Raw genomic sequence first — 121,896 nt, 5'->3', positions numbered from 1 at the left:
TCTATTTCGAACAATAAATTATGGATTTTCATTTTTTTTTTTCATTTCTATCATATAACCAGTGTATTGCATTTATTTACTTAACGTTATATTCATTGTCTCATTTGTATCGAGCAGTAAAAGTTTGCACTGTACATTGATTGATAATTTTTGGTGTTATATACAAATTCACAAATAAAATCATATTTAGTTAAAAACAGAATAAAAAGTTGTTGTGCATTGTATAATAACTAATTAAGTGTATCCAAGCATAGTTCCTAAGCTCCTCATTTCAGGCTCCAGAAAGAATATTATATCAAAATATTGATCAGTTTTAATGGAATTAACCATGAACATAAATAACAATTCATCATAAATATTGACCAAATCTCAGGACAACTATAAATAACATTTCCTAATACAGATACAAAATGTTAAGTCTGATACATCACTAGAAATATATTAACTCTCTCCAAGATACTTTAATACGATAACAATCATGAGTTTATTTTTCTTAGCATTATGACAGAGGAATTCAAATACAACATATAACCTACAGATATTTCATAATACAGATAAATGTGCTCCCTTTTTAACATGAGAAACATAAAAATGACCAACATCTCAACAAAAGCTTGAAATGGTATTGATCATAGTCTTGTTTAATCTGTTTAAACAATAAAACACGAGTTTAAACATATATGTTTGGATAAAAAGGGATCTGCCTAAGTAAGACATTCAGAATGAAGATCTTTATATATTTCACAAAAAGACTACAGTTGATAGTTCCTATTTGCAGCAGGTACCAACTTATAAATGGCAGGTCTTACACAACATGAAAATACTCCAATGATTGCAAAACATCAACACTTGATTTGTTTCTGAAAAAGTGCCTTTAACACACTTGTATTTAAAAAGCAAATACTCAAAACATCTATTACCAGGCCACATTTATCAAACAACAGATTTATGCACAAAAAATTCACTTCATTAATTAAGGAGTAAAAATCTGATAAAAAGATAAAATTCCTGAGATTCTGTGCATTATTTTCTAATAATCAGCAGCACTGCATCAAACATTGCACATAAAATACAGATCTAAAGGCCTTAGCACACCTTACGACTGTTCGCGATCCGATTTTGGAACAAATCGCATTTTGCTTATTTTCTGAAAATGTGAATGGAACATATCATTTTATTTGAGGTTGAAATCAATTGAAAGAATACTAATATAACCATTTTGAAAGATTGCAAGCTTTTATTTTTTAGTAAAGGCCAAATTAGTTTCAAATCGTAGTCAATCGTACAACTGCTATGACGTCATTACGACTAGATATTAAATTCGCTTTTATTCTAAGGAGGATGATAGCATAGTCACAGATTTGTGAAAAGGTATTCGTACGATGATTTAGAACATTACACAGTAAGATATTCCAAGTCTCAATATTAGCATCAAATTCTACTACATTTTATTCTGAAATCGAGTCGCCGACCAGTCGTAAGGTGTGCGGTCGCCTTAAGTAACCCAGACATCAAGATTTTATTTGGATTATATGTTAATAATGTTTTGTCTTGTTGTCTCTTCTACACCTACTGTAACTATCAACTGCACTACAGTATCATAACTTAATATAACGGAGGCTTCAAACTGATATACATTTGGGTTCAGCCATTTATCTGGATTCCATCTTTAGCACTCTCTTCGGTGCTGGATGAAGTGGTTTTGTAGTGATGATCTCAAGTGGTTCGTGGTCTGATTGCACTCAGGCTATTGGGAAGTCGACTATCTGGAGAAGACACTGGCCACTAATGTCATTAGTAAACTCAAGGGCCAGTTTGCACGATTCGGGATTCCGGATCAACTTATCACTGACAATGGACCACAGTTTACTGCAGACGAGTTCAAGAGGTTTGCAAGGAAGTGGCAGTTTGAACATACTACATCGTCTCCCCATAACCCTCAAAGCAATGGGAAGGCGGAAAGCAGTGTGAAAGTTGCGAAATCTCTGCTGAAGAAGGGTAAGACAGCAGGAAATGATCCATACCTCAGCCTTCTGGCATTTCGTAACACACCAACACCTGGTATAGGAAGCAGTCCGATACAGAGAATAATGAACAGGAGAACTAGGACTGTGCTACCAACTACCAAGAGGCTGCTCAAACCTGAGATACAAAAGAAGGTTGAAGAGGAGATGAGAGCAGCCAAGGAAACGCAAGCATGCTACTACAACCGAGGAGCCAGAGATCCGACACCCCTGAAAATATGTGACCATGTTCGTCTGAAATCAGCAGGGGGTCCAAAGAAGTCCTGGATGAGAGCAGTTGTGGTAAGCTTTGCTGCAGAACCTAGATCCTACAATGTCCTTAACCAAGATGGCGTTACTTATCGACGAAATCGACGCCATCTCAGAAAGGTTAGCAAAACAACTGATAATGCTAACAATGAACTAGACGACCTGGTGATTTCTCAACCCGAGCGAGAGATTCAGCCTGTGGCCCCCCCCCCCCCCACAGGACCCTAACGAACATCAGGCCCAGACAACTAGATCAGGAAGATGTATTCAACGACCTCGTTATCTGGACGATTATGTGACCAAATAGAACTCATGAATCCCGGACATAGCTAATAGAGCGGGAAACAACCAAAATTTCTAAAGTTTAAAATGTCCACCACAAGTGTGGAAATTCTTTTTTTGAAATTTGACTGCAAATTTTGGCATGACATATTACAAATTTTGAACAGTCGTAAAGCAGAAAGAAAATAGATTGGCTACTTTTAGCACCTTTGATGCGAAGAACGGATTCTGGCATGTCCAATTAGACGAGGCTAGTTTGGAGCTGACAACATTCAACACTCCCTATGGCTGGTATCGATGGAAGCGTATGCCTTTTGGTCTGTCCACCGCTCCTGAAGAGTTCCAGAGACGACTGAACCTGGTGCTGGAGGGTCTTAAAGGTGTCAGATGTGTGGCTGACGACATACTGGTGTTCGGTAAAGGGGAGTGCTAAAGGTGGAATCCAGATAAATGGCTGAACCCAAATGTATATCAGTTTGAACTTTGAAGCCTCCGTTATTTGAAGTTATGATACTGTAGTGAAGTTGATAGTTACAGTAGGAGTAGAAGAGAAAACAAGACGAAACAAATAAAAGCTAGTTTCAGTTTCTTTTTAATACGATTTCTGATTGAATAAGAACTAATAAAACCCCCAAACAGAATTATCAATATCTATTTAATTTTATTCAGCGTGGTTTGCCTGTGCTATATCAGAGAGTATTGCTAGATGCACTAATATATCACAAATTCCCTATAGGCTTACACACAGAACCAGCTGTGCAGTGTGCAATATTGGACTTAATTGCATCGTCTAATGAATAATAATCATAAAATATGATATCAATTATATTAGATAGATTTTATTCAACTTCTGAGGTCCAATACTAGAATTGCACTCATCTTCAATTTGTGCAAAATTCAATAATTTGTGATATTCTATTCTGAGCAATCCAATATAATCCGATAAGTATGACAAACTGAATATAACACCAAAACTGAGTAAATTGCTGTCGGTGATGAGTTCCATCTCTTAGCAAGGGAATGGTATATTTCAGTTAATAGTTATAATGAATCTACAGTACTGGCAATGGGTAATAGTGCACTAGATAGCGTACAAATATACAAGTGTTCAATATACAAACGACTCTATACATGTAAGGGAGGAAATTTGATTGAACAGACAGGTAGATTACAGGTGTTCTGTCAATGTGAATTCCAGAGTTGCCAAGCTGAACAAGAACGATTCAGTATTATAAAAGCTGAAAATCAGTATCCTGGAGAGGAAATCAGTATTTTCAAAGAAATATCATAGAACACATGAATTTGAAACTTTAGAAATCAGTATTTTGCATGAAACCATCAGTATTATTCACAAGTTTCAGTAATAAAAATACGGAAAATCCATACTACTTGGCAGGTCTGGACTATTCAAAGATTTCAGAGAAACCAATACTACATGTAACTGTACACAAAAGTTATATTGACTGCCAGTCGTGCCAGACATTATTTCAAATAATGCAAGGTGGCTGGGATCTTTTCTTCACAAATAGCATGCAAATACTCACATGTGTTTCATGTTTATATTTAGGTGTAAATCTTTGGCATTTATGTACAACAATTTGAAAATAGTTTTTTTTTTATTCCAAACAAATACATGTACTTATTGAGAGGAATAAGAATGCTTACAAGCTGTATGATTTAAATGCACTGAAGGTCCATTGATATTTCTACGATGATGATAATGATGCACTAGCGCCCTCTGCTGTCTGTTGATCCTTTGGATTGAAATATTGCTTCTTCTTTACTATGAATCCTTTATCTATGCAAGTGTAAGCCATGTCTATCAATGAATCCTTAGCATCATATGGTTTGACTCCAAGTACTTCCGTAAACTGATAAAAAGAAGAAGATAAATGTATTTCAAAGTGTATTTCACTTTATACTGCTAATTACATGCATGTATAATTATAGCATACTGCAGATAACACATTCATTGACTTGAGTGGATGAAGATGAAATGGTCACACAGAACTGATCATTTTTCCCCAAAAATTTCAACAACATATTAATCAAACTGATAATGCTATTGAAGTGAATCACTGGTAATATTGTGCAGCACTCCGGAGATGATCTTTTTCAAGTTATTAAAGTGAAAATAGGAGAAAAGGACAAAAGTGAGGAAGAGAAAGAAAGAAGACCATCAAAGAGAGAGAGGTACATGTCTAAGTCATGTGACTGTTTTGTAACTTTTATTATTCGATTGAAAAAAAAAAAAAAAAAATGATGTCACCTTTGGCCCTTCCCAATCAAAATACCCAGGCACTGCCCCTATTAGTTCAATTAAAGAATCCTTTAAAACATCTGGAAGATAAGAACTAATGCTTTCCAAGAATTTGGTCGCATTTTGAAGAGTAGAGGTGAGAATAGAAATTGAATGTCTCTAGATATTTATACCCTATGATGCAGTCTCATGACCCTGAAAAGGTTGAATATAATTCAGTGATTATCAAATAAGCTTAAAGGTCAAGTCCACCCCAGAAAAATGTTGATTTAAATAAATAGAGAACAAGTGGAATGCCTCTGGCGGTCTCACCTGCATCACGCGATTCAATATAGCAGCAGTGCTGACTTTGAAAACTACTATAACTCGCACAAGATGTTCAGTGATACTTCGTTACTCTTATGTACACGTTTTATGAACTAGACCAATACACTTACAGAGATATGATGGTAATTCAACAAATACCCCCAACATGGCCAAAGTTCATTGACCTTACATGACCTTTGACCTTGAAAATGTGACCTAGAACTCGCACAGGATGTTCAGTGATACTTGATTACTCTTATGTCCAAGTTTCATGAGTCAGATCCATAAACTTTCAAAGTTATGATGGTAATTCAACAGATACCCCCATTATGGCCAAAGTTCATTGACCTTTGACCTTGGTCATGTGACCTGAAATGCGCACAGGATGTTCAGTGATACTTGATTACTCTTATGTCCAAGTTTCATGAACTAGGTCCATATACTTTCTAAGTTATGTTGTCATTTCAAAAACTTAACCTTCGGTTAAGATTTGGTGTTGACGCCGCCGTCGGAAAAGCGGTGCCTAGTCTCACTCTGCTATGCAGGTTAGACAAAAATCAAACTAGCAAAATGCTGAAAATTTCATCAAAATCAGATGTAAAATAAGAAAGTTACGACATTTTAAAGTTTTGCTTATTTTTCACAAAACAGTGATATGCACAACTCAAATGAGGCAGTCGATGATGTCCCTCACTCACTATTTATTTTGTGTTTTATTGCTTGAATTATACAATATTTCATTTTTTACAGATTTGACAATAAGGACCAACTTGACTGAACCATATAGTATTAAACAATGCTAATTCCACATGTTCAGGAGGAATTAATCGTTGTTTCACTTGACAATGAGGAGAAAATTAGAATATTTCATATAATAAAATACAAAAGAAATAGTGAGTGGGATTGCATATAACTGTTTTGTGAAATTAAGCGAAACTTTGAAATGTCATAACTTTCTTATTTTACATGCGATTTTGATGAAATTTTCAGTGTTATGCTTGTTGAATTTTTCTCTTTTTATTTAAATCAACTTTTTGGTGGGGTGGACTTGTCCTTTAAGTAGGCCTACTGTCTAATAGAATATCAAAAAGAAACCATATGTGGATATCATTGTCATATTGCCCCCCTCCCACCCCTGCCAGAAAAGCCCCAGAAATATTTTTTTTAATTAAAATGTTATTCTTCCTGCAATTTGATGTTCTAGCTTACTGGTGTAGTAGAATGTACCAATACACAGTTATCAAACCAGCTAACCATGTTAACTAGCAGTCATGAGTTTATTTTTATTATTATGATATTATTGATATCATTTTTCAGGGATGAATAATTGTTTGCCCCACCCTCCCCCACACACACATGCACAAACCAAATACCCAACTATGCAATACTTTAAACGATCTTTTGACTCCTAGACGACCTTTGACCTTGTCTTCCTCAAGAGCTCACATGTGGTATTACCCATGGATCATATGTACCAAGCATGAACATAATTGATGCAGAAATAGAGAAATTAGAGCAAGTTGAACAAAAACTTTAACATTTAACAGACTAACAGACGGACAGACTAACAGGAAAATTGATTATTATGTCACTCCCGAACTTCGTTCAGGCGAGACAAAAAACCCGGGGTTTCCAGCTTTTCAAGAAAACAAATTTCCCTGATATTTCCCTGATTTTTCCCTGATGAAATTTAAAAATTCCCTGATTATCATTAAAACCCATTCCCAGTTTCGCATATTTTCTAAGTTGTTGCAGTGAATTACATGTAAAAAAAACACTAAAAAACCACCATAACCAGTCATTCAATGAATATTTTTTTTATATGAAAAAAAATATAACAGAGTGACTGACTACCGTGCTTTCGACTTTTGGGCCAATCAAAATTTCCAGATTTTCCCCTCATTTCAGGCATTCTCCCTGATTTGAGGTATTTTTTAAATCAAATTCCCTGATTTTTCTCTGACTGGAAAAAAGTAAAATAATTTTCCCTGATGGGCTGGGAACCCTGAACTCTACTTACCCTATGGTTTGAAAATGTTGCCTTGTGACCCTGTAGTGGTAGAATGTACTTGACAGAGGAATCAAACCAACTTACTACCTTTAGGAGAACGGGTGGGGCCATCAGACTTGGCGGCTTGTAACCTACATGAGGATGTTTCAAATTCACATTTATCTCACTTTGCAATGAAAATATATAGGCATTACAAGATTAACAGACAAAAGTGGATGACAAGGGGGCTGCCTCCAATAAGGAATTACACAAATACTTGGCAGAGCCAGAAAATTATCACAAGTATTGATCATTTGAAAATTAGACACAAGACATGGTAAAAGTACAAAATAAAAAACAAAAACAAACAATGAAAATTACAAAATTTAACTGAAATTCAAGTGAATTGATGTGGTAGATTTCCAATACACATATATTTTTTTTAATTTCCATATATATCTCTGTGACAGAATAGAATGTGACGCACCAAACTATACGTTACACTCTTTTGTCTCAACAAATATACTCTATTCCCATTATCATAGTGGTATAAAGCCAGTAATCATGGTCGCAATTTGCACAGTTCAACAGATCCTCTGCTTTTACAGATTCCATCTTTCAAAACAAAAGTAACACTAGGTGATCAAGCATTTGCTTGTGTAGCCCTCAAGCTCTGGAATTGCTTACCCCTGGAAGTTAGGAAAGCACCATCCATAAACAATTTTAAATCAAAGCTCAAAACACATCTATTTAATTAATAACAAGCTTTTTAGGAGTCCTATAAAGCGCAGTAGAATATATACATTATGGAAAAGTTTCTGCACTCTATAAATTTATATATTATTATTATTATTATCATTTCAATTTCGTAACCCCTATGTGGCAACAAAACTTGTCCAGAAACATGAACCAGATTTTACTACCTAATTGGTCTGCTGATGGTCCAGATTGAAACAAAACATGACGGAATCAAATCATATAAGTTTTTAGAATACAGGTTTACGACAGTCACGGTGAACAGGTATAGTCCGACAAACATCGTTGGATTAAACTAAAGTAAGGTAAAGGATAAACATCATGTTCTTTTTGCAAAATGGCATGTAGAGTTTTACCTTTATTTGTAAACTCTTCCTTGAGGATATCTACCATTTCACGAAACCACAAACTGTGAGGAGCGACGATATGACGATGACCTGTAAGAATCATTGCAACATCAAAACAATATTATTCCTTATTTATACATCTGAATGACATCTTTAAGTTCTTTATAACATTTGTCATCAAAATGTTGCTTGCCCATACACATTGTACACAAATTCAACAGGAAACAGGGATGAATCAAACATTCTTAAAACTTCTAAATACAAACTTTTGTTCAACAATTGCAGCTCTTGAACTTTCACAATGACATATTATTTTTCAAGAGAACATTTGATATAAAATATGGAGGTCAGTTGTTCAGTTGTGGCAATTACATTTTAAGCTGCATTGTTGCGATAATGAAAACTAATTAAGAAAAAATAAAGAAGAAAAAGAAGATAGAAACAAATAAATATAAACAATAAATAAACAGAATAAAGCAATTAAAAAAATAGTACAGGTCAAATGTTCTGTTGTATATTTCATGGTCAATCTCCTGTGAAGAAATGCCAATTCCTGTAATCTAAACACAAGAATAGGGTGCTTGTCAATTCTATCCTTTTATTTGACCTCAACTCTAAATCTATTTACATCAGTCCTGGTTAAATGGGTTATTCTTCTTACAAACCTGGTGCCTCCGGGTGCGTCATGGCAATGACGTGAGCCTTAGCAACATCCCTGACATCACATACGGAGAAATTGAGCTTGGGAATAGCAGGTGGGTCTCGTTCGAGGATACGACGGATCACTTCCACGCTGGTTCCTGGAACTCCGCAGATGACGGGACCAAGGACCATTGCGGGGTTGATGACGGTAAACTCAAATTTAGACTCAGCTGAAGGGGTACAAGAGAAATGGATTTAATTAATAATGCTATCTTTGCAAAGATGGTGTCTGGTAAAGTCTAAGAATACAAAGGTCATGTACTACCGCAGGATATAGTCATAAAAGTCATGATGATATAATCACTGCTGACCACTTTTCACGGAAGACATCACAGACACTGACAAACCCCTACAACAAAATAAAGAAATTCAGAATGCCAATCACACTTGCATAGATAAATTTTATTCATATGATTTTGAATTTGAATGCCAATATTCTGAAAAATCTAAAATAAAAGAATATTAAGCTGTTTACTATCAGAATTATTAGCATAAATTGTGCTACCGTCACCCGTTTTTTCAGAACACCAGAATGAGAAAAACTTAATTACCAGAATCCAATCACATTGGACAGATTACAGTATATTCTGGCATGACGGACTCAGAACTCCCAACGTTCCTGATTAAAAATAAGATTTGATTTGATTTTTATTTAGTTTATTGTTTTCGTAATATAATACATTTTTCATTACATAACAAACATACTGTAACATATTGTTTATTGATTTTTGGCATGAATCATGAAGGAAAAAAAATGGACTTAATAAAATGTCGTTCTAAACAAATATGATCTTCTACCAAATAATTTAAACATTTACAGTTTGCAAGAGAAGGATTGTCATTATAAGCAGATTGCTAGAAAAAAAAATGACAAGAGATGATTGACTAAAAACAAAATCAAAGTAGGCCTAATTACATAAGGAAAAAAACAAAGGAAAATCTTATATACAAGAGCTCTGAATGGTAAAATTTCAGAATCTTTCCCTCAAATTCAGAATGGTTCGAAGATCTGCAGATTTCACATCCCAGAGCTCAAAATAGACAGAAAACACTCAACATGTACCTGGTAGTTTCTCTACAAAATCCCAAGCAGCTTTCTCTGCTAACGCCTTGCTCTTCCCGTAAGCATCTTCCATAGGACTGTTCATATTCCTCCAGCTTTCCTCTGTGATGGGTTCTTCATTAGTCTCAGTCAAATCTAGAATAAAGGAATAAAGCAAAAATAGCCTTTATTATACTTTTGAAAAGGTTTAAATACTGTTTAATGGAGAGTTGAGAGTTGAAGTCTATCATTTATCTACAAACCTACTTTCAATGTTTTAGAATATGATAAATCTTGGCAAATATACTGCAGGTTTTGATGTTGCTACCAATGACAATGGTGCTCCTGATGCTCATGATTATAAATGTGGTTGCAATGATAATGATGATGATGATGATGGCAATCATGCTGATGACAATAGTGGGCATAACAATAATTGTAAAGATGATGATGGAGATGATAATGATGGTAATGATGATAATGATGATGGCAATGATGATTATTATGATGATAATGATGATAGTGATGATGATGATGATGATGGTGATGATGATGAGGTTGATCTGATATCTGTGGCGGCAGTGATCAACGATCATAATGATGAAGATAATGCTAGTGATGATGATGATGAAGTTGGTGGTGATGATGATCAAGTTGGTGGTGATGATGATCAAGTTGCTGGTGATGATGATGAAGTTGCTGGTGATGATGATGAAGTTGCTGGTGATGAGGATAAATATCAATGATAAACATTGTAAATAAACATAAGTATTACCTAAACAAAAAATATTACATACCACTCATGGCAAGTATAGAGCTGGTGAGTACGACCCTCTTGACTCCGCCCACATCTACACATGCTTGTAGGACCCTGGTTGTACCTTCTACTGCAGGCTTGATAATAACACTCTCATCCTTAGGACTCTTGTCTGGGAAAGGGCTGGCAGTGTGGATAACATGGCTACATCCCTGGACAGCACTGCCAAAGAGAGAAAAGGTAAAGCTTCATTCAAACAACAACATAGTTCTCAATGTATTTGCCTACAAAATCAATGATATAGAATCATAGGATTAAAACAATCAATGCAAATTGTGGCACAAGATATTGTTTTGTTTGTTTTTTGCAAGGCACTGGCATAAATTCAAGCAGCAAGCCAATTGTTCGAAGGGGGGAATGAACTATTGTGCCGCCCCCCCCCCCCAACATAAATAGTATGACATCATGGATTTACGCTGTGTTGCAAGGTGACAAAAACTGCACTTATCTTTGAATATCTGGTCCACATTTACATAGGCAAGCTCAAAACACTGAAAATGATTCACAATCTCATAATGAAATCAGGACATCATAATGACAAGACTGATGACATCACTCTGAAAAAAAATGCTATAGGTTTGTCTGTGTAACTTAAAAAATCCTGTTTGCCTAGTAGAAACATTGTACAGGTTACATATTAATCAGAATAATGGGTTTACAGTTAACACCTGTTTTTGTACAAAATACTCTGTATCAACACTATCAAAGAGATATCAATTTTGAATCCTGGACAAACTTTACTGCCTTTAAATCACATCAAATCGACCTGTCTATTAAAGTAAGCTTACTCTTTCCAGCATTCATCATTTGTGAGGTCGGCTTCTACCAGTTCCAGTTCATGGGCAGGGTTCTGACAGAGTTCCTTCAGAGGTCCTACTTTCTTGGGGTTGGTGAGACTCCTGACCGTTCCTCTGACCTTGTAACCAGCTTCCTGGAGTTGCTTCACGATGTGTGTGGCTATGTAGCCAGACGCACCGGTCACCAGCACCTCTATGGGACAAACAAAATGACAAAATAGTTAAAAAAATACTTTTTCCCACTCTGAGCTTCATCAGGACACATTTGCATGTTTTGAAATACCTGGTACCCTCTTAAATATTTAGGCTTATGAAGGAAAAAAGAGATTAAAGAGAAAATTCAATGGACTGGAAGAGAATATAAACTATATGTATGCACTCAATGTTTGGTGGTACATGTAGTACTCCACTGAAGGGTAAAAAAAATGCTCCAATGATGAAAACAGTAAGACATCCTATGTGAAAATATAAATTTAACTGTTATTACTGTATGATACATCACAAGGTACAACATTAAAATTATGTTGATAGTTCTAGTTTGATAAAGTAGATGACTAAAATCAAATGATAGCTGCACATATATGCTTGAAGAATGGAGCAACAAAAATTATAAGAACCTGAAAGCAAGTCTACATTTTTTTCATTAAATTCAATATCTTTGACTCCAAGGACACTTAAACAATGTACAATCAAGCCATCTCATGAACAATACACACATTACCACAGATTATTTAGTAACATGACCTTTCATTTCCTGCAGGCACAATTGATACTAATGGGCATGTGCATGTCTGATTATTAATTGCTGCAAACACACAATACAGACACAGATGAGTAAGCTGATGCCTGTATGTAAGTAAAACACTCCAGTACACAAACATCAGTAACTGGATGTATGCTTCTCTAGGGCATCAGTAATACCGGTAATAATATTAATAATATTGCATTTATAGAGTGCTTAATATCAAGATCTCTAAAGCACTTTACTGTACATGTACAACTTGTAGAAGACAACATGAGTAGACCATGAACGTAAATAGTAGTTTGATAAATTCACTAGAACATACAAGTTCCATATCTCAAGTTAACAACAAATATTATTCCATTTATTGTTCTATATTCATAAACCTTTTGACCTTTGTATCATAATATATGCGTTATCTTTGATAAGATTTTTTTTTTAAATATATCAACTTATGCTTGATACTGGTAAATCAAGACAAAGTCAATAAAAATGCATTAAAGTTCAATTGGGAAACAATTTCAAACTGTATACACAGCATAGATTTCAATTTAATTTGGATTTAGAAAACAAAATGGAAAAAGGTTTAAATATTCATTGTCAATTCTTCTTTTTCCCCCTTCTACTTCTTCCTATTCATCTTCTTTTTAATTCTCTTCCTCTCTGCCTCCTCCTCATCATTCTATGATCCCTTTGTAATATTTTATTGATGCTTCTGTTCATGTAGTTAACATAATTGTTGTTTATATTGTTTCTTAAACACCATTTTTAATGTTTATTATTTCAATTGTATATTCAATGTTAACTTGTATATTATGTAAATCAGTCTTTGAACTGTTTGGGCTTTTTAGCCGTGTCTAAAAAAAATCAATCTCATCTTATTTTATCCAATTAAAGTACACAATAACTGCATGAGTAGAAGAGAACCTTCCTTACCTCCCCTCAAAAAAAAAAGATGCAGGAAAGCTTCTCATATATTGACATAGGTATGTGTTGAAAACGAAGGTGATATACCATATGATCCATATGATTATTGACTTGTTTCATTTCTTTAAACTTAATCAAAAGTTAATAAAGTTCTTATTCTCAAGTCATGCAAGTCAAGGTCTGCAATTAAGTAGGCTTATTATCTACCCGCCATCTTAACATTAAATAAAATGACCACACCCCCTAATAATTCACACCAAGAAATTCACACTCCATAATTCAATAATTCTTAGATCCTTCACACCAGAGCTTTCAATCACAAGGTATAGATCTACTAATACCCCTTTCATAAACCCAATAAAACCCAATTATGCAGCTAATAGCAGCATAATTTGGTCTTAAAATCAGAGGAAGACAAGAGTTATCCGCATTATTCTGATGCTGCTATTATCCGCATAATAGCGGCATCGGGACAAGATTTTGAATTTGAGTTTATGAACGTATTTCCAAATAATGCGGATAATTGCCATGGTGCGGTCACAAGGTCACCCTTTTCCAACACAACCGCATCGGAGGGGGCGTCTCCAGTTGTCATGACGATTATCCGCCTTTTTCAGGACGGGCGCTCGTAAAAATAATGCGGATAATTTTCGGAGTTTGTGAATGCAATTTTTATTGAATTATCCGCATTACTCTTAGGCGGCTAATTGGAGGATGGGTTTTATTGGGTTTATGAAAGGGGTATTAGTATTACTATTACTACAGCGGCACACCACAACTCACATTCACAACGATACCTAGACAGGAATAACCGTTGTTTCTGGGGATTTATTTAACAGTATACCCAGTTGTTGTGTGTCCGGACAGGTTGTGTGTCCGGACGATCAATTTTAGAAAGTCATTAGGAAAAAATTACAAGCGAAGTTTCATCAAATTTTAGTACAAAATTTTAGAAAATATTATAGAGAACAAAATAGAAGATGATTACAACTATTGAATTCATATTTTTAGTGTAATCTTAAGACAAAAAAGAAGGCTTCAAAAATATAAAGTGTCCGGACACCCGATCCCCCATCCTACGTGTTCGGGCTGCCGCATTAAGGCCGCGCCCAGACCCTGGCCAGGGTGCACGGCGCTCCCGCCGCCGAAGAAGTCAGCGGGAGCTCCGTGAACAAGTGTTCGCATACAAAAACAAATTGTTACCGAATATGGCCCAAATGATACGTACTTTCTACTCCAGATTCGGTAGACATGGCGAAATCGATCAAGAGTTATCTTCCAAATAACTCATAAAATGAAGCTTGACATGCACTGCACTCCAGACGATCTCCCGATATTTTTGTCACGGTTTCTGACTTTCTTTTCTCACTTTTGGCTTAATTTGCTTAGAATATATATGGTAACCGGATGCGGTTTTTCGGATCAGCTGGTTGAATTGCGTAATATCAGGGAGCTGGAGGGGGGGGGGGTGATGGAGGGATGCGTGCATGCATACATCCATCCATCTCAGGAGGGGGGGGGGGTTGGCCCATCCCCCCCCCCCCTTGAGAGGCACAATTACGATTACGTAATGCGAAAGTGCCGTTAAAACAGAAGTGCCCCCCCTTTGAAAGTGAAGACTGAAGACCTTTTTTTTCTTTTCTTTTGCTTGTCAAAATTTTCCTCGGGAAAATGTCCCCCCCCCCCTTTTAGGAAAATCCTGGATCCGCCCCTGCATCCATCCATTATAGCTTTCTGGAGTTCGGATGGGCCGGAGGGGTGTACAATCGCCCCCCCCCCCCCATTTCAAAGTGGATTTTTTTTTTTAATGAAATATTCTTAGATAAACATCCTGTAAACCGATTTTCTCATTTTCTCTTATTTTTTTCTTCTCACACACTCTTAGATAGTTTGGTATACAATCACCCTAGCTCCAGTACAATACATTCACATGACGTGCTTGGGGAGCATTCCCCACCCCAACTTGAAAATTTCTAAAAACCATTTTTTTTAAATGAGATTTTTCTTTTGAACGGGTCAAAATGGAGAGCGAGATGAAATTATGAAGGGGGAAGAGAGTGGAAGGACAAAATGGACCACATCTCTCATCACGGTTAAAGGACGGTTCCACCCCAACAAAAAGTTGATTTGAATAAATAAGATTTTAAAAAATCCAACAAGCATTCCACTGAAAATTTCATGAAATCGGGTGGAAAATGATAAAGTTATGACATTTCAAAGTTTCGCTTAGTATTTCACAAAACAGTTATAATCCTGGTCGGTATGCAAGGGAAATGATGACATCAACCACTCACCTTTTTTTTTTATGAAATATGAAATGTTTTAAAATTTCCTCATATGTGAAACAAAGTTTTATAATTACCTGATCATGAGGAATTTCTATTGTTTTAAAATTTTGTGGTTCAGTAAAGTTGTTCATATCTGTAAAAATTGAAATCTTGTATAATTCAAACAATAAAAAACAAAAGAAATAGTGAGCGAGGGATTTAATTGACTTTCTCATTTGCATATCACTGTTTTTTTGCATATAACTGTTTTGTGACCAATACACAAAACTTTTAATGGTCATAACGTCCGATATTGATAAAATTTTCAGCACAATGCTTGTTTGATTTTTCTATATAGATTTAAACAATACAGTGAGCGCGAGGGACTTCATATCGACTCTCTCATTTGCATATCACTGAGTTTGCTTGTTTGATTTTTTGTTATTCAAATCAACATTTTCAGTGGTGGACTTGACCTTTTATTAGAAGCATTGGTTGATAATCAAGGATCCATATCGAAGATCCGGGCCCATGACCATGATTCCTGTAATTTTGTAGTCATATGTTGACTTCATTTCTTGCTAACAGGGAAGTCAATCTGCAGTCAATATAAAAGTCAAGGTTATAATGGCAAAGTTACCATTATTGTATGGCAGTACGTGGCGTAACTACGGGGGAATGGGCACGTGGAGCACGCCCCCCCCCCCCCCATCGGCTAGTCAAAACACACACACACACACAAAACGGGGGAAGGAGAAAAAGAGGGAGAAAGAAAGACAAACATAGCGAGGGAAGAAGACATTACTGTTTATTTATTATATCATTTTATGTTACATTATTATTTTATATAACATGAAATATTTTCCCATAAGGGCATATTCGTCACTCGATCCTGGTGATATTAATCCTGTTCACTAAAACATTCTCCGTTTTCAAGTCAATATACACCACCATGTCCAGTCCGTGCTTACCTTCGCATGCAGTGGATTGGTGAGATGATGTTTCCATGAATTCCTCAAAAACAATCCTAAATATGTCCCTTTTCTCGTCTTAATTTAAAACATTTTCAACTCGCGCCTCGCATCATTTAGTTAGTGAAATACGTATGGTCCTAATGAATTCTTGTCTTAGAATGCCCTCTTAATCAGTTATGAATATCAAAAGTTTCAGCTCGCGCTTCGCGCTCGCCTTGATTAATAAGAAACGTATGGTGTTGCTGATTACAATAATTACAAATGTGTTTAGGTGTAATTCTAATAATAATAAAAATAAATCAGTACGCGCTTGGCGCTCACTGCACTTACGGATGCAGAGAGGATGTAACGCAAAATAATGTTGCTATCCTATGGAATTATGTATCCGTTGTGTACCCTTTGCACACGTGTTTCATATACCAGTGGCGTAACTACGGGGGGGGGGGGGCATGGGAGGCAAAAACACGGGGAAAAGGAGAAAAGAGGGAGAGAAACGTAGTGGGAAAGAAGACATTATTATTCATTATAATGTTATATTATCTTATAATTATGTTATGTTATTTTACATTAAAATTTAAAAAAATCCTAACTTTATGAAACATAATTTGCTCAGGGCTTATGTATTCATTGTTCCTGATGCTCGCGTTGTCTGTTTAACGAGATATATAATCCCGTTATACTAAAACCTCCCGTTTTCAAGTCAGTATACACCAAATAATATTTGTATTGTTTTATGTAGTGACAAATATGCTTCTTTTTCATGACTACTTAAAGTGATTGCCCCATTTTAAGGTCTAACTATAAAACATTTCCTGTCCGTGTTTGCGTTCGCATTAGTAGATTAGTGAGATATGTCTGCTCTTCATGAATTCCTAAAATCAGTCCTTAAAATGTCCCTTTTTCTGATCTGAATATCAAAAATTTTCAGCTATCGCTTGCATATTTTGGTAAGTGAAATACGCATGGTCTTGAATTCCTACAAACAAGCCTTAAAATGCTCCTCTTCAGGTCTGAATTTCCTAAATTTTCAGCTCGCGCTTTACGCTCGCAATATATGACAAGTGAGATGCGTATAATAATCATGATTACAATGACTACAAAAAGTGTTTCTCATGTGTTTAGATGTAATTCTAAGAAATCAGCATGCGCTTGGCATTCGCATTAGATGACTATGGTGAGATAAGTGTTCTCTTCATGGATTCCTTTAAAAAATAGTCCTTAAAATATCGCTGTTTGGGGTCAATATATACAAAAAAAAATTAAGCTCGCACTTCGCGCTCTTATCATTTGGTTAGTGAAATACGCATAGTATTCGTGAATTCCTACTAACAAGCCTTTAAAATGTCCCTCTTCAGGTCTGAATTTCCTAGATTTTCAGCTCGCCCTTCGCGCTCGCAATATTTGGTCAGTAAGATGCGTATGTTAATCATGATTACAATGCCTACAAGTGCTTCATGTGTTTAGATGTATAAAATTCTAACAAAATCAGATAAAATGGCACTCGTATTAGATGACTATGGTCAGATATGTATACTCTTAATGGATTCTTAAAATATAGTCCTTAAAATGTCCCTCTTTGGGGTCAATATATACAAAACTTTCAGCCCTCACTTCGCGCTCGCATTGTTTGTTTAGCGAGACAGGTATACGTATCATGATTACAAAAATGTATTTATAATGTCCCTTTAAAGGTCTGAATATAAAAAAATTTCAGCTCGCGCTTCGCGCTCGCATTATGTGATCAGTGAAATATATATCCATTTAATGGCACTGTCTTTAGAATTTCTCTATTAGGTCAGTATACCTGACAACTGAGCGCGCTTCGCGCACTCAATAAGTGACTAAAAACATTTTTGGTACCCCCCATGCCGTGACCCACGGTACGCCACTGTTTCATACGTTCTCCATCGAGCATCCGTCCACTGTGATTTCATTGTCCATTGTCTGGAGCGGATGTAAACGGATGGAGCCACCTCGAAATTGGCTTGTCCGCTGTATCCGTTAGCCTATGGATACGTTTTGTGTCCGTCGGCAAGTGGGACCAGACCTTTAGATGACTATGTAAGCTAGCTCTTCATTCATTTCTAAAGAATAGTCCTTAAAAGGTCCTTGTTTGGGGTCAATATATGTAAAATTTCAGCTCGCGCTTCGCACTCACATTGTTTATTTAGTGAGACAGATATACATATGATTACATAAATCGGCTATTATAATGTCCCTTTCTTAGGTCCGAATATATAAAAAAAAAATCAGCTCGCGCTTCGCTCGCCTCAGTGAGATACAAATCATTTTAATTGCACAGTCCTTAAAACGTCTCTATGAGGTCATATAGCTGGCTGTTGAACGCGCTCAGCGCGCCCACTAAGTGCCCAAAAAATCCAGGGGGCTGTTTCATAAAGCTGTTCGTAAGTTAAGAGTGACCGTAAGAACGACTGGTGAACCTTTCTTACGTGCTAAACCATCGCCAATGAATATGCAATTTGCCACTAGAAAGGATCACCAATCGTTCTTAAAGTCGCTCTTAACTTACGAACAGCTTTATGAAACACCCACCAGGTCCCCCATAGGCCCCATGCCGTGACCCAATGTTATGAAACAGGGCACTAGACAATATAATTATCCATTAACGTATGAGCCTGGAACGGAAATCTGAGGGAGAGGGGGCAAATCTTTTCCCCAGGACACCATTGAAGGTCAAGTCCACCCAATAAAACTGTTGATTAGAAATGATAGAGAAAAGTTAAACAAGCATAATGCTTAAAATTTCATCAAAATCGGATCTAAAATAAGAAAGTTATTATATTTTTAAGTTTCGCTTATTTTTCATAAAATAGTTATATGCACAACTCAGTGATATGCACATGAGAGAGTTGGTGATGTCCCTCACTCACTATTTCTTTTGTTTTTATTGTTTGAAATACAATATTTCAATTTTTACAGATTTGTCAACAATTAAGGACCAACCTGACTTAATCATAAACTGTTGAAATAATTGTCATCACACATGGTCAGGGAGGAATAAGATTTGTTTCACATGCAATGAGGAGAAAATAAGAATTTTTATATTTCATGTGATAAAATACAAAAGAGGTAGTGAGTGGGTGACATCATCGGTCTGCTCATTAGCATACCGACCATGATGTGCATATAATTGTTTTGCGAAATTAAGAGAAATTTTAATATGTCATATTCTTATCTTACATCCGATTTTGATTTTTTTTTAATCGATGTTATAAGCTTGTATGATATTTCTCCTTTTATTCAAGTCACCTTTTTATTGGGGTGGACTTGTCTTTAAGCAAAAATATCACCACCTGCACAAACAACAAAGTGCTATAAAACGCCAACTTTGAGAATAAAAAAAAAATGTATCAATAGAGATCCACTCTCCTTCGCATATTGACTAAGATGAACATCTTTCTGTTATGAATATCATAATGAAGTGGAATGGATTGGTTAGCGAGAGAACAATTAAGCAAAGGAATTATTTTGTTTTTTATCAAACTATTTTATACAACATTCTCTCTTTTCATTATCTTCCTCTTCTTTCTCATTTTATACCTTCTCGTTTTCTTGCCCCTCTCTTCTTTCGCTTTTTTTTCTCCCGTGTCATTTGGAATTGGAGTTCCATACCTCTTCCTTTTCTTTTTTTCTTTCACTTCCTTTCCTCTTCTTTCTTTCTATTTTCCTCTCCTTTTCTTTCCTTTCCTCCCTTTTTGTCTTCCTCTCCCTTTTATCCTTTCCATTTTCCTATTCATTCTTCTCCCCTTTAATTTCCCATTCCGTTTCCTCTTTTTCTTTCTTTCTTTCTTTCTTTCTTTCTTTCTTTCTTTCTTTCTTTCTTTCTTTCTTTCTTTCTTTCTTTCTTTCTTTCTTTCTTTCTTTCTTTCTTTCTTTCTTTCTTTCTTTCTTTCTTTCTTTCTTTCTTTCTTTCTTTCTTTCTTTCTTTCTTTCTTTCTTTCTTTCTTTCTTTCTTTCTTTCTTTCTTTGCTTCCTTCCTTCCTTCCTTCCTTCCTACCTTCCTTCCTTCCTTCCTTCCTTCCTACCTTCCTACCTTCCTTCCTTCCTTCCTTTCTTTCTTTCTTTGCTTCCTCTTTTTCATTTCCTTCACTAACTTTCGGTGGTCTTGTAGATTTCCCCGCTGAAATATTTTTGGGCCGGGGGTTGAGGGACCCGCCCCTGCCCAAATGTTTGGCACAGATGGTGTTTGAAAATATATGACAATATATTGGGCATGATGGTAGATGAAATATTATTATAGAATAACTTGATGTAAAATTTTAATGTTCAGTACGAAGAAAAAATGGAAATATAGATGATCAATAGAGGAATGAATACAATTTTTTTTTATTCACGATAAATCATGATTTTCCTCACCCGTAGCCATGGGGTGGCAATAATGATTAATATCGATAATTTCATTAAAGCAAGAAACAAAAATAAAGATGATCACATTCACATATGCATTAATATAAAGCACATGTATGTTCATTTTATAATGAATATGTCAATGGCGTAATACGCCCGCGCAGTGGGTTAATTTTATTATTAAAATTATTATTACTTTTCATTTTTTTTTTCCAATTCTATTTGTGTGGTTAACTTCTCCTTCGTTGCGCATGTTCGACGAAATTTAAAGTCGAAGTCTGAGTCTGACTGAAAGTCAAAGTTCGTAAGTGGGGTTAAATTTTATATTGTGCAAGAACATTTTGTTATATTTAACTTTTGCAGTCATATATATTAACGATGGTCTAATCTTCCAGCTTGAGTACACTACCGCTATTATTACCACTCTGTTTCTCATCGTTCTGGCCGGGCGTTTTGGGCTTCTGTCTGGCCACGGCTACGGCTGCCTCGGTAACCCAGGCCGCTCCGGCCCGCGAAGCGGGGCGGAGCCCGAGATCAGGGGCCTGTTGCATGAAAGGGTCTTTCGTAGAACCATTCTACGTAAGAACGAGATATCGCTCAACTGTTTCACAAAGCCGATTTGGGCGATACGAAGAATGGTCCTTGGAAAGACACCTCCAGACATGTCCTACGTAGGCATGATCTTCTTTGCACACCGCCCGCCACCGTCGGCATTGAGAGAAAATGCATTTACGCCAAAATTACGGCAAGCCACACTGACATATCACCTCTAAACATTTTTTTTGGTTGCACTCTGATGCATTTTATCTGGGATGGTGCCAAGTTATGTTTTATATGGGGGCTATAGTTGTCATCAATTTCAGGTCGTCTTTTTGCACGGCAGGACGACCAAAAACGGATGTCATTTTAACTTCTCCGGCCGGGGTATGGTAGGGGGTCCTAAAGCTGCGCGGGTCCTAAAGCTACGCAGCACTCATCGCGCATGCAGTTTTTATGGCAAATGCCCGGCGGCGCGGGGCAAATGCGCACTCTGTGTGTGGAACTGTGACTGCAGAGTGACGAACGATTCCTATTCAATTTTTTCTTCAGAGGCTGCACTGCAGTAAAATCTCTAAATGCAGAGAAACCAACAACTGTTTGGAATTTTGGAGTTATATTCGCTTAAATTTCATTTTATCCTATAATAATATGAATGTATTTTAGAAATTGAGGCACAAGAAATACTATTTTTTTGCATGATAAATCGAGTGCGTAGCTTTAGGACCCCTTCTACATCGGGTGGCGAAATCAAGAGGTGTTCGGAAAACTCGGCGGGATTTTCGTATTAGTGAGTTTTGCGATATTTTCTTCTTGGTTAATGATCTTTAGAATGTTTGCCACAAATTAGTGAAAGATATTTGTTGAAATACTAAAATTGGGGTAGTTTTTATTGTTTGAAAACAAAGTGCGTAGCTTTAGGTCCCCCCATCATACATGTATTATTCCCGGGGGTAATGTATAGGGCCAAATATTTTTAAAAATAATATGTTTTCTTCTATTCTCCCTCCGTCTTATCCCCACCCCTTTTCTATTAAAAAAATAAACTTGAAATACTTGAAATGGGCGGCACTATATCTCTTTAGCCGACCCCAGTCATGCTTTCTCATTAAAGATAAACAACAAATTTCTTTAAAAGAAATTATGTAAGGTAAAAAACGTGTTCAATAACATTCAGCAAAAAAAAACCAAGACAAACAAAACTAAGATGTTAAACATGCTAAATCATTTATTTATTTTATTTTATTTTCATTATAATTATTTTTTTTTGCTGAGATTTATTTTAATCAATGAAAATTAATTGTTGGATTTGAAACAGTGAAACAAAACAAAAAACCTGCAGCTAATATTGAATTTAAGATACAGATTAAGCCTATAGCTTACGAATCCATCACAATCATTACAAATGAAGATAAGTTCATTAAAGAAAAGATTATGGAAAGTCCATACGAAGAGGCGCATTTTAAATCTTTTATGTTATTTCTTAAACCTTCCATAAATTAAGTGATCATCTTTAAATATGACCAGCGTTTATGATCGTTGTCATATTTAGCATTATTTCTGTAAAAGTATTTGTCCATTGCGGATTGATTCACACCTTTTTCTATGTTTTAATTATTATTGCAAAGTACTACTTTATCCACTTGGACATGTTTGCAGCAATTTTCATATTTTCATTTTCTTCTGTTACTCATCATGCAACTGAGGTATGTTTATACTCTAAATACTCACATTTGTATTTCTTGCGTTATATCTGACAAATAAAATAAATAAATTAGATTTTTCACACGCAGCCTCTCATATTTTCCTTTTTAGTCTCATACAATCAGACACTGTTGATTTTGTTTACTCCATTCAAACCCTATATTTACCTCAACAAATAACATATTAACGCATAATTTGCAAAATTATCATTATATACAAGTATTCTATAAAAATACAGAATATTGAACTCATAAATGTCGAAATTACTTAGTTAAATCAATTTTTATGTCGGACAAGGCCCAAGGGTCTCTTTCGTTGAAATATCAATAAAAGGTGTCTCTAAAAAGACACCGTGTTCTAAATAAGGGAAATAATGAAAATTTCGATTTTATTTAGTTATGTTTGTGAATCTTTAAAGTTTTTTCTCTTTTAACCTCATAAAGTAAGCTCCATACATCAATTCTACTATCAGTAATAAATAAAACATTATTTGATCTCCTTTTATTGAAATATCGGATTTTATGTAAAGTCGTCATTCAGAAATAAAAGGTTCAGGTGACGATGAAGACTAAATATTTTCCCGATACTATCGATATCAAACGATGTCGCGGACTTGGAAGACAAAATTGCCTTCGTGAAACGGAAAGCGCTGATTTGTCGCCAATCTTCCTATCTCGGAAGAATGGTCCTAGGACGTTCCTACGTATCGCTCATCTCGTCATGCAACAGGCCCCTGGACTCGTCCGTGTAATTAGGCAGCGCGTACTCTCCAAAATGGGGTAGAATGGGGTCGTAATAGCACCCCAAATAAAAAATGAAAAAACAAATTATGCACTTACTTCGATTGTATGTATTTGACTTTGGCAACATTTGAGAGGTATTTTACAGTGTGAGTGTCATTATAAAAATAATTAATGATGATGACAAGCAAGCAAGTCCAGTTTTTTGAGAAGTTCGTTATTTCTGTCTTTTTTCTGGACCGGCACCTTCACTGTCATTGTCAAGGAGCTAAAGTAAAGGGCCTGGATTTGGTCAAGAATTGCAGGGCTAACTGTTGGAGAGAGTATTTTGTAAATTATCAAAAAAATACAACTAAACAAAGGTTCCCACTTTTCAATTATTCAGTTAACTATCTAGAAGGTCCCATCTATCAATCCATCATTTCAACTTACAAGTTCCTTTCCAAGAAAAAAACAAATTGCCATCCAGTATATCCAATGCAAAAGGTAGATTGAATATGGCCAGATTGTTGATGTTGTTGCAAGAGCATGCTTGTGCGAGACACAATGTGTTTTGTTTGTGATACAGTTTTATATATAAGATTATGCATGACATTGAGTTGATGAATTGATCAAACATCTACAGTTCAATATTTTTGTCGTTTGGGAAGTTTGGCTTTTTGTAGCTCAACCAGATTTACATCATGGTTTAGATTACATGTAAACCAGACTTCGGTTCAAAATATGGGCAGTTGAATTTACAGCTGTCAGCTGTGTCTGATGAATATTGTTTGATGGAGGAGATGGATGTATTGTCAGATTGTGGAATTAGACAAGACCTTTTTAGAATTTAGATAACGGGTTGTTTTATCATTTATATCAACAGGTAGCAGGGGAGCTTTGAGGTTATTAGAGATATGGCCGAGATCCTTATACCTCTTCGCACTGCTTCTGGATTCCTGAGCTCAGACAAGATCAATGAAAGAAAGGTAAGGTTTGATGGGTTTTTTTTTATATTTCATTTGTAAATAAATTGACCTCAAATACCTGCAAAAGACATTGCTCCTGGAAATATTGAGCATAAAGCCAAACTTAAATCTCACCCAAATTCTAATCCTTTCAGTGTTTTGAACCAAATCTCTGTAACCCTTCATCTTCAAAGAAATTCAATCAAGAGCAATTATTTCAGAACAAATGTCAGATCACCTCATGAAAGTTGACTTTATGAGATGTGAAGAACTGAAGATTATATTTTATTTTAAAAAAAATATTGAACTCTGTCTTTCCCTGCATCCTTAATCTCAGTGTTGATCTGCTTCCCATTTATTTTTTAAACCCATTTTTTTTTCAGTTGCACAGATATCTTAAGTTCTGTCTTTTTCTTTGCTCGATTATCATTTTGTTCCAGACATTTTTTTTTTCAATTAAATATTAAAGTTCAAATCAAAATTTTAATTGAAGTAGTGCATAATCAATTTTTCTGTGCATTTTGAAAAAAAATTCTAGGCAGTTTATCAAAAAATTTTGAAAATATTTTAGGAGTTCTGATATTTTTTTAGAGTTGAGGCGCTGAAAGCAATTCTGAGGTAAAATCTTCATTATGTCTCCAGTGTCTTGACACCAATCATATTTAATTACTGATGCTCTTATCATGATAGATGTGTTGGTTGGTGGCCTTTATGGTGGCCTGGGTCATCTTATCCATTGCAAGCAAGGTGTGATGAATTTGAAGTACTACTGCAAAAGCATTCCGAAAACTGGTAAATTTTCGTAATCACCGAAACAAGGATTTTCTTGTGTCATTCTCAGAAGTATGTTTATTTTTATCTTCCTATTTCAACAGAAACAAATAGATATTGTGAAGAAGGAGGTGAATAAGAAGAGTGTCCAACTTCAGCTTGATAAACACACTCGTGAAGGGAAAAGTAATTACACATGGCAAGAAGTCTTTAAGTCGGTCTGGGCCTACTTGGTCAAAGAAATTGAACTTCTGAAAGGCAAAGGGGCTAGCAGTAAGTCCATGATGCTTTTTAATAGGTGTACATTTTTGTAGATTTTATATTAATGTCACTTTTGCTTATTCCAAATGTTTTACAATCATTTGAAAAAATAAGAAAATTCATGAAAGATCAATCTTAGTCATGTCTTAATAATTTCAAGATGTTTTTAATGGCATTACCAGGCTCACATTTATATTGTTTTAAGCACTCTTTTTTGTTAACATGTCGACTACTGAATTATCTTATTCCCATACACTAATGTTTGCTCAGGGACACCTCAAGAGCATTTCTTGAAAGGACTTGTTGGAAGTTTTATTTGACAAACTCTTTTTAATTTGGCAGATACCACAGAATTGTTGCTTCTCAGCCAATCAAAATCACGGAAAGTTGTCAGATCTGACAATTTGTCAGACAAATATTTTGATGAAATGCCCCCTGGGGGCAAAGTATGTTAAATACATAATGTCAGTGAAATTCAGGGATTTGTTCAATATTTTCATTCACAGGATGTGTTTTGTGCAAGTTCTATCTGACGTCCGGAATACTATATGAGAACTATCCTAACAGTTATATAGACCATTATATATTGTGCACACATCCACCATGTTAGGCATTCAAGGTCATTCTAAATCACACCGGCCAAGCTAAGATACCAAATTTTGTGCTCATAGCTTTTTGGAGAAATTTCTTCTTGCAGGTGCCTCACCTGGGTTGAGTGTAAGGCAATATGGATGAGTTTATTGCTGAAGGAAATTGCTGTTGAATTTCAACCCCATGGCCCTCTGATTGCTAGGAGAGAGTCATGACCACTAGACCATGTTTCTCCCATAAGGCCATAACACTCAAAACATTCCTTTGTTAAGATAATTATGCTTCCCTTTGTTGGTGTAATTTTCTGAGAAAAATAGCTCATTGTAAATGGTGTTGTACAAGCAGTGATGTTTTTCACCCGTGGTATTATCTTTTTTTCCAGGTTCTCGTACAACCGCTACAAATCTGACGAGGAAGAGAGAAGTGAGATCAACATTGAGATGGATCGTTGGCGTAGCAAATGGACGTAAGTAACAAGTGAATCTATACTGGGATATTATGTTTAGAAACACTTAGCTGAAGTCTTTAGCTTGTAAAGTATTGATAGAGTTCTCTTACCTCCATTCTAAATTCAATTTGAATATAAAAAAACTTGTGCTAAAACACCCATTATCTGTTACATGTTGATCAACATTGAGCCATTTCATAAAAAAAGGTCTGTGAAATACATATGACTTTGTGCACAACTTTATTCGGTACTGGAGACGCTTTCTTATTCTAAATGTGGTTCCCTAAATTTTCAGTTTTTATGTAATGAGACTGCATTCATTACGCCCCATAGCAAATTTAGAAAAATAATAGAGTTTCCATTCAGATACTCATTGACAATCAGAATTTTAATCTGCAAATATCTGATTTCAATATTAGTTGATAATAAGAATGATGAATGCTAATTTATAAAGATCCCTTTCTTTAATCAGTGCCCAAGAAAGGGTTCCCAGTCATATGTAAAATGATGTGTAACATCTGTATGACACACTACCCTGGGCTATTCATTAATCTACAGTACCTGCCGCTCCCCACCCAGCTTATGCTATCGGGGGGCCCATTCAGCCTTGCAAATTCCAGCTGTTTGGAAAGTCATTCATAACTTCACCAACATATAAACCAAATAATATCTCCTGAGCATCTTGTCTCAAAGATATGTGTCTTTATGTCTCATTACGTTATTCTGAAACATTACTTTTTTATTATCATGAATTATGAATAAACAAAACATCACATTATCTCATTATTATTGTTCTAATCATTATCTCCTGATGTTATTCTTGGTGTGTCTAGGTGGGCCGCAGCTCTCTGTTGTGAAGCTGGTTAAAAAGCTGATTTCCTTGCTGAAGGATGATTTCACCGGTCCTGAGTTTGGTGCTGATTGTTGTTCCATTATAACTAGGGATGTATTGGGATGTCAGAAGTATTGGCATGAATTGGATCAACGCACCTGGATTGGTCAGTATTCACTCAAATTTTGAGATGCAGTATGTTCAATGGGCCTATGATTTCTCATTTCACATCCTGATCATCCTGCCATCTTCATCATTGTGATTATTGGGACCATTTTCATCATCACCATCATCATCATACTCAACATCATCATCATCACCACCATCATCACCATCATCATCATAATCATTACCACACCATCATCATCAACATCATCACCATCATCATCACCATCATTATCAACATCGTCACCATCATCACCATCATCATTATTAGTGTCATCATGAATATGCAATTTTGGGTTGCTCCAGAACCAGCTACTACTCTCTACTTCAAATAAAATTCACATGTTGTTTTTAGTGAAAATTTATGTAAACTTTAATCATTAAAAACTCATTATTCTTCCAGATCTAATTGAGACAGTCACTATGGCACTCCATAAGACTGACCAAAGTGTGAGTCTTGACCCACAGGCCAGAGCTGTTCAGTCACTGGTTGCCGGGGCAACCATTCAAGGAGCACTTCCAGCAAGCCATCTATTTAGCTTCTTTAGGAGCATGCTCAAAAGAATCAGGTAAATTTCCTGATCTAGGTTTATAATTTGTTGTCAACAGAGTTACAGAGTAAAAATCTATTACTTGTAGCTATTTTAGTGGCGCTGCTTGTTTTTGGTGGTTGCCGAAGAAATTATGTTTTCTAATCGTTGATATGTCTGGCTGTACGTCTGTTTTGTTTTTTTTTTCTCGAAACTAAAGAACCATTTGATGTATCGAATTCAAACTCAGTTCATGTGTGTATATTAGAGAGACAATGATCTGAATAGATTTTGGGATCATGGGGTCACAGGGCTCATTATTGTAATGTTTTTAGAAGTGAGATGTGTGATGTATTCTTAGTCTGGCAATGGCTGTGGCATAAATTTCAACTGAGTGCAATCGAGAATTCATCTAGTTTATTCCATTTTTCTTGAATCGATTTCGTTTATGTCATTGTTTTGTATCAAATTTATAATTTTCTATTCTATTCTATGGAATTTTGTATATTGAGACTGAAATGATTCATCAAAGATACACAAATACATTTCTCTGCTATTTCAAACGGCAAAGACGTATTGTTCTGCCAGAACAGCCATTAGCTGGGGTTTTATATCGGTACAATTTAGTTTATCAAATGGCATCCTTTTCTTCAGATTTTACTGTTTTATAATTTTGCAATTTATTCCTTGAAATATAGCGTGCATGACAGCTGCTCTGCTCAAGCCAGGGTAATACTGCATTATTGTAGAGCACTTAGAGACTTGTGATAAAGTAATTGTGCTATATAAGCCAGGACAATTACATTTGTTTTACTATCTAGAACTGAAAGGAGTACAACAGTGATCTCCTGTACACTGTCAGCTCTGAACACCTTCAGTCTCCATGTAGCTCCTGATAGAAGACATCATCTATGTAAGCTGGGAGAAGACTCCTTCACATACCTCATAGCAGCATGGAGAAAGAACTCGGCTCAGACTATAAGGGTGAGTTATAGAGTGTTTCACATATTCAGTTTTAGGTTGCTCCAGAGGGCATTATCTACATGTATGAAAAAGCTTGGATAGGACTCCTTGAAGTACATGTAGGTCATATTGGCAGCAAGGCATTGGGAGACATAGGGGGCATGTGTCCCAGGGTGGACTGCACTTTCAGTGGGGCACAAAAGGCAACATTTTGAAAATTGAAAACGTTGGAAGATTAATCTTATTTCAAATTAGTGAAGGAGGGAGGGTATCAGAAGTTAACTGGTTGACAGAGATAACATTTCAGCTGTTGCATTTACCCAGTTTATCAGGATATTTTGTGTAAAAAGTATCATAACTAGTTTCATATACTTGTCCAAGTTGCTCCCTATATGAGCCATCATCTTTGTAAACTAAAACCAACAATTCTTTCCCTACCTAAAGCAGATCAACACAAGTATATCAAACTGATCTGTTAAGCCATTGGTAATGATTGATTTTATTATGTATTTTCCATTGACCACCGCCCCGGATAATGTTGTTCATAGGGGGTGTTGCAAGAAAATATTTGCGATCAATTGCAAATATTCTGTTGCAGTTTTACAAGAGCATGAATTTTCTATAAACCAATGCCCCAGATAATGTTGTTCTTGATCTCTAATAGGTTAGATAATAATGATAATAAAGTGGCTTATAAAATATTCATGTACATTCTGTGGAGTGCTCAAGGTGCTATAATTTTTTTCCTTGCAGGATGAGTTGGTAACCTTCCTAAGTCTTCAGATGAGTGCCCATCATCCACATGGTGTCATGACGGAGGAAGAGGGAGCCTATGCTATAGACTTTGACCAATGGAAAGTGAGTTCTCTGACCTTCTTGCGTGTTTCTAACAAATATTTCCCTCACTTTTAACTTCACTTCACAACTACTCAAGTCGTGATAATTAAGTGCATTACATTTTTTTGGTATGAATTTTAAAAGGCCACATATATAGGGGAATTGTGTGGAAGATATACATGTATACTTTGTTTAATTGCCCTGGTACAGCTAAATGAGGATGTTCTATAAACCATTACTTTAATGGTTTTCCATATTTGTATACAATCGTTTGTAGTGAATGAAGGATTTCCATGCTGTTACACATTTGCTTGTCTCTGCATATGCTTAATATGGTTGTGTTCAATTCCCTGTGACTGAGAACCAATTAAACTCTGTCCTCACTGTTTCTTACAGGGTCAGTTGATCAGTCTATATGAAGAGCTGGTTAGAGAATGGAAACAAGAAGGTTCTAAACTCAAGCTCAAAGGGGCTGGGTAAGTCATGATCAGTTCCTACAACTTTTACCTGCTAGTTGTACTGTAGGTGGGATGAACTTTGGTTAAATGTTACCACAAGTTAATAGAGTTGCTAGTCGATGTATACAATTGAAATTAGAATTATATTTACATTGTATGTTTAAAGTTTCCTGTAAAGAAAGGTGGAGGATGATATTGAGAGGGATTTAAATATAATGCAATTTAAAAATGAGTTGGAACAAAATCCTATGATATTACCACCAAAGTGTTTGTATGTACAAATGAAAAATATGTGCCTTATGATTCTGGTAGACAACGTATAATTGCTTAGAAATCCACAAAAAAAGCATGACATTCCAGGTTGAGGGCCTTTTCTAACCAGTAACATACCTTGACCCGCATGTGCTTATCTGTGTTGGTGGTCTTCAGTGTCATCGTCCATCAGCTAAATGTGAGCCAGATATGGATCTAGAGGGTTCCCAGTCCATCAGAGAAATCAGGGGAAATTATTTTACTTTTTTCCAGTCAGGGAAAAATCAGGGAATCTGATAAAAATATACCTCAAATCAGGGGAAAATGCCTCAAACGAGGGGAAAATCAGGGAATTTTGATCAGCCCAAAAGTCTAAAGCACGGTAGTCGGTCAGACTCTGTTAAATTTTGTTGCATATCAAACCAACATCCATTGAATGACTGGTTATGGTGGTACTATTTAGTTTTACATTATTGTTGTTTATGCTGAAAATACATGTAATTCACTGCAACAACTTAGAAAACATACGGAACTTGGAATGGGTTTAAATAATTATCAGGGAAATTTTAAATCTCGTCAGGGAAAAATTAGGGAAATTTGTTTTCTTGAAAACCTGGGAACCCTATCATGATGATATGGTAACTTTTGACCTGAAGTGTGAAGACTCTCTCATGAAATCATTGTTTAGCTTTAATGTTGACAAACTAACAATTTTTAAATGTTATTCAGATTATAATACTAATACTAAGTCATGTTTCTTGTGTATGTATTAACAGAAAACGAGATATAAGCTTCAAGCAGGACCTGGTTGACTTTGCCGCTGATGTATGTCATCAGGTAAATATTGTCATACTCCATGAAGTAGCTTACTTAATATTATTTATTCATTGTCATATGTTTTGTATTTATTCATATTGTTGTATGTCTGGTTTAGATGCCCGCATATATGATATCTGATGTCTCAGGAAAATGAGTGCCAACCAGTCTCTGATTGGTTGATAAGGAACACATCAGTTTATTTTATTTTGAACTTAGCTTATAGGTAATATTATCATAGCATCAATTTGTCGGACTTATCTAGAAGCACAGGAGATATACCAGGAACGAATATACCAGCTGAAATTTACAAATGATTGTTTACCACCAAATTGGTTGATGTGTTGCACTTTTGTCAGTAGAATAATGTTTCCTGAAAACATCATTCATATTTTTAATATTCAATTTGTATTGACCTTGGGAATTATCAGAAAATTATTAATTACATGTTATAGGATTGTAAACTGTTAATTACTGAAATCTGTAATCGTCATAGGCTTAGTACAAGGGCCACCCGGTTCCACTAGTCAGTGACTAATTCATATTCACCTCCATCACCTGAACAGATATTCAAAGCAGGTGCAGTATCATATGAGGTGAACCTACAGAGTAGTCAGGTGACCTCTACCAGCAGACTCAGTCAGGTGACTGGTAGGTTAACCAGTCAGGTGACTACACCATCTAAGAGAAGACGACTTGAGTCTGGATGGGAACTCCTCCGGGAGTACATCTCCCAACCTCTTCAGCATGCTTCCATCATTCCATGGTAAACACTCATTCAGTAATCACTGTATGTTTCATACCAATAAATATGCTATGGTCCTTTATCTTCTTCGCAACACGTTTAATTGACATCATACTTGCCTGAACCGTAATTAGCACAACATTGATGATGGTGATGATGATGATGATGATGATACTGATGATGATGACGATGATTATGATGATACTGATGATGATGATGATGATACTGATGATGATGACGATGACGGTGATGATGATGATGATGACGATGATGATGATGGTAGTGCTGTTTATGGTGATGATCGTGGCAACAGCATCCTTCACTTGTATAGCACATATTTCATAATCATCTAACGTCTTAATGTCCTGTGGATATTAAACGATGAAACAATTAACAGTGTCATTTTGAATCCATTTTCAGGTTACAGTTACTTGCAGCAATAATCACAAAGTATCCCAAAGATCTTCCTGAAGAAGAGTATGCCCTCTATGTTTCCACCCTGCACAACCTCCAGGCTCATAGCAAGAGGTATGTGTAATAATGTTATTATTTCCTTACTCAAATTGAGAAGTTGGTTCACAGCTAAGGCAAGGATGAATCCAGGCTTTACAAAGAAAGGGGATGGGGAACTTGTTTTTCCTGTGAAGATTGCAGATTTTTTTTTTTTTTTTTTGTGCTAGGACCCAATTACAGAGTCATGTATTGAGATGTCTTCAGTGCATAGCAGCCAGTCAGGTGTCAAGGCAAGAGTTCCTACAACATACCAAAGATCAGCTCAGCAGAGAATGGGGTAAAGTTTGGAGTGCAACTATCAGGTATGTATTATGTTGTTAGTTCAACATGTATTTTTAGTCTCTGTTATAATTCATCTCAGGCAATTCTATAAAATTAAAACCTCTTTGACCCCATATTCTTCATTACAAAACTTCATGAACTGCTCAAGCCATTTGAGAGGATGACAAACTTTCATGTGAGCTAGAAAACTAGAAAAATAATTTCGGAAGGTCCCACATATAGGCGGTTGGACATACATACTTTGCGGAATTGCTCAACCATTTAAGTTTCAAGTTTCATTTATTTTCTCCTCAAGAGATCAAGATAAAAATACATAAAAAATAGACAATGTAAATACAATGAACATCAAATTTAAAGAAAGTGAGGAAGGTAATGACCAAAAAGGAAGAAACCTTGTGTGAGGCCAACCCATAACAAAAATTGTACTTAAAGTTAAAGAAATATTAAAAACATCATATAATCACAAATTCAATGAGAAAAAAACAAACAAAAAAACATAACAAACAAACACCTAACTAAACCTTAACCAAATGAGAATGGGGGGGGAACCAAAAATAAATCTAAGACTTAGACAATAAAAATGTTTTGTATTTCCTTTTAAAAACAGATACCGAAGGGCTTGATTGAATGTCAGAAGGGATTGAGTTCCAAATAACTGGTCCTTGATAAAATATACTGTTTTTGAAGATGGAAGTACTGCACTGTGGAATATGGATATTTTAGGCATTTCTTGTTGAATAAGTATGTACAGATGTGTTTAATAAAAAATAATTCTTAAGTGAATTAGGCAAGAGATCCTTTTTATAGAAAAACATGAAAAGTGCAATATTCATTCTATTCAAATCCATTATATTCAAAATTTTAAAAGATGTAAACAATGGTCCAGAATGGGAGAGATAAGAAGAGTGAGTTATAATTCTCATGGCCTTTTTCTGCAAAAGAAATATTCTGTTAATATGTGTTTGGAAGGCATTACCCCAGGCTATATTGCAATAATTCAAATATGGTTAAATCAAGGTATTATACAATAAAAGAAGAATATTCTTCGGCAATGTGTGGAGTTTATACATAACACCAACGATTTTGGCAACTTTATTGCAGATGACACCAGCGTGTTCATTCCAAGTTAACTTACATGTATTATCAACATTAACACCTAGAAAGGTAGTAAATGTTACTTCATTAACTGGCTTATCATTTAAACAAACCTCAAATTTGAATTGTGATCTATTTTTATTTGTAAAAACCAAAAAATTTGATTTCTTAACATTTAAGGTTAATTTATTAACAGTAAGCCAGTTATGTAAAAACCAACTCCTCCACCTCTTTTATTCTTACGTTCTAAACCAACAAATTTATAGTCATCGATATTAAATATTGCACTTGGTGTGGATTCGGAAATCCAAGTCTCTGTTAGGCCTATGATTGTAGGTTTGATATCTAAACAGCTTAAGAATGAAATCAAATTCTCATGGTTCTTAGAAAGACTTCGACAGTTTATATGTATACATGAAAAATGTTTATCATTTATACAATTATTATTTGACACACAATCCCTCAATTTGGTATTGAATTTAGAAATAGAAAAAACATTATTAGATAAGTTAAAAGTAGCATCTTCGGTATCAACATCAGGTGATAAAAATCTATTTAATCTTGTAATATCATTCAGATATTGGCTCTCAAGATTATACATACAAAAATTACACTTATATATTATTCAAAAGAAAAGAATACAAAAAAGTGATATTAGATTTTTTTAATGCTTAAGACTAGTTTGACAGAATAAAAAAAAAGCTTAATAAAGTCTTGCCAGGTGCAATTAAATAACACCACCAGTCACACATCCCCGATACTGCCTACCTGCCTCAAACCGGAGAACAATAGATACATGTAATTCACTGATTCCTGGCTGAGCCAGGCAAACAGGCATCAAAGATGTGTGACTGGTACTGTACAAGTACATGTACAAATGGAGAGCAGAGCAGAGAGCAATATAAACTCCGCACATGCACACAATGTACATTGAGTTATACAGACTCAGTACATAAGATATCATAGGTATAGAAGTTAAAAGATGTCCAAACAGGAGGAACAAAGCAAAGTCGAATCACAGTCACAGTCTCGCTAAATCTTCATCGCATGTGATGAGCTTCTTCACGATGTTGCCAGATGATGTAGGAACACCGGCAAAAATTCTTCTATCTAATGTCCAATAGCGCGAGACCTTCTTGTGTTTTCGAACCTTGTGGTATAGTGACTCGTTTGATCTAGTTACATGTAAGTCTTCATTAACGAAAATTCCTGTTCCTTTCAGATTCTTCCGAGCTGCGATGAGTTTTGAGCGAATGCGATATGTAGCGAGCTTCACAATAATTGGACTGGGGAGATTCCGTGTGTTACGCGCAGCTCCTCTGTCATTAGGGTCACTCTTAGCAGCAGTTGGGGAAGAAACTCTATGGCAACGATCAATTTCGTCCATCTTTAAGTTAACTCCTAGCTTCTTCTGAGCAAGTTCGATGATAAGGGCGTCTGTGTCTTCATTAGGTGTTTCCTGGATTCCATGAACACGAATACTATTTCTCCTTGTGTACTGTTCAAGAGCGTTTAGCTTACGATCGGTCAAAGAAACGTTGTTAGTAGCAGAAGCAATGGTTTTCTTCAAATTTTCAATCTCATTAGATTTGGATTCAACCTTAGCCTCTAGATCCATAATCTTTCCTTCTTGTTCTTCAACTGTTTTCACCAATGCATCTAGCACTATTTGTTCTTTGATGGCTTCTTTCACTGTTGTTTTTAGGTAACTTTTGAATTCCTCATTTTTCAGAAGTTCTACAATAACATATTGTGCAAGCTCGTTAGGGCTCTGTTAGTTATTAGACTAGATTGCCAAACTTGTTCCCATATGTTGATTTTAAGACCCGTATTAGACCCTATCCTATTAATTGCATGTTTAAAAAGAAATTTGACTTCTAAGTTTGTGTTTGATCTCAAAGTATAGTATAATAGTTATGTAGATACGAACAGAGAACTTTGAAGTGCACACTTCATTTTTTTTTTTCATTCAATAGAACTATTTGCCTACACTCTGCTGAGGATGAAGGATTTGACCTTTTGACCTGTCTGGTGCATTATGGGATTGTAAAGCCTGATAAGGAAGTATGGAAGCTCTTTCTACCTGATGTCATACAGCCTTCAAGGTGAGATCACTAAAATCAACACTTGCCTCATTTTATTAGAGAAATTATTTAGAGTGTTTTCCTGCAGACCTCATCCAATTGAATGATAATTGATAATCAGGGTTGGTGAAATAAAAGCATTTTCTTCAAAATATTTGAAAGAAAACCCCACCATTTGGAAATGTGTGTTATTACAACCCTGATTTTAAGTTTGTAATTCATCATTTATTTGATAAACTTAATTCTTAGGTATGAAAATTTTGGCTGACACAGTTTGGCCAAATGGCTGACAGACACTCATAATGCAATGTATATTGGAGTACCAGTAGTATTTTCAAAGAATATTTGTTCTGACCTGTCCATCTCATTTTCCTTGTAGGTGTTCCGTTACTTTTTTGTTGACCTTGATGATGTGTCATCCTATTCCTGAGAACCATGTTTGCCAGGTAGGTTTGTTAGCCTCTTTGACAGGTGTTCAGAAGGGTCAGTATCCACTCAGACACCAGCTACTCAATTGGATCTTGCCTGCTGAAGAAGTAGAAGATGCTGGAGAAAGACTAGCCATCACACCGCAAATATTGAAAAGGTAGTGTGTTTAGTTACTGTATGTCATCAAAAATTGATGAAGTTTTTATATGTAGGTGACTAGAATCAGCTTCATCAAACAATTCTTGTACAAGGTCATTCGTAACTTGATTATTCTAACTTTATGAATCAAGCAACAGACCAACTTCATGAATTGTGTAGTGATGTTGCTCCAAGTGTTGACTGTGATGAAGATGGAGGAAGAAGATGAAATGGTAGGGGAGTAGGAGGGGTGATTTGGAAGGGTGAGAGGGATGGCAGACAATGCATGGGGATATATTCATATTACTTTAATTACTGTCAAACCGCCCCAGGCACGTCAGACCAAAAGACATTAAAAGATGGGAGTTGCTGCTACCCTGTTGGCGTTTAACAATTTGATAGAGCAATGTTGATTTGGCGCTGCACAGTGGCTGCAAAGCCCATGATCAATTGCACAAAATGAATTTTCAGAGTATTTCTATTTCAGATTTCTTTTTCAAACAATAAAATCTGGATTTTCATTTTTTTTTATCTGCTTTCATTACCAGTGTTCCTAGGGACATACTGGCCAGTCTCCTGACAGTCTTGTTCGCAAAGAACTGCAGAGGGCAGTGTAACACTTTGCTTCCTGCTCCGTCAAACTCTGCAAGCCGAACCTCTCGATTGGCCTTCATAGAGGAACTGTACCTCAGAGCTTCCTTTCACATTCCACTTACAAAGGACTCTCAAGCAAATGCTGTCAAGCACGAAACATTAAGAGCGCCCCCAACGGAGGGAGTGGTGATCATGATGGTTGTCCAGAGTGTTCTGGAGAGGTTGGGACATGTGGTGAAACTTGTGACTGACTCGCAATGCAAGGAGGTGAGTAGGAAGAAAGTAAAGTGCGGTTTGATTTCATTTGTTATAGATTGAGTTAAGGAGATGAAATTTTTGTTTTCACTGTTGTATAGATAGATGTAAATGAAGGAAGAAAAGAAAGTTCATTTGAGATTCATATTCACTACTATTTTTTCTACAAGTTTAATGGTACATGTACATGCTCCAATGATGCATTTGTATTGAGGGAGAGTGGAAATACTCTCATTTATTTCTTTCAATAATATATACATGTAAAAACATACAAATATCATACATTATTTTGAACATAAATATACAAATATAATCATGAAACATTAAGATAAGATTTGAAAAAAAATAATGAAAGAAAAAGGTATCCCAAAAAGCCTCAAAGGCTTGCAAAAAGGGAAACCAAGAATTAAACATAAGAATAGTTATAAAAAAATGATTTACAAATAGAACAGAGTACCGGAATGTGTCGCCACAACAGTAATATTAGAGTTTGATTGCAATGATCGGCGGGCACGTCGTCAGTACTTTCTTTCAAACCAAAACACCGACGACATGCCAGCCGGTCAAGTGAATCATTACGAAAAAAAACAAAAAGAATACTGCTGCGACGCCACATTCCGGCCCTCTAAAATGCCGAGTGGAAAACTGTTTAATGGTTATTTAGGTTGGAGAGGAAGAATTTTTTTAATCGTTTTTTAAAAAGTGAATTGAATTGTGTGTGTTGAATTTCAGGAGGCAAGGAATTCCAAATAATGGGACCAAGATGACGTACTGACTTTGAGAGATTATTGGTTTCTGTTTTCCAGAGGTGAAATTGTGAGACAATGGCCTGATAACTTGGAGATTGCCGGTTTGCAATAGAAAAATATATTGACATTTTGTATTATTTGAACATTTATTTCCCTGAAAGTATGGTTAAGGTCATCAGTGGGAGACCTCACAAACAGGGGGGGGGGTATAAAATATGACAGATAAGTGTCAAACATTACCCACATGGACCTAAATGACAAGACAGTATGGAAGAGAGCCATCAAGGAAATGAACTGTCCAACTAAACAAAGTGAGAAAACAGTCCAAACGCTGATGCTGCTGATGATGCTGATGATGATCAGTCCTTCTAATGTTTAATTGAAAGAATGCACCTAAATTCCTTTGCAAATTAGTTGCTACTTTGTTATCAACCCTATTGTTGTGATTTATATATTTTTTTTAAATTTGTTGTTTAGGTGGATCACTGTGAGATGTTAGGACAACTAGCTTGCACATTGTCCAGAGTCTTGGAAAGAACTATCACATACTGTGAGAAGACAGCTAGAGAGGCAATGGAAGGACCCATCAAGAAACATATCAAGGTACAGTTCAACCTTCAAAAGACATTCATCTGTAAATGCTACTTGTTCAGAGCTAAACAATTGTGGAAAATGAGAAATTAGTATTATAAAAATATGACAGGAATATGAAAGTACAAATTCAGGGCTGAAAAGAGGAAAATAAGAAGAGCTACTTTCATATGAATACACATGATATTGTATGTTAACACGTATACAAGCACTGAAACGATGTGGAATCTAGACAGTACAGACACAGAAGGAGACCATACTGTAGCTTGTAGAGCAGAATAGGTGTGCATTTGCGCCGCATGAGAACTGTCAATGAATTATGATTAAAAAAAAAATAGAAATAGGGTCAATTGAGATAATGCAAATGTGGATGAAAAATACCAAATTTGGAGGATAGAATAGTCTTTTCTGATTGTTGGCAGATCTACATATTACACTATGTATAATGATATTTTCCTCATTTGAAATGGCTTTTAGAGGATGTCCCAATTTTATAAAGTGCTTTCTGAGTTCTTTATTTAATTTTTTTGTTAAATAAATGAGATATTTGTCTTAAACTAATGATATAATCTAGATTCTTCTGAGGAGATTCACAGCTGGTTTCAAGGAGCTTGCCATCCAGTCAGATCTCACACCAGACAGTTCTATCAGCAGAGCACACTCCCTCATGTCTCTCTGCTCGGTGCTGTTACCCCTCTATACCAGCCAGTCTGGACAGCAGGGGGAGGCAGGTCAATTCATGGCAAACCTTGTCAGATCAAGCACACCTCCTGAGTTACTTGACACCCTTTTAGACATCCTTTACAAAAGAGTAAGATGTCTTTCCTTTCATGTCTTTTATGAATTGTACTGTTCTGTTAGACTATCAGAAACAAAAACAAGTTTCACTTACGTCAATGTCAGATAGAGTGTATAGATACTTATGTGTTTTTTTTAAATCCCAGTAGCAAGTAAATCATTTGAACCCAAACTTTTTAGTATAGTTATGTAAACAATGTATGGTCAAATAAATAATTCTCATATTGCTCAATGGTTATTCTAAGACTTGCTTGTTGCGAATGATGGTCAGCATATATCAAAGTGTGCCATTATTTTAGAAATTACTATTTGAAGTATATTACATGTATATGAAATAAAGAAATTAAACATATCTCCTCCTTGGTGAATGATTTAGGAGTACTTCTTCGAGTTCTTCTTCATGGGACTCTTTCTCTGTCCAGCTGTTGGTCTGCAGTTACAATGTTCATTCCTTGTTGTCTCATTGTTTCATTTAAAGGGGTCAAGTCAGAAGCATGAGTCAAAGGTCAATGGCCATGACCCTTTTGGTGATTTCATGGAGCTAGGTTCCGATGATGAGTTTCCCAGCACACAGACCCAGAGTGAACTAGATGATGACTTTGGTGAAGTGACTACTATCTCATCTCATGTTAGCAGTAGTAGCAGGGCTGAGAAGAAGAGACACAAGTCAAGAGAAGATTCTATGATAGGTGAGTCTATGGCTGTGGTTCGCCAACTTTTCAGTTAGAAACAAGTTACAAATCCCATTAACATTACATATTTCCAAAGGCATTTAGTAACATGTTCTTCAAAGGGCGTTGTTTACCATCTCATTCCCCAGCAAAAAAAACGACCATGTCTCTTTTGCGTTTTATCTCTTGTCCATAAATATTTTTCTGGCCCAAACACCTTTTGAGTTGCACGAATTTGGGCAATTCAAAAGGCTATTCAAAGATCATATGGATTTATCATCTTCAGAAGTTACTTTCAATTATTTTAGGTCAAGATGGATGCTAAGTAAAGTACTATGACTGTTTGTGTTTTAGAGATGAGGGTGATTGCTCACATGAGAAGGATAATGCATGTACCATTATTTAAAAACAAAGAGTACACTATATATTTTGTTCAGGCATTAATATAATTATCGACCCTCTTTGAAATGCTCCCAACTTTCTTGGCTATCATCTCAGCCATGTTTATTTACTCAGAACTAGAAATTATAACAATATCTTTCACTCTCAAATCTAGCCACCATACTTCCCTTTGTCCCTTCAGCTCTCCTTCTATCACACTGTCAAGAGAATGCTTCTCCAGCCATAGGATAGCATTACCTCACACATTTGTTTACTTGCTGATTGCCTCCTAAGGTGTCTTGAAGAAGTTAAAGTCAAATCTGGGGAGCATTTCAACATTTTGGCCTGAACTGACAAAGGTGCTTTTTAAAACCATCGGTTGAACCCATGGTTTATGCAGATTTCCTGTATAAATTACGCTTATTTACTGCGGCGCGTATATAAAAAAAATGTCCAATGCTGCTGCGCGCTTTTGTCAGAGTGCGCCAAATTGATGCCTGTTGCCATGGTTAAGTACGCTCTTTTATTCATGAGTCAACTGTTTGAAGAGTGGACTCATTAATTCAAACAGTGGACTCATGAATAAAATAGCGTGGATGACCACGGCAACAGGCGTCAATTTGGCGCACTGTGACAAAAGCGCGCATCAGCATTGGACATTTTTTTATATACACGGTAAATAAGCGTAATTTATACAGGAAATCTGCATAAACCACCTTTGTGAATTCAGGCTTTTGTGTCTGACAAGTTGTTGGATCAGACAACTTTCCTTGATTTTTATCGGCTAAGAAGCATTGTTCCTATTGCAACTGTCGGATAAAACATGACTTGTCGGATAAAACATCTGACAAGTCCTTTCATGAAACGCTACCCAGGGTTCAGTCTTATAGTGAGGGGTTTCCGTCTTAAAGAGGGGTTTTCTTTCTTAAATGAGGGGTTGGTTTCCTTCATACTTATCAATTATCACTCGTACATTCAGGAACACATAGCATGCTGTCCCTTGACTCTCTCCCACATGATGAACAACTAGCCATCTCATGTGCTAAGATCCTATCATCATGGTGCTGGTCATGTGACACCGGTGATCAGGTGACTGGTGAGCTCAGAGTTAATAGGAATACAGTCACACAGAGATTGCTCAAGTTGTTTGATGATGAAGAGGTAAGGAGATTTAATATCAGTTTAGTTCACCAAGAAGTTAAGTGGAATGTCTAGATGTTCTTGCTGAATCTGAGTATGAGAATGCATTTTTCTCATGGGTATGTGATTTTATTGAAACAATAAAGTCTAAAATGATGAAAAAATTAGATTTAAACCATTTGTCCCTATGCATGTGATAACTTGGGTTGTGGTCTATGGAAAACATGTCCACTGTTATACTTCTTCTTTTTGGGGGTCACTACAAAAGTCCTGTAAAGATAAGGGCACAAGATCTGGCTGAAATCAAATCAAGTGTTAATAGGTCAATTCAATGTCTGCAGTTTTCCGTTGTATGGAAAGCAGGTAGGTTTCACAGAATCAGGGGTGAACAAAAATTAAAAGAATTTCCCGCAGAACTTAATTTTCTGACCCCAAAATGTGCACTATGAAAGTGAGAATGAAAGGGAAAAGCACGGGAGGGAGGGATGATCCATGAGTTCAATAGACAGAACATTTCCTAAGTTTTAACAGAAATGGAAACAGTTATTAGGTGGGCAGAAGATCAAGTTCAATAAAGAATCTATTGTTTATTCATGACATATTTTATTCTTTATTCTTGCAGAATGTGGATATGACAAGTCCTTATTACGTACAGTTGGTGAGTTTGTAAACCTGTTGCTTACTGGGACCGCATGATCCCTCTACAAAGCCTATTCTTTAGTCATCATGTTACTGTTCGTTATTTAGAGAACCCAATTGAATTTCATTCAAAGAAATGACAATCATTTTCAAGAGGATCTAAAATCATTTACATGTATCTATCAGATAAGAAATTGTAATTTTACAACTCTTTTTGTGAATATTTACTGATTCATTTCCCCCCAGTAACAATTCAGTTTAAAAAGACCAACTTTATCATGATGTTACCCTATTGCACCTTTTTTTTTCAAGATATCTGATTAGCGTCTATGGAAAATGTAAAATACTGAAAACAAAAATTGTATACAATGGGTTAAATACATTGTATGAGTATTTTAAAATTCATATTAGAAATAGTACCTAGATATCTCTCTATTTCCCATCCTTGAATATGTGAATGATTGGTAATATTTCAACTGAGGTCTTATTAACTTGCGTCTTGGCAAGTCCATAAAATATTAAGCCTTGTTTATGTCCAACTTCAACATTTCTTCATTTTAGTTTACTGTACGGATTACTCAAGCAGTAACAATTTTAGAGCATTACCCCTTTTTATATGAAGTACAATGCAGAGACAAATCATTACAGGAAGATCCCACATGTCGGGGCCAGATGTACATGTTTTAAGGATATACCCATCATGATATTTTCTTCTTTTTTTTTTGCTTCATAACTACAATTAGTTCTTTGCTGTAGCTTCCAGTCTCAGAGAAAAGAGTAATCAGATTCCAGACGATGAGCTCAGTTCAATTCTGCTGGTTTGGAGGTTAGTATAGTCATTCCTTCATCTGCCTCCGTCCACTGTAGGTGGTTGCCTGATGACTGAGTATGTTTTCGGTTGTCTTTCTGTCCGTCCGTCCCGTTTCCATCAAACAAGGTGAAATCATTTAAACCTTCTCTACCCTCTCATCCATCACTTTCTCATTGGGGTGTAGCAGTTCTGACTCTTGCCTTGTAATCAGAGGGTCATTTGTTCAAATTCAAACACCGCCTAATGTCCTCTAGCAAGTTGTCAATCCACTCTCTGCCACTATCCTTCCAGGTGTTAAATGGGTACCCATTAGCATGCCTAGCAATTGAGTCTTGGAACTCTTGTTGGAATGCTCCCCATGGAGTGGAGATAGTGCATACATTGTATGCGTCACTCCAGGATCGATGGCCGGGGTAGCATATCTGTAAAGCGCTTAGAGACATAATTTTGATTTTTAAGCGCTATATAAAAGTGGGATATTATTCAATTCCCACTCGATTCTCTCTAGTTATTATTTCTCATCAACTTCTCTTCATTCCACCATCCCATCAGTCTTTTTCAGGACTAATCACAAGGAGAACTGTGAACCTAAACGTTTCTTTACCACCATGCAAACCTTTAAAGGTCAAGTCCACCCCAGAAAAATGTTGATTTGAATAAATAGAGAAAAATTAAACTAGCATAACCCTGAAAATTTCATCGAAATCGGATGTAAAATAAGAAAGTTATGACATTTTAAAATCTCGCCTATTTTTCTCAAAACAGTGATATGCACATTATTCAGTGACATGTAAATGAGACAGTCGATGATGTCCATCACTCACTATTTCTTTTGTTTTTTATTGTTTGAATTATACAATATTTTATTTTTTTTAGATTTGACAATAAGGATCAACTTGACTGAACCATATAGTATTAAACAATGCTACATGTAGTTCCACAAGTTCAGGGAGGAATTAATCATTGTTTTACTTGACAATGAGGAGAAAATAAGAATATTTTATATAATAAAATACAGAAGAAATAGTGAGTGGATGACGTCATCGGTCTCCTCATTTGTATACTGACCAGGATGTGCATATAACTGTTTTCTGACATTAAACAAAACTTTAAAATGTCATAACTTTCTTATTTTAAATCCGAATTTGATGAAATTTTCAGTGTTGTGCTTCTTGGATTTTTATCTTTTTATTCAAATCAACTTTTTGTTGGGGTGAACTTGTCCTTTAAAAACAGTTATTTTTCATATTTGTTTTATAGAGAGCTGGTATCGGTTAATCGTAAGGTTCAGGAGGTATGCATAGAAGCATTGACTTTCCTGAGGACTATAACTCCTCACCTAGCAACACAAAGTGATGATGGGATGGTATCATCAGATGTCAAAGAATCCAGAGATGTTGCTCTTCTACTCCTCGCTGCTTTCTGGTAGGTAACGTTCAGAAATCATTATTCATACTCTCTTGATAACAATAAAATCATTTGTTTCAAGCTTATTCAAAAGGTGGGAGAAATTCCAAATAAACACCAAAAATTTGTTCAATTCTTAATGTATTTATATCTTGTCAATTCATTTTGATTGTTTAATCTTTATTGATAACATTACAATGATTCATTACAAGTTTATTTTCTGAAGAGAATTACAATTATAGATAAGATGTTTATTCTTGATTAATGTGTAGCTTGTATCTTTGATATATGTATTTAATATGCTCATTCATTTCATATCTATTTATCCGTGTTTTTTACTTTGTTCCACTAATGGAAGGTCTTACTCTTGTTCAAATTTTACTAAACACTTAGTATTGTACCGTTACTATGCAGGCAGCTGCAGTCAACCTACTCTACTCCAGTCAGACACCAGATGGCGCTATGCATGGAATCTCTCATTAAAATTGACCCAGACAGCCAATGGACAATGATCAAATCCAAAGGTCGTGAGAGAGGTCATGGTGATACCAACGATAGGTCAGGGGTCGTGACCTTGTTTCCCAGTCTCCTTCAGGATAATGCCCATGAAATCAGGATGCATATGGCTACAGCGGTTGGCTGGTAAGAGTATCCTCTATGTTTGTTTTTCCCTTATTTTCTGGTGATATTACATTTAAGTTTTGTTATGGCTTTGGAGGGTGCATTATGCATTTGGAAACTTATGCAATCTTTTATTTTTTGTATGTAGAGATAAGGTAGCTCTGATGACTGGTAATCTTTGTGACCACAAAGAGTTATTTGTGAATTCCTTTTTGGTTCCCAGTGATAAGGTGACAGCTTCCTTCTAAGGAACAACTAATAAAATATGAAGTGGCTACACTGGGAGTAGGATGATTACGATTGTGATTATTGTTGTTTTTACTGTCATTGTTATCATCATCATTTTATTCTTGTACATGTATATAAAACCTGCTGCAACCCATGGTTCCTGTCTGAAGCTTATTCAAGTCATCTGGTGCCCAGCCTTACAAGACAGAGACACAGAACCAAGCTTTTGATCTGGTATATCAGACTGTTGAGGAGGCTATGCAAGTATCAGTAAGTCAACCATTCATTATCCAATGTACTTTTTATGATCTAACATTGACATTGCATTTATTTGGTTTTGACTTTCTTTGGCAAATGATGTTCATTTTACCACAGAAAATCAAAACCAGATCATCATTACTTATTGTCATGCATTTTGTTTAAAGATAAATGCCAGTTGTCAATGATTTGGAAAAATGAGTTCATACAGAATCCAGAAAATGGATACATTGTCTGTGTGTAAGAATAATAAAAACGTGTGGCAAAGGATTCTGGAAGAAATTGTGTATGTGCTTAGGAATTGGAAAAATAATCATGACATTCCAGCCAGATATTGTTCTTTTTCCAAGCAAAATAAAACATTGTCCCACATGTTCTTATCTGTGTTGGTGATCTCCAGTATGATAGTTTTTCAACTTAGATTAGAAATTCATTTTATTTAACTGTACCATATCTAGATCTATGTGATAAAGTGACAGTTAACCTTGGTTTTACAGAGTTTCTCATGAAATTAGTGTTTACTTCCATTCCATTTATCTTTAATATTACCCATAATTGGCCCTTGGTATTTGTTTATTCAAATGTGTTCCATATTGCTTGTATAAAAGTAAACAAACCTACCTAAATTTGTATTTTATTTTGTAATTTACATCTCAAATCAAATTTCACATAAGTCATATTTTGCCCAAGTTGGTCAGCTTTCTCTGGTTCCAAAAGATGTGGCTTAGGCTTATTCACTTGTATTTTAACTTAGATTAGAAATTCATTTTATTTAACTGTACCATATCTAGATCTATGTGATAAAGTGACAGTTAACCTTGGTTTTACAGAGTTTCTCATGAAATTAGTGTTTACTTCCATTCCATTTATCTTTAATATTACCCATAATTGGCCCTTGGTATTTGTTTATTCAAATGTGTTCCATATTGCTTGTATAAAAGTAAACAAACCTACCTAAATTTGTATTTTATTTTGTAATTTACATCTCAAATCAAATTTCACATAAGTCATATTTTGCCCAAGTTGGTCAGCTTTCTCTGGTTCCAAAAGATGTGGCTTAGGCTTATTCACTTGTATTTTAATTTCTCAGGACGACTTTGGAGAGGCGGAGTCAAAAGAGGAAAGCAGGAATCGGACAGCCAGTCTTCTGCTCACCCTAGCAAATGTCGCCCTCAGCAGTTACGTCTGTGAAAAGAAGACAATTTTTGCCTTACTGCTCACAGCAAAGATCAACAAGATTCCATCATCGGTTATGAAAAAGGTTTGATTATAATATTTCATTTGTGATTGATGGCATTTGAATCAATTTTTTTCAGAGACTAGGATCCATTATTATTTATTGAATACACATCTGTGAAGGGAAACATTTAAATAGATCATCATTTGAAGTGTGTAGGATATGGAATATGAGTACCAAAGTGCAGTAGTATATATCCGTATAGTATATAGCTATACAAATTCATCATATTGATTAAATTTTATGGTATGATAAATTGTCTGGGAAAATTATAATTTTCAATCTCTTGTCAGACTTCTCTCAAGTGAAGTTGGGTTGTCATTGGAAATGTCCTGTAATGTAAGGCTTATTGATGGATCAGATAAATGATTTTATGATTGACTTTGCATCTACGATCAACTGTTGAGTTTTGTAATTACTATATCATGAGAAATCCTTATATGTTATATGCTCTCTATGTTCTGAAATTAATTGGTACAGTTGGATTAGATAATTCGAAACCCTTGCCTCAATAATATCCATAAATCTAATGACAAAATAATATAATATTTTGCATAGTATATCCTGTGTTGTTACAGGTGATGAGCTGTATAGCTGAGATATGTCTCACTGTAGTAGAAGAAAAGATCTAGCTGTATTTTGCACCTTGGTTTACTCATATCCACTAATATAACGACAAAAGAATATGATATTGTGAATGATGTTTCTTGTTTTTTACAGGTATTGAGCTGTATCGCTCAGGGTATGTCTCACTGTAGCAGTGGAGAAGATGTAGCTTCACTACACCTTGGTTTACTCCTATCCACTAATCTAATGGCAAAAGAATATGATATTGTGAATAATGTTTCGTTTTTTACAGGTATTGAGCTGTATCGCTGAGGGTACGTCTCACTGTAGCAGTGGAGAAGATCTAGCTGCATTACACCTTGGTTTCTTGGTTCATCAATGGCTTCAGGAGAGTTATGAGATAAGGGAATTCCCCTATGGTGTTCTGGGTTGCTCTTCTTCACAAGAGTTCCTTAGGTAATGGCATGATAATTTGTGTGTATTTTAAGAATATATGTTTTACAGCTATATCAATCAGATATAATTCGACGGATAATCAGAAGCTCATATCGCCTCTGCAGAGAACTCAATTTGCTATGTGTCGTTATTGCATAGGGCAACTGTGTGAGCACTAGCTCTGACTTGTTTTTACATATATTACTAGTATCAGCGATGTTCATTGTACTTCAGGTGAACCCAGGATGATGCATGTTGCATCAACATAACAATTGGTGAATGTAGTTTCATGTCCATGGGCTATTCCATAAAATATCAACATCTGGGGCCTGTTGCAGAAAGAGTTGCGTTTAAACGCAAGTCAAAATATCAAGCGCAAGTCCCGAATGCAGGTGCTTCATTGGCTGAAAATCAAGTTGCGCAAGATTTTTTTGAGTTGCGTTTGATTACAACTCTTTCTGCAACGGGCCCCAGACCCCCTAAATGTGTAATACTCTCAAATCATCATGGCTTAGGTAGGTCATGATGTAAAGTAAGAATGGATAGATATGTTTTTTTGAATTGCTAAATTAATTTAACTTGTTATTGACCCATCTCTTGCAGCAAGCACCATACAACCATCATACCTCACCTAGTCACACTGAAGAAGATAGACATGGTGAAATCAATCGCAGGAGAGCTGAAGCAAGACTGGAAGGAACTCTTGAAATCTTCCTTCCCTCGGACCATAGCTAGTCTTCTACCTCTCCTTGCTCAGTCTAGAGAGCATAGTGAGAAGGCTGAGGAAGAGAAGGAGAGGGCAGCATGGGCGGTACAATGTCTGGAGGAACTGCAGAATACTATTGGACAAGAGGTACGCTACACACTCACCATCTCAAAGTCTCATCTTGAGTGCATATGGAATTGTGATGATGGGACAAAGCGAAAAAAAGTTATGGTTGATTATCAGAATGTCAAGAAGAGAATGTTTCTTTTGTGTATAACTGAATCTTTCATTCTTTATTTAGAACATTTAGAACAGTGAATGATGACTATTATTTCCAGTAAAGCAGTGACATGCAAGTAACCTTCAGTCTACATGTATTACATGTTTTTGGTCATATTGATCTGATCTATTATTGTCATTTTGTCTTCAACAAGACTTGAATTTCATGTACAGTACATGCCTGGTATATGGGAGTTATGTTCTTCATTTTAAGGAATTTATTGACATTTCCCCCCCCCCCCGGGTCTTTTTATTATATCAGACCCTGAATGCCTGGATCCAGTCCCATTTGGACCTGATTGTCGTTGAGCTACTCACCATGTTGTATGAGCCTTGGACAGAAACTAGCCATAGTTCAAAGTTCATGACCCCAAGTGACCCTGAGCCTGACCCACCATTCTTCACATCATACATGATCAAGGCCACCTTAGATCACCTGACGACCTGTCATGCCGGGGGTAGTTCTCTCACTCTCATCTCACTCCTGGCAAAGACCCATGTAAGTAGTATAGTCAACACCCTCTTAGTAGGTTTTTCTTCATTTGGTTTACAAGCAGTTGGTCTGCTTCACAGATAGTCTAGTACCACATGGGCTAAACCCATTTGGTCTTATTACTATTTTGTCTCCATTGCAGTAGGTCTAATACTTTTTTAGTCATATTCTCATTTAGTCTAATGCCCAGATTGTCCAATTTAGACCTCATGCACTAGATATCTTGCACTTCCTGAAATAACAATTCTGTTCATAAACAGTTCATGTAATCTATTACGCCTAGTGGTATTAAACCAAATGGGTATTAGACAAAATGGGTGTAGCCCAACTGGAATTTATGCAAAGATGTTCTTGGATCTAGTTCTCAATACAAGAATATATGTGATTTGTATGTAAAGAAAAGATTTGGATTCCTTCTTCAGCTCTAAAATGTTGTAATTGTTAGTGTTAATCAGTCAAAAATCCAAAGTTTTCAATCCAGTTTTCAATCTGGTTTTGTTCACATTCGATGCAATATTACCCCTCCCTCCGCTTAGCATGATTCGGTACATCTTCCATCCTCAAACTAACCCTCCTACTCTCCTCCGTCTCTAGGATAGTATCCAGAAAGTTCTCCTTGAGCTTCACCTGCGGATGTGGCGATGTCAGCAACTCAACGAGAGACGTCGTCTCCTGCTGGCATATCGTCTCTTTGGTCTTCTTCTGATCAAGGAGCTCGATACCAAGCTAGGAGGATCCTGGGTCTATGTCCTACAGGACTTGATCTACACACTGGTCCATACCATCCATCGGGCAGGGGAGGGCGGGTCGTCAGTCATGGAGGGATCATCTTCATTGGCTATACCTTGTCTTGATATGTTGAGGCATATCAGTGAGAAGGCTGTGGATAAGTGTTCAGAGGTAAGAATTCATGACATGGGGTGCCTTTGACCATGATACAGTAGATGCTTCCGTAGGCATTATTTTCGGGGGGGGGGGGTCATTCATTTGTCCGTCCTGATTTAGATCTCAGGGTATAAACTACAGAACTGTTTCACAGATCATCTTCAAACTTGGCCCAAGTATGCATATAGGAGTGCAGATGATCGATTAGCTTGGAGGATTTCAGTGTCAAATGTCAAAGATCATAGAGGTCATTAGATGTGTCATTATCGGGTTAAATGGAGAGCCACTTCAGGGATCGAATTCAAATCTGGTTCATGCATGCATATTGGAGGGACGATCTGATTAGATTTTGGGGTCTTTTGATCAAAGGTCTCAGGTCATCATATAGCTGGAAATATCTTGTTTTTGCAATAACTAACAAACGTTTTAAGGGACCAACTTTAAATTTGGTCCATGTTTGCATGATTTTTATGTTATAACATTTATCTGAATTGATTTTGGTGTCGCCAGATCACAAAAAAACTCACAGAGGTTATTATATCCATTGCAATATTTTGTTATTTGTTGTTTCCCTAGGAGTTCAGCAAGCATGTAGAGGTGATCCTTGGAGCAGTAGTCCCTTTGGTAGGCAACGTCCCTAGTGATGTCAGCAAGCAAGCACTGTCTCTTGTAGACTTCCTTGTGGTTGAGAATCATAACAAGCTTGAGGCGGCACTCCTAGACACCAACCCTCTCCCAGACAAAGCTGAACTCAAGAAAGCTAGGAAGATCCTGGAACAGATCAAAAGCAAACAGGAAGATAAAAATCTTTTGTCTGTAAGTACATGTATTATGGTGTTCTGTCATAAAATATGCAGGTTTTAAAGTGAAGTTAAAAGCTACTCACATCAGGCTGTTTGGTTGGGCAAGAATAATTTTGTCATAGAATTGTTGTTTTTGTCATTAACTCCACTATAGATTTAATAGAGTGGAAAGTATACAATCGAGCTAGAAAATGGATGGAAAATTAGCAACTATAAGCTCTTTAAAAATGATGATTGATAAAGAGTAGTTTGATCTGTGTAGGTAAATTGTTATAAAACCAATATAACAAAGAGGGTTGTTTTAAAGAAGTTGTCCATAAAGCAAGGCCTTTTAGAGTAATGAATTGAGTGGAATTGCATTACCCGTTTGACCATTGCAAGATTTCAAGTTCTGTGACTTCCTAGTTCATACTTTCTGAGGTATACAAATTCTTCAAATTGTTGATGGTGATATCGAAGTTGATTGCATCCATTATTTACAGGAGATCAACCATTTCCTAATGAGGGGTGGTCAGCATAGTAAGAATCATACTCTGGAGGGGCTGAATAGTTTACATCATGAGCTTGCATCCAGGAAGGCTGAGCTTGCTTTGCTTGTCTCTATGTGTGCAGGTCAGTTATGCTCCATGTTTGCATTCCATTTCGATTTTAAAGCCAATACAAACCCACAGCCTTGTATAACACCACCTCAGGTAGTAACCTTCTCAATCTGGCCCAGTTCCTAACCCACAATGCAACGATATGAGAAGTGTAGTCTTATGATACATGCTCAGTTAAATGACAACATACTAATTCGCTACTCGGTTCATTCATACCACATTACAAAATGTTACAAAGTAGCAAAATAAGTACTTTTCCCCTATAAATATTATAGGTTAGTCATGTATATGTATACACTATATTATTTATTGTAATTTCAAATCATATCTAGGAGACTATATTAGCTTTTATAATGTCAACACAGTCAGTGAGAACCCATACATGTATGCAGTGTGGGTTAGTTTGGTATCACTTTTTTGCAGAAAACTTGTAGATTAATGGTGAAAAACAGTAAAATTTAGAAATTATATTCCTGAACACTTGGTTCTTTTATTCTTCTTTGTTGTATTAATCTTTGGTTTTCATAGACTCTTTCTTTGTATTTTTTAAAATAGAAAATGCTTCAGATAGTGTTCTTCCACAACTCATCTGTGAGTTGGTATCATTGTGTGGTAGTGACCATAGCAACCAAGATGGCCAAGCTTCTGCCTTGCAGAATGCAGCAGGTGATTAGATGCAGCGATGCAATGAAAACCATTTGATGAAATATTTCAGCAAAAAGTTGTAAACTCCTTGCTGCTTTAAGTCTGTAAGGGAATCAGGGCAATCATACCTCACCAGGTTAATTTGTTTTAGCTGAAAAATATAATTTTTACTCAAATGTTTACTAATAGCATTTAAGCATTAGGACAGTGATGCTAATTTAGTTACAGTACACTGAAAAGACAAAGCAGACATGATAGAGGTATTCAAATTGTTACCATAGATATTGAGGGTAATGACCTTCTGAGCATGGAACAAACAATTACTCTGGTTCTTTTAAACGTCACTCTACCGACAATTGCTTGCTCATCCATTTTTTTTAGGGTCAATGAAAATAGTATTTTATTATCATATTAATGTGTTTTTTGTGAATGATTATTCAGTTGTTGTTTTCAAAGTCTGATCTATTGAATCACGTAATACAGGCAAGACTGTCAGAGACGTTCCACTTGTTAATATTACTCTTCCGTATGATCTTACATTTCATAATAGGTCAATGCCTAGGTGAGATTGGATCTCCGGATCTCTCTGTTATCGCTCTCAAGAAATGGGGTGGAGGAGAACATGGAGCCAGCTATTCTACAGCTGTGAAGAGATTCAGTGATAACAATGATCCTATCAGCTGTAGGAATTCAGTTATACTTCATCTACTCAAGGAATACCTTACTGATCCGTGGTATGATTAAATTTAATGTAATTTGCTTAAATTATTAATTAGTATTATCGTTATCTCTGATGAATATAACATAAACACAATTTAAGAAATTAAATCATTGTCATTACAACAAGTTTCAAAAGCAGTAGAGTATATGCATCTAGTAACTGTACTATATGAAAGATCCATATTATTATTGTTATTATATCAAAGATGATTGTTTGATATTTGCACATGAAATTATGGTTTCACTTCATTAAATTCATTTGATTATGTTAAAAGAAGGTATATCAGAATTGTCTTCAAAAATTGTAATATTAATGATCTGACAGTTCATTGATTTCTGTAGGTAAAGTCAATACCTGATTCTGTTCTTGTCTATTTTTAGGAAACTAATCCCTGAATAATTGGAAAAATGTTGAAAACTAAAAATGTCAGTGAGAAAGGGGTAGCTAATTTATTCAGCAAGCCATATGTCAAGTTGGAGAATATTTTCTGCTTGATGTTATTCAAATTTAACATATTAGAAATGTCATCTGGCGGGTGTTTCATAAAGCTGTTCGTAAGTTAAGAGCGACTTTAAGAACGACTGGTGATCCTTTCTTTTGGTAAATGATATTCACTATTAATGTTCATTGGTGATTATTTAGCGTATAAGAAAGGTTCTCCAGTCATTCTTAAAGTCGCTCTTAACTTACGAACAGCTGTATGAAACGACCCCCTGGTCCAAACATTCAACAGTATATAGTACCCTATTCATTATCAAAGATCAATCATTATTATTCTTTCCCACCTTAATTGTGGGACTGTTTTTATTCATTGCACTCTTGTGTAATGTAAAAAGTTTCATTTATTTATCTTTGACAGCGTTGATGTAGTCGCAGCCTCTGCCAAGTGTCTGAAGATGTTACTAGGTACAAGGAGTGGACAGATATTTTATGAGGAGTACAAAGCTCAGAACATTGATACCCTCTTGGCCTATCTGTATCCATTCAAAACATCCAAGAATAAGGTATGTAGTCAGATATATTCTGATGTTTTTTGCAGAAGTTAGTTGATGCAGCTCTCTTAAAGATGAAATGAATATATTCACTATAGTTTTTTTGAAACTAGAATCTCAGTTTGCTATGGAGAAGGGGAAATCATCTCCACCAGTAGGATAATTTGGACGACATGTAATGTCCGAAAAGTCAAGTCACCTTAAAGAAAGAGAGATATTTACTGCACATTTGATGGTAATTAATCTTTAACAGACTCAAAGAGATCCAATCTCGTTGAATAGAATGCATGATTCCAATGTACCTTATTTATTGTTTCTTCCATTATAAATATTTCTACCAGGTTTTGCTGAAAAGCTGTGTGTCTGCAGTCACTATTAACATGTTCCACTTTTCTTTTTATTTTGTTGATATCACTAGATGATAAAACTACCTGCCATAGACACCACTGATGAAGCCTTTGTAAGGCATGTTGGTGACGAGTCACTATGGCAACCAGTGAGAGGGAGTCATGATAAATGGTTAAAGGACCTGACTGTGGCTTTGATCAAGAGCGGTGGAGTGAGAGATGAGATCCTAAGGCTGCTAGAACCAGTTTGTCTGGCTAAGGTAAGTTGAAAAGTTGTAATCATGATAATAATAATAATGGTGGCTTCTTACATAGCGCACAGGTCCACCTTTCGGTGCTCATGGCGCTTTAAAAAATAAACACAACACACAACAACAATAGGAAAAAGAAAAGAATAGAATTTGAATTCTCCTGAATAAAGACACTATTAAACTTTTAATGGGAGATCAAATAAGTTTTCAACTGGTCCTGTAACAGAGAATCCATGGTCCCCCCCCCCATTTGTGTTTTGTTCTGGGTGTCTGGAGCAATAGAGCATTGGATGATGAGCGGAGACTAAGTGAAGGCTGGTATTTTTAGATAGAGCTGCGGAGATATGTGGGGAAGAGAGAATTAATTGAATGATGTATTAGTAAAAGAATTTTGAAGGTGATTCTTTTATCAACAGGCAGCCAATTTAAGGTCTGGAGGATTGGCTAGATGGAGTCATACTTTTTAGTGTACGTTAGGAGACGGGCAGCAGAGTCTTGTAGTCTTTGAAATTTTGTCAAATCTTTTTGTGGGAGGTTACAGAACAATGAATTTAAAAATCTAAACGAGAGGAAATCAAAGCATGATAAGTAATCATTTGCACAATTTGAAGGCAACAATTGATTTAATTAACCAATTGAAACCAGAACCAGATGATGCCTGTTGTAAGTGTAGGATGTAATCATGGCTGTAGTCAATGGGTTAACCCTTCTTGTCTCTAATTCAATAGACACAGACTGCAAGCTTGTTCAACAGACCACTTATACATAGTTGCAACAAAAAAAGAAAACATCCTGAAAACTAGCCATGTCTAATGAACCAAACACCCATATACATGTAATTCAAGTTTTTCATCCTACACAAGTTGTTGCAAGTTTTCATGTTATAGAAATTTAACTGCGCAAGAATTTAATCACATTTATAAGATATGACACATCATTTACATGTATATGTGTTTTAGTATTGTCTTCAAAATTTAATGAGACCATAAAAATATAATCAAGTTTACTTAAATTCAAGCATTGTTCCAAGTTGTTCTAGACTTTGAAATAATAGTATATGGCCCAACAATGGACAGCCTTAAAGAGAACTCATGTTCTAGAGGATTCGGTTCTGGAGAGTGAGTCATTTATGATTTCCATCTTTTCGTTCAGGTTGAGTTTGCTGAGAGGGTATTCCCCTACCTGATCCATGATATTCTTACTGCTGATAACACCCTCTATAGACAGACTCTTTCGGAGCAGATCAAAGGAGTGTTCAATACATTCACAGAGTCGGTCATCAACAGTCGTGCTCCTACCCCCATGCCGGGATCACTAGGTGATTATCTTGTTCATTTGATGAAGTTGATAATAATTATCATACTAATGTTTGAACAATGTCACATAACGTTTTTAGCGTATAGAAGTTTATAAGAGTTCAAGATGACTGTCATCATATTAGGTTGTAATATGTATTCTTATATCTTTACATGGATATACATGTAAGCTGCTTTTTCGTATGCATTACGTTATTGTCATGTTTTATATTTGTTGTTGTTGATTATTATTGTTAAAATCATGTATATTTTTTTGTTAATGTTTTTTATTATATTGATTCAATAAAACACATTAAAAGAAAAATGTTTGATTTTACATTGGATAGTTATTGGTCAGTTATCATTTATGAAACTTCTCTATCTGCATGCCATACTACGTTATCATCACCGTTATCCAGTCTAAATGCTTAGTACCAAGAAGGCTTGTAGGTCTTTGATATGGCTTGGCCTTGGATTGAACCCCAAAACCTCCTGTTCATGAGGTGAATGCTCGACCTCTGAGCCGCAATTATGCTCCAGTGACTTTTGTTTCGGGGTCTTAGGGCATTCATCAAATTGCTTTTAAAGAGCATGTTTCTTATAAAATACTTGCAGTTATGATAACTTCGCCATTATGGTAACTACTATTATAACAGGCTCATCAGCTAATCAAAATCAAGGTTTCCATGGTAGTTGACATAATGGCGAAGTGAACATATGGGACCAAGATCTGCTTCAATTGTATTGTTGCCTGAATCTTCTTCTGTGATAATAAGAAAGTGTATGATTTACCATCATTGTTAATTTCTAACTTGATTCAGTTTGATAATGTTATTGCATTTTTATTTCATTATTGTAGATCAGAGAAACCAAGGTCTAGGTCAAAGGTCAATCAAGACACTCCTGGATACAATCCACTATCTTAGGACACAAGGAAGATCTAGTAGGTAAGATCAACAGTTCGTTACTTACTAATATTTGCATGATCTGACCAATGCGGTCATGTCTTTGTCATGGATTCATCCCTTTCCATGTCTCAAAATGTTGATGTTATATGTAAGTCTGCCTTTGTAGCTCTAAGAAAAATAAGTAAAATCTGTAGGTTTCTTGACCAGAATACAGCCCATCGTCTTATTCATGTTTTTGTCACATCTCGCTTAGACTATTGTAATTCCCTTCTCTTTGGCCTTTCCACAAAAATGACCTCAAAGCTCCAGCGCATCCAAATCACCGCAGCTCGTCTTGTTTCCTGTGTCCCTCGTTCTTCCCACATTACTCCTGTGCTTCGCAAACTCCACTGGCTTCCTATTCTCGTATCACCTACAAAATTCTTCTTGCTTTCAAGTCATATCATGGTCTAGCTCCTTCATACCTTTCTGAACTCCTTCCTCGATATCGGCCAGTTCGAGTTCTATGTTCTGCTTCTCAATCTCTTCTTTCTCGATCTCATACTTCTTACAAACAATACGGTCAGCGTTCTTTCTCTTGTGCAGCTTCATTTCTTTGGAACAATCTCCCCCTACAAAGTCGCAATGGTAACTGTGTTAATACATTTACAGTTATGCTTAAAACTCATCTTTTTAAATCTTAAATTGATCATATCATATGTTTATTGGCCCATTTGATGGTATTTCTTTATTAATGATCTGGTGAGAAAAAGTTGTAAATTGTAATATTAGTTTTGATACATTTTGTTGTGCAAAGTATTTCTATTTCTGTTTCCTTTATACTTCATTTTCCTTTCTCTTAACCGCTTAGAGGCAATTTACGAATTTGCGATATATAGAATTGTTATTATTATTATTATTATACTGCACATAACTAGGCATTTAAGTGCGACTCTAAGCCATACTTAAATCTTTGTGAAACACCCCCTACTTACTTAGTTTATGGTAGGTATGACATTATTGCACCACTATCTCATTCACATTAATATCTAATGTTGTATTACTGCTTCTCTATCTTCCTCTCTTTCTCTAATAGGCTATGACTATCTGTGTCGGTTAAAGAAATTTATTAATTTTATATCCATTATTATCTTGTTATCTTGATTTTAAAAAAATATATAAATTATAGGACATCTCGATTGACTCCATGGGATAATAATTTCTGGTTGGATGTAGATTATCTTCAGATGGCTCAGGCTGCTCAGATGTGTGAAGCTCACTTTACATGTTTGCTCTACTCTGAAATATGGTGCAATCATCAAAGGTAGGCTGTAGACAATAGTCAAATGTTTTAAGATTCATTCTAGTATCTATTTATGTATGATACAATGGGCTTTATCTTGTGAAGCTTATTCCAATTTTACAGATGGTAATCTTATGGAATACTGAAATCATGATATTTTATTAGCTGAGAAAAACATCTTATTTAGCATGTATTAGTGGTGCACTTCTTACAGAAGTCATTTTAGACCTGAAATATATAATTCTTATGTTGTCTAAAAATGCTATGAGGGAACAACTTCAAACTTGGTATATGAATCTATATGCCAAGAGTGAGGATGATTTGAGGATCATTTCACTGACAAATTTGCTCTGAGCCAATCAGATGGAAGGAATTCTGTAGCTTATAACAAATAATCAGTGAAAATCACTGATTACGCTCCCCTGATTAGGTGGGGGGGGGGGTGGTCATAATTGTAAAGGTCAAAGATGGTCATTACATACATGAGCATCTTTTTTTTTAATAACCAAATAACCAATGAGGGTTCAACTTCAAACTTGCTCATTCTTAAGTGAGTGATGATCTGACTAGAGTTTGGGTCACAAGGTCAAAGGTAACATACAATTTTAGAAGCTACATGTATCGGTAGGGGAAGGCGGGGTAAGTTGAGCATAGGGGCAAGTTCAGCCACCACCCCCAGGCCAATAATGAATGAGTCAGACATTGCGGTGGTGTCATGTATTGATGACCCATTACATAACCCTTTACCCAACCATATTGTTTTCGACTTTGAAACAAAAGGTACTTTTTTAGACGGAAAAATACAAATTTCAGCCAAAAAAGTAAAAAAGGGTATGAAATGAAAGAGTGCTTTTTACCCACACACGTCTTTAAATATAATAAAGAAATAAGAACAGTATTGTTAGTCCTGGTATGGATTCTCATTCTTGTCGTAGTCTTTTAGATGATGGATGCATAAGAAATGTGTGGATGTGAAAATATCGCATTAAGTTCGGACTGGGGTACTTTGAGCCAGCCAACATGGGGCAAGTTGAGCCATGGTAATTCATATGGTAATAAGAATGAAAAAAAAAAAAAAATTGAAAAGCCATTGATATGCAGGGAGAAAGGTGTAAATTCACATTACAGTTCTTTACTTTTAGAGGATGTTAGTATTTATAGAGAATTCCCAAGTGAAAAGACTTGAAATAAAAAATTGACGAACTGCTTCTTCCCGCATACATTTTGTACATAGTTTTTGTGGCACAACTTACCCCAGAAGGTAGCACAACTTACCCCACATATGGGGCAAGTTGAGCCATTTGACATAATTTTTTTCTAAGGTCACAATGAACTTCAGTGTGGGGGTAGAACGTTGTATATACATGTAGGTGATAAATATTTCCCAAGAATCAAATTTAAAGGCAAGGTTCTTATTTCTAAAATATTATTAGTCATATCAGTTCTAACATGCAAATGCAAAAAGTGTCACAACTTACCCCGCCTTCCCCTATAATTTATTCTGATCTGGCAATGGCAGAGCCATAGATTTTGAATGTGCAACCATTGGGAATCTATCAATATGTAGTTAATATTTGTTGGTTGTAATAGGATGGCCAATCCACCGACACGGAGCGGAGGACCTATAGAAACCTTCACCCAGGATTCCCAGGAATCCATCTCGCTGTCATCCATCTCCATGGAAACAGGTATCAACCTCCAATCTCTTCTGATGGATGCATTTGGAAGCATAGGAGAACCTGATAGTGTGTATGGGTGTGGAGCAGGCAGGCTGGTGGATACAAGTGCAAGGTAGGTGTCTCACATAATACATCGCAATACAAATGACTGCTGACTGTATTGTGCAGGATCTAAACTGCCCAGATATAACCAGTAGTGATCAGTAACATGTTATTCAAACACTATTGTGCCTTGCTATTAATTTGACAAACATGGTTGTGAGTAATGATGGTGATTGGCGATCTATCATTGGTCAGGATAAAGGAGAATTCAAACATGTGATCTGTCACCACTAGTGATTGATATTGATAAACTATCCATCGCGGAATGGTGATGACATCTGAGTGTTTCCGAATAGGCTATTCATGACAGGGTATACCAGAGTTTGCAGTGTCTACTTCATCTGTTTCTACCAGTTGCTTTACATTCTGTTTTCAAAGATTAACGATTGTCAAATTTTTATTTCAAGGTCAGTATGAATATTTGATTTCAGTGTTCTTCCAAGGTAACCAAGATGGTAAATATGTGGTCTTTGGTTTCATGATACAGGATCCATACATATGAGCATGAAGGTGAATGGGGTAAAGCTCTAGCTGCTTATGATCTTCAGATGCAGTCCTCAACATCTGGAGCAATACAACTTGGTCTTCTACAGGTAACTTGATGAAATCTTATCATTCTTAAATAATAAACGAATATATCAGGCTTTGAGAAAGTATAGTGGAATTATTTATCCGAGGTTGGTCTGGCAATTACTATTTTTTTCTCCAAGGGGCGAAGCCCAGAGGGAAATATAGTAGTTTTGCCAGTCCAACCGAGGATTAATAATTCCCACTATGCTTTCGAATGAATCGCCTGATATATTTGTTTTATATCCTACTTTTAATAATTTATAACCAAAATCAAAATCAAAAAAAAAAACATTGCAAAAGATAAAAGAGATTAACCATAGAGCTGAGAACATAATAAAATAAGGCAAAGAGCAGTGAGAAAGAAAGAAAATGGTTGATTTATCCTGCCATTTTATTAAAAAAAAACAGGCTTTGCAGAACTTTGGTCTATCAGGAATCCTCCAGACCTACTTAGCTGGACAGAAGGCCCAAGGTCAGCAGTGTGAGGGAGACCAAGGTCTACTGGAATATCAATATGAAGCAGCTTGGAGGAATGGGTTGTGGGACCTGGATCTAGAAGAGAGGTATGTTTGACCATTGGAGGGGGGGGGGGCAAAGGGGGTGAGGGAGGAAGCAGGGAGCAAAGGGGAAAGGAATTATAAAGGGAATATATGGTAATGTATGCTAACATTATGGAGCCAAGGTGTATACATGTACTTCAGTAGTTTTATATCCACAAAAGATCATCATCAAGTGTAATGCACCAGATCTAATGTTATGAAACATGTTATGCTGGTGCTTAATCATCTGTAATCAACCTAATGTATCTGGCGTGTGCAGAGGAACTGTGTAGACGTGTTATTTGGCTTCCAGTTGAGCGTTTCATAAAGCTTTTTTATAACTTAAGAGTGACTTTACGAGCGAGTGCTGATCCTTTCTGATGGTAAATGATACACACCATATTTCCATTGGCATTGATTTAGTTTGGAAGAAATGGTCACCAGTCGCTCATAACTTACGAATAGCTTTATGAAACACCCACCTGGATGTCTTCAGAGCTTGTTGCAATTAAAGATCACAGAGCAGTCATCCTTTATTACACATATGTTTTTTACAAATCATAAATATTTTCTACAGCTCTGTGGAACGTTCATTTGGCTACCATGAGAATGTCTTCAGGGCACTGTGTAGTCTCAAGTCTAAGGACCAATCCTCCTACCAGTCATCCATGGAGAGAGCAATGACAGGATTGACCCATCTCCTATCCCATGTCAGTCTGGAGAGCGTTCAAAGGATATACCCTCTTATGACTAGTCTTAGGGGACTACAGGAGATCAGCGTTGTAGCTCCATTCATACTCAAGTAAGATTTATGAGGAATCTTGTATTTTTTTAAGGATTTTAATTCTTGTGTTACAAGAAGCAGCTTGGAACTATTCTGCCGTACATGTACTTTGGCATAAGGAAGCAAGTTACAAAAGTATAATTTGTTTTAAATAAGCAACGTGTGTTCGTCATTTACATAGGCGTCAATGAAATTTAACAGCATATTTTCTTCAATATCTTTCCATAGAACGATAATTTCTTCTCCGAACTTTGCCTGAACATGCAACATACAAATGGTGTTTCAGAAACACCAATAACTCAAATTTGACTGATGTGTCACTTGCTTCCTTTTGCCAAAGTTGGGCAGCATTGTAAACTCTTGAGAAGGGTCTAATGAATTAAAATGATGTGTTGACTCAACCAAAATAGAAGGGGGGGGGGTAAGGGCAATTGCTGTAAGGGAAAGTTAAAACTCTTGTCTTCATAAGATTGGAATCCAGTAGAATGTGTTAAATGGTTACCCAAAGTAATCTGAATTTGCCAACATTCAATGATATCCATTAATCAGTATTTTATTGCTCTATTTGGGTGCTTCAAGAAGCTTGCACTCAATTGCAATTAATTGCAAGTCAAATTTGGGTGATGAATCAGTCATAAACCTGGCAAATAATGGCAAATATGCACTTGATCGCTGGTCTCCTTGAAACAAGCAGTGAATATCAATTTTCTTCATGACTCCAGTTACAATTGATATATAAATTGTATATATGTCTCAGATTTGCAATCATTTGTCTCAATTTGCAATCAGTTGCAAATATTTTCTTGCAGCACCCCCTGAGATATAAACCATCACCTAATTATTGTCTTTGGAAATTGAAATTTCAGTAGTCAATGGTTTTAATTTCTTGCCGTGATACTGTCATCAGCAGACGCAGTATGGAGAGCGAGCCTATCTTTGACACATGGACCTCACAGCTCCCCCTGATGAATAACAGCTTTGAGTTCAGTGAGCCGACCCTTGCCCTCAGATCCACCTTATCTCAACTAGTGCATGATGGGATAGGTGAAGATCAGCGTAGAACGCTGCATGATGGGATAGGTGAAGATCAGCGTAGAGAGTTGCATGATGGGATTGCAAGTCACCTCAAGACACAGGTTCAGTGGGCGAGAGATGCTGGAAGGTTTCAGGTAAAAACTTGTAGTTTCATACATGATTTTCAGAAATTTGACTTTTAATTGACCCGAGTTGTTGATTATTGTAATAGAAGTGCACAGTGCAAACATAATGGCCCAAATTCACAAAGGTGGTTTTGAAAACCCACGGTTGAGTCCATGGTTTATGCAGATTTCCTGTATAAATTACACTTAATTTAGCGCTTATCGGGCGCGTGTATAAAACATGTCCAATGCTGATGCGCGCATTTGTCACAGTGCGCCAAATTGATACCTGTTACCATGGTTAGATACGCTATTTTATTCATGAGTCCACTGTTTTTATTCATGTGTCCACTCTTCAAACAGTGGACTCATGAATAAAATAGCGTATCTAACCATGGTAACAGGCGTCAATTTGGCGCACTGTGACAAATGCACGCATCACTATTGGACATGTTTTATACACGCGCCCGATAAGCGCTAAGTTAAGCGTAATTTATACAGGAAATCTGCATAAACCATGGACTCAACCGTGGGTTTTCAAAACCACCTTTGTGAATTCGGGCCAATATCAAAGAATTTTTGTAATATTTGATTTACTAATACACAGGTAGCTGAAAGAGCTTTGGTATATCTGAAGGAACTGGAGAAGAAACAGGACCATACCAATATCCTAGAGGGGTGGTCAAGCTCTCTTGAAGAGGCTCTGCTATTCTGGGCTAAAAATGAGAGGACCACAGCATTACATCTCATGAAGGCTCAGATTGATAGGTTATCAAAGGTGAGAGTACAGGGGGCATTTCACAATGCTGTTCTCAAATTTACGCACAAGTTTACAAGACTTACCGAATGACGGAAGATGCTTTTAGGCTTTTTGGCATCAGCTGCATTGATAATATAATGTTTGAGGATTGAGATTCTTGTTGATTTTTTTTTCCTGTTGTCAATATTTTTGTCAAGTTTTTGTCAAGGTCATGTTTCTTGTCAAGTCACCAAAATTATGTGTGTTTTCCCTAATTTATTCTTTTGAGAGATTTGTCGTAGAAGTTAGTGATTATTAATGAAAATCAAAATGAATATTTCACTATGCAAATGTAACACCATGAATAAAGTTAATTTATTATCTCCTTTACAGTCTCCAGATGCAAGTAACTACAAGACCTATGCCACGATGCTCAGTATCTATGGCAACTGGCTTGCAGAAACTCGCTCACAAAGTCCTAACGTCATTATGGAGGATTACATGGAAAAGGTGTGATCTTTGTTAAAATACCTGTTTATGTCCTTTAATGATAATATAAAATACATTTCTAGAGCGCATAATGCGAAAAGTCTTAATGTGGTTTACACAATTTTCAATTCAATTCAGTTTCTTAGATATAAAACAGAATAAAATGCTGTAGTCCGAAGACTAATTGCGCAATGTTTTACATTCAATATTATTTCCATTTGAAGATTGTACATGTATACACACTTAAAAAATTATTCACATTTAAATGAGAAACAGTTGGTTGATTGAGTCATGCATAAGTGAGATTTCAGTAGATAATACTAGCATGGGATTCTGATAATTGTGTTATTGGAAAAAAAATCATCAATTTTTGCTTCACAGAATTGATTATGATAATAAATCTTTTTTTTTATTTCAACTGTACATGTACCTGATATGGACTTTTAGCTTAAAATATGATACATGTAGTTTTAGGGACTGAAGTGGCTACCCTGAGTAAATATAACATTATCATTATCATCATTTTTTATTATCATAACCATAGAATTCAGTATCCAATTGAAAAATAATGATATTGTTTTCCAGGCAGTGACTATCTTCATTGATGCGAGTGATGCGAGTAAAGAAGCCGTACATGCCTATCATTCCTTGGCAAGGTTTGCTGATGCTCAGTATCAGAGTCTAGTCGAGTACATGAAATCTAAAGACTATGAAAACAAGAGGAAGCTCATGAAGACTTCCATGGAAAATGTGGAGAAGATGAGGAGTATTGGAATTAACAGTAGCGATAGGTAAGATAAGATCAGAAGATGATGATTAGGAGAATGATGAAGATGGTAAGGAGGAGGAGGAGAAGGAGGAGGGTGGTGATAATGCTGATGGTGGTGATGATGATGATGATGGTGGTGATGATGATGATGATGGTGGTGATGATGATGGTGGTGATGATGATGATGATGGTGGTGATGATGATGGTGGTGATGATGGTGGTGATGATGATGGTGGTGATGATGATGGTGATGGTGATGATGACGATGACGGTGATGATGATGATGGTGGTGATGATGATGATGGTGATGATGGTGGTGATGATGATGATGGTGATGGTGGTGATGATGATGATGATGATGATGATGGTGGTGGTGATGATGATGGTGATGATGATGATGGTGGTGATGATGGTGGTGATGATGATGATGGTGGTGGTGTTGGTGGTGGTGGTGGTGATGATGATGATGATGATGTTGATGGTGATGGTGATGCTTATGATAATTATGACAATGGTGGCCAGAACAATGATGATAAGGAGTGGGAGCATAGTGATAATGATGGTTATAATGATGATGGTGATATTTATGCCTATGACATTGATAATGATGATGATGATTCTGTATATATTGAGCCTGGAAGGGATTAAATATCCCAGTGCTAGACTTAGGCTTACCATGATTTCCTGTGGTTTTAGGAGCCCTGATGTCAATAGCAGGATTTATAGCTGTGACAGAATTTTTCCTCCCACCAGAAAGTATAATCATGTGCAACTTATTTTTCAATAATATCTGATTGTTTTTGTTGTCTCACCTGCATAGCAGAGTGAGACTATAGGCGCCGCTTTTCCGACGGCGACGGCGGCGGCGGCGGCGGCGGCGGCGGCGGCGACGGCGGCGTCAACACCAAATCTTAACCTGAGGTTAAGTTTTTGAAATGACAGCATAACTTAGAAAGTATATGGACCTAGTTCATGAAACTTGGCCATAAGGTTAATCAAGTATTACTGAACATCCTGCCTGAGTTTCATGTCACATGACCAAGGTCAAAGGTCATTTAGGGTCAATGAACTTAGACCATGTTGGGGGAATCAACATCAAAATCTTAACCTAAGGTTAAGTTTTTGAAATGTCATCATAACTTAGAAAATATATGGACCTAGTTCATGAAACTTATACATAAGGTTAATCAAGTATCACTGAACATCCTGCATGAGTTTCACGTCACATGACCAAGGTCAAAGGTCATTTAGGGTCAATGAACTTTGGCCGAATTGGGGGTATCTGTTGAATTACCATCATAACTTTGAAAGTTTATGGATCTGATTCATGAAACTGGGACATAATAGTAATCAAGTATTACTGAATATCCTGTGCAAGTTTCAGGTCACATGATCAAGGTCAAAGGTCATTTAGGGTCAATGAACTTTGGCCAAATTGGGGTATTTGTTGAATTACAGCCATAAATTTGAAAGTGTGTTGGTCTAGTTCATAAAACTTGGACATAATAGTAATCAAGTATCACTGAACATCCTGTGCGAGTTTCAGGTCACATGATCAAGGTCAAAGGTCATGTAAGGTCAAAGAACTTTGGCCACGTTGGGGGTATTTGTTGAATTGCCATCATATCTCTATAAGTGTATTGGTCTAGTTCATAAAACGTGGAAATAAGAGTAACCAAGTATCACTGAACATCTTGTGCGAGTTATAGAAGTTTTCAAAATCAGCACTGCTGCTATATTGAATCGCGTGATGCAGGTGAGACGGCCAGAGGCATTCCACTTGTTTAAATTGTAGGTACTTTCGCATCCGAGCAAAGCAGCTAGCTATTGACCAGAAGGAGGTGGAGTCACTGCAGGAAGATCGTAGAAACTTTCTTCTTCGAGCCATGGAGTGTTACCTGCACTGTCTAGAGGCTTCTGACCAGTCCCAGGACACCCGCGTCTTCCGCCTGTGCTCTCTCTGGTTCAACAACGCTACAGTCACCCAGATCAACCTCCTTCTAAAAGATTCCATCGGAAAGATCGAGAGCAGGAAGTTCCTTCCGATGATGTACCAACTGGCCGCTAGGATGACCACCAAGGTCCAGGGCAAGGAAGAGTTCTATGACATTTTGAATAACTTGATAGAGAGAGTTGCAGTGGACCATCCTCACCATGCGCTACCGGTCATCTTGGCTTTGGCCAACGCTAACCTGGACTCGATCGTCACCTCTAAGAAGACAAAGCTTGGTAGGGGCAGTGGCGGTGGAGACCTCTCACAAACAGATAAAGTGAGTTATTTGTCCAGTTTACATAACACCATTTTTATCATGATAAAAGATGGCAATTGCATGATTATCCGAAGATTTTCTAAGTACTATAGAAAGAGTGTTCTATTTACAAGCTCCTGACCAAGTTTGATCCCAATGTGTTTCTTTGAAATCCAGGATCGAATGCAAGCAGCTGTTGATCTAAGCAACAAACTAATGACCAAGAAACCTTGCTGTGACATCATACCAGCCATGAATAAACTATCTGAGGCTTATATTAGGATGGCTTATTGGGACGTATCGGCTAAGAAAGCAGAAACAAGTAAGATTAGTGGGAATTGTTTTAGTTAGCTTACAAAGTCAGATTCAAGTTTGGTCTCGTCTTTTTAATAGCAAGAAGTTTTACTTATTATCTGTACATGTATATTATTGCACGACACCCTGCCCACATTTGAGTAAATTCGCACTTCATGTTTGTGCCTCATTGACTGCATGTACACCACTCTGTAGTGTGTTCATCTTCAACTATGAAGGATGCACTATTAAGAAAGACCAGAATTAAAGGCTTAGAGACAGTATTCTATATTAAGTGAAAAAGCGTTGCTGGTATTTGGAGTAGTAATCCAAAGATATGAATCGAATTTCAGACCCATAGATGGTGATGACTGGATTTATCTCATACTTGAAGCAATTGCCTTTACCCCCTCCTTCCCCCACTTGATTCTGATAATTTTGGTTTTGTCCCTTTTGTATTTCAGAGGCCATTCCTATCGCATCCAACCAGCCCCTTCTCCATCTGAGATCTCTCCACCACGTTGCCGTACCAACCCTGGAGCTTGACGTCAAAGCATCCTGTTGCTATGATGACATTGTTTATGTTGAAGGTTTTGAGCCGACATTCAAGCTTGCTGGTGGTATCAACCTACCTAAGATCCTTACATGCAGAGGATCAGATGGGGTCAAACGGAGACAGCTGGTCAAGGTACAAACCAACCTCAAGATCAATAGTTGATATTCAATTATGGTTCTTATGTTGGGGGTTATTGACTGGGAGCTAAATCATACTTACATAACATAAATGCTTCCACCCCTTGATTGGTCTGTGGCTTCTAGGGAATGAAATTAGATGTCAGTGAATGAACTACCTTGGTTATTCAGGATAAAAGGCATGCTTTAATTGTACAAGTTGTTACACACAATTGTTTGGTGACTTATTGATTCGGAGGTCCATGATTTCTTTCACATGATTTCTTTGCAGTTATCCCACTCAGTATGTACTTGTTCAAATTTCTTTGATATTGATGTTCAGCTTTGCATGTCAGGGGCCAAAAACCATGTACAAAAACGTAATTATGACCATCTGATTGTGATTTTTTGCATGGTCAGCCCCCCCCCCCCAACTTTCAAAACCATTCAGCGGCCCCTGACATGTTGCTCAGCTGATCCTAACGAAGGGTTGACATTTCACTGTTGGGCAACCTTTCTGTTTGTGTGATCCCCATTTTCTCCATTGTTAATTCATTTCATGAAGCGCTGAAGTTATGATCATTCAAGTTGTTTTCTTATCTATTGTAATAAAATGGTTTTTTTTATCATTGTATGATTTTATTTATTTGTAGGGAAATGATGACTTGAGGCAAGATGCTGTTATGCAGCAGGTCTTTGGTCTGGTGAATCAGCTACTCAACAAGAATACAGATACAAAGAGAAGAAAGCTGCAGATCAGGAGATACAAGGTAATTATACTATGGAGGCATAGTGGTACAATCGTTTGGATTCCCATCCTTTAAAGGGATCTTTGCACTTTGTGAGCAGCTGATATGAAGAATTTCAAAACTATGATGAAATATGTCTATGAGTGTTTGTATTTGTCCCCCAAAACCCTGAAACACACCACAATATAGGATATAAACTAAAATTTAGACACAAATAGCTATTTATTATCCTGCTTTTGATAAACCTTTTTGAGATGCTTTTATGCTAGTTTTCTTAAAGTCTGTTGGCTGTGTTTACCTTTTGTTGTGTGTAACTCTTACATAATGTGTATGTATTATTCGCTACACTGTACATTCATGATAAATTGCAGACTCTATACGTAGGTCAAATGTGTTTGGTTCATCCAGAGTTTGTATATTGTAGTACAGATTCACCCCAAACATTGAAACCAACCCTCATTCATTTTAAAACTTTGGTTTAAATCACCAAAGTTTTGAAATAATTCCAGTAGATGTGTTAATTTGAAACTTTTGGACTGGTATTTTTACTGTATAAGCCTTAAGTTTAGCCCATTTCCAAGAACTAAAATGAGAATTTTGAAAATCAGAACAAAGTTAATGATCACTTTAATCAGAGGGTCAAATTTTACTCCTGGCATTAATTACCTCAAAGGAAATTTATACATATTGTATTTAATCAACTCAGTGAGATAAATAGGACCTGGCAGTAATCTATCCCTTGAAATTAAGGACGTTCCACAGTTATATTTGTGCGCATTATGATCTGCGCATAGTTTACACTCTGCGCACTGACGTCACAATAGATGAACAGGTGATTAATTAGCTCTGGATATGAGCTGATTTTTCTCATCTTCTGCACTTTAACTGCAGATCCGATGCATTATCTTATGAAGCTAAAAAATGGAATTATTCCATGGACCATTTAAAAAAAAATCTCTACAATTTCAAAATACTTTACTCTGCAGTGCTGCCAATAATCACGAATATTACCCCGAGTTTGAATAAATGGTAGAATGGTTTTGATTTTTTCTTCACTTAGATACAAAGCATTTGGCGCATTTTCGGTGTTTTAAAAAGCACATTTGCTCTAATAAAAATGCTGATAGTTTAAAAACAAGCACATGAACCCCTATTTTTTAATGTTTGTACCTCTTAGGTATACCTTTCTCTACAACTCTGCAAATTTTTGTGAAAATGACATGGATTTTGAATAAAGTGCAGCATTTATTTTACTTTTGGAGTTTGTTACTTAAATTTCACATTTGCTAGATTGGGATTTTATTATCTTTTACGCCATTTTTAAGAACTGACAGTGCTGTTAAACTTAAAATTGCACAAAAATAGCACTATAAATAGATTCTCCATTCTAACGATACAATTATTAACTCTCTTGCGAAATTTGATGACTTTTTCATGTATTTTGATTGAGTAATAGAGGTTTAAACTCATTGTAGTTATCTTGGGCGGTCTAAAAATGCCAAATTCTTTTGAATGCGCAATTCTTGAGAACATCAATTTGGGTGAACTTTGAAGCTCTATAGCAAAAAATCGAGCAAATGGACCTATGTTGATTTTTGCATATTTTGAATATTAAGGTTCTAAGGTATCTATGTGCAAAGTTTGGAGAAAATGACATGGATTTCACTTTAACTGTGGAACATCCTTAAAAGCACATAACAGCAGCTCTGCTAAAGCCAGAGTACTTATGTGACATCATTGTCAAGCGCTAAGAGACTTAGGCACACATTATGCCAAAACAAATGCTACCACTACTAATAATAATATTTGCTTTGTTTAAAACTAGGTTGTCCCTCTCTGTCAGAAGAGTGGTTTGTTAGAATGGTGTGAAGGAACAATGCCTTTAGGTCTCTATCTCATAGGAGATGGTAAGAATGATCTTGGTGCCCATGTACGCTATCGCCCAGGAGACTGGAAGGCTAAACAATGTAGGGGGAAGATGGCAGTGAGTATACTTATTTTGCTGATTTCATGGCTGTTATATATTTCCTACCAGAATCATTCTGCACATATTTGTATTTATAAAGTAAACATATATATATATATATACATATTTTTTATATTTTTATTTATACAAACAAACACTTTGGTTGTCATATTGTTGGATTCTCTTCCAATTCATTTTGACATCACATATAATCATATCATCATTAGAGACTTTCAAATCTAAACTGAAGTCTTTTTAACAGTAATAAGTTCTTGCACTTTGACACTCATCCAAACTCTCTCATTCTTTCTCTTTCTTGTACACCTTGGGTTAGAATGTTTCTGGAGAGATGGTGCTTTATTAATGCCTATTATTATTATTGTTATTCATTATTACTGTTGTTGTGGTTGTTATCATTAAAGGACAAGTCCACCCCAACAAAAAGTTGACTTGAATAAAAAGAGAAAAATCCAACAAACATAACACTGAAAATTTCATCAAAATCGGATGTAAAATAAGAAAGTTATGATATTTTAAAGTTTCGATTAATTTCACAAAACAGTTATATGCACATCCTGGTCGGTATGCAAATGAGGAGACTGATGACGTCATTCACTCACTATATCTTTTGTATTTTATTATGTGAAATATGAAATATTCTAATTTTCTCCTCATTGTCAAGGGAAACAACTATTAATTCCTCCCTGAACATGTGGAATTAGCATTGTTTAATACTATATGGTTCTGTCAAGGTGGTCCTTATTGTCAAATATGTAAAAAATGAAATATTGTATAATTCAAACAATAAAAAAAAAAAAATAGTGAGTGACGGACACCATCGACTGACACATTTGCATGTCGCTGAGTTGTGCATATCATATCATTATCATCATCATCACTACCACAACTGGCATTTACTTTTAATATCAGTCCATATGAGTCACTAAACCCATCGTAGACTGACAGATCACTATCCATTTTCTTTTCCCTCTCTATTTTCGAAGTTTGAAAATAATGCAAGAAATTACATTTTATTTCCAGGCTTCCCATCAGACAGGCGATAACAATCAGAAGATCAAAGCTTTCAGCAACGTCTGTAAGAACTTTCAACCCGTCTTTCATCATTTCTTCCTAGAGAGGTTTCTTGATCCAGCGGATTGGTTTGAGAAACGACTCAGCTATACTCGTAGTGTCGCCACAGGATCCATTGGTAAGGAGATTGGATCTCAATTTTGAAAATGATCCTAGAATAAGAATCGGCACCTACTAGAATTTGATGGGAGCTTTATATTTCATAACCTCGCCCATGATTTAGAATCTTCTCTCCCCCAATGATGAGTTTTCCTCCTTCTTCTGCATTGTAAAGAATATTGCTTTAGATTTTACATGTTGCAATGCAACTTGAGCACTTAAAAATAGCACTATCATGATAGCCTTTTTATAGCCCTGTCAATTACAGGAAAATAAAAGAAACAAAAACAACACTGACAAAAAATTGTAAATATGTACCTTTGGTTAAAAAAAACACTTTGCAGATTGAGTTCATATATGTTCAACATTATTCTCTAATTCAATATATCTCTTTCTCTTATGATTCTTGATTATATAGTTGGTTATGTAGTTGGTCTTGGTGACAGGCATTTTCAGAACATCCTAATCGACTGTAACTCTGCAGAACTGGTTCACATTGATCTTGGTAAGTGTTCATCAATCCTTCAATTTTTACCAGAATATTGCTTTTCTCCAGGAAATGTGTATCCCTGTAATGAAACTTGAGTGAAAACATGTTTTAGAATCCAAGATGCATTTGTGTCTCGCTTCAGATCTCCATTCATTAGCTTCTGGGCAATTACATAAAGTAATTGTCCAACCGTCTTAATGTGGAACCTTCATGAAATATTATTTCTCTATTTTCTGGTTTTCCTATAAAAGGTTTTAATGCTCTCATATTATCTCAACTTCAGCAGTTTATAAAGTGAAGTATGAATTTTATGGGATTGTCAAATTACTGCCCTGCTTCAAGAACTAAAATCTTTGTGTCTATTATTTACTTTCACTCATGATTTTAACTTGCTTGTTTGTACTTTTGTTGGGGTTTTAACTTGTTTTTCACCATGATGTGAAATAACTTCCACAGAACATTGTATCGACTTTGAGTAGGGTCATAATCTTTCAATGCCTGAGGCTGTTCCATACTATGTGTAATAATTTCCACATAAACACTGTCTTATATTACCAGGTATTGCCTTTGAGCAGGGTCGTAATCTCCCAACCCCTGAAACTGTACCATTCCGTTTGACCAGAGATCTTGTGGATGCTATGGGTGTGGCTGGTGTAGAAGGAGTCTTTAGAAGGTTAGAAATCATATTCAATTTATCTTTTTTGTGTGTCCAGAATACAAAATAATTGTTGCTTACATCAAGTCAAATTTGGCTTATATCAAACAGATATATAGGTCCCAAGAGATTCGTTCTTCAAGGGATCTTTTTGAAATGACAAAAAGTAACAACAACCTAAATATCAACTTTTTCAGTGGGTTACAGTCAACCAAAAAATTACTTTTTTTCTTTCCAGGGCTCTTTTTGGAGAAACTTAAAAATTTTCCAGGGCTACTTTTTCATTTTCCAGGGCTCTTTTTCCACTTTCCAGGGCTACAATTTCTGGAGCTATTTCGCGGCTTTTTTGCGTTTGTGTGTGTGTGTGTGTGTGCCACATTGAAGGGATGCTGGTCAGCAGTGCAGGGCTGCTCTGCTGCAGGCTCTGCTTTAACAAGATGTACTGTACATGCGATCGCGACGAAGCTTCGAAGCAGCGCGGCGCGAGCTAGCGAGAAGTACGTACCGGTACCATCTCGAATTCATAGGCACATGTACCACATGCACTATTCACGCCCGTAAACAGAGATTCACAGGTAAGTTCTCTTAGCTGACACGATCCTATGATGGACTTACGTGCGCTGAAATGAGCAATGTTATTGTGCCACTGTATCTTGTATTTGCTTGTGTGACTCTGCGGGCAGCTCCGCGGTGATTTACGTACATATATACGTGATGTTCGCAACTGCAGTCGGGCAATGAGTTTGGGATTTTGTAGCACAATTGGTGTGCGCGTAGGAAACAGCTCAAGATTGTAATATAAGCGGTCACACGCAAATGCAAACAAGTACACATTTAAATGCAATATAATGTATAATGTATAATTTAAATGCAATCACGTACGTATGCATGAAATGCTACATAATATACAGTGTTGACGGGGGCGATTATGAGTTTTGCAGTCGCCCTCGTGTGAATGTTTTTAGCCCTTTTCCGGGGCTCTTTTTGGACTTTCCGGGGCGAATTCGCCCGCCGCCGCCCCCGTGTAATTTTTTGGTTGGTTACAGTACAATGGAGGGAGAATAATTGTGAATAAGATCAAGTTTTCGGAATAACAGAATAATAACTTTTTATTTGAAAAAATTGTGTTATTTGGTGCTTTATTTAAGGATCCTTTCAATCCAAATAGCTTTTCTTACAGATGGAGAGCTTTGAAAAAAAAATTAAGTTTTAGATTAAAGTGATTATTCTGTTTTTAATTTTACAGGTGTAGTGAGAAGACTATGGAAGTGATGCATAACTCTAGAGAAGCTCTTCTTACGGTAGTGGAGGTATGTGAGACTGAAACATTCATTTTCCTTTCAAATCCACAATATTGCATTATGAAGAACTGTGTTTAATATTGTAATTCAGCTTCATAGATATGTAATCTTTCAAGATATATGTAAATTGATCAAGTAGCTGTCAAAAAAGTTCTTCTCTTGATTTACTCCTTATTGGAAGCACTTCACAACATTCACATCAATTCTTTACTTCCCCAAGGTCCTTCTCTATGATCCCCTGTACACCTGGACCATGTCACCAGCAAGAGCTCTGCAAATACAGGAATTAGACCGAACAGAGCTGGGAGATCAGTCCGAGCTAAATACCACTACAGACGGTCATCAGGACATCATGCCTACTCCTACCAACGGGGCTAGTAGTCCTACCACCTCTAGAGAGGAGGTCAACCAGGTTTGTTTCTTTGATTTACTTGATTTTATTGGGGTATCCTCTTGGAAGAAGGGTGGGGGGTCGTTTGTACCCTTAGTGATACCTCAAGTTACAGCCCTGGCTTGTATTTTGATCCATGCAACACCAGAATATACTCATATGCTCTCACTTGTTTTTCTATCAAATACCTGTGTGTGATAAGCAATTAACTGGAAAATTATGAATCAATGATCACAAAGATTTAAGATTCGCACTTAAATGCCTAGTTGCGTGCGGTATAAAAGGCATGACCACTTTGGTCAGATCATGCCAAGAGAACGTGCACTATTGCGTATTGATCAGTAGGATTGCACATTGCACATCACATACACATTGGCATTTAAGTGCGACTCTAAGTCATACTTAAAATCTTTGTGAAACACCCCCCTGAACTTACTTTAGAATTCCACAACAGTATGACAGGGACACCCATCTTCTATAAGGTGGTAGAAAGTGTCTGCACTGGGTTTCAGATTCTTCTGGGTGGCCAAAATTGTTTAAAATTCTGGACATCACATGATAGCTGTCCTCCATTTTCGAGTAGTTGGATGATAATCTATATTGCTTTATGATTCATGATTGTGTATCTCTTCACTGTCTGTCCAGGTTGCCGAGAGGGTGCTTCTCCGACTGAGGCAGAAACTTGGTGGAGTTGAAGATGGGGTGACGCTGAGCGTTGCTGGTCAAGTTAGTCTACTCATCCAAGAGGCCAGAGACCCTGTGAACCTCTCCAGACTGTTTGCAGGTTGGCAGGCATGGATATAAGGACTGTTTGATGGATCATGGTCTGATATCAAAGACAACTTACAATTAATTGCAAGTCAATTTTGGGTCTCAGAATCATTCACAAATCTTTAAATCAAGTGTAAATTTGGACTCAATTGCTGGTCTGCTTTTTGAAAAAAAGTCATTCATATTGATTTGGTACAGTCAGACTTGATCAATCGTAAATTTGCAACAGAAGTGGCAATTGATAGCAAATATTTCTTGCGACAAGCCAAAAGTGATTTTATGAAGATCCTGTATTTTCGATGTATTTCGACAACAAACTATAGCAGAAATTATTCACAGGGACTTCAATAAAATATCTTCAGGTGTTCAAACTTGCTAACTGCCACTATTTTATAGGAATGGTCCCGAATTGGGGTGAAAAGAGAGCCACTAAACCACTGTACCTATTTTTGTAAAAAGAAATATCTGTCTTTACTAGTGTATAAGAAAGTCAGAAATTTCTGTATTTTCATCTTTTGTTCTCATTTGTTACACTTTTTGGGGGGTTTCAAATTAGATGGGTATAAGCCCTATTCTTGGACAGATTTATGACAATTGATTCCAGCCATGTGTATCCTCAACTTGTACATGTAATTAGTATTGACCTTTGCACCTTGAACATTTCTGATTAAAATAGATTAGGTGCCTTAGAAATCACAATAGATATTATATCAGCTATGCAGTAAGAGAAGAAAATATTAATCTGAAGTTGAGATATTACAGCTTCCACTGATACTTCTAAATGAATCCTTTGCAATATTCATAAGCAGACCTAAACATTATCCAGAGCCCTTCAAATTATATTTGTAATTGGACTCATTTTGAAGCTGAATTGTTTGAAATCCTGTTCAATATCCCGAAATATTGAAGGGATTAATAGCACTTTCCATTACATAAATGGTTCAACCTAATCTTGCATTTTATTATTATTATTTTTTTGTTGCTTGAAATGATATTATCAGTGTGACGAACTGGGTTCTCTTTTATATGAATGAGGACCAGAGTCAATAAGCAATGTGTTGCTTGTGTGTTGCAAAATATCATGCATAGAATCAGTTCGTTATGTATTCTATTGTTGGCACAAATGCCAATGCCATTTCTTCAAACTTTTGGGGTTTATAAATAAAAAAAGATCAAGCTATTTATAATATAGCTATATCTCATCTTACTTTGAGAAAATTTCAGAAGTTTTTACAATGAATTGCACCTGAAACTTGGATGTTGCTGAAATTTTCATAATCTTACATTCCAACATGATGATGAAATGTGTAAGGTAATTGATATTACACTGTTTACTATAGTAGAGGAAAATCTGATTGGAAATTTGCAATGTAATGAATATTCATGAAGAAACAAACAAGTAACAAGTTCAAATGGAAAACAGTCATGTATTCATGCAGCTCATGAAAATGTGAATGAGCTTAAAAGTTGTGGATATTTACCGGTAATGAACTGCATTTTCTACTATGACGTATCAGGAAACTCAGATGCATTTCATACAGTCATCAATAATATTATACTTCAGGAATGACGCAAATTTAGAGTGAATAACGGGTGCCCAGAATTTTTCTGAAAATTCAGCTTCCATATTTCAAATGATCTCAATAGAAATGAAACATACAGGTCAACTTTGCATTGAAGTTGGTGTGATAAAATTATTGGGAACTTTATTCCTTTTGCCAACTTCAAGTCATGTGTATCTTTGTATAAGTGCTCTATGAAATACACCCAACTCGGTTCCCTGATGCAACGGGTTTACATTGATTAGTTTCTATTGTGAAATGTCTGATATTGAGCAATGACCTTTATTAAGAGATTGGTTGACTCAACAGATGTGCTATAGAGTACCGAAGCGATGACGTTGGTTGCCATGGTGTCATGGCGGCCTGGTTCTAAACAAATGAACCCGCTGAACGAAAGCGTGTTTCTCATAGGAGAAAATGGCTGCTGTCGGAATTTGATCGCTTGCAACCTATTTTTCAGACAAGCCAGAGTCATTTGCAAATACAAATGTGTACAGACGATTGTCACCTGCCAAAGTTTAGAACCAGCCCGCCATGATGCCATGGCAACTGACGTTACACTTCGGTACTCTATAGCAGGTGGTTTAGCTCATGGCGGTAATCGTAATGGCCTCCTAAATGGATATTGGGGGACGGGGGGATTTAGTTCTCTAGTTAGGGTTGACACAATTTTGCTAATGAATTCTCTATACATGTAAATGTACCTCATATGGCTAAAGCAATATTGAGATGCTTACGTAGCCAGTCTATCCACTGTACATTCCATATTACACCTCAAGTGGTATTGCACTTTCCATGGCTGAAGTGCGCCCTAGGCTGAGATTGAGAATGTCTTGCTGGTTCAGCCAGTTAGATGGCTCCTCTGATGTAACTTCATTACAGTTTGCTTTCAGTCCGTTTTACAATCTTTGAGTCAGCATATTATAATCTCTCCGTAAAAGCCAAAAATTAGGTGTCTTTGATATAGGGAATACCCAGTATGGGATCAATTAAGCGGTCTTTAATTTTGTCAGAATACATCTGTATATATATATATATACATAAGGATGATTACCATGTGCAGCTGTCATCAAGTGTTTTGTGTTTGAAAAAAAGAAAAAGTTTGTGAGACGTTCTTTGGACAGATTTAACAGTATATTATTCATGCCTATGCCTCAAAATATAGAGAAAAAAGTAGTGTAGTTGATGAAAGGCACATGTGATAAATAGTTAACGCTGCAAACACATTGTTTAATTTGTGCAGACATTGAAATTTGCACTTTTTTTTATTCTTGCCAAATATATTGCTTTCATCCAGTGAACTATATTTCAGATATTACAATGACAGATGCAAACATCTCGACTGTACACTGTCACGAATCCATCTAGTTTCTTTATTCTATTGCTTTTGTCATTACTCATCGTCTTCCATACGTAAGTAGGTTGCAACCTCTTGTCTTATTTTTCTTCATTTTTAGTCTTAAATTCCAGTACTATCTTTTGCTATCAGAAATTTGCCAAACCTAGTGTTCCATGTTCACATTAGTTTGTGAAAGAACTTTTTCAAAATATAATTGTATCAAAGAAAAACATGTTATTAAAGGCAAAGCCTAACTTAAGGAAACCACACTGCATTTACATGTATTTTGTCATAATAATTTCTAGTCATTTTTCAGCCAGTCGGATGCAAATATTTTGGTAGCTTAAAACAGTTGTCAGTGAAAATCACTATAACTGCAGGGGCCCCGTTTCATAAAGGACTTGCAACTGTTTCAACTACCATGGTAACAGGACTCAGCAGCCAATCATTATCATGGTTTCCATGGTAGTTGCCGTAGTGGCAAAGTTACAACAGTTGTAAGTCCTTTATGAAACGGGCCCCAGATCTGCAAAGGTGCTCAAACGTTTGTGAACCCACCAGATAATGAACTACATAAAGTTTTTAGGTTCTGCCATGTTTTAGAGATTTAAATGTGACATCGCCCGGGTGATAAATATTACATTCAAGACAGTTTGTTTCTATCAGAATACCTTGAAAAATAAATATCTTTAAAAAGAAATAGTACAGTTGTCTTGTCTACATTCAAAACTCAGCATAAAGGATTGCATTTTGTGACAGGGTTCACTAACTGGAGTACAACTGTATTATTTCTTTTTAGAGATATTTATTTTTCAAGGTTTTCTGTTAGAAATAATTTGCCTCTTTTCCTGGAAGTTGATTCTATTTAAAAAATTCATAACAATCATTTAATCTGGGTGTTTATACTTGGCATTCCTATTTCTTGTTCTAAAACTTCATACACTCTTTCTCTTCACCGTACAAAATGATAAACACAAGCGACATAATCGTTAACATTTTAAAGATCACTTTATTAATATTAATCATAATACATAACATTTGTATAGCGCACTTTTCATCTAAGATGCTCGACATGCTTCAGAACAAATTACAAAAAGGGAGAAAAAAAAGTACATAGCAAGTTTGAACTATACAAGGATAGCCTTCAAAACATACTGTAGATGGTTGGCTGTCAAAAAGCACCATTTTTAGCATGTACCTCCCTGGCATGCCTTGCATAGGCTATTATAATAAAACATTCTACAAAAGGCTTGACATTTAATAAGAGTACACACAGCTACATACAGTACATTACAAGTAAATAAGCCAGTTCGTAGTTTGATTCCGCGCATGATCAGCGGAAGGTCATTTGTACTGAAGTGACATGGTAGATTAAAATTTAATGAGATAAGCACCATCTTTGATGTCTTGATTATTCATATATTCTTTTGAATTGTCGTTTTTCATTTACATCCACAAAAACAATGCGTCCACGAACGACTGGTATCTCACAGTTTGCCAAGTACATTGTACAACATGCTGTAATATGCATTCAAAGTAGAAATGCAACAAATAACTTCATAGAGTGTTCATTGATGTGCTATTCTAGTCACCTAGTCTATTCAATTTCTTCATCCTGCTATGTAAGGCATCCTTATATAATATCTTGCTTTGAAATCTGCCTATCTCAATGAAAGAAATGAAAGGTCATTTGACCAAAATTGTAACTGTAAAATTGTAACTACGAACTGGTCTATTGCCACTTGGTCACACCTACTATGATTAATTTCCATTGGTTTCATCCCATATTGTCTAATCCAAGTTCATCTCCTAATCATTTGGTCTGATTGCCATTAAGCCCATTAATCATTTTGTCTAATTTCTAGTTAGGCTTTACTCATTTAGTCTAATTTTCACTTTGTTCTTGACTCAAATGTTCATTCAATATAAAGTGTGAAAAAGCTAATAATTGGACCATCTTGACATTAGACCAGATGACAGTTAAGACCAAGTAGCATTTAGACCTAGTGGTTTAGGCCATCTGAGAATTAGACCAACCACTTACAGACCACACATGCAAAGAGGGGAGCCACAACTGGAATAACTAAGGCGGTGAGAGATTACCTCTAAGTTGGTTGACCTTTTTATCTTGAATGCATAACAAAGATGAAATGGCACTACAACCACTATCGAGTTAAATCAAGGAGAAAAGATACCCTTGATAAAGGTCAGAGAAGGAAGCCGATTTGGAAGGCGGTAAGAGATTACCTCTTGGTTGACCTTTTTACCGTGAATGCACAGAGAACATGAGTTGGCACTACAACCACCATCAAAGACATAGATCCATATCCCCAATGAATGGTAGAAGAGCTGAAAGTTCTCAATGATGGTATCCTAATTGCTGACAAAGAAGAAAGTAACCAAATGACTTTGAAAGGGAAGTTAATCGTAGACTTCTACGATATTCCAGGAAGAGCCAAAGTAACAAACGGAGTCAGTGGAAATAAAAAATCCTCTGTAATGATTTAGTAATAGTCTGTCAGATTTTAAACAAGCAAAATAATTTTACCAAAGAGAAAGCAGCTCCCAAAGACATGAATCCATATCTCCAACAAATGGTAGAAGAGCTGAAACTTCTCAATGATTGTATCCTGATTGTTGACAAAGAAGAAACGACTTTGAAAGGGAAGTTAATCGTAGGCATCTACGATATACCAGGAAGAGCAAAAGTCACAAAAGCAGTCGGAGGAAATTCCAAAAAACATGCGTGTTGGCGGTGTGACCAAGAAGGTTGTAAAAGAAGAACTTTGTACTATTATCGCGAAGAAATATTTCATCATCTCACTCTGTGGCTGAAAGTGGTTATAAAATGAAGGGAGGATTGTCTTTTACTACATCCACTCATGCCATTTTATAGGCAGTCATTCTCAGTTCTCTGCTCTAATTCTGGGGTCAGGAATCAGCAAATAAAAATCTCCTCTCCATAATTGCTGACACAATGTGCCTTTACTAGTTGCATTAATATGATTCAACTTGGAAGACATGGCTTCTGAAACTAATACTGACTCTCAACCCAATCAAGAAAAGGCTTAGGCCAGTCCACAGCCACAAACTATGGACTGAGAATGATAATTAACGAATGGTTTTCTATTCCAGCAGAAATATGTGTTGACCTCTACTTACTTCAAGTTTGTTAATGTGATTATAATAATGCTAAACATATTTGACTTTCCATATTCCATTTTTCGTATGTATATCACATCTATTCATAAACTAAGCTAAAAAAGAACAATTCATGAAACGCCCCTCTCTGAATTTACTTTTGGCATGTTTAATTTATAGTAGGGCCTACAGAAGTCACATATATCCACTCGAGTTGTTCTATCATTTTCGTTAAGAAACCTACTGTCCTGACACCAACAAGGTTATTTCTTGGGTAATCGCCGATTCCTTCCCGAAGATTCACTGTATAGGAAGGAAAGTGGTTTCAGTGATGCCGGTGAGACAGACATCCACCGAAAAGAAAAGACATGAAAGAAGTGTTGGAAGCTACGGCAAGAATTGAAGGTGCTGTAGGAAACCGGAGGGAGGTTACAGCTCTTCAAAACAAACGGGGAGAAAGGGAAAGGAAAAGCTTCCTGAGCTTCCATATTATGAAAATGTTGCCACTCCAATAGAACCCATGCATACAGTTCAGGTATAAGAGTAACCCAGAACCCTGAGGCCAATCACTTTACTCTGAAAAAAAGTGAATTGAAAGAAGCTATTTATGCAGTCGGATTTTATCCTGAAAGAAAGTTCAAGTCATCGATATTGGAGTCATCAAAAGTATACCACTTGTCCCCTGGAAGTCCTCATGCAGGTTTCCATCCTAAAAGACATATGGACTCTGATGATCCAGAAGGATTGATAAAAGAAGAGGCAAAAAGCTGGGTGACAGCTTTTTCTAAAGGTATCAGGTCTGTAAGCAAAAAATGCTGTTTCCAATTTAAAACCCACTACGTCCAAGAACTGGCCACATACAAAGATTCCAGAAGGCTTTTTTATTGTAAAGCGAAATGCAATTTCAAAGCCTGTATTGTTGAATGCACCGTTACAACGCGTTCAGAAGATACTCTACTAACCAAGGTTAGTTTTGAGGAGGATCCACGTCATTCCAAGCGTGAAATGAGGGCCCGATATTTTTCGAAACAGGAATAGGGTCAGTATGGGGAATGAGTTACACTAGAAGCCGACACATCAATATCTCGACAACCTGAGGGATCCCACTAACGACAAATTCCAAAGTGGTGTGCGAGACAAAGCACCAAATAAAAAAGTGTTACAGAAAATTTCATCCGACTATCGAGACACTAGGAGACCAGGAAGTCAAGAATTGCCTGGATTGCTAGAATTTATTGGCACAACATAAAAACAATCTTTCTTCCAAATGAAGTGAAGAGGGTGTCCTACATTCATTGTACCCACCTTCTTTCATGTTATGGACACATGGTCTTTGACCATTTTTCATAACATAAGTACTACCGATGTGGTATTTCTCGATGCTACGGGTTCTGTTTTAACGAAAAACAAAAAGCTCACAAAGAAACAATATTAGTGATCCGACATCCAAATAAAGTAATACACCTGTAGCTGTCGAAACACGACTTTTTGAAGTCAATTTCATCACGCAAAGGGAAAGCAGCTCCCAAAGACATGAATCCATATCTCCAATGAATGGTAGAAGAGCTGAAAGTTCTCAATGATGGTATCCTCATTGCTGACAAAGAAGAAAGGACTTTGAAAGGGAAGTTAATCGTAGGCATCTACGATATACCAGAAAGAGCAAAAGTCACAAAAGCAGTCGGAGGAAATTTAAAAAAAACATGCGTGTTGGCGGTGTGACCAAGAAGGTTGTAAAAGAAGAACTTTGTACTATTATCATGAAGAAATATTTGTGAAAGGTCAACACATTTTCCACATATAATCAAGGGGAACACATAACAGATAAACCTTGATAACTGTCAGAGAAGGAAGCCGGTTTGGGAATAACTCAAAGGCGGTACAAGATTACCTCTTGGTTGACCTTTTTACCATGAATGCATAACAAACATTTGTTGGCACTACAACCACCTTTGAAGACATGAATTGAAAGGGAAGTTAATCGTAGGCATCTACGATACTCCAGGAAGAGCCAATGAAAGTAACAAACAGAGTCGGTGGAAATTAAAATTCCTCTGTAATGATTTAGTAATAGTCTGTCAGATTTTAAACAAGCAAAATAATTTTACCAAAGAGAAAGCAGCTCCCAAAGACATGAATCCATATGTCCAATGAATGGTAGAAGAGCTGAAAGTTCTCAATGATTGTATCCTGATTGCTGACAAAGAAGAAAGTAACCAAATGACTTTGAAAGGGAAGTTAATAGTAGGCATCTACGATATACCAGGAAGAGCAAAAGTCACAAAAGCAGTCGGAGGAAATTCCAAAAAACATGCGTGTTGTCAGTGTGACCAAGATGGTTGTAAAAGAAGAACTTTGTACTATTATCGTGAAGAAATATTTGTGAAAGGTCAACACATTTTCCCACATATAATCAAGGAGGACACATAACAGATAAACCTTGATAACTGTCAGAGAAGGAAGCCGGTTTGTGAATAACTCAAAGGCGGTATGAGATTACCTCTTGGTTGACCTTTTTACCGTGAATGCATAACAAACATTTGTTGGCACTACAACCACCATCGAAGACAAAAATCCATATCTCCAACGAATGGTACATGTAGAAGAGCTGAAAGTTCTCCATGATGGTATTCTAATTGCTGACAAAAAAGATGGTAACCAAATAACTTTTAAAGGGAAGTTAATCGTAGGCATCTACGATATTCCAGGAAGAGCCAAAGTAACAAACGGAGTCAGTGGAAATAAAAATTCCTCTGTAATGATTTAGTAATAGTCTGTCAGATTTTAAACAAGCAAAATAATTTTACCAAAGAGAAAGCAGCTCCCAAAGACATGAATCCATATGTCCAATGAATGGTAGAAGAGCTGAAAGTTCTCAATGATTGTATCCTGATTGCTGACAAAGAAGAAAGTAACCAAATGACTTTGAAAGGGAAGTTAATAGTAGGCATCTACGATATACCAGGAAGAGCAAAAGTCACAAAAGCAGTCGGAGGAAATTCCAAAAAACATGCGTGTTGTCAGTGTGACCAAGATGGTTGTAAAAGAAGAACTTTGTACTATTATCGTGAAGAAATATTTGTGAAAGGTCAACACATTTTCCCACATATAATCAAGGAGGACACATAACAGATAAACCTTGATAACTGTCAGAGAAGGAAGCCGGTTTGTGAATAACTCAAAGGCGGTATGAGATTACCTCTTGGTTGACCTTTTTACCGTGAATGCATAACAAACATTTGTTGGCACTACAACCACCATCGAAGACAAAAATCCATATCTCCAACGAATGGTACATGTAGAAGAGCTGAAAGTTCTCCATGATGGTATTCTAATTGCTGACAAAAAAGATGGTAACCAAATAACTTTTAAAGGGAAGTTAATCGTAGGCATCTACGATATTCCAGGAAGAGCCAAAGTAACAAACGGAGTCAGTGGAAATAAAAATTCCTCTGTAATGATTTAGTAATAGTCTGTCAGATTTTAAACAAGCAAAATAATTTTACCAAAGGGAAAGCAGCTCCCAAAGACATAGATCCATATCTCCAACCAATGGTAGAAGAGCTGAAAGTTCTCAATGATTGTATCCTGATTGTTGATAAAGAAGAAAGTAACCAAATGACTTTGAAAGGGAAGTCAATTGTAGGCATCTATGATACTCCAGCAATGGCTAAAGTAACAAAAGGAGTTGGTGGAAATTAAAAAAAACATGCATATTACCAGAAAGGTACGTAAAAGAAGAGCTGTGTACTATTATCACAAAGAAGTATTTGAGAAACAACGTATTTTCCACATTGTTCTTGTCACATTATGGAGATAAAACAAAGCAAATAAATGCCATAACGAATATGGACAGTCCTGAGAATGATAATTCAAGAATGGTTTTCTATTCCAGCAGAAATATGTGTTGACCTCTACTTACTTCAAGTTTGTTAATGTGATTAAATAATGCTTAACATATTCCATTTTTCGTATGTATATCACATCTATTCATAAACTAAGCTAAAAAAAAACATTTCATAAAATGCCCCTCTCTGAATTTACTTTTGGCATGTTTAATTTATAGTAGGGCCTACAGAAGTCACGTATATCCACTCGAGTTGTTCTATCATTTTCGTTAAGAAACCTACTGTCCCGACACCAACAAGGTTATTTCTTGGGTAATCGCCGATTCCTTCCCGAAGATTCACTGTATAGGAAGGAAAGTGGTTTCAGTGATGCCGGTGAGACAGACATCCACCGAAAAGAAAAGACATGAAAGAAGTGTTGGAAGCTACGGCAAGAATTGAAGGTGCTGTAGGAAACGGGAGGGAGGTTACAGCTCTTCAAAAACAAACAGGGAGAAAGGGAAAGGAAAAGCTTCCTGAGCTTCCATATTATGAGAATGTTGCCACTCCAATAGAACCCATGCATACAGTTCAGGTATAAGAGTAACCCAGAACCCTGAGGCCAATCACTTTACTCTGAAAAAAAAGTGAATTGAAAGAAGCTATTTGTGCAGTCGGATTTTATCCTGAAAGAAAGTTCAAGTCATCGATATTGGAGTCATCAAAAGTATACCACTTGTCCCCTGGAAGTCCTCATGCAGGTTTCCATCCTAAAAGACATATGGACTCTGATGATCCAGAAGGATTGATAAAAGAAGAGGCAAAAAGCTGGGTGACAGCTTTTTCTAAAGGTATCAGGTCTGTAAGCAAAAAATGCTGTTTCCAATTTAAAACCCACTACGTCCAAGAACTGGCCACATACAAAGATTCCAGAAGGCTTTTTTATTGTAAAGCGAAATGCAATTTCAAAGCCTGTATTGTTGAATGCACCGTTACAATGCGTTCAGAAGATACTCTACTAACCAAGGTTAGTTTTGAGGAGGATCCACGTCATTCCAAGCGTGAAATGAGGGCCCGATATTTTTCGAAACAGGAATAGGGTCAGTATGGGGAATGAATTACACTAGAAGCCGACACGTCAATATCTCGACAACCTGAGGGATTTCACTAACGACAAATTCCAAAGTGGTGTGCGAGACAAAGCACCAAATAAAAAAGTGTTACAGAAAATTTCATCCGACTATCGAGACACTATGAGACCAGGAACTCGAGAATTTGCAAGATTACCTGGAATGAATTACACTAGAAGCCGACACGTCAATATCTCGACAACCTGAGGGATTTCACTAACGACAAATTCCAAAGTGGTGTGCGAGACAAAGCACCAAATAAAAAAGTGTTACAGAAAATTTCATCCGACTATCGAGACACTATGAGACCAGGAACTCGAGAATTTGCAAGATTACCTGGAATGAATTACACTAGAAGCCGACACGTCAATATCTCGACAACCTGAGGGATTTCACTAACGACAAATTCCAAAGTGGTGTGCGAGACAAAGCACCAAATAAAAAAGTGTTACAGAAAATTTCATCCGACTATCGAGACACTATGAGACCAGGAACTCGAGAATTTGCAAGATTACCTGGAATGAATTACACTAGAAGCCGACACGTCAATATCTCGACAACCTGAGGGATCTCACTAACGACAAATTCCAAAGTGGTGTGCGAGACAAAGCACCAAATAAAAAAGTGTTACAGAAAATTTCATCCGACTATCGAGACACTATGAGACCAGGAACTCGAGAATTTGCAAGATTACCTGGAATGAATTACACTAGAAGCCGACACGTCAATATCTCGACAACCTGAGGGATCTCACTAACGACAAATTCCAAAGTGGTGTGCGAGACAAAGCACCAAATAAAAAAGTGTTACAGAAAATTTCATCCGACTATCGAGACACTATGAGACCAGGAACTCGAGAATTTGCAAGATTACCTGGAATGAATTACACTAGAAGCCGACACGTCAATATCTCGACAACCTGAGGGATCTCACTAACGACAAATTCCAAAGTGGTGTGCGAGACAAAGCACCAAATAAAAAAGTGTTACAGAAAATTTCATCCGACTATCCAGACACTATGAGACCAGGAACTTGAGAATTTGCAAGATTACCTGGAATGAATTACACTAGAAGCCGACACGTCAATATCTCGACAACCTGAGGGATCTCACTAACGACAAATTCCAAAGTGGTGTGCGAGACAAAGCACCAAATAAAAAAGTGTTACAGAAAATTTCATCCGACTATCGAGACACTATGAGACCAGGAACTTGAGAATTTGCAAGATTACCTGGAATGAATTACACTAGAAGCCGACACGTCAATATCTCGACAACCTGAGGGATCTCACTAACGACAAATTCCAAAGTGGTGTGCGAGACAAAGCACCAAATAAAAAAGTGTTACAGAAAATTTCATCCGACTATCGAGACACTATGAGACCAGGAACTCGAGAATTTGCAAGATTACCTGGAATGAATTACACTAGAAGCCGACACGTCAATATCTCGACAACCTGAGGGATCTCACTAACGACAAATTCCAAAGTGGTGTGCGAGACAAAGCACCAAATAAAAAAGTGTTACAGAAAATTTCATCCGACTATCGAGACACTATGAGACCAGGAACTCGAGAATTTGCAAGATTACCTGGAATGAATTACACTAGAAGCCGACACGTCAATATCTCGACAACCTGAGGGATCTCACTAACGACAAATTCCAAAGTGGTGTGCGAGACAAAGCACCAAATAAAAAAGTGTTACAGAAAATTTCATCCGACTATCGAGACACTATGAGACCAGGAACTCGAGAATTTGCAAGATTACCTGGAATGAATTACACTAGAAGCCGACACGTCAATATCTCGACAACCTGAGGGATCTCACTAACGACAAATTCCAAAGTGGTGTGCGAGACAAAGCACCAAATAAAAAAGTGTTACAGAAAATTTCATCCGACTATCGAGACACTATGAGACCAGGAACTCGAGAATTTGCAAGATTACCTGGAATGAATTACACTAGAAGCCGACACGTCAATATCTCGACAACCTGAGGGATCTCACTAACGACAAATTCCAAAGTGGTGTGCGAGACAAAGCACCAAATAAAAAAGTGTTACAGAAAATTTCATCCGACTATCGAGACACTATGAGACCAGGAACTCGAGAATTTGCAAGATTACCTGGAATGAATTACACTAGAAGCCGACACGTCAATATCTCGACAACCTGAGGGATCTCACTAACGACAAATTCCAAAGTGGTGTGCGAGACAAAGCACTAAATAAAAAAGTGTTACAGAAAATTTCATCCGACTATCGAGACACTATGAGACCAGGAACTCGAGAATTTGCAAGATTACCTGGAATGAATTACACTAGAAGCCGACACGTCAATATCTCGACAACCTGAGGGATCTCACTAACGACAAATTCCAAAGTGGTGTGCGAGACAAAGCACCAAATAAAAAAGTGTTACAGAAAATTTCATCCGACTATCGAGACACTATGAGACCAGGAACTCGAGAATTTGCAAGATTACCTGGAATGAATTACACTAGAAGCCGACACGTCAATATCTCGACAACCTGTGGGATCTCACTAACGACAAATTCCAAAGTGGTGTGCGAGACAAAGCACCAAATAAAAAAGTGTTACAGAAAATTTAATCTGACTATCGAGACACTATGAGACCAGGAACTCGAGAATTTGCAAGATTACCTGGAATGAATTACACTAGAAGCCGACACGTCAATATCTCGACAACCTGTGGGATCTCACTAACGACAAATTCCAAAGTGGTGTGCGAGACAAAGCACCAAATAAAAAAGTGTTACAGAAAATTTAATCTGACTATCGAGACACTATGAGACCAGGAACTCGAGAATTTGCAAGATTACCTGGAATGAATTACACTAGAAGCCGACACGTCAATATCTCGACAACCTGAGGGATCTCACTAACGACAAATTCCAAAGTGGTGTGCGAGACAAAGCACCAAATAAAAAAGTGTTACAGAAAATTTCATCCGACTATCGAGACACATAGAGACCAGGTACTCGAGAATTTGCAAGATACCTGGATTGGCACAAATTCAAAACAATCTTTCTTCCAAATGAAGTGAAGAGGGTGTCCTACATTCATTGTACCCACCTTCTTTCATGTTATGGACACATTGGTCTTTGACCTTTTTTCATAACATAATTACTACTGATGTGGTATTTCTCGATGCTACGGGATCTGTTCTAACGAAAAAACAAAAAGCTCACAAATAAGAAACAATATTTACTATATAACTTAGTGATCCGACATCCAAATAAAGTAATACACCTGTAGCTGTCGCAACACAACATTTTAAAGTCAATTTCGTCACGCAGAAGGAAGGCAGTTTTGGTATACATACAAAACATCCTGCACTCATTACCATAGATGGAAGTCATTACTTTTAGCAGTACTGCAAGTGTTTATTACGGAGACTCCACAAATTCATACCTTTCGCTGTTTTAGAATTTTGACAGGAGTGCCAACTCTGGTAGATTTTGGTTTGTTAACCATTCATGTATGAGCAAGCCATTTTATGAAAGGTGCATCAAGTTTTACGACAATTCTGCACCTCCGACTAAATTCCATTTGAGGAAAATTTGTCGGGGAAAATCACTAAGAAATTTCTAGAAACCACCAACTAATTCTGAAAATTTTGTTGGTGGTCCCCTACCTTCCTACTAACCCCATACTTCTGAAAAATGGCGGCAGTGTTCAATGCTTTAGGGGCTGCTGCCCTCAGAAGGGAAAGAATTTTGTGTGGCCGGTCAAATCCTCTTAAAAAAAAGATGATATCTATATGTTTAAGTATAGATTGGACAGGAGAGGCATAATACATCCCATCTCAGAATTTGCAGGTGATTTCGAGCACACTACAGAGAGGAGCAGGGCATTACCTGCAGATTTAGCATCGATGATGTTGAAGTGATAACAGGAGAAACAAATGCTAGTAGTACACCTAAGAAAAAGAAAACTGAGAGCAATACACCAGCTTCTGCTTATGACATTGATGATTCTAGCAGTAGCATTGACAATCCGGCTCAGCTATCACCACTTTTCCTCAGCAAATCTGAAAGCAGTCTAGACTACAGCAGTGATTCTCATGATCTAACCATAACTTCTAGCAATGATCATATCCAGCAAGATGAGATTACTATGCCATATTGCAATGTCAAAGCTCACCTAGCTGGTGACAATTTGAGCAAAGGAGGAAAAAACAAGAAACTTTTTTTTTTAATTAGGAGGTAAGAAAGAAAAGTTCATTTTAAGTGCAAATGCCCCACATCGTGCATGAAAAAGGTATCCAGTGCTGAAGTCAAAACTGAGCGTAGGATGTTTTGGAGTAAAACATCACAAGAAAGGAGGCAATGGGTCCACACACAGTTTGGCTCATCAAGAATTCGTAAAAAAATTGTGTGAACCCAACGGGCCAATGGTCTGTGCAGCTGCTTTTTTTCCATTTGTTTTGGGATGAGTAGATCTTTATTCTTCAAAATGAAGTCTTTTGTCTCTAAATTAAGTAATGTCTGAGCATCTCCCCTGTCCAAGCAATAAACTAAATAAGCTGCTTCCATCAAATGTATAAACTGGTTGGAGGAATATGTGACAAAAGGGGGTGATAGCACAGAGACAAGGCCCGCCTTCCGTACGGACTATTTAACAAAGTACGATATATACCAAGTTGTATTTGGAAGACATGACAGATAGGTGGGAACCTTCAGTTGAAAAGTCAATGTTCTACCAACTTTGGAAGAACCACTTTGACCATGTATAAGTTAATAAGGTAAGACAGCAAAACATCAGTCTTACGGCTATACAGGGGAAACCAGACATTGCCTTGTTTTGCATTACATGTACATAGATTTTAATGGAGAAGAATTTGATGGCTTAATGTCGGAAATGTTTACCCTTTTCTGGGAATCAGCATATAGGTCATATTTCACATATTCCATGGTTGTCACCAAGAATTTCCTTATCGAACGATCTTACATGTAACCTTAAATGGATGAAGGATAAGACTTTGATGGTTTAGGGATGTAATCGTGAGCCGATCAAACATCGAGACATCAGTCTTGTGGCTATACAGGAAAAACCAGACATTGACTTGTTTTGCATTACATGTAGCTTTTAATGGAGAAGACTTTGATGGCTTTACGTCGAAAATGTTTACCCTTGTCTAAGAATCGGTATAAATGTCGTATTTCACTGGTAATGGGCAGTTGTCATTAAGAATTTCCCCATCAAACAATCTTCTCAGTGATACCTGGCAAGTTATTGGAAGAATACTTAGCCACAGCTACGTGTAATCTAATTTTATCCCCACCCAAATTACCTACTCAAGTATGTTTTATTTATTCATGGGTAACGAACACACTACCCTTGAATACGTATCTAGCTTCTTGAACACATTGTTAGAGAGGAATGAGACTCTATTACATCGGGCGATGCGTTCAAACCCTTCAGTCCCCAGGTTTCAGGAAACATTCAAATCGAATTCAATTTCAATTCTCTCATTACGGAGCTACGGCTTCACCAAGCTCGCGATCCATAAATACTATTATTTCAGAACAATTCAGGGATGTCAAAGTTCGCCGGTCAGATAAAGAGACATCAGTCTTGCGGCTATACAGTAAAAACCAGACATTGCCTCACTTTTCTTTGCGTGTAGCCTTTAATGGATGAAGGAGAATACTTTGATGGTTCAGGGATGTCAAATTTAGCCGGTCAAATATCTAGACATCGGTTTTGCGGCTATACAGGAAAAACCAGACATTGCCTTGTTTTTCATTACATGTAGTTTTTAACGGAGAAGAATTTGATGGCTTAACATCGGAAGTGTTTACACTTTTCTAGGAATCGGTATATAGGTCGTATTTCACTGATAATGGGCAGTTGTCACCCAAAATTTCCCCATCAAACGATCTCAGTGATTGGAACAATACTTAACCACGGCTATGTGTTATCTAATTTTATCCCCACCCAAATTACGTACTCAAGTATGTATTATTTATTCACGGGTAATGAACACACTACCAGTGAATATGGGTCTAGCTTCCTAAATACATTGTCAAAGAGGAATGAGACTCTATTAAATCGGGCGATGCATTCAAACCATTCAGTCCCCAGGTTTCTGGAACCGTTCCAATGGAAATCAGTTTCAATTCTCTCCCATTACGGAGCTACATGTACGGCTTTACCAATCCCGCAATCTATAAATACTATAATTAGTCAAATTGCGCGTTATAACTCAAATCGGGCGATGCGTTCAAACCCTTCAGTCCCCAGGTTTCAGGAAACATTCCAATCGAACTTAATTTCAATTTTCTCCCATTACGGAGCTACTGCTTTCCCAAGCCAGTGGTCTATAAATACTATAATTAGTCAAATTGCGCGTTATCACTTACATTTACAACCCTTTTACGCCTTACATAATATTTGAACCGGCATGCTAAGAAGCCACGATTCAATTTGGAACCCACGTCCATCCAATTACAGTATTTTTCACCTATTTCATGTGTTTCACCCCACTCCTGATAATGTAATAGATCATTTTGACGTCGAATATAGTAATGGCCAGTTGTCACCAAGAATTTCCCCATCAAACGATCTTCTCAGTGATACCTGGCCCATTCCAATCGAATTTAGTTTCAATTCTCTCCCATTACGGAGCTACGGCTTTACCAAGCCAGTGGTCTATAAATAATATACATGTATTTGCTTAGGACCCAACGTTAGGTAATTACTGTACGTTACACCCCGAACCAGTGTAAGGGTCACAGGCTAGTTCTTTTTCAAAGAACTTTGAAAGAAACAAAATGGAGTTTGGCAGCCTTGAAAGTATACATGATTCATCCAAGTAGTGACGATGAACTTGACTTTACAGACATTAATGGCTTTTACACATACACATTCCAATTGTTTGTATATAGATCGTTCTGATTGGGAAACTTTAAGAAGAAACCAACGTGGCCGTCACTTCTCTCGAGAGTGGGTCACTATTTTTTCGCGGGGGATTAGATCAATAGGAGATGTTGCATTCAATTCAAAACACACAAAGTTAGGGCATTGACGTCAAGAAGAGGAGATGGTAGGTTATTTTTCTGCCATGGGTATTGAAACTTTAAAGATTGCACCGTCACATGCGATGTGACGATGAGGTCGGAAGACACTCTTTTGACAGAAGTTGTATTTCCTGTGGAACCACGACATGCAAGGAGTGAAATTAGAGCTAGGTATGTATGCAATATAGATAGGGGGAAATTAGGAAAGGTCATGCAATACAAACCTCCTCCTCGTCACTACCTTGATAGTATGAGGGACCTCACTCGAGAAGAATTTGAGAGCAGAGTCCGAGATAGGGCACCAAATAAATCAGTTTTAAGAAAAATTTCTTTGGAGCATAGGACCTTTTTGAGACTTTGGCATTGCAAATTTCTTAGCCTGTTAGAGATTGCCAAAAAAGAAGATAGTCAAGCATCTGACGATGAGATGGTTTTGCAATATTTTAGCATTTATCCTCCTTCTATTATGTTATGGACCCGTTGGCCAGTAAGAATATTCCACCATCTTTGTACAAGAGACATTATTTATTTGGATGCAACTGGTTCTGTGGTAAGTAAAAACTCTTCTCTGACCGACAAGCAGTATTACATGTAGATATATAATCTAGTGGTTCGCCATCCAGAAAAGGGTGGAACGCCTCTTGCTGTAGGAACATTTATAAGTAGCTCTCATACAGCGAATGCAATTGCTTTTTTGTTGTCTTTCCGACAAGCCGTAGCAACGCAATACACTTATTCCCAAAGAAAACAGCCAGCATTAATAATGATTGATGGAAGTGTGACTCTACTTATTGCTGTGCTTCATTCTTTCAACACAGAGACCCGTATTTCGTATATGATTCGGTGTTACAGAATACTGACAGGTGTTGCGACTATCCCCATCAAACGATCTTCTCAGTGATACCTGGCCCCAGGTTTCAGGAACCATTCCAATCGAACTTAGTTTCAATTCTCTCCCATTACGGAGCTACGGCTTTACCAAGCCAGAGGTCTATAAATACTATAATTAGTCAAATTGCGCGTTATCAATTACATTTACAACCGTTTTACGCCTTACATAATATTTGAACCGGCATGCTAAGAAGCCACGATTCAATTTGGAACCCACGTCTATCAAATTACAGTATTTTTCACCTATTTCATTTGTTTCACCCCACTCCTGATAATGTAATAGATCATATTGACGTCGAATATAGTAATGGGCAGTTGTCACCAAGAATATCCCCATCAAACGATCTTCTCAGTGATACCTGGCCCCAGGTTTCAGGAACCGTTCCAAACGAACTTAGTTTCAATTCTCTCCCATTACGGAGCTACCGCTTTACCAAGCCAGAGGTCTATAAATACTATAATTAGTCAAATTGCGCGTTATCACTTACATTTACAACCCTTTTACGCCACACATAATATTCGAACCGGCATGCTAAGAAGCCACGATTCAATTTGGAACCCACGTCCATCCAATTACAGTATTTTTCACCTATTTCATTTGTTTCACTCCACTCCCGATAATGAAATAGATCATTTTGACGTCGAATATAGTAATGGGCAGTTGTCACCAAGAATATCCCCATCAAACGATCTTCTCACTGATACCTGGCCCAGGTTTCAGGAACCGTTCCAATCGAAACTTAGTTTCAATTCTCTCCCATTACGGAGCTACGGCTTTACCAAGCCAGCGGTCTATAAATACTATAATTAGTCAAATTGCGCGTGATCACTTACATTAACAACCCTTTTACGCCTTACATAATATTTGAACCGGCATGCTAAGAAGCCACGATTCAATTTGGAACCCACGTCCATCCAATTACAGTATTTTTCACCTATTTCATTTGTTTCTCCCCACTCCTAATAATGTAATAGATCATTTTGACGTCGAATATAGAAATGGGCAATTGTCACCAAGAATTTCCCCATCAAACGATCTTCTCAGTGATACCTGGCCCATTCCAATCGAATTTAGTTTCAATTCTCTCCCATTACGGAGCTACGGCTTTACCAAGCCAGCAATCTATAAATACAATAATTAGTCAAATTGCACGTTATCACTTACATTTACAACCCTTTTACGCCTTACATAATATTTGAACCAGCATGCTAAGAAGCCACGATTCAAATTGGAACCCACGTCTATCCAATTACAGTATTTTTCACCTATTTCATTTGTTTCACTCCACTCCCGATAATGTAATAGATCATTTTGACGTCAAATATAGTAATGGGCAGTTGTCACCAAGAATTTCCCCATCAAACGATCTTCTCAGTGATACCTGGCCCCAGGTTTCAGGAACCGTTCCAATCGAAACTTAGTTTCAATTCTCTCCGATTACGGAGCTACAGCTTTACCAAGCCAGCGGTCTATAAATACTATAATTAGTCAAATTGCGCTTGATCACTTACATTAACAACCCTTTTACGCCTTACATAATATTTGAACCGGCATGCTAAGAAGCCACGATTCAATTTGGAACCCACGTCCATCCAATTACAGTATTTTTCACGTATTTCATTTGTTTCACCCCACTCCTGATAATGTAATAGATCATTTTGACGTCGAATATAGTAATGGGCGGTTGTCACCAAGAATTTCCCCATCAAATGATCTTCTCAGTGATACCTGGCCCATTCCAATCGAATTTAGTTTCAATTCTCTCCCATTACGGAGCTACGGCTTTACCAAGCCAGTGGTCTATAAATACTATACATGTATTTGCTTAAGACCCAACGTTAGGTAATTACTGTACGTTACACCCCGAACCAGTGTAAGGGTCACAGGCTAGTTCTTTTTCAAAGAACTTTGAAAGAAACAAAATGGAGTTTGGCAGCCTTGAAAGTATACATGATTCATCCAAGTAGTGACGATGAACTTGACTTTACAGACATTAATGGCTTTTACACATACACATTCCAATTGGTTGTATATAGATCGTTCTGATTGGGAAAACTTTAAGAAGAAACCAACGTGGCCGTCATTTCTATCGAGAGTGGGTCACTCTTTTTTCGCAGGGGGGGGGGGGGGGGGGTTAGATCAATTAATAGGAGATGTTGTATTCAATTTAGAACACACAAAGTTAAGGCATTGACATCAAGAAGACGAGATGGTAGGTTATTTTTCTGCCATGGGTATTGCAATTTTAAAGATTGCAACGTCACATGCGATGTGACGATGAGGTCGGAAGACACTCTTTTGACAGAAGTTGTATTTACTGGGGAACCACGACATGCAAGGAGTGAAATTTGAGCTAGGTATGTACGCAATATAGATAGGGGGAAATTAGGAAAGGACATGCAATACAAACCTCCTCGTCGTCACTACCTTGATAGTGTAAGAGCAGAAATAATCAACATATGTTTTAAAATAAAGAACTATTAGTTGAACTGTAATCGAAAGGGTTCACTAACCCAATACTGCTTTGTTCATGTCCACCTGTTCACTATGTGACACTCACAAGGTTTCTTCCATAAAAAAGACTATTACAGACTCAAGGTTTCTTCTTCATACTTGGTTCTCTCTTTCTCTCTCCCAGTCTCTCTCTCCCACTCTCACTCACTGTGGTCTTTCTAAACACACCCATTTCCTTCTTATCCAGAAATGGTATGAGTCAACTGGTCCAAGAATATAGAAACTATATCAAGTCCAGAGTATAAATACAGAGGACAAAATATGTATTGGAGAGATTTTGGGTTATTGAGCTTATTGAGTTTATTACTTTTGCGCTTTATTATTATATCCTTTCTACCATCAAGAAAGGGTGAATAAATATATAACATCGGAACTGAATATTCATCGCCTTCTTGTCATCTTTCTTCGTTTGTAACACTGGCCTTGATACGCCATCGAACGCTACTATGACTACAAATATATATATCAATAATCATAAAAATATAGTGTTACAAAAGCATGAGGGACCTCACTCAAGAAGAATTTGAGAGCGGGGTCCGAGATAGGGCACCAAATAAATCAGTTTTAAGAAAAATTTCTTTGGAGCATAGGACCTTTTTGAGACTTTCGCATTGCAAACTTCTTAGCCTTTTAGAGATTGCCAAAAAAGAACATAGTCAAGCATCTGACGATGAGGTGGTTTTGCGATTTTGTAGCATTTATCCTTCTATCATGTTATGGACCCGTTGGTCAGTAAGAATATTCCACCATCTTTGTACAAGAGACAGTATTTATTTGGATGCAACTGGTTCTGTGGTAAGTAAAAACTCTTCTCTGACCGACAAGCAGTATTTGATATATAATCTAGTGGTTCGCCATCCAGAAAAGGGTGGAACGCCTCTTGCTGTAGGAACATTTATAAGTAGCTCTCATACAGCGAATTCAATTGCTTTTTTTTGGGTCGTCTTTCTGACAAGCCGAAGCAACGCAATACACTTATTCCCAAAGAAAACAGCCAGCCTTAATAATGATTGATGGAAGTGTGACTCTACTTATTGCTGTGCTTCATTCTTTCAACACAGAGACCCGTATTTCGTATATGATTCGGTGTTAAAGAATATTGACAGGTGTTGCGACTTTCTCTGATTTCGACCTGTCAACGATACACTTATGCTCCAGCCACTTAATGAAAACGGCATCACATCTATGTAAGGCCCAGTACAAGAAACATTATAAAATTGCTATGAATTGGATTGGTGGACTTCTTCGTTGTACAAATTTGATACAAGTATCAGTATTAGTAAAGGCCATTGCAGTAGTTACCCATTCGAAATATGATTCTGTTCATGTTCGACAACAATATGACAAAATTCTCGACATGCTGAGTGACGATCACCTGACCGTCTCAGGTATACATTCGCTTCTATTCCCCTGCGGTTTTTTGATTGGGCACCTTCTACCATCTAGACTGGAGTTGCAAATCCGTATTATAGCTGTACCTTTTTCGAAAGCATGAAACGTCAACTACTGATCAAAGTACATTTGTGGTCAAGCCTTATGCTTGGTGATTTATCCCGCCATGGAGATACGAGTGATTCCCTTCTGTTCTATTACCACTACAAATCGTTCCATCCAAAAGTATTGAATCAGACAAAAGATGCCCAAAATATCTACAAAGATAAAAGAACGCAGGGCACAATCGAAAAAAATATGCAAGAAACTAAAAGGATTCTCCTCAACGGTAAGAGGGTGAAAAGACTTGATGAGATTACAAGTTTGTACAAACAAGATGTTATGCCCCTTCAGAGGGAATTTCACGATCATTTAAAGATGAAGGGCAGTCCAAGTAAGAGAAAGCCTAATTGTAGCGACATTCCAACTGAAACATGGGCAAAACGTAACAGGAAAAATCATTCAAATATCGCGGGTGAATATATCAGTCCTCTAAAAAAACAAATGCCCTTTAGGGAAAAATTTTCCAAAGGCACCAAAAACACCCAACAACCACAGGAACTGGGAAAGACAGGGTTGTTTTCGTCACCCTCATACCATCGGCAGGGACATTCACAATAGTGGGGCCGACTGTTGGTTTATTGCCAGTATGCAGGCCATAGCAGTGTTTATAGATATGCATGACTTGCCTATTTCGAGTCTCCGTAAGAGAGAGATTCGAAAGACAGAAGGACAGGTCAGGGAGGTGTCTCCTCTAATGACTTGAAGGGGCATTATCAACCCTTACATGCCTTAGGATGTTATCTGTCTAGTAACTAAACCAACTAATACATGCAAGTAACTTTGAACATTGAAGTATCTCAAAGGACTTGTAATATCATGTATAACATCTTATATCTATATTACAGAGCCCACTGCCTAAAACATGATCCATAATTGAGCAAGTGAACGGACAGATAATAATAAATTCTGATGTCTTCTAAGCCAAGGACTACCATCCAGCCCACAGCGGTCATGCCATCTGATAAATGCCTGCTGTATGCAATTCAAAGATGTGTGTGGAGATGGATGAGTAAGTAGATGACATTAAAAAAACGAAGAGGAACAAGATGGCAGTCGTACGAGAAGGTGATTTGAATCATGGTGTAATTAATCAAGGGTAAATCAATTGCAAACTTTGCAACTGATTGCAAATCATGCGTAAAATATAAAGAGATTTTGAAAGACATGCAAAGTTTACATTTGAAAGGGATAAACAAAAAATTAATCAAAATGGCTGAGGGATACAATCGCCATCTCCCTCAGAGAGTAGATCCCTTTGTTAGATTTCCAGACAAACAATTATAAGATAAGAAAAGGGTACAGATCATATAAGGACAAAGTCAACAGGATAAATAATCAGGAGCTAGAGAGAACAACTGGTCGCAGTAATTCATTATCGAAGAATCTCAGGTATACATCGCACTCAACTTCTTTGCCAAGGGATCCATTCTTGACGAGATTGCCACCAACCATATTGTTTCACAAGCTTTGTGTGACATAAAAGAACAAGTGAGTACACCCATTTCATATCTATATTCCTTCTGAAAAGAAGAAAAGGGTACAGATTATACAAGGACAAAGTCAACAGGATAAATAATCAGGAGCTAATTCATTATCGAAGAATCTCAGGTATACATCGCACTCAACTTCTTTGCCAAGGGATCCATTCTCGACGAGATTGCCACCAACCATAGTGCTTCAGACATATCAAGAAAGAGTAAGCAGGTGTATTCACACTGTTACACAAGCGTTGTGTGACATAAGAGTATACCCATTTCATATCTATTCCTTCTGAAAATATTTGCTGAAGACCCAACGTTAGGTAATTACTGTACGTTACACCCTGAACCAGTGTAAGGGTTACAGGCTAGTTCTTTTTCAAAGAACTTTGAAAGAAACAAAATGGAGTTCGGCAGCCTTGAAAGTATACATGATTCAGATTGACCATATCCAAGTAGTGACGATGAACTTGACTATACAGACATTAATGGCTATTACACATACACATTGCCAAGTGGTTGTATGTATTTCAATATATTCTAATTGGGAAACTTTAAGAAGAAACCAACGTGGCCGTCATTTCTCTCGAGAGAGGGTCACTCTTTTTTCGCGGGACGTTAGATTAAAATAATAGGAGATGTTGCATTCAATTCAAAACACACAAAGTTAGGGCATTGACGTCAAGAAGAGGAGATAGCAGTGGTGGTTCGCCTTCCAGAAAAGGGTGGAACGCCTCTTGCTGTAGGAACATTTATAAGTAGCTCTCATACAGCGAATGCAATTGCTTTTTTTGTCATCTTTCCAACAAGCCGAAGCAACGCAATACACTTATTCCCAAAGAAAACAGCCAGCATCAATAATGATTGATGGAAGTGTGACTCTACTTATTGCTGTGCTTCATTCTTTCAACACAGAGACCCGTATTTCGTATATGATTCGGTGTTACAGAATACTGACAGGTGTCGCGACTTTCTCTGATTTCGACCTGTCAATGATACACTTATGCTCCAGCCACTTAATGAAAACGGCATCACATCTATGTAAGGCCCAGTACAAGAAACATTATAGAATTGCTATGCATTGGATTGGTGGACTTCTTCGTTGTACAAATTTGATAAAAGTATCGGTATTAGTAAAGGCCGTTGCAGAAGTTACCCTTTCGAAATATGATTCTGTTCATGTTCGACAACAAATATGAAAAATTCTCGACATGCTGAGTGACGATCACCTGACCGTCTCAAGTATACATGCCGAATTCACTTCCATTCTCCTGCGTTTTTTTGATTGGGCACCTTCTACCAACTCAAGTTCCCCCTTTAATGAGCTGGTTGATCTTTGCGTGGATGATATTAGGAGTACATCACCAATGCACCTTCCCAGACTGGAGTTACAAATCCGTATTATAGCCCTACCTTTTTCGAAAGCATGAAACATCAATTACTGATCAAAGTACATTTGTGGTCAAGCCTTATGCTAGGTGATTTATCCCGCCATGGAGATATGAGTGACTCCCTTCTGTTCTATTACCACTACAAATCGTTCCATTCGAAAGTATTGAATCAGACAAAAGATGCCCAAAATATCTACAAAGATAATAGAACGCAGGGCACAATGGAAAAAAACATGCAAGAAACAAAAAGGATTCTCCTCAACGGTACGAGGGTGAAAAGACTTGATGAGATTACAAGTATGTACAAACAAGAGGTTGTGCCCCTTCAGAGGGAATTTCATGATAATTTAAAGATGAAGGGCAGTCCAAGAGAAAGACTAATTGTAGCGACAATCCAACTGAAACATGGGCAAAACGTAACAGGAAAAATAATTCAAATATCACGGATGAATATATCAGTCCTCTAAAAAAACAAATGCCCTTTAGGGAAAATTTTTCCAAAGGCACCGAAACACCAATAACCAAAGGAACTGGGAAAGACAGGGTCGTTTTCGTCACCCTCATACCATTGGCAGGGGCATTCATAATAGTGGGGCCAACTGTTGGTTAATTGCCAGTATGCAGGCCATAGCAGTGTTTATAGATATGCATGACTTGCCTATTTCGAGATTTCCTGAAAATACCTTAAATGGAAAAATAGTGCGACTACTACGTAATTCAAAGGATCCTGATGCCTTGCATGCACTTTCGGAAGGTGATATAGACGAAGCACTGTCTGCTTGTCGGGCGAGGATGGGTAGCAGACGTGGTAGGCAAGAAGATGCCTCTGAAGTGATCCTTATCATCCTGGTCCCATTCATAACTATCTTTGATAAATATTCCCCTCACTGTAATCTCATAAAGACCAAAACATGCCAAACAAGTTTCCATGTGTCAACAGTAAAGGCACCGGCAAATAAAGTACTGTGGGTGACCGTTGATCAGCAAAGACATCACAATTATCACCGCAATTTGTTAGCTTGCATAATTTGCGCATATTCTGATTACTGGCAATTGGAATTATGCGCAAAATGCAAAGGCTCGCGTGTAGAGATGACTGTTGCCTTTATTTCACTTCCCGAGGCGCTTGTTATTCACGTGAATCGTTACAGCGCCGATGCACATACCGACAGAGCTTTGGATTTAGTTGATGTAGAAGAGTTCTTAGATATAGGTGAAATACTGCACCATTCATGTCCACAACGGAGTGCACAATAAGAAGTGTGATAGTCCATACCGGCGGCTCGATGGCACACGGTCATTATATGGCATACAACAGAGACAACTTGATAGAACTTAATGACAGTAATGTCAGTCACTTGCTCTTACAGTCCTTCCAAAACAGTTTCAATCATAATGCGTATGTCATATTTTACAGTAAAATGAACGAAGGGGCAGAACATACTGTACCCAATGTCCAAATACCCATTCACGCACCTCTCCAGTATGTATGGGTGTATCTACTGGATTAATACCTATACAGATAAAAATGTAGCGGATACATTGTTGACAGTGAGTGATGTGAACTTTTTCAATAACATCGCTTTGTTCTTTGACAAGCCTCGTCTGTCAAATGTTAGTGGCAGTGATTTGATTAATATACTAGCTGAACCAAGACCAGAAATTCTCCAATTTCTACATAAAAAACCTAATGGTTTGATGTCTAATCTAATGATAGATATTTACTTGTCCATAATGGTCAACATTAGGAACAATGAAGTACCAGGCACTAAGTTCGGAATATATCCATCCCCCATTAATACCTTTGGTAGAACGCATGGACAACCAATAACTATCGAACATTTTCACTATAAAATTTTGAGGGAGTGCGTGTTTACGGCTGGCAGAGTTGCCTTTAATTGACGCTTCCCATTTCATATTACTTGCACTTGACAATCAGAATTCTACTATACGTTTGTACGAACCCAGTAGGTCAGGGGCTTCATATTAACGATTGTAGACTTGTATCCACTTTGGATGAAGTCTTCCAATCGGGAATAAGACATGGTCATTGGCAAGAGCGACCGATATTTCCAAGAAACAGTGATGGGACTTTCCAAATTAATGCTGTTGATTGTCCAACCCAATCAACCAAAAAATTACACGGGGGCGGCGGGCGAATTCGCCCCGGAAAGTCCAAAAAGAGCCCCGGAAAAGGGCTAAAAACATTCACACGAGGGCGACTGCAAAACTCATAATCGCCCCCGTCAACTAGGCTTGGGAGCCAGCGCCGGGTAATCGAGTCTACCCGATTCTCAATGCCAGAGTCGGGGAGTCGACCCTGATCTCTGGAGACTCGAGTACCAAGCGGCGGCGGTTCTGAGATAAAGAAAGGGACTCGAGTCTTTGCCATGCTCTCTCATTCATGGACGAAAATCGGCCCCAGCGCCGACTCCAAGCACTGAGATAAAATAAATGTAGAATTTACTTCGAGCAGAACGTTTCTCTGCTTGTGTGCTTTAGGCTCAGTGTGACTGCATGTGGTATGGGGATGCATCGTGTGCATTGTGTGTAGTGTGTATTTCTGTGTGTGTGACTGTAAAATGCCAGTAGAGACCACGTGCGCATGTGTTGAGCGACACTTGTGATTGTATCATGAACTGGGATTTGTGTGTGGATTGTGTGAGAAGTTTGGTGAAGGTGTAAGATTTTGGGCGACTTGATAGATGATTGCTCCCCCCCTCCCATTTATGTACACTCTCTAGCCCCATGTCGAGCTGCAGCCACCCATCTTGATCCTTCCCCCCAAAGCTTGTCTCTCCTCATTCCTTCTTTTCTTCCAAACTTTATTTCCCTATTATTCTTGTTAATTTCTCCTTTTACAAGTTGTAATTCACTGCGAACTTCATTATAATTTTAATGAAGTGTTTATCACCTCTTGTTTGTTTTTAAATATTTTTATATCTCTGTTCAAAACAAGAGTCTCGTCTATCCCTTAAAAAAAAATCACGCTTTGATTTTTTTTTCTTTCATTCCAAAATCCCATTGATAACGTTTGCTTGCTAGTCTTAAATTGGAGTCTTGCCTTATTGGAATATTGGCAAGAAGTTAATTAAAAAAAAGATGTTATTGTTCTGTCAGTAATAAAAGTAGAGATTCAACTATGGATATTTTTCAGTCATATTTCATTTAATCTTCGTTATTTTAATCCAAACATTCATTTTTTTTTCAATGATGTATTTCACCTTTGGCCAGTTCGCCATTTTCTTAAGTGACTGAAAACGTAGACTAGCCCCTTAATTCAGGGACATCAACCCTCGGCAATTTGTTTACATAACTTTCTTGTCTCCGTCATGTATTGCACAATCTTGAGAAGCACATGTTTGGAAATCTGATATTCTTGTGGTGGTGGTGGGGGGGGGGGGGGGACGAGATTGCCGCCCTTTTCATTCTGTTTTGGTTTGGCTGCCACATGGCCTCTCTCACTGTGTGGAGAAATTAGGTCAGGTAAAATTTGCAAAGACGTGGATAAGTTCATTTCAATTAGAGGCCGTGCAAGGCTAGGCATTCATGATGGATGATGGAAATTGCCAGTTTTGGTTCTGGTAGGCCTTTTTGTCATGAATCTGTGTAACTTTATACGAACGCTTAACAATTCAATGACCTTTATGACTTATATCATTATTTTGTATGAATAATTGTAAGTCTTTTTTAAAAAGTGTCATTTAAATAACTTTCAGTCAAATATGTACGAAGGATATTTGTTCAACTTCATAACATTTGCAGGTACCTATAATATGATAAAATAAATTACCTTAGAATTGTACAAATTCAGAACTTTTTCTTTTACATTGTCTTTAGACACGAATACAGATCTTTCTAGATTAATTTGGCAAATGGGCTATAACACTAAATAGTAAACACGCAAAGCTCACGTCAACCAAGTATCAAACATTCAAACTTGGATTAATTCATGGAGGTTCTACCTCCATGATTTAATCTGAATAGGTCTGTATTAGGTCCATGAATCAACTCAGATATCGTTCAAGCATCAAAATCAATCTATCATCACAACACTAAAATCATAAACAATCACTTCGAAGAAACAATGCGAAGGTCAAACCAGGGAAGTGTTATACTTCCCTGGTATATGCTAGCTACCGTGTATATATATACACACACACACATACACACACACACACACAAACGCAAAAAAGCCGCGAAATAGCTCCAGAAATTGTAGCCCTGGAAAGTGGAAAAAGAGCCCTGGAAAATGAAAAAGTAGCCCTGGAAAATTTTTAAGTTTCTCCAAAAAGAGCCCTGGAAAGAAAAAAAGTAATTTTTTGGTTGAACCCAATTAGATTCTATCAGTTGTGGCGTATTGGTGTGTCTGTATGGTAAGGCAATATGTACCAATTATGATGTTGGACATGTTAACTCTAGGCCCTCTGTCTTGAATTTCACATCCCGAAAGGAAATCATCAATACTCTCGTTACTTTCGTGGACAGGCGAAGCGATTTAGTTCAGGCAATACACGATATGTCGCGGTTCGTGACGATTTTATGTACAATTGTTATTGACAATTTGGCCGTCCTCGTTATCCTCCATTTGTTCACTGACACTATACCATTTTGTATTTACTTATTGGATAACTTTGATCAACTGACTTCCAATTCTTTCATTATGACAGGCATATTTCAATGCAAGTAATTAAGTAAGCGTGCCTTACATAGAAGGGCGAAGAAATTGAATAGACCAGGTGACTAGAATAGCACACCAATAAACAGTATGAAGGTATAAGATGCATTCTACTTTGAATGCATATTATAAAATGTTGTACAATGTAGGCCTCAAGGAAAACTGTGAAATACCAGTCGTTCTTGGATGCATTGTTCTTTTTTTGTTTATGGATTTACATGAAAAACACAAATAATAAGAATATATGAATAACCAAGGCATCGAAATTCAGTTCTTATCTCCTAAAATTTTAAAACACCATGTCACTTTGGTACCAATGACCTTCCCCTGTTCATGCGCAGATGCTTCTGATCTTGCGCAAAGTGGAACTACGAACAGGCTAAAAATGACGTCATTTTTTAACAACAACAATGTACGGTCCGCCCGAGTTGAATTTCACTCCGACGAGAACCTTGATGGAGACGTATAATTTCAAAGTGAGAATGATGTAACATTACATATATAAAAGTTCAGAGGACATAATACATCATCATTACAGGGCAAACTGCCTGATATGATCCATAATTTAGCAGATGGATGGGCAGCTTAAAAATACAAACTCAGCTAAGGACTCTAATTCAGCCCTCAGAGGACATGTCATGTGGTAATGCATGCTGTGTACCACTCAACCTGTCAAAGATGTATGGGGAGATGAGGGAGGAGTTACCAACATAAATAATAATAAAGACAAAGCAAATGACAGGGTAATACAAGCAGGTAATTTGATTGGTGTACGTTCACCAGGGAATGTTATTGCAACATTAGTGCAATAATGTTTGGATGTAAGGATATCCAAACATTGGCTGTGAGAGTGTGATTGATATACTGAAGATGTGGAGTAAAAAAAACCGAAAACAATACATTGGAGTCATTGGCCTGTATTCACAGTCTAAAATTTCAATCATGGTATCTAGGCGTAATGGTATCTGTGGTATAAAATGTGCTAAGAACAGTAAAACGTTCAAAGAAAAATCTTTTGAATTGAAAGATATAGATTGTGGAGTTGCTGAGTTTCAAGTGAGAATGGTATGACGTTAAAAAAAAGCAACTTTCAGATTAAAAGAAAAAAACACTGTGGAAATGCTAGAGTTTTAAAACGAGGATAGTATATTTCCAAGGAAAACTTTGAAAGATATTGACGTGTTGGAGAAATAAACAACACCCACTTATCACAGACATTAACTGTTAGTCTGTATCTTTCATACTTGCCAATTGCGAATATCTTTCATTCAAATTACAACTGGAGTACAGTATCAAGTACCAATAATTATTAATTTGACATAAATAGCTATACATTTTCATTTCTTTGGCAGTAAATTCTACTCCAGTCATTTCATTAAGGTTATACATGACAATATTATATATGTTAATAGATACATACAAAGAATTATTTTTGGCACATATTCAATTCAAACATTTATGTCACCATTCCAGTAGCTATGTGGGATTGATGATCAAGGTGATATTCTTTCAGGATTGACCGGTTTCTTGGTTTAACTGGTTAAGATGACCTTCCAATTCTAAGGTGAGATGAACCAACGTCCAGACTACTGGTAATCTATCTTGGTTTAGCTGGTGAAGATGACCTTCCAATTCTAAGGTGAGATGAACCAGTGTCCAGACTGCTGCTTCCTAGGGGTCAAGAGGTCAATAACATAATTTATGCCATCTTATCGAAATCAATCAATTATATCAAACGAGACAAAATAACAATAAACCACAGAACTGCAAACAATATATCCAAAGAACTGGGTAATCCCTACACAATGTCGATGGGAATGACAGAATTCGTTTTTTGTTGGCGTTGGTATGATTCTCACATCCCGAGATTAACATGAATCTGGTTACCAGCTGATCTCAAAGGTGTTGTGAATTAGATTAATTTTGTAAACTTAGGTGTTGGAGCTAAGAAATGCAATATGAATTGTGCTTCCAACACTAGCACCAGCACTAACACTAAACTGTGTTCATGTAAATGGTCAAGTTATCAATAAAGATGTTACACTTACTTCTTTGCATCATAGGTGAGCTTCTGTACTTGGGAACCGGTATGGATGATGTCTCTGGAGCTATAAAAAAAACCAGGAATAGTCATTTATTTAATTTTACTCTAAAAAAATATCATTATTTATACTAATGCCACATAAAGAGTCTCTCATTCTTTGCTTTAAAAATGGGAATAACAACTTACTGGAAACTCACATTTTATTTCACCAGCACGATATTTTTTTTTAGTACATCTCAATGTATTATAGATAAGACAAGTAATTTATGCATTTATCTTACCTGGTATACTATGTCGTTGTCCTTGCCTACCTCTGGCTCCTACTACAGGAGACTGGTCCCCTGTACCTATGGAGGACACACAGAATGAAAGATACAAGAAAATTCTTAATGAATGGCCCGAATTCACAAAGGTGGTTTTGAAAACCCACGGTTGAGTCCATGGTTTATGCAGATTTCCTGTATATATTATGCCAAATTTAGCGCGTATCGGGCGTGTGTAAAAAAAATGTCCAATGCTGATGCGCGCTTTTGTCACAGTGCCATAAATTGACGCCTGTTGCCATGGTTATGTACGCTATTTTATTCATGAGTCCACTGATTTTATTCATGAGTCTACTCTTCAATTCGGGCCTTGGTTTCCTGACTAAGCCAACCCGAAACCCAATTATTGCCCGTCATGGTCTCAAGATCAACTTGATCAATGACATGTCACTTTGACACCATATGAAACACAAACTTTCTTTGAGCTGCCACTTGAGTGAATGTACATGGTTAATGTCGGTTTGAAGAAAAGCTGCCAGTGATTCTACAAGACAATATCAGCAAGACTCACATGTATCAGCTAGTTCTACTAGCTTATGGTCTAATTCTCAGATCGACTAACACCACCATGGCTAAACCAATTTAGTCTACTATCAACATGGTCCATTTGATGTTTGGACCAACCATCACTTATTCTAATTCTAACTTGGGCTATTATCATTTAGTCTAATGCCAAGACGGTCTTACTTTCACTCAGTCTACTTTTTTGCACTCTGTCATCAATATGACAATTAGATTCATGAACAGTTCATGTAATCATGTGGAGGGTTGTGGCCCAGTGGATAAGTCTCCTGACTTTGAAACAGAGGGTCGTGGGTTCAAATCCCAGCCATGGCATAGTATCCTTCAGCAAAAAATTAATCCACATTGTGCTGCACTCAACCCAGGTGAGGTGAATGGGTACCTGGCAGGAATTAATTCATTGAAATGCCGGGCGCATGAAAGCTGCTTGAGCTACAGCCGGGGTAATAATATCCAAGTCCTTTGGATGCGCATAGAGACGTTATTCAAACTGTGTTATGCGCTATAGAAGAACCGACTCTTATCATTAATCATTAACACTAATTGGTGTTAGACCACATGGATAGAAGACAAAATTTGCATAGCATAAATGAAAAGTAAACAGAATAGCAAATGGGATGGATGTAGGCGAACAGGGATTAGACTCACTGGCCAAATTCACAAAGGTGGTTTTTAAATCCATGGTTTATGCAGATTTCCTGTATAAATTACGCTTAATTTAGCACATATATGGGCGCGTGTATAAAACATGTCCAATGCTGATGCATGCTTTTGTCACAGTGCGCCAAATACACTGTTTGAAGAGTGGACTCATTATTCAAAACAGTGGACTCATGAATAAAATAGCGTGGATAACCAAGGCAACAGGCGTCAATTCGGTGCACTCTGACAAAAACGCACATTATCGTTGGACATTTTTTAATATACGCAGTAAAATACATGTAAGCGTATTTTATACAGGAAATCTGCATAAACCATGGATTCAACCGTGGGTTTTCAAAACCACCTTTGTGAATTTGGGCCTTTGGGATGAGACCAAACGGAAACTAGACAAAGTGGGTGTAGACAAAGAAGCAATTTAGCGAAATCGTCCTTCACTTACCTGTAAGAGTTGCTGCTTGTCTCTTTTTGATTGGTCCTCTCTGGATCTGCCTAGCTCTTGATCCAAACCCAAGGCACTGGAGTGTCTCTGTCAGGAAACGATGGGTTGGAGAAACACAGCACACAACGAGGAGCTTAGCATCTCCACCTGGATATTTATGAAAGGACGTCTTTAGTTATTGAGGTGTCTGAGATATTGAGTTTCAAATCATACTGCAAATTTGCAACTGGTATATCACACTGCAATGATCAATCAGCCATTTTATTTTGCAAGTAAAAGACTGATGCTAAATAAAACTTGCAACAGATTGTAAGGCTTTTGAATGAATTTTAATACTTTTGGCTCTTATCGCAATGCATAATTACACAAGGGATTCTGGAGACGATGAGGATGTTAAGGGGAATAAACTTGAGGAATAATACTGAAAGACAGAGAGAAGTGAGAAAATCTGGTATGTGTTTCATAAAGCTGTTCATAAAGTTACACACAACTTTACGCATTGACTGGAACATGTTCTTGTTTCTAAATGAATGACAGGGATGTATCATTTAGCACAAGGGGTCACCAGACGTGCTTTAAGTCATTCGTATCTTATGAACAGCTTTATGGAACACCCACCAGGAAGGGAGTAAGGGGTGGATGTCTTAAGGGTGAGAGAGGTCAGAATGAAATGGGACAAATTTTTTTCAGAGAATGGAAAAACAAGCCTTTAAAGAAAGGGAAAGAAATTATCACTATAGATTCCTGCCAAATCTTTCATATATAAGTTGAAATCATTTATAGGACTTACCAATAGAATCTTTCATGAGGTGAGTAAGTCTGGAGTTTCTGTAAGGCACATGACCTCTACCCTCAGCCAAAGCACCGAGGACATCAGCTAAAGCTGACAGACTCCTGTTGATGTGAGATGTCTCCCGTAGAGCAGACCCAGTCACACAGGACATACCTGCACAGGATTGTAATACATTGGGTGATTTCAAGTTCAGTGTTGACCTTTTGGTGTTGGTGTTTGTTCAATTTTTACACAATTATAACACTGAACATAAAATGAAGGTGGTCCCGAAAAGTCACTCACTAGTTGTTAAGATGTAAATAATGTGATCTAGATCAGTTTTACAAACTCTGAATAAGTTTTGGAGCTAGGGGAAGCAATCCAAATTCCAACACTAACACCAACACCAAGGCCAACACCGAACTTGAAATCACCCAGTATATTTAACAGCAGCAACCAATGTGCCAATGCAAAATGCTCGATGGATTCTTAACAGCAGAAGGTCAAATTTATATATTGAACATCAATCTTACTTCCAGACTTTTGAAATAATAACCTTTGTCAACTTTGAAATTGTGACCCCACAATCTCATCCGATCATTGTCAATCCAATACGTACAAATGGGCCAGGTTGTTATTTAAAGTTAAACCCTTAATTTGACTCTTTGCAAGTAAAAGATATATTCATGTATATAATGACCTCTGTGACCCTAAACAAAACTCACTCGGACCAAGTATGAAGTTGCTTGTAAACTGTTCTTTTAAAGATTCCTCATTTATCCGGAGAACAAAAATGGGATGGACCAATGGATGGATGACCTGAAAACATAACTCTGCCAACCACTTATGGTAGGAGGCATAAATAGACAGAACATGGGTCATATCACACGAGATTAGGGGGTTCTCACCAACACATTCACTGCCAGCTAGATCAACCAATTGTAGCTTGGTTCTGATGACCTCCTGATCAACCCTCATAGACCGAGATGGAGACTGACTTCTGGCCCTTGATGAAGGTCTATTAGAATCACAAGAGGAAAAATAATGTTCTAATATTTAATGAATTATGATACGAGAATGCTCTCTGAATATGTCAATATATCATTGTATCATTGTCCCCAAAAAATCTATTGTGGAATTCATAGGCAATTTCATATGCATATGCTATAATTTGCTTACTATTATAAAAATGCGGAAATAAAACAGTGAATTGAATTTCAACTGAAATTGGAATTGAATTTATCAAATTTGATTATTGCTATTTTGTCTACTTTAATCCATCTTAAGAACGCTATATCCTAATGGTACAATAAGGATTCTTACACCAACTTTCTAGTGTCAACATGGCAACTGAATCAGCATTACTTGATGAAATTGTTGAAACATAATAGGTCTAAGCCATGAGGGAATAAACCAAATATGATTGGGACAATGTAGAGTAGGCCATCTGTCAAATCATCTTCCAGAATCCAGTATGAAACTGGTTCAAATCATAAATTTTCACGATAGATTCTTGCATTTAATATACAGTAATTCCTATATGCACATTCATGAATGTCAAAAGAATTTACCTGCGAGTTGGTGATTGGATGAGAGTGATAGTCAACGTAACCACAAGATGAGAGCGACTGGAATGGGCATGAACCTGGGTAGCATCCTCATGACGATACATCATACCATGACGGACTAAATCAACGATCTCTACAGCTGTCGTTACAGTTCTAAAATAAGTATAAAATGAATAAAAGTTAGTAAGTTAGATTGAAAAATTGTATTGATACAAGCTTATATCATTTCATTCACAGAAATTACCGGTAACATTTATCAATTGTCTATTGAAAGAAGTGATTCCTACATTAAGGAATGGAATCAATTAAAGAATCAACAACAAAAACACCCAACTAAATGTAAGTTAGTAAACATACCACACTTACAGTTAAAGAAACGGACCTATGAGACATATGATCAAGTCTTGTGTCATCATTCAATGAATGAACACTTACAGACCTGCCAACCTCTGGGAATGAAAAATTGTATTCTGTGATACAAAAAAGTGTATTTTCCGCCAAAAAGTGTATTTCATAATAAAATGCGTGGCACACTCGCTCATTGTTGCGTTAAAAAAAAACATTTAAACATGTGTATATCTCCCCCTGGTTTTAACAAAAATGATTGAAAAAAAAACAAGTTCCCTGAAATTACATAACCATATATTTTTTTTTACAAAAACATATTAAAAAAAAAAGTACTGCAGTATTTTGGTTGCAAAAATGTACTAAATACGCCAAAAATATACTGGTTGGCAGGTCTGCACTCACCCTAATAAGGTGGAAAAGTGGCTATCTGAATAAAATGGATAAGATACTTTGAAGATTGTTGAAATAAAACAGAAAACAGAAGAACCTCTACTTTGCAATATCAATTAATGTCACTAAAATGTATTTTAGGGTCACATACATCAATCAATGACTAGAAAGACTTTCTGCTCATGAACTTACCAAAATTTCCTTGTAAGATTTATGGTTGTGTATGTTATATCTCAAGTAGACAGGAACATTAAGGCTTTACACGAGACTTAGGGAGGTGCTCTCTGCTTGGCTGCTAAGTAGTGAAGTGGTTTGGAAGTTCAGAGCAGAGACATTCTTTCTTTTGTCAATGGTATTCCTATTCATCTATTGTTCTATTGTCATTGGATGGGAGCATGTACATTACATTGGTATGTACATTACAGCTGACACTTCTATTTATAGGTTCTTCAATAGTACATACATAACAGTGTAGACTTACCGTTGAGTTAAAGAAGTGACCTCCATCGAACCATCATCCCCTGTGAAGATATCATGCCTTGATGTAGCAGGGTTCAAGGTCAAAAGGTCACGGATCTCATTATTGTAGACTTCAACAACAGACACTTCTACAGTATGTGTATTGGGCTTTTCTCTCAGCAACCTATAAACACAATACAAATGCAAAATTAACTGTCAAGGCTTGAATTTTTAAGAAACCAACATTTGTTTAAACAAGTGGAATGCCTCTGGCGGTCTCACCTGAATCACGCGATTCAATATAGCAGCAGTGCTGACTTTGAAAACTACTATAACTCGCACAAGATGTTCAGTGATACTTGATTACTCTTATGTCCAGGTTTAATGAACTAGACCAACATACTTTCAAAGTTATGATGCTCATTCAATAAACAAAAAATACCCCCAATTTGGCCAAAGTTCATTGACCCTAAATGACCTTTGACCTTGGTCATGTGATGTGAAACTCATGCAGGATGTTCGGTGATACTTTATTAACCTTATGTCCAAGTTCCATGAACTAGGTCCATATACTTTCTAAGTTATGCTGTCATTTCAAAAACTTAACCTTCGGTTAAGATTTGGTGTTGATGCCGCCACCGCCGTCGGAAAAGCAGCGCCTATAGTCTCACTCTGCTATCATAATGCAGGTGAGACAAAAACTACCTTTTCAATATGAAGAGAAATGACCAAATCAGTAAAAATGCAATCATACTATGCATACAATAGGTTGCACAGTAATTAGCAGCTTAAAGATTAATAAAAAACTGGGTAAAACTCAATTAATCACAACACATGGCCCTTTCAAACTTACCTATTCTTAACCCATCCTCTACTGGAACATGGTAATCACTACACAAAGCCTATCGACATTCAGAATCCAGAGTCAACAGGTTAAACTATTTACTTACCTGAATAATTCCCTGGCAGCCCTCGGTACCACACCATCCTCTTCATTCTCATCTAGAATGGTTCTTGTCTGAGTCAGTTCATGAGTATAGCGCCCTCCTAGCATGGTGTGTGTTTTCCCGCTTCCTGTCTGACCGTATGCCATGATGCATACATTATACCTGAAAATAAGACAGGATTAGTTAATCCATTGGCTACAAGAAGACATACAGGATTAGTGAATTCACTGGTTAAATGAAGAAATAAGATTAGTTCAAACATTGGCTACAAGAACAAGACACTTATGTATTGTGTTTATGACAATGAAGGGATTCACTTGTCAGTTGGTTGAAGATACTGGTAGTGTGCCATAACACTTACACAGCTATTAGCATGTGGGCCATCAAACAAACATTTCTTCATCATCATGTTGTAAGTGTTTACTAGGGTGCACTTCTTAATCGCTAAACCAACCACAATAACACTTGTTTCCTACCGGTACCCAAGTAGCACCTGGGGCACGTTGCATAAAACTTTTTACCTGAGAAAACTCAGGTTGTTTTTACCAGACTTTTTGCCCTGTGTTAAAGTCAATGGCAGAAATCAGACTCACCTTAGTTCTCAGTTTTTACCAGAGTTTTCTCAAGTAAAAATTTTATGCAACAGGCCCCTGGGTGAGAGTGGCAAAGTGCAGATTGACGCTTTGCCAAAGGGCGCTAGGCCATGGTGGGCTTCGAACACACAACCTTTTAATTACAAGGCCAGAGACAGAACCGCTACACCACGGCGCTTCTCTATTTGTGAAATATTACCAAAATAAACAAAATTTAGACCCCTTTTTTAAATTCAGGAATCCTATAGGCGGCATTACATTGTCAATCTTCTTCACAGACAAAACAATACAGGTAATACCATTGTGAAAAGATGAACAGCACCATCATAGCAGGATTCCAGGGCCCCGTCTGACAAAGATTGATCCAATAAAACGTAACTTTATGGAAATCCATCAGAGTCATGCTTTCTTCTGCAGAAAATTTGCAAAATTTCCTTGGTAAACAAAGGAGAACACACCAAATCGTCAAGAAATAAATGAATGGATATGCATTCAATCTAGAAATTTTGTTGAACAAGCATGCATTTTATATGTTGACTTTGCTGGCTTTCCGTAGTTGCGATTGATCGGATGAATCGCAACTCTTTGTAAGACGGGCCCCTGGTGGGGAAAGTGTCACAGGTATCTGGTAAGATGCCTAATTACATACTTACCCATCAAGAAGAGATGTTAGGAGTGGTTTGACTTCATTGAATACTTCATCTTGAGATTCAGTCTGGTTATACACTCTTTAAGAAATACATATAATTAAATAACATCAATACATCTTAGATTTTCTTAAATTTTATCATAGTCATGCATTCTGTAATTATTGACAAAACACTTATATTTAACGTTTCATTACAAAAACTAACTTCTTTAAGTGCACACAATCTGTCCTTGTACATGATCCCTACTGACAGTTGAGTGTGCATTGGATCTAAATGGAAGCGTTCTATTATCTACATGTACAAGGGCAATCTTGTTTTCAGAAGAAATAAAGGATGAACTTGAAAGGACAGGGATTTGACCGTGACGTCTAATTTCTGCACAGCTTGTCGATAAGCTGTACATACACTCTTGCGGTCTGCATTCTTAAACCACATAATAGTATTCAATTATATTCAAACATTTTGCCAAGTACTCTATATAAACAAAACAACATGACTTTATCACATAACACATTTCTTCTTTGCCAATTTATAGTCTACATGAAAGTCCTACTGAATCTGAGATATAGGCAAAGTTGAATGTATCTGCCTCATGAGATGAAGACACTGTGACAGGGCTCGATTTTAGCGGGAGCCCGGTGGCAAAAGGCTCCCTAAAACCTCTGCGGGCTCCTTAGAAAGTAATTGAAAAAGCCCGGTGGGCTCCCTAAGATTTTCTAGTACCAGCCACCAAAAAAGCAATTTCTTACCAGCACACTCATCCATGCTTTATAAGTCTAAATTATGTTTTCAAAATCATAAAAAACCTTGAAAATAGCGAAAATAGCGAGTTTCAAATTGCTTAGCTGCGTCTTTTTTTCTGTACCACGTTTTTCCACACACATGGTACCTATGGAAAAAAGAATCGGGCTACACCGGTGCGAGAAACAGTTGCATGTACAGGGGTCCATTATCATTTACGCCGTGTGTAATTTCCAATGCACACATTTCCCTTAGGGATATCACAATTCTGTGTCATGTAGACTTCGGCTCTGCTTGTCAAAAGGGCGCCTATTAACATCCAAAATAACTTACCTCGGTAGTGAATTATTCCTGAAAAATCTTTTGTTTCATTTTTTCAAGGGAGGGGGTAAATATGAGACAGTAAATCATCAAACATGGCAACATCTGATTTTAGGAGGCCGTCGGATTTTACTCACGCACGCACTGACACTTGTGCAAGTCGGAGCTCTCTCTCTCTGCCTGAGCTCTGGGGGACAATTCGGTCAGTAAATGCCTCAATGATGGTGATTTTCTGTTTCAGATAGAGTTTACATTTCAGGTTTTTTTTTTTAAACTACCAATAAAGTTGGATGGTTTCTTCATTGTGATATATATTTAAGTTATTGATGAATACTTTTTCACCGAATTTAGACTCCCCCATAGAAAAATGCAATTTTCGTGGAGATCTGCGTTTTCAAAGAACTGCAGGAAAAGTTAGGGTACATGCATGTACATGTAACATGTGCCTACATGTGACATACTTAGCCTGTGTGGTTTTTGTACTGATATGATATAAACACAATATTTGGAGTAGAAATTAGATGATGAATTATTTTTTTTAACATATACATGTATATCCAAGTCCACCGCACAGTCACACCCACACAAACACACACCAACCCACATCCATGATTCAGCATGAAAAAAAATCAATTTTGTTTATGTATTTAATTTATTTCCTTTTTTTTTTTTTTTTTTTTTTGAGGGGGGGGGGGCATTAAAAATGAAAAAAAAAAGTCATTGACTTATGTGTTTGTGACCGGTGTCTAAGTGTGTTGGGGTGTCAAAATCTGATTTACCCTGAATAAATACAACTGGTGCTGATGATTATTAAACAAAAAACGTATCGTGATGGTGTGCTTTAATATTTTAATAGGTAATGACCAGTATTATGCAAAAAAAAGGGATAAACTTGGGCTCCTTAAAACCTATGCGGGCTCCCTAAAAAAGTGCTTGAGGAGCCCGGCTGGCTCCCTAAGAAAAAAGTAAAGGTCAGGCCCTGTGTGACTACGTTCTTACCTTTCAAATTCAAACTGACGATTAGTTTGTGAATGACCAGGTCTGTTACAATCCACATTGACTGTTTCCTGCAAAATGATGAAATTATTACTCTTTTCACTACAAAATTTAAAGTTAAAAGAAGTTTTATGAATTTATATTGTATATTGTATTTTTGATGGTAAAAAAACGAAATCTGTATTCCTCATTTCTTCCCAAATTTAGTTCATAAATCCCTTTTATTTACTGTAATTTTCCCCCAACCTCACTCTCTCATGTGTTAAATGTCACTTTTAATTAAATTTTTTTATATAAAGCAAAGTTAATGAAATAGAACACAAAAAGGAATACTTACATCATCTACAACATGAACCACTTCTAGGTTTTCAGAATTTCTGAAAATTAAAAAAAGATGAATTTGCAGTTTTTCAAAGATGAAAAATTACAAATAAACTGACCTCCCCCAAAAAAAAATCATAAAGGCCCCCTCCCCCAAAAAAGCTAATTGCTGAATCTTGAACAGCAAAGAGGAATTTATTAAACTAGCATTGCTGAATGCTGAATATGCTATCAACTGAGTTAATATCACACATCAAAAAATTACAATACAAGTATGATATTGCATCCCAAATATTCTAATTTTCACGTAAAACACCCAACTCTCATCACAAGTAACCCTAAAGCATACTTTAAAACATCAATTCCTAGGGGGTTGCTCTCCAATTTGATGTATAGATAACAGTAACCCAATAAACAACCCACACTATTGTTATAATTGGAATAACGTTATAAAATGAATGTCGATCAACTGTATCTTTAATTGAAAAGACAAGAGTAGAATGGTACCTGATAGATGATGCCTGAGTGCCTGTGGAATCATACTCGAGAACCGGTCTCACTCGACAGTGAACTCGGATGTTCCCTCGCAGCTCCTGAATTCACAAGGGAAAATATGGAAAGGGAATTTACTCAGTGAAATGTCTGTTAGAACAAGCAACACTTTCCAGGTTAACATTACTAAGAACATAAAATTCAAACAAGTTTTACTCTTTCAGATTCTTGTAAGGTCGGCCATTATAAGGTTTTTTTCCTTTCTGGCTGCTTCCTACCAAGCATCATTTTATTTATTGTACCAATGTAAATATTGTATTTTATGTATGTGTATCATATCATTGTATTTTTAATGCTTTGGTCAAATAAATTGAATTGAATTGAAAGAATTATTTACATTCTTTGTACCCGGTATTGTAAAAGAAAAGCAGTAAAGTGTGACTAAAAAGGTGTGTCACTGTCAATCATATTACTAATGGGGCATTGCAAGAAACTTGCGACCAACGCAAGTCTATTTTTGGTCCCTAAATCAATTAAATATCTATCTCTTGCAATTAATTTAATTTGCAACAGTTATCAATTTTAAAATTGCAACAGAATATTGCAATTGATTGCATATACTTTCTTACAACACGCCCAATGTCATATTTTGAAAACAGAGATGATCAGCAGTGTGAACTATTACTTTCCCCCATCCAAATGAATATCTGATTCAAAATTCAAAACTACACTTTAGACCCAGTGGAAATTCATGAATATCATCACGATAGCTCAGTCGGTAGAGCGGGGGTTTCGGATTCTGGGGACCCGGGTTCGATTCCCAAGTGGTGCGCTAGTGCCCTTTGGTAAGGCATTTATCCTCATTACCAGGTCCCTCGGAGAGGACCTTAAGCCGTTGGTCCCCTGGTTGCTTGCTCACAGGCATTCATGCTTTCTTAGCAGTCAGGTAAAACAACCTCGGTATAATAATAATAATAATAATAATAATAATAATAATAATAATAATATAATATAATATAATATAATAATAATAATAATAATAATAATAATAATAATATAATATAATAATAATAATAATAACAACAACTAGTATCTGATTTATAACATACCACTAATGTATTATGAAGCTCCCTCCTCCGGCTTTTCTCTGCCATGTACTTATCTTGGGCAGATACCAATTCACTCTGCAAAGAGTACACCTTACGCTGCAACACTGGAAAAATGGAAATACACACATATTCATGAGAAAAGGGTTGTGCAGGGAACACATCATGAAAAGAATACAATTTGGAATAAAAGAACTCTTTGCTTTTTTTGGTAAGCCCCTCCGTTTTACTCTAAATTAAGAAAATCATATGAACATGCTTAATACATTTAATTATGTTCACAAAATCTATAATTATGTTTAATATATGACATGTTTTTGTAATATTACTTTGTTAATATGTTCATTATATCATGTACAACATTGTGAGATGGGAACCAATTATTTTTCAACATCCGTAGCTTTCTAGAAATAAATATGAAAGGGTGACACATTGAAATCAACTGTGATTAAAATATTTCAACAAGTGAAAGTCATTTATAATAATTTGCTTTTGTGACTCCACTACCGTACATGCACTAGTATTCAACCCGTTTGGAGAACTTCCTCAAATATATAGAAATAGGGAATCTACCTTAATTTCAGACCTTTCTCATTTCCGAGAGGAAATTCAGGGTTGCCTGTTGCTAGTTTTTGTTTTATCAATCTTTGAACAGTGCGTGCGATGGAATGTGATGGCTTTTTGCACTAGTATTCCACCTACCAACACTAGTATTCAACCTACATGTACATATAGCATGACCCTGTCTCTCAATCTGCCCTTGTCCCATCCGACTATGGACTAGACCATTTGAGATGAGACCAAACAGTGAATTAGTCAAAGCCAGAGACTTACATAGATCTAGATCTAGTTGAGCAATCTCAACCACTTTGAGATTCGCTATCTATCATAACTAGGTTGAATACTAGTGTAATTCAGTTAAAAAGGTCATCGCCGCACAATTTGATCCTATGCGCATACAGTCGGCAGATTGATAAAGAAAATACCAATAACAGATTACCCTTGAAATAACAAATGTATGAAATAAGGAAAAATTCCCTATTTCTATTTTGGGGGAATTCTCCAAATCTTTGAATTATGCCGGGTTGAATACTAGTGCTCATACGGTCCTGTACATAGCATTGTAAACTTAAAGTTACAATTTAAAGAAAAACAACTTTCAAAAGGCTGCTTTTAAAACTTACAGTTAAAATCAACACTTTCAGCATACATTGATTGTTTCAGCCTCTCAGCCTCTGACAATGCCCAGTGTTCAACACTCTGAGTCACTCTTGTTGGCATGGTAACCATTGTTGACCTCAATGACCTTAAATCATCTTTGGCTTCCTGATACAGGTAAAATATTAAATAAAACTAGCTTAGAAGTACAAAATAATAAATGCTAAATAGTTAATACTAATGTTAAAATAGTTGATTCATCATGATAAATTTCCTTCTTTCATGTTGGAATTTGCTTCATCCTTCATGTTTTATGCTCTGTTGGAATTGTCTTTTCTCATTAGAAATTAATAAATATTTAGTTGAGATTTATTTGAGCTGTGCAGTGAACTACTACGATTGGTGTTTGCGTTTTCTAAAAGTATGGATCGAAGGTT

General features: G+C 36.8%; 3 protein-coding genes across 6 annotated transcripts in view; 1 reads left to right on the top strand and 2 right to left on the bottom strand.

Moving 5' to 3' along the window:
• Window positions 1–1,233: 1,233 nt before the first annotated feature.
• LOC129259170 (uncharacterized) lies at window positions 1,234–14,698 on the bottom strand. Of its 2 annotated transcripts, XM_064098093.1 has the most exons (9): window positions 14,470–14,639; window positions 11,564–11,765; window positions 10,756–10,937; window positions 9,980–10,114; window positions 8,880–9,086; window positions 8,224–8,304; window positions 7,142–7,263; window positions 4,221–4,426; window positions 1,234–3,068 (listed from the first exon to the last, which is right to left on the bottom strand). In XM_064098093.1, exons 1-8 carry the CDS (start codon window positions 14,492–14,494, stop codon window positions 4,262–4,264), a joined length of 1,119 nt encoding a protein of 372 aa, XP_063954163.1. In that variant the 5' UTR covers window positions 14,495–14,639; the 3' UTR covers window positions 1,234–3,068; window positions 4,221–4,261. The 2 variants fall into 2 exon arrangements, with proteins under 2 accessions (XP_063954163.1, XP_063954162.1); XM_064098092.1 differs by having other exon boundaries at window positions 1,234–4,426; window positions 14,470–14,698.
• Window positions 14,699–21,093: 6,395 nt separating this feature from the next.
• Window positions 21,094–79,280, top strand: LOC129259702 (serine-protein kinase ATM-like). Of its 3 annotated transcripts, none has more exons than XM_064098088.1 (58): window positions 21,094–21,154; window positions 24,697–24,799; window positions 25,654–25,822; window positions 26,784–26,867; window positions 27,683–27,847; window positions 28,250–28,415; window positions 29,198–29,360; window positions 30,093–30,197; window positions 30,573–30,652; window positions 31,663–31,723; window positions 32,269–32,468; window positions 32,868–32,975; window positions 33,128–33,262; window positions 36,314–36,442; window positions 36,801–37,007; window positions 37,537–37,849; window positions 39,064–39,189; window positions 39,752–39,988; window positions 40,454–40,664; window positions 42,007–42,188; window positions 42,790–42,825; window positions 43,550–43,632; window positions 44,878–45,042; window positions 45,439–45,666; window positions 46,044–46,143; window positions 47,222–47,392; window positions 48,228–48,391; window positions 48,974–49,223; window positions 49,618–49,854; window positions 50,443–50,748; window positions 51,310–51,549; window positions 52,019–52,148; window positions 52,691–52,801; window positions 53,331–53,514; window positions 54,361–54,505; window positions 54,912–55,100; window positions 56,244–56,409; window positions 57,246–57,333; window positions 58,463–58,597; window positions 60,167–60,367; window positions 60,845–60,950; window positions 61,336–61,490; window positions 62,044–62,268; window positions 63,161–63,419; window positions 63,997–64,167; window positions 64,522–64,638; window positions 65,203–65,408; window positions 67,182–67,656; window positions 67,813–67,957; window positions 68,394–68,617; window positions 69,255–69,371; window positions 71,176–71,334; window positions 72,358–72,526; window positions 72,926–73,012; window positions 73,556–73,670; window positions 74,899–74,962; window positions 75,174–75,365; window positions 75,990–79,280. In XM_064098088.1, exons 2-58 carry the CDS (start codon window positions 24,728–24,730, stop codon window positions 76,146–76,148), a joined length of 9,387 nt encoding a protein of 3,128 aa, XP_063954158.1. In that variant the 5' UTR covers window positions 21,094–21,154; window positions 24,697–24,727; the 3' UTR covers window positions 76,149–79,280. The 3 variants fall into 3 exon arrangements, with proteins under 3 accessions (XP_063954158.1, XP_063954157.1, XP_063954159.1); XM_064098087.1 differs by having other exon boundaries at window positions 63,158–63,419; XM_064098089.1 differs by lacking the exons at window positions 67,813–67,957; window positions 69,255–69,371; window positions 71,176–71,334; ... (4 more) ...; window positions 75,174–75,365; window positions 75,990–79,280 and having other exon boundaries at window positions 63,158–63,419; window positions 68,394–68,522.
• Window positions 79,281–106,450: 27,170 nt separating this feature from the next.
• The window catches only part of LOC129259171 (kinesin-like protein KIF25), a 23,458-nt gene continuing 8,012 nt past the window's right edge, over window positions 106,451–121,896 (bottom strand). The window contains exons 3-17 of the mRNA XM_064098090.1: window positions 121,486–121,627; window positions 120,305–120,408; window positions 119,211–119,296; window positions 118,720–118,759; window positions 118,386–118,453; window positions 116,328–116,402; window positions 115,085–115,243; window positions 114,157–114,318; window positions 112,941–113,090; window positions 112,278–112,387; window positions 111,388–111,543; window positions 110,598–110,744; window positions 108,932–108,997; window positions 108,655–108,714; window positions 106,451–108,277 (exon numbers count right to left, since the gene is read on the bottom strand). Of these exons, the coding sequence (XP_063954160.1) occupies window positions 108,204–108,277; window positions 108,655–108,714; window positions 108,932–108,997; window positions 110,598–110,744; window positions 111,388–111,543; window positions 112,278–112,387; window positions 112,941–113,090; window positions 114,157–114,318; window positions 115,085–115,243; window positions 116,328–116,402; window positions 118,386–118,453; window positions 118,720–118,759; window positions 119,211–119,296; window positions 120,305–120,408; window positions 121,486–121,627 (1,599 nt within the window). The 3' untranslated portion in view covers window positions 106,451–108,203. The remainder of the gene's footprint in view (window positions 108,278–108,654; window positions 108,715–108,931; window positions 108,998–110,597; window positions 110,745–111,387; window positions 111,544–112,277; window positions 112,388–112,940; window positions 113,091–114,156; window positions 114,319–115,084; window positions 115,244–116,327; window positions 116,403–118,385; window positions 118,454–118,719; window positions 118,760–119,210; window positions 119,297–120,304; window positions 120,409–121,485; window positions 121,628–121,896) is intronic.

The sequence above is a fragment of the Lytechinus pictus genome, chromosome 4, assembly GCF_037042905.1.
Source record: "Lytechinus pictus isolate F3 Inbred chromosome 4, Lp3.0, whole genome shotgun sequence".
NCBI classification, from domain to species: domain Eukaryota; kingdom Metazoa; phylum Echinodermata; class Echinoidea; order Temnopleuroida; family Toxopneustidae; genus Lytechinus; species Lytechinus pictus.
The sequence above is the reverse complement of the archived record's forward strand: the minus strand, read 5'-3'. Positions and strand labels throughout refer to the sequence as shown.

What these genes read in the sequence shown, in the direction of transcription:
- LOC129259702 (XM_064098087.1), top strand. Translation starts at nt 24,728, where the DNA reads ATGGCCGAGATCCTTATACCTCTTCGCACTGCTTCTGGATTCCTGAGC. An exon ending in TCAAAACATCCAAGAATAAG is followed by an intron (nt 54,506 to 54,911) that starts GTATGTAGTCAG and finishes TGATATCACTAG; the next exon opens with ATGATAAAACTACCTGCCAT. An exon ending in ACCTCTCACAAACAGATAAA is followed by an intron (nt 67,657 to 67,812) that starts GTGAGTTATTTG and finishes TTTGAAATCCAG; the next exon opens with GATCGAATGCAAGCAGCTGT.
- LOC129259170 (XM_064098092.1), bottom strand. Translation starts at nt 14,494, where the DNA reads ATGTCTACCGAATCTGGAGTAGAAA. An exon ending in TTTTGTAGAGAAACTACCAG is followed by an intron (nt 9,087 to 9,979) that starts GTACATGTTGAG and finishes GTACCCCTTCAG; the next exon opens with CTGAGTCTAAATTTGAGTTT. An exon ending in GGAAGAGTTTACAAATAAAG is followed by an intron (nt 7,264 to 8,223) that starts GTAAAACTCTAC and finishes ATCCTCATGTAG; the next exon opens with GTTACAAGCCGCCAAGTCTG.